The 141,761-nt window shown below is 46.3% G+C and overlaps 9 protein-coding genes, 1 long non-coding RNA gene and 6 pseudogenes across 18 annotated transcripts; 14 read left to right on the forward strand and 2 right to left on the reverse strand.

The window, feature by feature from the left end:
* The first annotated feature begins 12,567 nt into the window (after positions 1-12,567).
* Positions 12,568-14,442, forward strand: LOC117194440. The gene is made up of 4 exons (XM_033399009.1): positions 12,568-12,959; positions 13,026-13,246; positions 13,309-14,112; positions 14,183-14,442. Exons 1-3 carry the CDS (start codon positions 12,823-12,825, stop codon positions 13,524-13,526), a joined length of 576 nt encoding a protein of 191 aa, XP_033254900.1. The 5' UTR covers positions 12,568-12,822; the 3' UTR covers positions 13,527-14,112; positions 14,183-14,442.
* On the forward strand, positions 13,537-14,294 carry LOC117194848 (rho GTPase-activating protein 19-like). The gene is made up of 3 exons (XM_033399319.1): positions 13,537-13,957; positions 13,990-14,112; positions 14,197-14,294. Exons 1-3 carry the CDS (start codon positions 13,537-13,539, stop codon positions 14,292-14,294), a joined length of 642 nt encoding a protein of 213 aa, XP_033255210.1.
* Positions 14,443-25,444: 11,002 nt separating the features above from the next.
* On the forward strand, positions 25,445-27,169 carry LOC117194849 (annotated as a pseudogene).
* Positions 27,170-28,932: 1,763 nt separating this feature from the next.
* LOC117194436 lies at positions 28,933-30,569 on the forward strand (annotated as a pseudogene).
* A 1,094-nt stretch (positions 30,570-31,663) lies between these two features.
* Positions 31,664-34,971, reverse strand: LOC117194443. Its single transcript, XR_004474826.1, has 2 exons — positions 34,879-34,971; positions 31,664-34,816 (listed from the first exon to the last, which is right to left on the reverse strand). It is a non-coding gene; the product is annotated as an uncharacterized LOC117194443 (long non-coding RNA).
* Positions 34,972-35,645: 674 nt separating this feature from the next.
* On the forward strand, positions 35,646-37,456 carry LOC117194434 (annotated as a pseudogene).
* Positions 37,457-38,350: 894 nt separating this feature from the next.
* LOC117194437 lies at positions 38,351-42,382 on the forward strand (annotated as a pseudogene).
* A 382-nt stretch (positions 42,383-42,764) lies between these two features.
* Positions 42,765-45,316, forward strand: LOC117194850 (rho GTPase-activating protein 19-like). The gene is made up of 3 exons (XM_033399321.1): positions 42,765-42,826; positions 42,893-43,113; positions 44,784-45,316. Exons 1-3 carry the CDS (start codon positions 42,765-42,767, stop codon positions 45,314-45,316), a joined length of 816 nt encoding a protein of 271 aa, XP_033255212.1.
* Positions 45,317-51,186: 5,870 nt separating this feature from the next.
* On the forward strand, positions 51,187-80,552 carry LOC117194433 (rho GTPase-activating protein 19-like). 6 transcript variants are annotated; one of them, XM_033399001.1, is made up of 5 exons: positions 51,187-51,540; positions 51,607-51,827; positions 51,890-52,365; positions 79,899-80,226; positions 80,297-80,552. In XM_033399001.1, the coding sequence occupies exons 1-5, from the start codon at positions 51,404-51,406 to the stop codon at positions 80,338-80,340; spliced, it is 1,206 nt and encodes a 401-aa protein (XP_033254892.1). In that variant the 5' UTR covers positions 51,187-51,403; the 3' UTR covers positions 80,341-80,552. The 6 variants fall into 6 exon arrangements, with proteins under 6 accessions (XP_033254892.1, XP_033254894.1, XP_033254895.1 ...); XM_033399003.1 differs by lacking the exons at positions 79,899-80,226; positions 80,297-80,552 and adding exons at positions 64,853-65,218; positions 65,289-65,543 and having other exon boundaries at positions 51,196-51,540; positions 51,890-52,325; XM_033399002.1 differs by lacking the exons at positions 79,899-80,226; positions 80,297-80,552 and adding exons at positions 75,294-75,449; positions 75,520-75,668 and having other exon boundaries at positions 51,204-51,540; positions 51,890-52,535.
* On the forward strand, positions 74,254-75,119 carry LOC117194442. The gene is made up of 3 exons (XM_033399011.1): positions 74,254-74,617; positions 74,684-74,904; positions 74,967-75,119. Exons 1-3 carry the CDS (start codon positions 74,481-74,483, stop codon positions 75,014-75,016), a joined length of 408 nt encoding a protein of 135 aa, XP_033254902.1. The 5' UTR covers positions 74,254-74,480; the 3' UTR covers positions 75,017-75,119.
* Positions 77,367-79,885, forward strand: LOC117194439. Of its 2 annotated transcripts, none has more exons than XM_033399007.1 (3): positions 77,367-77,734; positions 79,177-79,397; positions 79,460-79,885. In XM_033399007.1, exons 1-3 carry the CDS (start codon positions 77,598-77,600, stop codon positions 79,801-79,803), a joined length of 702 nt encoding a protein of 233 aa, XP_033254898.1. In that variant the 5' UTR covers positions 77,367-77,597; the 3' UTR covers positions 79,804-79,885. The 2 variants fall into 2 exon arrangements, with proteins under 2 accessions (XP_033254898.1, XP_033254899.1); XM_033399008.1 differs by lacking the exon at positions 77,367-77,734 and adding an exon at positions 78,917-79,110.
* Positions 80,553-81,882: 1,330 nt separating the features above from the next.
* LOC117194851 lies at positions 81,883-83,844 on the forward strand (annotated as a pseudogene).
* Positions 83,845-85,037: 1,193 nt separating this feature from the next.
* Positions 85,038-87,052, forward strand: LOC117194435 (rho GTPase-activating protein 19-like). Of its 2 annotated transcripts, XR_004474825.1 has the most exons (5): positions 85,038-85,569; positions 85,636-85,856; positions 85,919-86,722; positions 86,793-86,893; positions 86,969-87,052. XR_004474825.1 is itself a non-coding variant. In XM_033399005.1 (4 exons), exons 1-4 carry the CDS (start codon positions 85,433-85,435, stop codon positions 86,834-86,836), a joined length of 1,206 nt encoding a protein of 401 aa, XP_033254896.1. In that variant the 5' UTR covers positions 85,038-85,432; the 3' UTR covers positions 86,837-86,899. The 2 variants fall into 2 exon arrangements, 1 of the variants encoding a protein (XP_033254896.1); XM_033399005.1 differs by lacking the exon at positions 86,969-87,052 and having other exon boundaries at positions 86,793-86,899.
* A 13,185-nt stretch (positions 87,053-100,237) lies between these two features.
* Positions 100,238-102,450, forward strand: LOC117194737. 2 transcript variants are annotated; one of them, XR_004474899.1, is made up of 3 exons: positions 100,238-100,481; positions 101,564-101,782; positions 101,850-102,191. XR_004474899.1 is itself a non-coding variant. In XM_033399232.1 (3 exons), the coding sequence occupies exons 1-3, from the start codon at positions 101,102-101,104 to the stop codon at positions 102,300-102,302; spliced, it is 1,065 nt and encodes a 354-aa protein (XP_033255123.1). In that variant the 5' UTR covers positions 101,049-101,101; the 3' UTR covers positions 102,303-102,450. The 2 variants fall into 2 exon arrangements, 1 of the variants encoding a protein (XP_033255123.1); XM_033399232.1 differs by lacking the exon at positions 100,238-100,481 and adding an exon at positions 101,049-101,494 and having other exon boundaries at positions 101,850-102,450.
* A 1,762-nt stretch (positions 102,451-104,212) lies between these two features.
* Positions 104,213-108,781, forward strand: LOC117194852 (annotated as a pseudogene).
* A 16,588-nt stretch (positions 108,782-125,369) lies between these two features.
* Positions 125,370-126,113, reverse strand: LOC117194464 (kinesin-like protein Klp61F). The gene is made up of 2 exons (XM_033399027.1): positions 125,614-126,113; positions 125,370-125,548 (listed from the first exon to the last, which is right to left on the reverse strand). The coding sequence occupies exons 1-2, from the start codon at positions 126,089-126,091 to the stop codon at positions 125,511-125,513; spliced, it is 516 nt and encodes a 171-aa protein (XP_033254918.1). The 5' UTR covers positions 126,092-126,113; the 3' UTR covers positions 125,370-125,510.
* Positions 126,114-141,761: the final 15,648 nt, after the last annotated feature.

Genomic DNA, 141,761 nt, shown 5'->3' on the forward strand with positions numbered 1-141,761 from the left:
TAATCCACCATTGAAAATTGGTAGGGATTCTATTACCTTTAATGTGGTGTCATCTTTTATTGTCTCGTCTATTGTTTCTGCCTGATAATCTGATACCTGATCGGATTTAGTTTCTATTTGTTGTTTTAAATTTACAATTTGCTCCTGTACTTGTGAAATTTGAAGTGCTATCAATTGTTTGACCAGATCTGCAGTGAGATCGGTCCTTGTTTGTGAGTTAATCATTTTTAGTTTTTCAAAATCTAAAGTTAGTTGATCCACCTTAAATTTTTCTTATATGTTTGTTTTTATAATCTTATATAACCTAATTGAACTTATATATTTATTAATACAACTTTTGCTCACGAACTATCCGGTAGGGGTCGTCCTTCTTAGTTTGGCTGACAGATCTTTGAACGGGTCTTCCTTCTTGATTTGGCTGACAGGTCTTCGAACGGGTCTTCCTTCTTAAATTTCTTTGTTTAACTGGATCTTCTGGGGTCTTCCTTCTTTGGTTTAGCTGATAGTTTCACTTTCTTTGTGTTTTGGTTTGGTTGGGTTTGTTTAAAAACTTTGGTTTTTTTGTTTTTTTTGTATTTTTGAATTGTCTTGATTAGCTTTTGTATTTATTTGTATTTTGTATTGTATTTGTATTTGTATTTGTATTGTATATTGTATTTATTTTTGCACACCCTAAACTCCGGTTTGTTTCCTTTTTATCTCACTTTTTCTTATCTTATATCTCACAGTCACTCCGCGTTTTTATATCTGAAGGATTTATTCCATTAATTAATTGTCCTTCGGGTTTCGGCACGACGCAACACTTTTATTATTCGGTGCTTTTTATACAACGTCGCCCCACGTTGGGCGCCAGTTAAATAACTGCGGTAGCGGATAGTGTTTTTAAAAAGTTTTTATTTTACTTCTAACTTCACTGATATAGATTTAAGTAGAGGGTCACAAAGGATTCCGGGCAAAGGGTTTGCGCGATCTTAATTATACCCGATACTCAAAATGAGTATTGGGGTATATAAGATTTGTGGTAAAAGTGGATGTGTGTAACGTCCAAGAGGAATCGTTTCCGACCCCATAAAGTATATATATTCTTGATCAGCATCAATAGCCGAGTCGATTGAGCCATGTCTGTCTGTCCGTCTGTCCGTCCGTCCGTCTGTCCGTCTGTCCGTCTGTCCGTCCGTCCGTCTGTCCGTCCCCTTCAGCGCCTAGTGCTCAAAGACTATAAGAGCGAGAGCAACGATGTTTTGAATCCAGACTTCTGTGATATGTCACTGCTACAAGAATATTTCAAAACTTTGCGCCGCCCATTTCCGCCCCCACAAAAGGCGAAAATCTGCGGCATCCACAATTTCGACGATACGAGAAAACTAAAAACGCAGAATCGTAGAAGATGACTATATCTTCTAGAGTGCAAAATCTGAACCAGATCGTATAATTATTATAGCCAGCATCAAGAAACCATTTCATTTTTTCTCGCCCTGTCTCTCTCTAACACACACGTAGCATGGGCGGCTTTGCTTAGAGTAAAACATTAGCGCCTAGATCTCAGAGACTACAAAAGCTAGAGCAATCAAATTTTGGTATCCACACTCCTAATATATCGGACCGAGACGAGTTTGTTTCAAAATTTCTCCACACCCCCTTCCGCCCCCGCAAAGGATGAAAATCTGGGGATATTCACAAATCTCAGAGACTATTAAGGCTAGAGTAACCAAATTTGGTATCCGCACTCCTGTTAGATTTCACTATAAAACGTATATCTCAAAATTTCGCCCCACCCCCTTCCGCCCCCACAAAGGACAAAAGTCTGTTGCATCCACAATATTGAGGATACGAGAAAACAAAAAACGCAGAATCATAGACAATGATCATATATATCAGATTGCTGAATCTGGATCAGATCAGATTATTTTTATAGCCAAAAAGAACAAATCAATTTGCACTGGCTACGCAGCACCCGACGTCACGCTCAGACTGATTTTCTGTCTCTCTCGCACGCACTTTTTGTTGTGTCGTTTAATATTAGCGGCGTCTGCCGGAGGAGAGCCATACTGACTTAGTATCGGGTATAACTGTATAATTCCCCCTCGTTTTTAGCTCGACTTTGCGGTGTCGCTTCTGGATCAAGACTGACTTGAACTTTCTGATCTTTGCATCGTTGATCCCTTTCGGGAATAGTTTTTCTATAAACATTTCAATTGATTTCGCCATCCCGAGTATTGGATTTCGTCATCCAAAGAGAGAACTGTAAAATGCCTAAAGTGCAGGATCTGCAGAAAGCCGGGAGTGAGATTGTTTATGAGAAGCCGGGTGTGGGCAAACATTGGTTTTCCATTTAGGCGAGTGTCAAAGATTGGGATTGCGGCGGGAGCCCTTGAGATTGTATATCTTAGAAATCAATTAGGGGGAGGCCCAAGATTGAAATTGTTTTCGTTTTGGAAGGCCAAAGATAGTTTACAACTCGTATAAGAGCTCAATAGAATTGGGTACGTTAACTCCCCCCATTCTTAAATGTTTCGTCCCGATACATTTTGAAGTTCTGATAGAGCTCTTATTTCTTCTGACAGTATTTGAATGTTGCTTTCCACTATTTCTTTTGACGGTATTCTTATTGATTGAGTACAAATTTGGTTAATTTATAGCCGAAGTAAAATAACATTATCAATATCAAAATGATTAAGAATAATGTTGTTAATGGTAAGGCCGTATTACCTAATGTTATAAGGGGATTTAAAATATTAACATTATCAAAAGAAAATTGCTTATCATTCGATTGAATATAATCAACTAATTCAAAATCGCTATATCTATGATGCGATATATATCTTAGAATTTTACCCTTATCATTTATGTGGATTATATTATTTATTACAATTGTGTTGTTGAATATAAGGAGATACGATCCTAACAAAGTAGTATTGTCTACGATATTTTTGCCTGAAACTAATATGGCACCATCCTGAATGATGTATATTTCTTTGTTTTTTTCCCTTTTTTTAGTGCAGTTGGCTTTAAAGCCATTAAGTAAATTGGTGAAACAGGTCTTCTTTAAATTTATTTGTGCGTAATTGTTAAAAGTTTCACTTTTAAAATTATTCATTAAATAGTATTTCTCCTTACATTCACAAACTTTTTCACTTATAACTAACATTCCATCATTTTGTGAGATGGCTCTTGCATGGTAAAACTTGCAAATATCTTTAATTTGAGGATATTTTATGTAAATGATTATTAAATCAGCATTTCGAATTATTTTAACCGTTGCAATGTCCAGCAGATCAGACAGTTCAACAGGATGTTTTTCATGCTTATAAATGTCCTCTATTTCGTTTTTATTTAAAATTTTTGTATTGAAAATGTTTACTTTTAAGAGGGTTATGGTATCAACTAAATTTAGTAGGTCAAAAGTTATTAATTTTAAACGATGCTTTCTCAGTATCGTTTCTTCATTGAAGATGACATTTTTTAATGAATTTGATAGCAATTCAATTTCTTTGAAAAATTTGGAATTTATTACAAATTGTTTATTATTATTTTCAGTTAATTCATTTACTTTATATTGTATTTTCAAAAAGTCGTCATGATCAGGACTGCCTGCTATCCATTTCCAAATGGTACCTAATTCATTTATTCCCCTTTCATTCCGTTTTGGAACTAATTCTGAAATCATTAATTTTAATAGACTTAAGTCCAGTGATATTTCCCACTCATCGTCTGAATTAATTGATTTGTTGACATATTTGGATTCTTTATCAATTATCTCTCTATAAAAACTCAAATTAGTAATATGGAAAAGTTCAGCGTATGTTTCATAAGTGTAAACGTCTCTGTCGTCTTTGAGCAATAGATAGTCACTATGCGTATAGTCAATTACTTCCGAAGTCGTCAATATAACAAAAGTCAGTATTAGTATATTCGCATACATTTTCTGGAAAAAAAATATTTAATATTTGATGTTATCTTTATGTATAATTCTGTTTCTATTGTTGATTATAATTTTATTCGGTCGATTTTCCTTAACTACCTGCTTTTTGTATCGGGATTGAAGTTTATTTCTGTCCCCGAATTTCTTGTCATAAACTACTTCTCCTATTTTATAATCTTTTTCTCTTCTATCTTTGTTAAGTAGCTTAAGCATTTTGGTCTGAGCTTCCTTAAGTAGTATTGGATTATGCTTGTGTTTTATTTTGTTATACAATATGTCATATGGCATTTGATTGGTCGTTGAATGTATCGTCAGGTTATATTTCAGTGCCGCCCTTATTATTATTTCTGAATAATCTATTAGATTTAGTTCATCCTTGATGCACCGCGCTATTTCTGTTAGTGTGGATGTACCCTTTCTACCTGACCATTTGAGGTGCTGTGTCTTTGTATGAATGATCTAAATTGTGCTGAAGTAAAGCTTGGTTCGTTGTCAGTCATTAAAGATGTTTCTAACGGAAAGTGTTGCAAAATTTCCTTTACCTTATTTTCAATGTTTAATTTACTTTGAATTTCCTTGACCACCAAGTATTTGGAATAAGAATCTATACAAGTTATGAATGTTAGGTTTTGGCATTGTATATGTCTAGGTGTAATTGATCTCCTTCTTTTGCTGGAATGGGAGCTTCCCCAATTGGAATTTTTACAGGGTGTCTGTGATATTTGTTTTTGTTGCAGATCTCACAATTTTTTATATATTCTTTTAATTTTTTGTGCAGGTTTGGCCAATAATACAGCTTAGTTATTTGTTTGTAATTTTCGTCTAGTCCTCTATGGGCTCTGCAATGTGTTTCTTCTATAATTATAGCTTTATCTTCTGAATTTGCTACATCTTGGAGGAACTTTCTCGTGAAGAGAAATTTATTTGTGAAGTTTTCCTTTAGCTTATTTTGGATAAGGTATAAATCTTCTAAAGTGCAGTGTATTCCTGTGGTTAAGTGAGGCTGAATAAATTCTTTTAAAATGATTAGCAGATTGTCTACCGTATCAAATTCAATAATATGTCGGGTATTTTCATAAACTCTTACTAACTCATGAACTGTGAATCTCCCTTGCGCTAATAGTAGCTGCTGTTTAAATTGGTTTAGAGGCTTGCTAGTCTCTTGAATGACGTTTTCAAAACTACTCTCTGCTGAATGCTGAGTATTTATGTCTGAGTCTGATTCTGTCTGGTCGACATCACTATCTGTCATATGATTTATTTTAATCCGAGATAAAGCGTCCGCTACTACGTTAGTTGAGCCTGGCTTAGAAATGATTTTTGGTGTGAAACTTTCTATGAAGTAATACCAACGTTTCATTTCAACATTTGGATTTTTTTGCGACATTGCAAAGGACAAAGGTTGGTGATCTGTATGTATTTCAATTCCACTCACTCCGTATAAATAATTTCGCAAATTTTTTAATGCCCATACAATAGCTAATAATTCCTTTTTATTAGTAGCATATAATTGCTCGGTTTTACTTAAAGTTTTAGAAATAAATGTTATGGGATTCCCATCTTGCGACAAAACTGCACCTATTGCTATGTCCGATGCATCTGTGGTTAATGTGAATTTTTTATTGTAATCTGGTTGTACTTATTCAATATGTGCTATTAAACTGTCCTTTGAATTATTAAATGCTCCCATTGCTGGTTCATCCAGCTGTATTAATGTTTTCTTGGATGCCCTTCGTGAAACTTTCCCATTTACTCCACTCAGATATTTTGTTAATGGTTTGGCAATTGTAGCATAATTTCGGACAAATTTTCTGTAATACCCTGTTAGTCCTAAGAAGCTACGTAGCTCTCTGATATTTTTAGGAATTGGATAGTTTTGTATTGTGGAGATTTTGTCTGGATCTGTTTTAATGATATTTTGGGAAACAATTTATCCCAGAAATTTGGTTTCCAATTGAAAGAATTTAGACTTTTCTAAGGAAATTTTCATGTTAGCGTTTTGCAATATCTGTATTATATGAATTAGATCTTTATAATGTTGTTCTATAGTTTTTGAAAATATTATTATATCGTCCATATAGACGTGACAAGTTTTCCCAACTTGTTCTCTAAGTATATCGTCCATTGCCCTTTGGAAAATTCTGGGAGCGTTCGTCAATCCCATAGGCATTCTTAGAAATTCATATTTGCCGTTATTTATGGAAAAAGATGTTTTTTCAATATCTGATTCCCTCATTAAAATCTGATAGAAAACTGACTCTAAATCAATGGCCGAGAAATACTTTGCCTTACCTAAATTGGCAAGGATTACTGAAGGATCTTGCATAGGGTATCTATCCGGTATGGTGTTTTCATTAAGTTTCTTAAAGTCTATTACTAATCTATGTTTAGGAGTTCCGTCCTCATTTACTCCCTTCTTTGGTACTACTATTACCGGTGAATTATATGGGCTTTTACTAGGTCTGATTATACCTTCATCTAACATTTTACTTATTTCGTTATTAACGAAATCGTTAACCGAATAAGCGTATGGATACTGCTTGCCATATACCGGTCTATCATGTTCATTGTTAAACTCTCCTTTTATATCCGTTCTGAACGGTAACTGTAAATTTATATTGGCATGGTCTTCTTCGATGATAGATACCATTTTCTCTCTGAGATTTTCTAAATTGTCCTCTTTGTAGGTTATTGTGTTATACAATTTCATTTTTTTCAATTCAGAATTTGCATAATTTTGAATGTCGGATATTTCTACGACGGCGCGTTCAGGATTTTTGCATCCCAAACTTTTAAATTGTTCATTGTCGGATAATTCAACGACGGCGTGTTCAGGATTCTTTAATCCCAAACTATTCGAACTTTTAGTGTCGGATAATTCAACGACGGCGTGCTCAGGATATTTTAATCCCAAACTATTAAAACTTTGGATGTCGGATAATTCAACGACGGCGGGTTCAGGATATTTAAATCCCAAACTATTGACGGATAATTCTTCGTCGGCGTGCTCAGGATTTTTTGATCCCAAGCTATATAAACTTCCTTCTACCTTTACTGAATCACTTTTCATTTCTTTTTCTTCTTCAAAATATTTTTTTATTATATATTTCTTCAACGGTAGGATGGTTTTTCCTTCTATAAAGGTTAATTTGTTTAAAGAAAGGACCTCGTCATATATTAGTTTCTCCTCATTGTCTTTATAACTTAAAGTCCCCTTTCCTGTATCAATAACAGCTCCGATTTTCTTTAATAGGTTAAATCCTATTAGTAAATCTGCCTCCATTCCATCTATTTCATAAAACACTTGTTTTGTGTTGAAAATAGTTATATTATGGAAATATTTAGTTATTGAAAACCCATTCACTGTAGCAACTTTCTTATAAATTGATAATTCTTTTTTATTTTCGTAAATTCCCTTTTTTATATAACAGGAAGTTGCTCCCGTATCTATCAAAACTTTGAATTCTGTTTATTTTTTTATCTACTCTTTTTAAGTAGGGCAGACCTACTTCGGGGGCTGATCTAAAAAATGGTCCTCCTCAATGTTATTTATCCGCATTGCTTTATTAGCCGGTTGTTCCGACATTTCGTTTGGCTTTCGTTTCTGCGCCTGATTTTCGTTAGACTGATTATTCGGTACTACGTTTGCCCTAAAATGCTGAGCTTGGTTATAATTGTTATTATTTCTCCTATAATAACCGTTAGTATTCTCCCGATAATTTCTATTATTATTATTTCCCCTGAATTGATTGCTGTTCTGTCGGTTCTTGATTTGTATCGATTCGTCTTCATCCCTTGGTTTTGGGGCCTGATTTTGTTTTCTATTACCCAAGAAATAGGGTTGTCCCCATGACATGTTATTCCTCTGAAGATCCCTTTTTTGGTCGAATGGTGAACTATTAGTCCTTGGTTGTCGTTGGTTGAATCTTAATGTATTGTAGTTATTATTCCCTGAATTTCTGGGGCCACTGAATTGGTAGGCAAATTGGGCCCGAATGTTATTTGATTGCAATTCCTGTACCTTTGCCAAGGCATTCGGTAAATCTGGGGGATTCAATGAAAATAGGATTTCTGCAATGCCGCCGTTTAGGCCAGTGACAAAAATGCGTAAGGCATTGTCTCTTATTTTCTTATTTGATTCTTTCGTGATTTCACTGTCTTTTCCGTGAGTCATTATTGTCTTATTTATTAACAAGGTCATTTTCTTGTTAACCTCGTTGTTCGGAGCAGAACCCAGCCGATTAGCTGCTTGCCAAATAGCACCTAATTCTTGGCCCTCAGCCGCTTATTTTGTTTGTTACTTATGTCTATGTCACTCATTTGTTTGTTAAAGCTCTGCGCTTGCTTGCCCTGCTAAACGCTCTCTGCCAGCTCGCTCTTCGCTATCTCCGCTTTGCGTCTGCCTACCGACGTCGGCCGAGCGAAGCTGCGCTTAGCGATCGGAGCGGCAATGTAAAGGGCAGGCAAGCCACACTTGCAATTTGGATGTCACGCATTAAAGAACATATCGTAATTTTATTTCTGCGCCGAGTTTTATTTAATTCGAAATAATTAGTCGGCCGATTGGGGATAAAAAACATTATCTCCACACTCGTTATAGAAATCTATTATTGAAAGGTTCCCTTGTCGGAGAACGCTTAACTCCTATTCTATTATGTAAATTGGTCTCTTGTCACTGTAAACAAAGTCAAGTCGTGAAAGTATGGCATCAAAATTTAAAACTGTCCCGTGGTTGGTCAGTGCGTCATGTGCTGGTCCTGTTATTTTGTTTCTCAAAATTGTTAAGGCAACATAATATTGCTTACTTCCTTTCTTATATAACTTCACTGCAGTTTCTGCAGCTTCCCTCCATCCTACGTATTGGTTTAATCCACCATTGAAAATTGGTAGGGATTCTATTACCTTTAATGTGGTGTCATCTTTTATTGTCTCGTCTATTGTTTCTGCCTGATAATCTGATACCTGATCGGATTTAGTTTCTATTTGTTGTTTTAAATTTACAATTTGCTCCTGTACTTGTGAAATTTGAAGTGCTATCAATTGTTTGACCAGATCTGCAGTGAGATCGGTCCTTGTTTGTGAGTTAATCATTTTTAGTTTTTCAAAATCTAAAGTTAGTTGATCCACCTTAAATTTTTCTTGTATGTTTGTTTTTATAATCTAATATAACCTAATTGAACTTATATATTTATTAATACAACTTTTGCTCACGAACTATCCGGTAGGGGTCGTCCTTCTTAGTTTGGCTGACAGATCTTTGAACGGGTCTTCCTTCTTGATTTGGCTGACAGGTCTTCGAACGGGTCTTCCTTCTTAAATTTCTTTGTTTAACTGGATCTTCTGGGGTCTTCCTTCTTTGGTTTAGCTGATAGTTTCACTTTCTTTGTGTTTTGGTTTGGTTGGGTTTGTTTAAAAACTTTGGTTTTTTTGTTTTTTTTGTATTTTTGAATTGTCTTGATTAGCTTTTGTATTTATTTGTATTTTGTATTGTATTTGTATTTGTATTTGTATTGTATATTGTATTTATTTTTGCACACCCTAAGCTCCGGTTTGTTTCCTTTTTATCTCACTTTTTCTTATCTTATATCTCACAGTCACTCCGCGTTTTTATATCTGAAGGATTTATTCCATTAATTAATTGTCCTTCGGGTTTCGGCACGACGCAACACTTTTATTATTCGGTGCTTTTTATACAACGTCGCCCCACGTTGGGCGCCAGTTAAATAACTGCGGTAGCGGATTGTGTTTTTAAAAAGTTTTTATTTTACTTCTAACTTCACTGATATAGATTTAAGTAGAGGGTCACAAAGGATTCCGGGCAAAGGGTTTGCGCGATCTTAATTATAACCGATACTCAAAATGAGTATTGGGGTATATTAGATTTGTGGTAAAAGTGGATGTGTGTAACGTCCAAGAGGAATCGTTTCCGACCCCATAAAGTATATATATTCTTGATCAGCATCAATAGCCGAGTCGATTGAGCCATGTCTGTCTGTCCGTCTGTCCGTCCGTCCGTCTGTCCGTCTGTCCGTCTGTCCGTCTGTCCGTCCGTCCGTCTTACCGTCCCCTTCAGCGCCTAGTGCTCAAAGACTATAAGAGCGAGAGCAACGATGTTTTGAATCCAGACTTCTGTGATATGTCACTGCTACAAGAATATTTCAAAACTTTGCGCCGCCCATTTCCGCCCCCACAAAAGGCGAAAATCTGCGGCATCCACAATTTCGACGATACGAGAAAACTAAAAACGCAGAATCGTAGAAGATGACTATATCTTCTAGAGTGCAAAATCTGAACCAGATCGTATAATTATTATAGCCAGCATCAAGAAAACAATTTCATTTTTTCTCGCCCTGTCTCTCTCGTAGCATGGGCGGCTTTGCTTAGAGTAAAACATTAGCGCCTAGATCTCAGAGACTACAAAAGCTAGAGCAATCAAATTTTGGTATTCACACTCCTAATATATCGGACCGAGACGAGTTTGTTTCAAAATTTCGCCACACCCCCTTCCGCCCCCGCAAAGGATGAAAATCTGGGGATATTCACAAATCTCAGAGACTATTAAGGCTAGAGTAACCAAATTTGGGATCCGCACTCCTGTTAGATTTCACTATAAAACGTATATCTCAAAATTTCGCCCCACCCCCTTCCGCCCCCACAAAGGACAAAAGTCTGTTGAATCCACAATATTGAGGATACGAGAAAACAAAAAACGCAGAATCATAGACAATGATCATATATATCAGATTGCTGAATCTGGATCAGATCAGATTATTTTTATAGCCAAAAAGAACAAATCAATTTGCACTGGCTACGCAGCACCCGACGTCACGCTCAGACTGATTTTCTGTCTCTCTCGCACGCACTCTTTGTCGTGTCGTTTAATATTAGCGGCGTTTGCCGGAGGAGAGCCATACTGACTTAGTATCGGGTATAACTGTATAATTCCCCCTCGTTTTTAGCTCGACTTTGCGGTGTCGCTTCTGGATCAAGACTGACTTGAACTTTCTGATCTTTGCATCGTTGATCCCTTTCGGGAATAGTTTTTCTATAAACATTTCAATTGATTTCGCCATCCCGAGTATTGGATTTCGTCATCCAAAGAGAGAACTGTAAAATGCCTAAAGTGCAGGATCTGCAGAAAGCCGGGAGTGAGATTGTTTATGAGAAGCCGGGTGTGGGCAAACATTGGTTTTCCATTTAGGCGAGTGTCAAAGATTGGGATTGCGGCGGGAGCCCTTGAGATTGTATATCTTAGAAATCAATTAGGCGGAGGCCCAAGATTGAAACTGTTTTCGTTTTGGAAACAACTCGTTTACAACTCGTATAAGAGCTCAATAGAATTGGGTACGTTAACTTGTATGTGCAGTGCCATACTTGAAACAAAATAGAATGTTATCTAGGGAAAACACCTCTATTGCATTAACACAAAACAAGGAACCGGGTGCAAAGCGGATTCTCCCCAGTGGAACACTTGAAATGTTCATCCCATATCAAACGATAGACGATTATCAGCAGGCCAGCCGCTCCACTTCGCTGCCACCTGGTTGAATGTGTCCACTGCCCGTTCGATGCTCCTCCACACGCTTATACAAATTCAAATCCAAACGATCAACATCAATGAGGACGCCACTTTCCTGATAACTTGACCGCCATGTGACCGTTGGAATAGGAATTTTGTCACAGTTTAGAAACCTACCTACATGTGTTTTCGGCGTGATGAGTACGATGATGTGTGTTAAGAGCCAGATTAGATGCTCTCCAGGCGATTTACGCCCATTCAAATATTTTGGTAGGTAATGCTATTATCTACTTTCACACGATGCAATAAATAGAAAAATGCCCCGGAAATGAAGCCTTAGTTCTGGCTGATGTTTCCTATAGCAGATATATAATTTTGCCATGATCCGATACTGATTCAATCTGTGTGTAATAAATACCATTTTCGTAGCGTAGCAAGATGAAATATAAAGTGCCTAAGTTCCGCTCAAAAGTATAATCAGTAGCTCCAGATAGCCGACTGGCAGCGAACGGATCGTTATAGAGGCACTTGATTGTTCTTATAACAATAGGCGGGGTGTGTGTATTGGGGGTGGGTGGAGGTAGCGGTGGCATATCAGCAGTCATTTAATTAGCTGTTTCAGATTCCGATTGCTTTTTGGGGACTTTTGCTTACGTTAAAGCGCGCTTTCCACACCTCTGCCTCCGCCGTCGTTCTAAAGGGAAACTGTAGAATCTGATCTACGACTCTCTCCAACTTCAAGTATTTCCCCCTCTGCCAGCGTGCCAGTTGTACGCCAGCGTCGACGCTTTGGTTATCTCATGCAGGGCAATTTGTCAAGCCAAATAACGGTCTGCGTGTCAGTTTCAGTTCCATTTTTTGCATCACGGAGAACAGAACAGAACACAGCATGTCCAAGGGATCGGTCCTACCACAGTATATAGCCGGTTTATCGGCCAGCTTTGGCGCCATGTGTATGGGCGCCTCAATCGGCTGGTCCGAAATTTGTAATTTCGAGTTCTTTAAGAGATTTACTAACTAATTTCAGCTGTAAATAAAGAAGCATTAGTGTACAGCTTATAATTCTTTAACATTGACATGGCGTTTTCGCACAAAAGGTTCTTTGGACGCCAGTGACAGCTCTGCCAGTTCAATATTTCAATTTTTGCAGCGCGTCTCGCCCAATTTTCCGCAAATAAATTCCACCAGCAAAGCTATCAACAAATATGCTGTCAGGCCACAAACCTTCTATATTGTACTTTTAGAAAAGTAATATTTGTTAAAGTGAGCGTGTGAGTGCTGGGATTCGAATCTACGGAAGTCCTTTTCGTTTGTGCTGTGCTGTTGTTGTTTTGTTGCTTTGGCTACTGCTGTCGCCCTGTATACGCCCTTTCGTATAACAATGGACATGGAATACGCCAACATCAATGAATTTAATGACCGCGACCTAGCGACACGCATGCGCAACAGCAATTATGAAAAATACAAGTCTCTGGTGCGCATGCACCTCTCCTTCGAGCTGGAACTAAACACCGACGAGTAAGTTGCCACGAGCGACGCTGCCATCCCATCGAAATATAGTGCTTACCGATTTATGGGTTGCAGGTTCGACATGCCGTACCATGAAATCGTCTACGAAGATAAGGGCAAGATAAAGAAGTGGAATCGCCTCTCCAAGAAGAATCGCGGACCTGCCACAGGCTGCACGGCTGGGGCAGGCAGTAAGTCGGCGGGCAACAGTCCCACTGAAACGCTGCAGCAACAAATTGATGCAGGCTTTCTGATGCACCTGGAGGAGCTCAAAGAGTTTCTTATGCTGGAGAAGAGTAAGTGACAGGGAGAGTCCGGAAAATTGAATTATTCTAAATGCGGAAATGCTATTCTGCAGATCTCACCCAGGAGGGACTATTTCGCAAGACAGGAGCCGTTTCCAGGCAGAGCGAGCTACGAATGCACATACAGCACGACCAGCCCTTGGATTTGGAACTGACAGGATTCTCGGCTCACGACTGTGCCACTGTTTTTAAGAGGCTTTCTGGCCGAGCTGCCAGAGCCTTTGCTTACAGACGCCCACTATCCAGCACATCTTCAGATAGCGCCGCTTAGCCAGGCATTAATGGGGGGTCAGGTGGCGGCTACCGCAGAGCGCCAACAACATCTTCTCAACTCGGTGCAGCTGCTCCTTCTCCTGCTCCCCGAAGAGCATCGCGAGTTACTGCAGCACATTATTAAAATGCTCCATTCGGTGGCAGCGCGTGAGGAGAGCAACAAGATGTCCGCGGAGAATTTGGCCATCTTGTTTACACCGCACCTGATTTGCCCCAGGCAAATGCCGCCTGAGGCGCTCCACTATACGGCGAAGAAGATGTCCAGCATTGTGTCCTACATGATTCAGCAGGGTCTGGAAATCTTCGAAGTTCCCGGAAAGCTAGACACCGATATACGGGCGTACTTTCTTGAGCGCAAACGCAAAAAAACCATGTCACCGGAGCAAACCCTTGAAGAATCCTTCTCGGACGACTCGACGGTCAACACGTGTACACTTTTGTAGATCGTGCCGCCACGGCAGCGGCAAACAACAGCAATTACACGGACACTGCACTGGCGCAGCTGTACGCGCACATTCAGAGCCTTCCGGAGTCCTCCAAGAAGCGTCGCCTCATCAAGCAGTTTAACAAGCAAAACGGACAAGGTAGCACATTGTCTCCACTCCATTGCGTTCCTTTGGGACACAGCTCATTGATTCCACTCACTCCTTTCAGGCACACCGCTGCAGGTCATCGCGAGGAGCTCCAGCGTGCCATAAGGGAGCATCACGAGAAGCATGATGCCAAAATGATGCGCGCCATGGAGGAGGCAGAGCGTAAGAAGTAGAAATCCATATGGATCACTGCACCCAGCCGTTTCGTTATATAACACCATTTCGATCATCCTGCAGCTATGCCATAAATGCGGCTAAACTGAAACTGTAAACACTTTTGTATGCGACGTAATAAAGACTTGAATGTACCCAAAGCACTAATCCATTCTGAGGATATGATGAGTGGAAATTATCTGTAAATTATCGTCGAACCATGGCTTGTGTGTATGTGCAGTGCCATACTTGAAACAAAATAGAATGTTATCTAGGGAAAAACACTTCTATTGCATTAACACAAAACAAGGAACCGGGTGCAAAGCGGATTCTCCCCAGTGGAACACTTGAAATGTTCAACCCATATCAAACGATAGACGATTATCAGCAGGCCAGCCGCTCCACTTCGCTGCCACCTGGTTGAATGTGTCCACTGCCCGTTCGATGCTCCTCCACACGCGTATACAAATTCAAATCCAAACGATCAACATCAATGAGGACGCCACTTTCCTGATAACTTGACCGCCATGTGACCGTTGTAATAGGAATTTTGTCACAGTTTAGAAACCTACCTACATGTGTTTTCGGCGTGATGAGTACGATGATGTGTGTTAAGAGCCAGATTAGATGCTCTCCAGGCGATTTACGCCCATTCAATTATTTTGGTAGGTAATGCTATTATCTACTTTCACACGATGCAATAAATAGAAAAATGCCCCGGAAATGAAGCCTTACGCCGAAAATGAAATACTCTTGTAAGTGGAATTCCACATAGATATATTGGATTTCTAGAATTGGAAGTATCCTGCATGCATGTGCTCCTAAAGTCAGATGACCAATAAATCTGTATCTTTCAAAATGGATGTTGGGCTCCCCACGCAACATACCCAACCATCTATATTTGGTACTTATGTATGAGCGTATAGTGATATTAAAGCACGATCCAGTACAAATTATAGTTATGGCTGATGTTTCCTATAGCAGATATATAATTTTGCGGTGATCCGATACTGATTCAATCTTGTAGTGGCCAGTGAAGCAAACCCAGATTAAATTCCCTAATAATTTCCCATATATAAAGCAGATTCAAATGACGCGCCAATTTGATTAGTTCGAACACCAAGGCTTTAAAAACCGCTACTTCGAATATGGAGCTTTAATTGCTCGAATGTTCTTTTTCGTCTCTCGAGACCGAATTCCATGGAAGGGTCCCGTTAAAGCTCGCCTATGCCGCTTAAGCCGACAGCGACGGTGAACACGCGGATCAATTCCATTTTTCTCCCAAAACACTTCGGTTGTGCCTGTGCCAATAGTGCCAAACTCTAGTGGAAGTTCACGTGTCCCTGTATTACATAATACATACCAAATTACATAACTGCAAGTCGGCGGAGAATCGACTAAAAAGCAAGATCAAGCTATATTGTGTGGTGAAAGTGCAAAGTGCTACGGAGAGAAAAAGAAGGTGATTATAGAGGAAAGCAGGTTTGGTACATTCACTGAATTCCGAATCTATTACAGAATCTCTTGGTCACTGGAGGTCTGCCGTGCTTTGGGGCTCTCACGCCTAACCCCCCACGCAACCTCCAGTGTCTTATTTTTGGCCGCTTCGAATTACCAGCGTTTCCGTTGTACGGACGATCTGTATCGACCTTTGAATGCCCTATAAGCGTATGTTGCGAGATGCAACTCAACATCCTTGATGCGGAATCGACAACGCCTAGGAATTAAAGTGGAAATTTATGTCAGCTAAAATTGTGCAGAAGATGTGAATACAAGATCAGGAATCGGAATTTAGGGTGACCTGTGTCGTGGACAACATGTGATCATCGATTCGTGAGTACGAACATACCCGAGAAATAGCAGGGTATAGCAGCGGTGCAGCGTAATGAAAGGGAGAGCGTGATAACTCACACGCCAAGAGCGAGCTTTCGTTCGAAGAGAATTCTGACATATGCGTGCGTATGCACACACATATAAACGTGCATTAATTTGATCATCGACATTCTCTTTGCTTTGTCTTGTTCTTTTCTTTTGCTTGCATTCTTGTGTTTGCACTTCAATTAAATTTGACTTTAAATGTAAAATCATATAAACATATACATTTATATTAAGGAATATCTTTCCTATAGAATTAATTTCTTTATCATATGTCTTAAGTCCTTTCCTAATCAACTCAATGTTAAGCCTTGATTCACTCTGGCAATGTCGGCCAAAATGTCATTCTTTAATTCTTTACTATTTTTATATAATTAATATTGTTCCACAGCTACCGAAGCAGTTCATTGGGCCCAACGAGCTCGTCAAGGAAAGTGTTTGAATTTGGTAATGATCATTAATTTCGTATTGAATGGAAATGTTGACCTTCGTGAGTAAAAAGGCTCAGTTTTGCTATGAATTGTATTTTATATTCTTCAGTTAATGAACCTTTTGTTATATATGAATCTTTTGAATCTTGATTAATAGAACTATTTTGAATTAACATGAATTTGGAATAAATAACAACCATTCTGTCTAAGTACATAATGCCAATGATGCATCGAGTGTAATAATGCAGCGGTAGTTACGTTAGGGGCCATGCCAACATCGTTCCACGCATTGCCGAAGGTAGGGAGGGTATAGAGGAACTAGTGATCTCCTACACCTAGGATCACTAAATTAAATACGCGACTACCGGATTCCTTCTTGCCATCTATGCCGACCGGGGATTGATTACATTTGTTTTTTTGTTTTGATCAAAGTAGATTCTGTGTCAGTGCACTTAAATTTTTATAATATGGCGAGAACAAGGAAGTATAGGGATAGGAAAGACCCCGACCCCATCCGGCGAGCTGAGCCCAGAGCGCAGTATAGTGCACTAACCCCGATTCCCTTTCCTGCTGAGGCTGCATTGCCAACAAGATTTAACCAGCCCGTATCCGTAACATTATAAAATGGCGCCCAACGTGGGGCCGAAGACGAAACGACGTGTTATAATCGGAAAAGTGTAGAAAAGATACGATTATTTCCAGATGAGGATAATTCCGAACGGTTGGAGTAACCTTCGTGCTTCACGGTTAAGCTCTGTTAATACATCCATTAGCCTGTTAATTAGAAAATTCGGTATATCGTGTAGACGTGTAGTCAGCTTTTGGAATGGAGATTTCAATTCGACTGAGTAGGGATTGGTCTACCAAGAAATGAGGCGTGAACTGTATAGATGTCTGAAGAAAATATTTTAGTAGAATAAAGATGTTAGTGCCGTGTATCTGAGCTGTGGAATTTGCGATTGCAATTCAGGATTTTGTATTGATCGACCCAACCAGACGCACGACCACTTTCAACTTTATAGGAACATGACTTGTTCGGTACTTGGAATGGCGGGGCTTAGAGAAACTTTGAGTTCCCGACGAGTATCAAACATAGTCTAATAGGAACCTTTAATATCCATTTAATTCAATAATCATAGAGGCATAAGAGAGGAGTTACACATCGATGTAGAATTGGCATTTGTGGAAAAGACAGAAAATATTTTGCTGATTGAAAAAAAAAAAAAAAAATTAAGAGGAAATATGGCCAGTAAAGATAATAGCTTTGAAACTGCATTAAATCAGCATGGCTATTGTCGCATTTGCCACGATAAACTTGAGAAAGATCAATTGTTTGCCACGACACCGTGTCAACATCAATTTCACCATTCCTGTGTGACCGATTGGCTTAAGAGTTCACCGAGTTGTCCAACCTGTCGCGGACTATGCACTACAGAAATGTTAGTTCGGGGAAATGTTGATTTGGCGACGGAATTAAATAACGCGGACCTTGCAGAGGTAGGAGATTCGAACACTGAAGGAATTCCCCTCGATGCGCCAGGGCCAAGTGGAAGTAGATTTCGAGGTAGAGGCAGAGGCGCTATTCCCAAGTCAAATATAGTAACGAGATCTAAGCAAAGGGAGGGAAATCCTACCCCTACAGACCCAACTAGCCAATCGCTGAATTCATCTAACGCCATGGATAAAAGTGAAATTGTTAATTTGGTAAGGTCAATGATGGGCACCCAACAAAAGACGTTGTTGTAGAAGCTAACCGCCCATATAGAGACAGCATTGAGCCATCATCTGAGTTCGTTTCAATTGAGATCGGGACTTGCGGAGCAGGCTTCGAATTATCAGCATGTACCAGCAGACGTTAGGAGTAGAGCAAGCCAAGAGGCAGACTTAAGGAATACTAGCAATCGCTCTTCAGTTTCAATTTCACCAGAAAAGGTAGGACATGTTATTCAAAACTGGAAAGTAAAGTTTGACGGTAGTAAAGACGGTCTATCGGCCACAGAATTTATTTACCGGGTACGTTCCTTGACGGCACAGACCCTGGGAAACAATTTCCAGCTGGTTTGCGATCATTTGCACTTATTGTTATCCGCAAAAGCAGGTGATTGGTTCTGGCAGTTCCATCGTAAACATGAAGAGTTCGCGTGGGAAACTTTTTGTCTGGCATTTAGGGATAAATATGACGATGCTGCCACTGATGTCGACATATGGCGTAGAATCGCGAAACGAAAGCAAGGGGAGCCTTTTGATTCCTATCAGAATAGTATAGAAGAGTTGGTGAATAGACTCGGGCGTAGCCTACCAGAATGCGACCTTGTTAAGCTGTTGATTGACAATTCGAAAAGTACACTTCATCACGAGTTACTACATTTGAATATCACTTCGATAAAGAAATTACTTTTAGAGGTTAAAAAGCACGAACAATTTTATTCGGAACTTCGAAACCCTTCTTACAAAACGCCTTTTGTAAACCGGCGCAACATCTCCGAGATCTCTCCGGAGAGGGAACACCTTGAGGAGCCTGATGTCCTGCTGGAATTGTGATAAGATAGGGCATAGATGGGATGATTGTGTGGAACCTAGAAGCATATTTTGTTACGGTTGTGGAACCAAGAATGTTTACAAGCCACGTTGCTCTAAGTGCCATCCTTCGGAAAACCGGCTGCGGGATGTGTCAACGAACCCCCTGTAGGCACATCCGTACCAAAACATAGCGAAAGCATCAGTCAGACTATAGATGAGGGTTTAGCTAAAACCGCTATGGACTCAGGATTTTTATCGGATAAACGACCAACTAGATATTTACCCTTACATGTAAGACTGACAAATTACAAGAAAGCTAGAAATAGGATATTTGGCGATCTTTGTACCATATCAATTACGACAAAATCTAAAAGATCTACCCTTCGATTACGCAAATTTTGGAAAACAGTTGTTAGCACTCGACAATGCTTAATTGCTTCCATATTCAGTACGGGAGATAACCGTCTGTACACACCCATCACGATTGAAGACAAGGTTTACAACGCCTTGTTAGATTCTGGAGCGTCGGTTAGTTGCGTTGGCAACAATGCCGCCCGTGCTCTCCTTAACCATCCGAAATCACGTAAGTGTTCGGGAAGGGTTAAAACAGCCAGCGGAACCAAATGCTCGGTTGAGGGCATTTTCACAGCGACTATTACATATCGTAGTCTCACGGAAAGTATAGATTTTTTCATCATACCAAACTTAACCCAAGAGGTTTACTTAGGAATTGACTTTTTTAGGAAATTTAAACTTGCTGATCGACTCATGAGCGAAAGTGTCTCTGAGTTAGATATAGGTCCCACGGAGGATGAGGAAAGCTCACCCAAGTTACACAAACTTTCTAGTAAAGAGCAGGAGAGACTGCAAGGTGTCGTCGAAATTTTTCCTTCGTACGAACGAGACGGATTGGGCAGAACCAGCATTATTTCGCACTCGATCGACGTAGGTGATGCTAAGGCGATTAAACAAAGACACTGGCCAATCTCCCCTGCGCGCGAAAAACTTATGTTTGCTGAGGTAGATAACATGTTAGCTCTCGATATCATAGAACCTTCTTGCAGTCCTTGGAGTAGTAATTGTGTTCTTGTTCAAAAAGGTGATAAGGTTCGGTTGTGTTTAGACTCTCGCGAGATCAATAAATACACGAGGAAGGATGCTTACCCCTTACCACATATTGACGGGATCTTAAGCCGCTTACCTCCAGCGCGGTATATAACTGGTCTTGATATGAAACATGCTTTCTGGCAAATACCATTGGACGAGCCATCACGACCGTATACTGCGTTTACCGTTCCGAATCGTCCACTGTACCAATATAAGGTCATGCCATTTGGTCTGACAAATGCACCTCAGACCTTATGCCGCTTAATGGACCATGTCATACCCCCACATTTACGGAATCGAGTTTTTGTATATCTCGATGACTTGCTTGTTCTATCGGATGACTTTGATTCGCACTTGATTCTTTTGCAAGAAATCGCACTATGCTTAAGAAAAGCGAATATCACTATCAACGTTCGAAAATCTAAGTTCTGCATGAGAGAGATTAAATATCTCGGTTTCATAATTTCGGATGGTCAGATCAAGACTGATTCATTTAAGATTCAGGCAATCAACGACTTCCCAATTCCAACAACGGTAAAGCAGTTACGACTAGTTTCTCGGTTTATCCGGATGGTATCGACGTTTCGTCGAGAATTATGCCTCCGTGAGCTATCCATTGACCGAGATGCTTAAGAAACAGAATACTTCCTTAATATGGAATGAAACCGCAACCAATGCTTTTGAAGAATTGAAACGAAGATTAACATCAGCTCCAATCCTCAGAACTCCTGATTTTTCTAAGAAATTCATCTTATTGTGTGATGCTAGTTCTTTTGGTCTCGGGTGCGTCCTAGCTCAAGAGAATGAAGAAGGCTTCGAAATGCCAATTGGATACATGTCGGTTAAGTTATCCAAAGCTCAACGGAATTATTCCGTTACAGAACTAGAATGTCTAGCAGTTATTAAGGGAATTAAGAAATTTCGAGCTTACATAGAAGGCCAGGAATTCTTAGTAATAACCGACCATGCAGCATTGCAGTGGTTGATGCGACAAAAGGATTTGTCTGGAAGGCTCGCGCGATGGGCTATACAGTTACAGGGTTTTGATTTTCGCATTGAACACCGGAAGGGTTCACAAAATGTTATTGCTGACACTCTGTCAAGGCAAAATGAATCGTCAGTAGATGAGTTTATAGATCTAGGGCCGATCATCGATTTAGAGTCCGAGCATTTCACTTCGTTGGAATATCTGGATTTAATTGAACGCATTCAGCAGAACCAAGAGAAACTTCCAGATTTAAAAATAACAGATGGCTATGTATACAAACGCACCGAAGCTTCGATTGGAGATTCTGAATCTGACCACCAGTCGTGGAAATTATGGGTACCCTCTGGCCTAGTCAGTAGTGTTATCAAACAAGCCCATGATTCTCCTAGCGCATCACATGGCGGGATGGGTAAAACCGTTGAAAAACTTAAGAGATACCTGTTCTGGCCCAAGGTGTTGGTTCAAATCCGAGAGTATGTGAATAATTGTGTCATTTGTAAACAGAGCAAAAGTCCCAATATAGTATTACGACCACCATTGGGAAAGCCAATGCAATCAGAGAGACCGTTTCAACGACTCTACATGGATCTGTTAGGTCCATACCCTCGTTCAAAGGCAGGGAATATCGGATTATTAATAATCGTGGATCATTGTACAAAATTCCATTTCCTCTGTCCATTGAAACGATTCACTTCCGGAAAGATTTGCGAGTACTTAGAAAATTCCATTTTCTTTACGTTTGGAGTGCCGGAATCCATCTTAACGGACAATGGTTCTCAATTTCGATCAGGATTCTTTGAGGCTTTTCTAACTCGATTTTCAATTAAACATATTTGTACCGCTTTTTATTCGCCTCAAGCGAATGCAAGCGAGCGCTTAAACCGATCGGTTTTGGCGGCGATCCGTGCGTACGTGGGGAAAGATCACACTACCTGGGATCAACGACTGAATGAGATTAACGGTGCTATTCGATCCAGTCTACATACAACCACCGGATATTCTCCTTACTTCCTTACGTTTGGGCAAAACATGATTTTGAATGGCAAGGATTACGAATTGCTCAGGAAACTTAACTTGCTATCAGATGATTCTAGAGTTAATTACCCCGATGCTCTGCAGTTGGCAAGGTATGCAGCAAAGGTCAACAATGCAAAGGCTCATGCAACCAACGCGAGGGTATACAATTTGAGGAGTAGAAACATACAATTCAACGTCGGAGATCAGGTTTACGTTCGCAATTTCTCCCAAAGCAACGCGTCTAAACAATTCAGCCATAAATTAGCGCAGGTGTTTGTGACAGCAACAGTAACGAAAAAGCTAAGTCCTGTTTATTACGAATTATCGAACGAGAAAGGAAAGAAAATGGGAGTATACCACGTAAAGGATATTCAAACCCGCTAATTCACTGTCCTTCTTTTCTTTTCGATTACGATCCCTGTCGATCACTCCGGGACATAATCTGGTGGTGGAGAGTGTAGTGGCCAGTGAAGCAAACCCAGATTAAATTCCCTAATAATTTCCCAGATATAAAGCAGATTCAAATCACGCGCCAACTTGATTAGTTCGAACACCAAGGCTTTAAAAACAGCTACTTCGAATATGGAGCTTTAATTGCTCGAATGTTCTTTTTCGTCTCTCGAGACCGAATTCCATGGAAGGGTCCCGTTAAAGCTCGTCTATGCCGCTTAAGCCGACAGCGACGGTGAACATGCGGATCAATTCCATTTTTCTCCCAAAACACTTCGGTTGTGCCTGTGCCAATAGTGCCAAACTCTAGTGGAAGTTCACGTGTCCCTGTATTACATAATACATACCAAATTACATAACTGCAAGTCGGCGGAGAATCGACTAAAAAGCAAGATCAAGCTATATTGTGTGGTGAAAGTGCAAAGTGCTACGGAGAGAAAAAGAAGGTGATTATAGAGGAAAGCAGGTTTGGTACATTCACTGAATTCCGAATCTATTACAGAATCTCTTGGTCACTGGAGGTCTGCCGTGCTTTGGGGCTCTCACGCCTAACCCCCCACGCAACCTCCAGTGTCTTATTTTTGGCCGCTTCGAATTACCAGCGTTTCCGTTGTACGGACGATCTGTATCGACCTTTGAATGCCCTATAAGCGTATGTTGCGAGATGCAACTCAACATCCTTGATGCGGAATCGACAACGCCTAGGAATTAAAGTGGAAATTTATGTCAGCTAAAATTGTGCAGAAGATGTGAATACAAGATCAGGAATCGGAATTTAGGGTGACCTGTGTCGTGGACAACATGTGATCATCGATTCGTGAGTACGAACATACCCGCGAAATAGCAGGGTATAGCAGCGGTGCAGCGTAATGAAAGGGAGAGCGTGATAACTCACACGCCAAGAGCGAGCTTTCGTTCGAAGAGAATTCGGGCATATGCGTGCGTATGCACACACATATAAACGTGCATTAATTTGATCATCGACATTCTCTTTGCTTTGTCTTGTTCTTTTCTTTTGCTTGCATTCTTGTGTTTGCACTTCAATTAAATTTGACTTTAAATGTAAAATCATATAAACATATACAGTTATATTAAGGAATATCTTTCCTATAGAATTAATTTCTTTATCATATGTCTTAAGCCCTTTCCTAATCAACTCAATGTTAAGCCTTGATTCACTCTGGCAATGTCGGCCAAAATGTCATTCTTTAATTCTTTACTATTTTTATATAATTAATATTGTTCCACAGCTACCGAAGCAGTTCATTGGGCCCAACGAGCTCGTCAAGGAAAGTGTTTGAATTTGGTAATGATCATTAATTTCGTATTGAATGGAAATGTTGACCTTCGTGAGTAAAAAGGCTCAGTTTTGCTATGAATTGTATTTTATATTCTTCAGTTAATGAACCTTTTGTTATATATGAATCTTTTGAATCTTGATTAATAGAACTATTTTGAATTAACATGAATTTGGAATAAATAACAACCATTCTGTCTAAGTACATAATGCCAATGATGCATCGAGTGTAATAATGCAGCGGTAGTTACGTTAGGGGCCATGCCAACATCGTTCCACGCATTGCCGAAGGTAGGGAGGGTATAGAGGAACTAGTGATCTCCTACACCTAGGATCACTAAATTAAATACGCGACTACCGGACTCCTTCTTGCCATCTATGCCGACCGGGGATTGATTACATTTGTTTTTTTTTGTTTTGATCAAAGTAGATTCTGTGTCAGTGCACTTAAATTTTTATAATATGGCGAGAACAAGGAAGTATAGGGATAGGAAAGACCCCGACCCCATCCGGCGAGCTGAGCCCAGATCGCAGTATAGTGCACTAACCCCGATTCCCTTTCCTGCTGAGGCTGCATTGCCAACAAGATTTAACCAGCCCGTAGCCGTAACATTATAATCTGTGTGTAATAAATACCATTTTCGTAGCGTAGCAAGATGAAATATAAAGTGCCTAAGTTCCGCGCAAAAGTATAATCAGTAGCTCCAGATAGCCGACTGGCAGCGAACGGATTGTTATAGAGGCACTTGATTGTTCTTATAACAATAGGCGGGGTGTGTGTATTGGGGGTGGGTGGAGGTGGCGGTGGCATATCAGCAGTCATTTAATTAGCTGTTTTAGATTCCGATTGCTTTTTGGGACTTTTGCTTACGTTAAAGCGCGCTTTCCACACCTCTGCCTCCGCCGCCGTTCTAAAGGGAAACTGTAGAATCTGATTTACGACTCTCTCAACTTCAAGTATTTCCCCTCTGCCAGCGTGCCAGTTTTACGCCAGCGTCGACGCTTTGGTTATCTCATGCAGGGCAATTTGTCAAGCCAAATAACGGTCTGCGTGTCAGTTTCAGTTCCATTTTTTGCATCACGGAGAACAGAACAGAACACAACAAGTCCAAGGGATCGGTCCTACCACAGTATATAGCCGGTTTATCGGCCAGCTTTGGCGCCATGTGTATGGGCGCCTCAATCGGCTGGTCCGAAATTTGTAATTTCGAGTTCTTTAAGAGATTTACTAACTAATTTCAGCTGTAAATAAAGAAGCATTAGTGTACAGCTTATAATTCTTTAACATTGACATGGCGTTTTCGCACAAAATGTTCTTAGGACGCCAGTGACAGCTCTGCCAGTTCAATATTTCAATTTTTGCAGCGCGTCTCGCCCAATTTTCCGCAATTAAATTCCACCAGCAAAGCTATCAACAAATATGCTGTCAGGCCACAAACCTTCTATACTGTACTTTTAGAAAAGTAATATTTGTTAAAGTGAGCGTGTGAGTGCTGGGATTCGAATCTACGGAAGTCCTTTTCGTTTGTGCTGTGCTGTTGTTGTTTTGTTGCTTTGGCTACTGCTGTCGCCCTGTATACGCCCTTGCGTATAACAATGGACATGGAATACGCCAACATCAATGAATTTAATGACCGCGACCTAGCGACACGCATGCGCAACAGCAATTATGAAAAATACAAGTCTGGTGCGCATGCACCTCTCCTTCGAGCTGGAACTAAACACCGACGAGTAAGTTGCCACGAGCGACGCTGCCATCCCATCGAAATATAGTGCTTACCGATTTATGGGTTGCAGGTTCGACATGCCGTGCCATGAAATCGTCTACGAAGATAAGGGCAAGATAAAGAAGTGGAATCGCCTCTCCAAGAAGAATCGCGGACCTGCCACAGGCTGCACGGCTGGGGCAGGCAGTAAGTCGGCGGGCAACAGTCCCACTGAAACGCTGCAGCAACAAATTGATGCAGGCTTTCTGATGCACCTGTAGGAGCTCAAAGAGTTTCTTATGCTGGAGAAGAGTAAGTGACAGGGAGAGTCCGGAAAATTGAATTATTCTAAATGCGGAAATGCTATTCTGCAGATCTCACCCAGGAGGGACTATTTCGCAAGACAGGAGCCGTTTCCAGGCAGAACGAGCTACGAATGCACATACAGCACGACCAGCCCTTGGATTTGGAACTGACAGGATTCTCGGCTCACGACTGTGCCACTGTTTTTAAGAGCTTTCTGGCCGAGCTGCCAGAGCCTTTGCTTACAGACGCCCACTATCCAGCACATCTTCAGATAGCGCCGCTTAGCCAGGCATTAATGGGGGGTCAGGTGGCGGCTACCGCAGAGCGCCAACAACATCTTCTCAACTCGGTGCAGCTGCTCCTTCTCCTGCTCCCCGAAGAGCATCGCGAGTTACTGCAGCACATTATTAAAATGCTCCATTCGGTGGCAGCGCGTGAGGAGAGCAACAAGATGTCCGCGGAGAATTTGGCCATCTTGTTTACACCGCACCTGATTTGCCCCAGGCAAATGCCGCCTGAGGCGCTCCACTATACGGCGAAGAAGATGTCCAGCATTGTGTCCTACATGATTCAGCAGGGTCTGGAAATCTTCGAAGTTCCCGGAAAGCTAGCCACCGATATTCGGGCGTACTTTCTTGAGCGCAAACGCAAAAAAACCATGTCACCGGAGCAAACCCTTGAAGAATCCATCTCGGACGACTCGACGGTCAACACGGTGTACACTTTTGTAGATCGTGCCGCCACGGCAGCGGCAAACAACAGCAATTACACGGACACTGCACTGGCGCAGCTGTACGCGCACATTCAGAGCCTTCCGGAGTCCTCCAAGAAGCGTCGCCTCATCAAGCAGTTTAACAAGCAAAACGGACAAGGTAGCACATTGTCTACACTCCGTTGCGTTCCTTTGGGACACAGCTCATTGATTCCACTCGCTCCTTTCAGGCACACCGCTGCAGGTCATCGCGAGGAGCTCCAGCGTGCCATAAGGGAGCATCACGAGAAGCATGATGCCAAAATGATGCGCGCCATGGAGGAGGCAGAGCGTAAGAAGTAGAAATCCATATGGATCACTGCACCCAGCCGTTTCGTTATATAACACCATTTCGATCATCCTGCAGCTATGCCATAAATGCGGCTAAACTGAAACTGTAAACACTTTTGTATGCGACGTAATAAAGACTTGAATGTACCCAAAGCACTAATCCATTCTGAGGATATGATGAGTGGAAATTATCTGTAAATTATCGTCGAACCATGGCTTGTGTGTATGTGCAGTGCCATACTTGAAACAAAATAGAATGTTATCTAGGGAAAAACACCTCTATTGCATTAACAAAAAACAAGGAACCGGGTGCAAAGCGGATTCTCCCCAGTGGAACACTTGAAATGTTCAACCCATATCAAACGATAGACGATTATCAGCAGGCCAGCCGCTTCACTTCGCTGCCACCTGGTTGAATGTGTCCACTGCCCGTTCGATGCTCCTCCACACGCGTATACAAATTCAAATCCAAACGATCAACATCAATGAGGACGCCACTTTCCTGATAACTTGACCGCCATGTGACCGTTGGAATAGGAATTTTGTCACAGTTTAGAAACCTACCTACATGTGTTTTCGGCGTGATGAGTACGATGATGTGTGTTAAGAGCCAGATTAGATGCTCTCCAGGCGATTTACGCCCATTCAATTATTTTGGTAGGTAATGCCAAATAATGCCATTCAATAAATAGAAAAATGCCCCGGAAATGAAGCCTTACGCCGAAAATGAAATACTCTTGTAAGTGGAATTCCACATAGATATATTGGATTTCTAGAATTGGAAGTATCCTGCATGCATGTGCTCCTAAAGTCAGATGACCAATAAATCTGTATCTTTCAAAATGGATGTTGGGCTCCCCACGCAACATACCCAACCATCTATATTTGGTACTTATGTATGAGCGTATAAAGATATTAAAGCACGATCCAGTACAAATTATAGTTCTGGCTGATGTTTCCTATAGCAGATATATAATTTTGCGGTGATCCGATACTGATTCAAGATGAAATATAAAGTGCCTAAGTTCCGCGCAAAAGTATAATCAGTAGCTCCAGATAGCCGACTGGCAGCGAACGGATTGTTATAGAGGCACTTGATTGTTCTTATAACAATAGGCGGGGTGTGTGTATTGGGGGTGGGTGGAGGTGGCGGTGGCATATCAGCAGTCATTTAATTAGCTGTTTCAGATTCCGATTGCTTTTTGGGGACTTTTGCTTACGTTAAAGCGCGCTTTCCACACCTCTGCCTCCGCCGTCGTTCTAAAGGGAAACTGTAGAATCTGATCTACGACTCTCTCCAACTTCAAGTATTTCCCCCTCTGCCAGCGTGCCAGTTGTACGCCAGCGTCGACGCTTTGGTTATCTCATGCAGGGCAATTTGTCAAGCCAAATAACGGTCTGCGTGTCAGTTTCAGTTCCATTTTTTGCATCACGGAGAACAGAACAGAACACAGCATGTCCAAGGGATCGGTCCTACCACAGTATATAGCCGGTTTATCGGCCAGCTTTGGCGCCATGTGTATGGGCGCCTCAATCGGCTGGTCCGAAATTTGTAATTTCGAGTTCTTTAAGAGATTTACTAACTAATTTCAGCTGTAAATAAAGAAGCATTAGTGTACAGCTTATAATTCTTTAACATTGACATGGCGTTTTCGCACAAAATGTTCTTTGGACGCCAGTGACAGCTCTGCCAGTTCAATATTTCAATTTTTGCAGCGCGTCTCGCCCAATTTTCCGCAAATAAATTCCACCAGCAAAGCTATCAACAAATATGCTGTCAGGCCACAAACCTTCTATATTGTACTTTTAGAAAAGTAATATTTGTTAAAGTGAGCGTGTGAGTGCTGGGATTCGAATCTACGGAAGTCCTTTTCGTTTGTGCTGTGCTGTGCTGTTGCTTTGGCTACTGCTGTCGCCCTGTATACGCCCTTTCGTATAACAATGGACATGGAATACGCCAACATCAATGAATTTAATGACCGCGACCTAGCGACACGCATGCGCAACAGCAATTATGAAAAATACAAGTCTCTGGTGCGCATGCACCTCTCCTTCGAGCTGGAACTAAACACCGACGAGTAAGTTGCCACGAGCGACGCTGCCATCCCATCGAAATATAGTGCTTACCGATTTATGGGTTGCAGGTTCGACATGCCGTACCATGAAATCGTCTACGAAGATAAGGGCAAGATAAAGAAGTGGAATCGCCTCTCCAAGAAGAATCGCGGACCTGCCACAGGCTGCACGGCTGGGGCAGGCAGTAAGTCGGCAGGCAACAGTCCCACTGAAACGCTGCAGCAACAAATTGATGCAGGCTTTCTGATGCACCTGGAGGAGCTCAAAGAGTTTCTTATGCTGGAGAAGAGTAAGTGACAGGGAGAGTCCGGAAAATTGAATTATTCTAAATGCGGAAATGCTATTCTGCAGATCTCACCCAGGAGGGACTATTTCGCAAGACAGGAGCCGTTTCCAGGCAGAACGAGCTACGAATGCACATACAGCACGACCAGCCCTTGGATTTGGAACTGACAGGATTCTCGGCTCACGACTGTGCCACTGTTTTTAAGAGCTTTCTGGCCGAGCTGCCAGAGCCTTTGCTTACAGACGCCCACTATCCAGCACATCTTCAGATAGCGCCGCTTAGCCAGGCATTAATGGGGGGTCAGGTGGCGGCTACCGCAGAGCGCCAACAACATCTTCTCAACTCGGTGCAGCTGCTCCTTCTCCTGCTCCCCGAAGAGCATCGCGAGTTACTGCAGCACATTATTAAAATGCTCCATTCGGTGGCAGCGCGTGAGGAGAGCAACAAGATGTCCGCGGAGAATTTGGCCATCTTGTTTACACCGCACCTGATTTGCCCCAGGCAAATGCCGCCTGAGGCGCTCCACTATACGGCGAAGAAGATGTCCAGCATTGTGTCCTACATGATTCAGCAGGGTCTGGAAATCTTCGAAGTTCCCGGAAAGCTAGCCACCGATATTCGGGCATACTTTCTTGAGTGCAAACGCAAAAAACCATGTCACCGGAGCAAACCCTTGAAGAATCCATCTCGGACGACTCGACGGTCAACACGGTGTACACTTTTGTAGATCGTGCCGCCACGGCAGCGGCAAACAACAGCAATTACACGGACACTGCACTGGCGCAGCTGTACGCGCACATTCAGAGCCTTCCGGAGTCCTCCAAGAAGCGTCGCCTCATCAAGCAGTTTAACAAGCAAAACGGACAAGGTAGCACATTGTCTCCACTCCGTTGCGTTCCTTTGGGACACAGCTCATTGATTCCACTCGCTCCTTTCAGGCACACCGCTGCAGGTCATCGCGAGGAGCTCCAGCGTGCCATAAGGGAGCATCACGAGAAGCATGATGCCAAAATGATGCGCGCCATGGAGGAGGCAGAGCGTAAGAAGTAGAAATCCATATGGATCACTGCACCCAGCCGTTTCGTTATATAACACCATTTCGATCATCCTGCAGCTATGCCATAAATGCGGCTAAACTGAAACTGTAAACACTTTTGTATGCGACGTAATAAAGACTTGAATGTACCCAAAGCACTAATCCATTCTGAGGATATGATGAGTGGAAATTATCTGTAAATTATCGTCGAACCATGGCTTGTGTGTATGTGCAGTGCCATACTTGAAACAAAATAGAATGTTATCTAGGGAAAAACACCTCTATTGCATTAACACAAAACAAGGAACCGGGTGCAAAGCGGATTCTCCCCAGTGGAACACTTGAAATGTTCAACCCATATCAAACGATAGACGATTATCAGCAGGCCAGCCGCTCCACTTCGCTGCCACCTGGTTGAATGTGTCCACTGCCCGTTCGATGCTCCTCCACACGCGTATACAAATTCAAATCCAAACGATCAACATCAATGAGGACGCCACTTTCCTGATAACTTGACCGCCATGTGACCGTTGGAATAGGAATTTTGTCACAGTTTAGAAACCTACCTACATGTGTTTTCGGCGTGATGAGTACGATGATGTGTGTTAAGAGCCAGATTAGATGCTCTCCAGCCGATTTACGCCCATTCAATTATTTTGGTAGGTAATGCTATTATCTACTTTCACACGATGCAATAAATAGAAAAATGCCCCGGAAATGAAGCCTTACGCCGAAAATGAAATACTCTTGTAAGTGGAATTCCACATAGATATATTGGATTTCTAGAATTGGAAGTATCCTGCATGCATGTGCTCCTAAAGTCAGATGACCAATAAATCTGTATCTTTCAAAATGGATGTTGGGCTCCCCACGCAACATACCCAACCATCTATATTTGGTACTTATGTATGAGCGTATAGTGATATTAAAGCACGATCCAGTACAAATTATAGTTCTGGCTGATGTTTCCTATAGCAGATATATAATTTTGCGGTGATCCGATACTGATTCAATCTGTGTGTAATAAATACCATTTTCGTAGCGTAGCAAGATGAAATATAAAGTGCCTAAGTTCCGCGCAAAAGTATAATCAGTAGCTCCAGATAGCCGACTGGCAGCGAACGGATTGTTATAGAGGCACTTGATTGTTCTTATAACAATAGGCGGGGTGTGTGTATTGGGGGTGGGTGGAGGTGGCGGTGGCATATCAGCAGTCATTTAATTAGCTGTTTCAGATTCCGATTGCTTTTTGGGGACTTTTGCTTACGTTAAAGCGCGCTTTCCACACCTCTGCCTCCGCCGCCGTTCTAAAGGGAAACTGTAGAATCTGATTTACGACTCTCTCCAACTTCAAGTATTTCCCCCTCTGCCAGCGTGCCAGTTGTACGCCAGCGTCGACGCTTTGGTTATCTCATGCAGGGCAATTTGTCAAGCCAAATAACGGTCTGCGTGTCAGTTTCAGTTCCATTTTTTGCATCACGGAGAACAGAACAGAACACAACATGTCCAAGGGATCGGTCCTACCACAGTATATAGCCGGTTTATCGGCCAGCTTTGGCGCCATGTGTATGGGCGCCTCAATCGGCTGGTCCGAAATTTGTAATTTCGAGTTCTTTAAGAGATTTACTAACTAATTTCAGCTGTAAATAAAGAAGCATTAGTGTACAGCTTATAATTCTTTAACATTGACATGGCGTTTTCGCACAAAATGTTCTTTGGACGCCAGTGACAGCTCTGCCAGTTCAATATTTCAATTTTTGCAGCGCGTCTCGCCCAATTTTCCGCAAATAAATTCCACCAGCAAAGCTATCAACAAATATGCTGTCAGGCCACAAACCTTCTATATTGTACTTTTAGAAAAGTAATATTTGTTAAAGTGAGCGTGTGAGTGCTGGGATTCGAATCTACGGAAGTCCTTTTCGTTTGTGCTGTGCTGTGCTGTTGCTTTGGCTACTGCTGTCGCCCTGTATACGCCCTTTCGTATAACAATGGACATGGAATACGCCAACATCAATGAATTTAATGACCGCGACCTAGCGACACGCATGCGCAACAGCAATTATGAAAAATACAAGTCTCTGGTGCGCATGCACCTCTCCTTCGAGCTGGAACTAAACACCGACGAGTAAGTTGCCACGAGCGACGCTGCCATCCCATCGAAATATAGTGCTTACCGATTTATGGGTTGCAGGTTCGACATGCCGTACCATGAAATCGTCTACGAAGATAAGGGCAAGATAAAGAAGTGGAATCGCCTCTCCAAGAAGAATCGCGGACCTGCCACAGGCTGCACGGCTGGGGCAGGCAGTAAGTCGGCAGGCAACAGTCCCACTGAAACGCTGCAGCAACAAATTGATGCAGGCTTTCTGATGCACCTGGAGGAGCTCAAAGAGTTTCTTATGCTGGAGAAGAGTAAGTGACAGGGAGAGTCCGGAAAATTGAATTATTCTAAATGCGGAAATGCTATTCTGCAGATCTCACCCAGGAGGGACTATTTCGCAAGACAGGAGCCGTTTCCAGGCAGAACGAGCTACGAATGCACATACAGCACGACCAGCCCTTGGATTTGGAACTGACAGGATTCTCGGCTCACGACTGTGCCACTGTTTTTAAGAGCTTTCTGGCCGAGCTGCCAGAGCCTTTGCTTACAGACGCCCACTATCCAGCACATCTTCAGATAGCGCCGCTTAGCCAGGCATTAATGGGGGGTCAGGTGGCGGCTACCGCAGAGCGCCAACAACATCTTCTCAACTCGGTGCAGCTGCTCCTTCTCCTGCTCCCCGAAGAGCATCGCGAGTTACTGCAGCACATTATTAAAATGCTCCATTCGGTGGCAGCGCGTGAGGAGAGCAACAAGATGTCCGCGGAGAATTTGGCCATCTTGTTTACACCGCACCTGATTTGCCCCAGGCAAATGCCGCCTGAGGCGCTCCACTATACGGCGAAGAAGATGTCCAGCATTGTGTCCTACATGATTCAGCAGGGTCTGGAAATCTTCGAAGTTCCCGGAAAGCTAGCCACCGATATTCGGGCATACTTTCTTGAGTGCAAACGCAAAAAACCATGTCACCGGAGCAAACCCTTGAAGAATCCATCTCGGACGACTCGACGGTCAACACGGTGTACACTTTTGTAGATCGTGCCGCCACGGCAGCGGCAAACAACAGCAATTACACGGACACTGCACTGGCGCAGCTGTACGCGCACATTCAGAGCCTTCCGGAGTCCTCCAAGAAGCGTCGCCTCATCAAGCAGTTTAACAAGCAAAACGGACAAGGTAGCACATTGTCTCCACTCCGTTGCGTTCCTTTGGGACACAGCTCATTGATTCCACTCGCTCCTTTCAGGCACACCGCTGCAGGTCATCGCGAGGAGCTCCAGCGTGCCATAAGGGAGAAGCATGATGCCAAAATGATGCGCGCCATGGAGGAGGCAGAGCGTAAGAAGTAGAAATCCATATGGATCACTGCACCCAGCCGTTTCGTTATATAACACCATTTCGATCATCCTGCAGCTATGCCATAAATGCGGCTAAACTGAAACTGTAAACACTTTTGTATGCGACGTAATAAAGACTTGAATGTACCCAAAGCACTAATCCATTCTGAGGATATGATGAGTGGAAATTATCTGTAAATTATCGTCGAACCATGGCTTGTGTGTATGTGCAGTGCCATACTTGAAACAAAATAGAATGTTATCTAGGGAAAAACACCTCTATTGCATTAACACAAAACAAGGAACCGGGTGCAAAGCGGATTCTCCCCAGTGGAACACTTGAAATGTTCAACCCATATCAAACGATAGACGATTATCAGCAGGCCAGCCGCTCCACTTCGCTGCCACCTGGTTGAATGTGTCCACTGCCCGTTCGATGCTCCTCCACACGCGTATACAAATTCAAATCCAAACGATCAACATCAATGAGGACGCCACTTTCCTGATAACTTGACCGCCATGTGACCGTTGGAATAGGAATTTTGTCACAGTTTAGAAACCTACCTACATGTGTTTTCGGCGTGATGAGTACGATGATGTGTGTTAAGAGCCAGATTAGATGCTCTCCAGCCGATTTACGCCCATTCAATTATTTTGGTAGGTAATGCTATTATCTACTTTCACACGATGCAATAAATAGAAAAATGCCCCGGAAATGAAGCCTTACGCCGAAAATGAAATACTCTTGTAAGTGGAATTCCACATAGATATATTGGATTTCTAGAATTGGAAGTATCCTGCATGCATGTGCTCCTAAAGTCAGATGACCAATAAATCTGTATCTTTCAAAATGGATGTTGGGCTCCCCACGCAACATACCCAACCATCTATATTTGGTACTTATGTATGAGCGTATAGTGATATTAAAGCACGATCCAGTACAAATTATAGTTCTGGCTGATGTTTCCTATAGCAGATATATAATTTTGCGGTGATCCGATACTGATTCAATCTGTGTGTAATAAATACCATTTTCGTAGCGTAGCAAGATGAAATATAAAGTGCCTAAGTTCCGCGCAAAAGTATAATCAGTAGCTCCAGATAGCCGACTGGCAGCGAACGGATTGTTATAGAGGCACTTGATTGTTCTTATAACAATAGGCGGGGTGTGTGTATTGGGGGTGGGTGGAGGTGGCGGTGGCATATCAGCAGTCATTTAATTAGCTGTTTCAGATTCCGATTGCTTTTTGGGGACTTTTGCTTACGTTAAAGCGCGCTTTCCACACCTCTGCCTCCGCCGCCGTTCTAAAGGGAAACTGTAGAATCTGATTTACGACTCTCTCCAACTTCAAGTATTTCCCCCTCTGCCAGCGTGCCAGTTGTACGCCAGCGTCGACGCTTTGGTTATCTCATGCAGGGCAATTTGTCAAGCCAAATAACGGTCTGCGTGTCAGTTTCAGTTCCATTTTTTGCATCACGGAGAACAGAACAGAACACAACATGTCCAAGGGATCGGTCCTACCACAGTATATAGCCGGTTTATCGGCCAGCTTTGGCGCCATGTGTATGGGCGCCTCAATCGGCTGGTCCGAAATTTGTAATTTCGAGTTCTTTAAGAGATTTACTAACTAATTTCAGCTGTAAATAAAGAAGCATTAGTGTACAGCTTATAATTCTTTAACATTGACATGGCGTTTTCGCACAAAATGTTCTTTGGACGCCAGTGACAGCTCTGCCAGTTCAATATTTCAATTTTTGCAGCGCGTCTCGCCCAATTTTCCGCAAATAAATTCCACCAGCAAAGCTATCAACAAATATGCTGTCAGGCCACAAACCTTCTATATTGTACTTTTAGAAAAGTAATATTTGTTAAAGTGAGCGTGTGAGTGCTGGGATTCGAATCTACGGAAGTCCTTTTCGTTTGTGCTGTGCTGTTGTTGTTTTGTTGCTTTGGCTACTGCTGTCGCCCTGTATACGCCCTTTCGTATAACAATGGACATGGAATACGCCAACATCAATGAATTTAATGACCGCGACCTAGCGACACGCATGCGCAACAGCAATTATGAAAAATACAAGTCTCTGGTGCGCATGCACCTCTCCTTCGAGCTGGAACTAAACACCGACGAGTAAGTTGCCACGAGCGACGCTGCCATCCCATCGAAATATAGTGCTTACCGATTTATGGGTTGCAGGTTCGACATGCCGTACCATGAAATCGTCTACGAAGATAAGGGCAAGATAAAGAAGTGGAATCGCCTCTCCAAGAAGAATCGCGGACCTGCCACAGGCTGCACGGCTGGGGCAGGCAGTAAGTCGGCAGGCAACAGTCCCACTGAAACGCTGCAGCAACAAATTGATGCAGGCTTTCTGATGCACCTGGAGGAGCTCAAAGAGTTTCTTATGCTGGAGAAGAGTAAGTGACAGGGAGAGTCCGGAAAATTGAATTATTCTAAATGCGGAAATGCTATTCTGCAGATCTCACCCAGGAGGGACTATTTCGCAAGACAGGAGCCGTTTCCAGGCAGAACGAGCTACGAATGCACATACAGCACGACCAGCCCTTGGATTTGGAACTGACAGGATTCTCGGCTCACGACTGTGCCACTGTTTTTAAGAGCTTTCTGGCCGAGCTGCCAGAGCCTTTGCTTACAGACGCCCACTATCCAGCACATCTTCAGATAGCGCCGCTTAGCCAGGCATTAATGGGGGGTCAGGTGGCGGCTACCGCAGAGCGCCAACAACATCTTCTCAACTCGGTGCAGCTGCTCCTTCTCCTGCTCCCCGAAGAGCATCGCGAGTTACTGCAGCACATTATTAAAATGCTCCATTCGGTGGCAGCGCGTGAGGAGAGCAACAAGATGTCCGCGGAGAATTTGGCCATCTTGTTTACACCGCACCTGATTTGCCCCAGGCAAATGCCGCCTGAGGCGCTCCACTATACGGCGAAGAAGATGTCCAGCATTGTGTCCTACATGATTCAGCAGGGTCTGGAAATCTTCGAAGTTCCCGGAAAGCTAGCCACCGATATTCGGGCATACTTTCTTGAGTGCAAACGCAAAAAACCATGTCACCGGAGCAAACCCTTGAAGAATCCATCTCGGACGACTCGACGGTCAACACGGTGTACACTTTTGTAGATCGTGCCGCCACGGCAGCGGCAAACAACAGCAATTACACGGACACTGCACTGGCGCAGCTGTACGCGCACATTCAGAGCCTTCCGGAGTCCTCCAAGAAGCGTCGCCTCATCAAGCAGTTTAACAAGCAAAACGGACAAGGTAGCACATTGTCTCCACTCCGTTGCGTTCCTTTGGGACACAGCTCATTGATTCCACTCGCTCCTTTCAGGCACACCGCTGCAGGTCATCGCGAGGAGCTCCAGCGTGCCATAAGGGAGCATCACGAGAAGCATGATGCCAAAATGATGCGCGCCATGGAGGAGGCAGAGCGTAAGAAGTAGAAATCCATATGGATCACTGCACCCAGCCGTTTCGTTATATAACACCATTTCGATCATCCTGCAGCTATGCCATAAATGCGGCTAAACTGAAACTGTAAACACTTTTGTATGCGACGTAATAAAGACTTGAATGTACCCAAAGCACTAATCCATTCTGAGGATATGATGAGTGGAAATTATCTGTAAATTATCGTCGAACCATGGCTTGTGTGTATGTGCAGTGCCATACTTGAAACAAAATAGAATGTTATCTAGGGAAAAACACCTCTATTGCATTAACACAAAACAAGGAACCGGGTGCAAAGCGGATTCTCCCCAGTGGAACACTTGAAATGTTCAACCCATATCAAACGATAGACGATTATCAGCAGGCCAGCCGCTCCACTTCGCTGCCACCTGGTTGAATGTGTCCACTGCCCGTTCGATGCTCCTCCACACGCGTATACAAATTCAAATCCAAACGATCAACATCAATGAGGACGCCACTTTCCTGATAACTTGACCGCCATGTGACCGTTGGAATAGGAATTTTGTCACAGTTTAGAAACCTACCTACATGTGTTTTCGGCGTGATGAGTACGATGATGTGTGTTAAGAGCCAGATTAGATGCTCTCCAGCCGATTTACGCCCATTCAATTATTTTGGTAGGTAATGCTATTATCTACTTTCACACGATGCAATAAATAGAAAAATGCCCCGGAAATGAAGCCTTACGCCGAAAATGAAATACTCTTGTAAGTGGAATTCCACATAGATATATTGGATTTCTAGAATTGGAAGTATCCTGCATGCATGTGCTCCTAAAGTCAGATGACCAATAAATCTGTATCTTTCAAAATGGATGTTGGGCTCCCCACGCAACATACCCAACCATCTATATTTGGTACTTATGTATGAGCGTATAGTGATATTAAAGCACGATCCAGTACAAATTATAGTTCTGGCTGATGTTTCCTATAGCAGATATATAATTTTGCGGTGATCCGATACTGATTCAATCTGTGTGTAATAAATACATTTTCGTAGCAAGATGAAATATAAAGTGCCTAAGTTCCGCGCAAAAGTATAATCAGTAGCTCCAGATAGCCGACTGGCAGCGAACGGATTGTTATAGAGGCACTTGATTGTTCTTATAACAATAGGCGGGGTGTGTGTATTGGGGGTGGGTGGAGGTGGCGGTGGCATATCAGCAGTCATTTAATTAGCTGTTTCAGATTCCGATTGCTTTTTGGGGACTTTTGCTTACGTTAAAGCGCGCTTTCCACACCTCTGCCTCCGCCGCCGTTCTAAAGGGAAACTGTAGAATCTGATTTACGACTCTCTCCAACTTCAAGTATTTCCCCCTCTGCCAGCGTGCCAGTTGTACGCCAGCGTCGACGCTTTGGTTATCTCATGCAGGGCAATTTGTCAAGCCAAATAACGGTCTGCGTGTCAGTTTCAGTTCCATTTTTTGCATCACGGAGAACAGAACAGAACACAACATGTCCAAGGGATCGGTCCTACCACAGTATATAGCCGGTTTATCGGCCAGCTTTGGCGCCATGTGTATGGGCGCCTCAATCGGCTGGTCCGAAATTTGTAATTTCGAGTTCTTTAAGAGATTTACTAACTAATTTCAGCTGTAAATAAAGAAGCATTAGTGTACAGCTTATAATTCTTTAACATTGACATGGCGTTTTCGCACAAAATGTTCTTTGGACGCCAGTGACAGCTCTGCCAGTTCAATATTTCAATTTTTGCAGCGCGTCTCGCCCAATTTTCCGCAAATAAATTCCACCAGCAAAGCTATCAACAAATATGCTGTCAGGCCACAAACCTTCTATATTGTACTTTTAGAAAAGTAATATTTGTTAAAGTGAGCGTGTGAGTGCTGGGATTCGAATCTACGGAAGTCCTTTTCGTTTGTGCTGTGCTGTTGTTGTTTTGTTGCTTTGGCTACTGCTGTCGCCCTGTATACGCCCTTTCGTATAACAATGGACATGGAATACGCCAACATCAATGAATTTAATGACCGCGACCTAGCGACACGCATGCGCAACAGCAATTATGAAAAATACAAGTCTCTGGTGCGCATGCACCTCTCCTTCGAGCTGGAACTAAACACCGACGAGTAAGTTGCCACGAGCGACGCTGCCATCCCATCGAAATATAGTGCTTACCGATTTATGGGTTGCAGGTTCGACATGCCGTACCATGAAATCGTCTACGAAGATAAGGGCAAGATAAAGAAGTGGAATCGCCTCTCCAAGAAGAATCGCGGACCTGCCACAGGCTGCACGGCTGGGGCAGGCAGTAAGTCGGCAGGCAACAGTCCCACTGAAACGCTGCAGCAACAAATTGATGCAGGCTTTCTGATGCACCTGGAGGAGCTCAAAGAGTTTCTTATGCTGGAGAAGAGTAAGTGACAGGGAGAGTCCGGAAAATTGAATTATTCTAAATGCGGAAATGCTATTCTGCAGATCTCACCCAGGAGGGACTATTTCGCAAGACAGGAGCCGTTTCCAGGCAGAACGAGCTACGAATGCACATACAGCACGACCAGCCCTTGGATTTGGAACTGACAGGATTCTCGGCTCACGACTGTGCCACTGTTTTTAAGAGCTTTCTGGCCGAGCTGCCAGAGCCTTTGCTTACAGACGCCCACTATCCAGCACATCTTCAGATAGCGCCGCTTAGCCAGGCATTAATGGGGGGTCAGGTGGCGGCTACCGCAGAGCGCCAACAACATCTTCTCAACTCGGTGCAGCTGCTCCTTCTCCTGCTCCCCGAAGAGCATCGCGAGTTACTGCAGCACATTATTAAAATGCTCCATTCGGTGGCAGCGCGTGAGGAGAGCAACAAGATGTCCGCGGAGAATTTGGCCATCTTGTTTACACCGCACCTGATTTGCCCCAGGCAAATGCCGCCTGAGGCGCTCCACTATACGGCGAAGAAGATGTCCAGCATTGTGTCCTACATGATTCAGCAGGGTCTGGAAATCTTCGAAGTTCCCGGAAAGCTAGCCACCGATATTCGGGCATACTTTCTTGAGTGCAAACGCAAAAAACCATGTCACCGGAGCAAACCCTTGAAGAATCCATCTCGGACGACTCGACGGTCAACACGGTGTACACTTTTGTAGATCGTGCCGCCACGGCAGCGGCAAACAACAGCAATTACACGGACACTGCACTGGCGCAGCTGTACGCGCACATTCAGAGCCTTCCGGAGTCCTCCAAGAAGCGTCGCCTCATCAAGCAGTTTAACAAGCAAAACGGACAAGGTAGCACATTGTCTCCACTCCGTTGCGTTCCTTTGGGACACAGCTCATTGATTCCACTCGCTCCTTTCAGTCACACCGCTGCAGGTCATCGCGAGGAGCTCCAGCGTGCCATAAGGGAGAAGCATGATGCCAAAATGATGCGCGCCATGGAGGAGGCAGAGCGTAAGAAGTAGAAATCCATATGGATCACTGCACCCAGCCGTTTCGTTATATAACACCATTTCGATCATCCTGCAGCTATGCCATAAATGCGGCTAAACTGAAACTGTAAACACTTTTGTATGCGACGTAATAAAGACTTGAATGTACCCAAAGCACTAATCCATTCTGAGGATATGATGAGTGGAAATTATCTGTAAATTATCGTCGAACCATGGCTTGTGTGTATGTGCAGTGCCATACTTGAAACAAAATAGAATGTTATCTAGGGAAAAACACCTCTATTGCATTAACACAAAACAAGGAACCGGGTGCAAAGCGGATTCTCCCCAGTGGAACACTTGAAATGTTCAACCCATATCAAACGATAGACGATTATCAGCAGGCCAGCCGCTCCACTTCGCTGCCACCTGGTTGAATGTGTCCACTGCCCGTTCGATGCTCCTCCACACGCGTATACAAATTCAAATCCAAACGATCAACATCAATGAGGACGCCACTTTCCTGATAACTTGACCGCCATGTGACCGTTGGAATAGGAATTTTGTCACAGTTTAGAAACCTACCTACATGTGTTTTCGGCGTGATGAGTACGATGATGTGTGTTAAGAGCCAGATTAGATGCTCTCCAGCCGATTTACGCCCATTCAATTATTTTGGTAGGTAATGCTATTATCTACTTTCACACGATGCAATAAATAGAAAAATGCCCCGGAAATGAAGCCTTACGCCGAAAATGAAATACTCTTGTAAGTGGAATTCCACATAGATATATTGGATTTCTAGAATTGGAAGTATCCTGCATGCATGTGCTCCTAAAGTCAGATGACCAATAAATCTGTATCTTTTAAAATGGATGTTGGGCTCCCCACGCAACATACCCAACCATCTATATTTGGTACTTATGTATGAGCGTATAGTGATATTAAAGCACGATCCAGTACAAATTATAGTTCTGGCTGATGTTTCCTATAGCAGATATATAATTTTGCGGTGATCCGATACTGATTCAAGATGAAATATAAAGTGCCTAAGTTCCGCGCAAAAGTATAATCAGTAGCTCCAGATAGCCGACTGGCAGCGAACGGATTGTTATAGAGGCACTTGATTGTTCTTATAACAATAGGCGGGGTGTGTGTATTGGGGGTGGGTGGAGGTGGCGGTGGCATATCAGCAGTCATTTAATTAGCTGTTTCAGATTCCGATTGCTTTTTGGGGACTTTTGCTTACGTTAAAGCGCGCTTTCCACACCTCTGCCTCCGCCGTCGTTCTAAAGGGAAACTGTAGAATCTGATCTACGACTCTCTCCAACTTCAAGTATTTCCCCCTCTGCCAGCGTGCCAGTTGTACGCCAGCGTCGACGCTTTGGTTATCTCATGCAGGGCAATTTGTCAAGCCAAATAACGGTCTGCGTGTCAGTTTCAGTTCCATTTTTTGCATCACGGAGAACAGAACAGAACACAACATGTCCAAGGGATCGGTCCTACCACAGTATATAGCCGGTTTATCGGCCAGCTTTGGCGCCATGTGTATGGGCGCCTCAATCGGCTGGTCCGAAATTTGTAATTTCGAGTTCTTTAAGAGATTTACTAACTAATTTCAGCTGTAAATAAAGAAGCATTAGTGTACAGCTTATAATTCTTTAACATTGACATGGCGTTTTCGCACAAAATGTTCTTTGGACGCCAGTGACAGCTCTGCCAGTTCAATATTTCAATTTTTGCAGCGCGTCTCGCCCAATTTTCCGCAAATAAATTCCACCAGCAAAGCTATCAACAAATATGCTGTCAGGCCACAAACCTTCTATATTGTACTTTTAGAAAAGTAATATTTGTTAAAGTGAGCGTGTGAGTGCTGGGATTCGAATCTACGGAAGTCCTTTTCGTTTGTGCTGTGCTGTTGTTGTTTTGTTGCTTTGGCTACTGCTGTCGCCCTGTATACGCCCTTTCGTATAACAATGGACATGGAATACGCCAACATCAATGAATTTAATGACCGCGACCTAGCGACACGCATGCGCAACAGCAATTATGAAAAATACAAGTCTCTGGTGCGCATGCACCTCCTTCGAGCTGGAACTAAACACCGACGAGTAAGTTGCCACGAGCGACGCTGCCATCCCATCGAAATATAGTGCTTACCGATTTATGGGTTGCAGGTTCGACATGCCGTACCATGAAATCGTCTACGAAGATAAGGGCAAGATAAAGAAGTGGAATCGCCTCTCCAAGAAGAATCGCGGACCTGCCACAGGCTGCACGGCTGGGGCAGGCAGTAAGTCGGCAGGCAACAGTCCCACTGAAACGCTGCAGCAACAAATTGATGCAGGCTTTCTGATGCACCTGGAGGAGCTCAAAGAGTTTCTTATGCTGGAGAAGAGTAAGTGACAGGGAGAGTCCGGATAAATTGAATATATTCTAAATGCGGAAATGCTATTCTGCAGATCTCACCCAGGAACTATTTCTCATAATTTGGTACTTATGTATGAGCGTATATGATATTAAAGCACGATCAGTACAAATTATAGTTCTGGCTGATGTTTCCTATAGCAGATATATAATTTTGCGGTGATCCGATACTGATTCAATCTGTGTGTAATAAATACCATTTTCGTAGCGTAGCAAGATGAAATATAAAGTGCCTAAGTTCCGCGCAAAAGTATAATCAGTAGATAGCCGACTGGCAGCGAACGGATTGCTATAGAGGCACTTGATTGTTCTTATAACAATAGGCGGGGTGTGAGTATTAAGGGTGGGTGGAGGTGGCGGTGGCATATCAGCAGTCATTTAATTAGCTGTTTCAGATTCCGATTGCTTTTTGGGGACTTTTGCTTACGTTAAAGCGCGCTTTCCACACCTCTGCCTCCGCCGCCGTTCTAAAGGGAAACTGTAGAATCTGATTTACGACTCTCTCCAACTTCAAGTATTTCCCCCTCTGCCAGCGTGCCAGTTGTACGCCAGCGTCGACGCTTTGGTTATCTCATGCAGGGCAATTTGTCAAGCCAAATAACGGTCTGCGTGTCAGTTTCAGTTCCATTTTTTGCATCACGGAGAACAGAACAGAACACAACATGTCCAAGGGATCGGTCCTACCACAGTATATAGCCGGTTTATCGGCCAGCTTTGGCGCCATGTGTATGGCCGCCTCAATCGGCTGGTCCGAAATTTGTAATTTCGAGTTCTTTAAGAGATTTACTAACTAATTTCAGCTGTAAATAAAGAAGCATTAGTGTACAGCTTATAATTCTTTAACATTGACATGGCGTTTTCGCACAAAATGTTCTTTGGACGCCAGTGACAGCTCTGCCAGTTCAATATTTCAATTTTTGCAGCGCGTCTCGCCCAATTTTCCGCAATTAAATTCCACCAGCAAAGCTATCAACAAATATGCTGTCAGGCCACAAACCTTCTATATTGTACTTTTAGAAAAGTAATATATGTTAAAGTGAGCGTGTGAGTGCTGGGATTCGAATCTACGGAAGTCCTTTTCGTTTGTGCTGTGCTGTTGTTGTTTTGTTGCTTTGGCTACTGCTGTCGCCCTGTAAACGCCCTTGCGTATAACAATGGACATGGAATACGCCAACATCAATGATTTTAATGACCGCGACCTAGCGACACGCATGCGCAACAGCAATTATGAAAAATACAAGTCTCTGGTGCGCATGCACATCTCCTTCGAGCTGGAACTAAACACCGACGAGTAAGTTTGCCACGAGCGACGCTGCCATCCCATCGAAATATAGTGCTTACCGATTTATGGGTTGCAGGTTCGACATGCCGTGCCATGAAATCGTCTACGAAGATAAGGGCAAGAAAAAGAAGTGGAATCGCCTCTCCAAGAAGAATCGCGGACCTGCCACAGGCTGCACGGCTGGGGCAGGCAGTTAGTCGGCGGGCAACAGTCCGACTGAAACGCTGCAGCAACAAATTGATGCAGGCTTTCTGATGCACCTGGAGGAGATCAAAGAGTTTCTTATGCTGGAGAAGAGTAAGTGACAGGGAGAGTCCGGAAAATTGAATTATTCTAAATGCGGAAATGCTATTCTGCAGATCTCACCCAGGAGGGACTATTTCGCAAGACAGGAGCCGTTTCCAGGCAGAACGAGCTACGAATGCACATACAGCACGACCAGCCCTTGGATTTGGAACTGACAGGATTCTCGGCTCACGACTGTGCCACTGTTTTTAAGAGCTTTCTGGCCGAGCTGCCAGAGCCTTTGCTTACAGACGACCACTATCCAGCACATCTTCAGATAGCGCCGCTTAGCCAGGCATTAATGGGGGGTCAGGTGGCGGCTACCGCAGAGCGCCAACAACATCTTCTCAACTCGGTGCAGCTGCTTCTTCTCCTGCTCCCCGAAGAGCATCGCGAGTTACTGCAGCACATTATTAAAATGCTCCATTCGGTGGCAGCGCGTGAGGAGAGCAACAAGATGTCCGCGGAGAATTTGGCCATCTTGTTTACACCGCACCTGATTTGCGAAGAAGATGTCCAGCATTGTGTCCTACATGATTCAGCAGGGTCTGGAAATCTTCGAAGTTCCCGGAAAGCTAGCCACCGATATTCGGGCGTACTTTCTTGAGCGCAAACGCAAAAAAACCATGTCACCGGAGCAAACCCTTGAAGAATCCATATCGGACGACTCGACGGTCAACACGGTGTACACTTTTGTAGATCGTGCCGCCACGGCAGCGGCAAACAACAGCAATTATACGGACACTGCACTGGCGCAGCTGTACGCGCACATTCAGAGCCTTCCGGAGTCCTCCAAGAACCGTCGCCTCATCAAGCAGTTTAACAAGCAAAACGGACAAGGTAGCACATTGTCTCCACTCCATTGCGTTCCTTTGGGACACAGCTCATTGATTCCACTCGCTCCTTTCAGGCACACCGCTGCAGGTCATCGCGAGGAGCTCCAGCGTGCCATAAGGGAGCATCACGAGAAGCATGATGCCAAAATGATGCGCGCCATGGAGGAGGCAGAGCGTAAGAAGTAGAAATCCATATGGATCACTGCACCCAGCCGTTTCGTTATATAACACCATTTCGATCATCCTGCAGCTATGCCATAAATGCGGCTAAACTGAAACTGTAAACACTTTTGTATGCGACGTAATAAAGACTTGAATGTACCCAAAGCACTAATCCATTCTGAGGATATGATGAGTGGAAATTATCTGTAAATTATCGTCGAACCATGGCTTGTGTGTATGTGCAGTGCCATACTTGAAACAAAATAGAATGTTTTCTAGGGCAAAACATCTCTATTGCATTAACACAAAACAAGGAACCGGGTGCAAAGCGGATTCTCCCCAGTGAAACACTTGAAATGTTCAACCCATATCAAACGATAGGCGATTATCAGCAGGCCAGCCGCTCCACTTCGCTGCTACCTGGTTGAATGTGTCCACTGCCCGTTCGATGCTCCTCCACACGATGAACATCAATGAGGACGCCATGACCGCCATGTGACCGTTGGAATAAAAATTTTGTCACAGTTTAGAAACCTACCTACATGTGTTTTCGGCGTGATGAGTACGATGATGTGTGTTAAGATTAGATTAGATGCTCTCCAGGCGATTTACGCCCATTCAATTATTTTGGTAGGTAATGCCAAATAATGCCATTCAATAAATAGAAAAATGCCCCGGAAATGAAGCCTTACGCCGAAAATGAAATACTCTTGTAAGTGGAATTTAACATAGATATATTGGATTTCTAGAATTGGAAGTATCCTGCATGCATGTGCTCCTAAAGTCAGATGACCAATAAATCTGTATCTGTCAAAATGGATGTTGGGCTCCCCACGCAACATACCCAACCATCTATATTTGGTACTTATGTATGAGCGTATAGTGATATTAAAGCACGATCCAGTACAAATTATAGTTCTGGCTGATGTTTCCTATAGCAGATATATAATTTTGCGGTGATCCGATACTGATTCAAGATGAAATATAAGGTGCCTAAGTTCCGCGCAAAAGTATAATCAGTAGCTCCAGATAGCCGACTGGCAGCGAACGGATTGTTATAGAGGCACTTGATTGTTCTTATAACAATAGGCGGGGTGTGTGTATTGGGGGTGGGTGGAGTTGGCGGTGGCATATCAGCAGAATGAATCTGATCTCTCAGCTTTATTTTACGTGGCGGTTCCTCAGGGAGGGATTTCAACCACGGCGTCTAATGTTTATTTGCAGCTTAGCCTCGATTAGTGCGATATATATACATATATCACGCCATCACGCACCACCGCTACATACGCAGGAACCTGGTACGATGCGCCAGTTAGCGCCCCTAAAAAGAAGCTATAGCTATGTACATAGCGACTCTTCCGGTACCAATTGAAAGTATCCTGGTCGGGCATACAATCCCCTTGGTGAGGGGCGAGGTGTATCTAACACGTCTTCCGATCTATGGGTCTCGGCACCCGGTTGAGAGCGCAACTCCACGAGGAGCCTAGCGGCTATCCCCGCGTAACGTTTGGGTATCAACCACAGCCACCACGATACTCCCACTAGGGGGCCGACCTCAATGTGCAGCCTTGGAACTGCACAACCCGTGGTACCGATCTTAAGGACTCAGCTCGATCCTCCCTTTTAGCCCCGACCGGCCTGGATAGGGAATCCACCCAGCCCGTGCGCCGCTTGCGCGTTCAGCAGCTGCTGTCGCCTGGAGAACGCCAGTCCGGCGAACCCGTCGAGAGTCCGCATTCTCTCCTGAGAAGCCGTCACATCGGAGAAGGTCCAGTCGCCATCCGTGTACTGCACTCCAAGTCCATCGAGGTCTCGCAAGTCTGCATAGAGGGGACAAGCACATAGGAAGTGCTGCCAATCCTCGCGTTCTGCGCCGCATAGACATGCTGGCGTGTCGCTAAGGCTTCTTCCATGCAGAAATGCATTGAGCGATCCGTGGCCCGTCAGCAGGAACCCAGCGCGCAGCGTGAAGCCAAACCTTTGTTCGCTGTAAACGAAGCCTGCGTTCGGGATGAAGCGGTGCGTCACCCGACCTGGGGAGTCACCATCATCCCATCTGCGTTGCCACTCGCACAACAGGCCTTCGTCTAGTCGCGCCATCTTCTGCTTCCAGCTAAGATTTGCCAAATCTTCGCCGTACAGCCAATCGCTCTCCTCCAGCGGGTAGTCACGCTTTAGTTTGAAGCTGATTGCCAGGCGTCTGGCAACCAGATCAAACGGGGGGGCTCCAGCTAGTACTTGCAGCGCCATGGTGGACACTGTTCGGCATACCGGTAGGCATCCAATCAGGATGATCCTTTGGCACGCAAGCAGATGCCTCCTGGCAACCACTTGCGTCGTCGTCACGACAGACCAAACCGAGGCACCAAATAGTGCGCAGGGCACCATGAGTCCGGCATATATTGTCCGCTTTGCGCGGGGACTGAGTCCCCAGTCAACCCGCAGTACGCGCGACAATGCCCCTACGACTCCGGTCAGCTTATCACGCAAGCCCGTGATGTGCGGGAGAAAACTCAACCGCTCGCCGACCGTGATGCCCAGGTACCGATACTTGCGCTTATATGGCAGGCTTGCTCCAGCAAACCGTACCACTGGCGGCCGTCTAAGTATGCCTTTGAGCAGCATGATTGCCGTCTTGCTAGTTGAAACGGCAACGCCGACTTCAACTCCCCAAGCGCCTACGATGGACATTAACTCACCTCCCTTTTGTTCGAGCTCTGATCGGGCATTCCCTTCGATGAGGAGGAGCAAGTCGTCAGCATACGCGCTGAGCGCACCAAGGGGCTCTAAGCGCTGGAGCAACACGTCCATTAAGATGTTCCATATAAAGGGACCACTTATGGACCCCTGCGGGCAACCTCGTGTCACCGGAACAGTGGCTACTCCATGCCTACTGACGATGCTCGCACTCCGGCCGGAGAAGAAACTTCGCCACAAGCTTGCTTCTCGGCATCCCAGCTCAAGGAGGCGGCGTAGTGCAGCATTCCACTCGACGTTGTCGAAGGCTCCCTTGAAGTCCACGAAGACTCCGAGCACGTATTTCGACCGGCTGGCCGAAACAGTACTCACGACGTGTTTCCAAGCATCCTCCACACAACGTCCTTGGCGAAAGCCAAATTGCCATCTGCAGCCATCCGGAATGGTGTCCTTCAGACGATTCACCATGATGCCCTCAAGCACTTTGCCCAGCACTGGCAACAGACAGATACCCCGATATGAGGTAGGATCGGTCCGGTCCTTATCGGGTCCCTTCAGAAGTGGAACCACCCTAGGATGCTTCCATTCCGTTGGGAAATACCCTGTCTCCAGGCAGCGGGAATACATCGCTGTCATGTGCTGAGGGATGGCACGCCACAATGCCTTGCAAAAGGCACCTGTGATGCCGTCCATGCCGGGAGAGCGTCTGCTCTTCAACCTGGCGACGCATGCATCAACCTCGAAAGCTTCGAGGGCCGGTGGAGCCTCGATCGGGATGGCAATGTGTGCATTCGACTCCGCAACAGGAAAGAAGTTGCGAACGAGCACACCCGCACAGTCGCGCCATGTTGCGACCAGCCTACCATCCGTTCGAAGGCATCCAATCTCCTCGCCTCGGCAAATCCTGTAGACGTGCCCCCATGGATCATCTCGGTGATCTATGCACGGAGCATAGGAAGATTGAGCTGAATCTTCCCGTAACTCTGACGCATACTCCAAAATCCGTGGTAAGGGTCTCCATTGGCATGCAGATGGCGTCCGGTTCGTCGACGATGATAGCAGCTTTTCCTCGGCGGTCCTGGAATACTCGCATTCCAGAAGGAAGGCCGGTAATCCGCCCTGCTCCATCGACGTACGGCTCCTGGACCAGTGCGAACTGACGGCCAGAGCTGCGCATGATGGCTCCGAGTTCCATCACAGCCGCTCGGCCACGGCCACAATTAGCTTGGATGAAGCTAAACATTAATGTCTAGCTTGCACCCTCGCCAGTACCGCTGCGTAGATCGGGCACGCCGCTGACAGCATGGAATGTGCTGCAGGGTACCCCTTGAAGCGGCAGTTGCGGCAGTCCACGGGGTTGGGAGACCGTGCAACGTTGTGGCCGTTCTGTCCACACCGGTGGCACACGTTCTCCTTTAGGCGACATTGCGACACCTTGTGGTCAAAGCCTGCACATCTGTGGCAGGCGTATGTTCGGACCAAGGAGCGGCAGCGGCATCTAAACCACTTTATGTACACGCATTCGTGCAACGCCTCCTTTGCCTTCGCGTCGACCTCTAGCGTCACGTTGATCGTGGCGCCGTCGGTGACCGACCAGGGTTTACTGCCCAGGTGAACCGACTTTTTAAACTCCGCGGCAGTCATGGTCTCCTCCAGGTTCTTCGCGAAGAGCTCCTCCATGAACTCTTCAGGTGTGATCGACGTGTCCACGTCATACACCACGACCTGAGGCTTGGTCTCCGGCCTCTTCTTGACCACCAGTCCTGCTTCGGTGAATTTGCTGCTGGCCACTACCTTCCTCAGTTCGCTCACTGAAGGGGTGCGAATAATCGCTCCTCCGCTCTTCAGCTCGCGAACCTCGTGGACGCGGACTCCAAGTGCCGGCACCACGGTCTTCGTTACTCGCTCCACAAGCTCCTTGCTGGTCTCCTCCGGGTTCTTGCTCCTTATTAGAGCAGACCAGGTATCCCTAGGCCTTGGATCGGTGCAGCGACGGCGCTCGGTGCGGGCAGGCCTGGGAAGGCTGTCGCATACGCACGGTGGTGCCCGTGTGGGCAGCAGCAGCGGGTCTCGGTGGAGGCGGCATCCTTGCCCTCTCCTCCAGGCGCACCTTTTCTCCAGCCAGGGCCATGACCAACTCGTCGTACCGGTTGGTAGCGACGAGGATTCCCATGGAAGCCTCTGGCGGCATCAGCCCCTTCAGGGTGGCATATCAGCAGTCATTTAATTAGCTGTTTCAGATTCCGATTGCTTTTTGGGGACTTTTGCTTACGTTTAAGCGCGCTTTCCACACCTCTGCCTCCGCCGCCGTTCTAAAGGGAAACTGTAGAATCTGATTTACGACTCTCTCCAACTTCAAGTATTTCCCCCTCTGCCAGCGTGCCAGTTGTACGCCAGCGTCGACGCTTTGGTTATCTCATGCAGGGCAATTTGTCAAGCCAAATAACGGTCTGCGTGTCAGTTTCAGTTCCATTTTTTGCATCACGGAGAACAGAACAGAACACAACATGTCCAAGGGATCGGTCCTACCACAGTATATAGCCGGTTTATCGGCCAGCTTTGGCGTCATGTGTATGGGCGCCTCAATCGGCTGGTCCGAAATTTGTAATTTCGAGTTCTTTAAGAGATTTACTAACTAATTTCAGCTGTAAATAAAGAAGCATTAGTGTACAGCTTATAATTCTTTAACATTGACATGGCGTTTTCGCACAAAATGTTCTTTGGACGCCAGTGACAGCTCTGCCAGTTCAATATTTCAATTTTTGCAGCGCGTCTCGCCCAATTTTCCGCAAATAAATTCCACCAGCAAAGCTATCAACAAATATGCTGTCAGGCCACAAACCTTCTATATTGTACTTTTAGAAAAGTAATATTTGTTAAAGTGAGCGTGTGAGTGCTGGGATTCGAATCTACGGAAGTCCTTTTCGTTTGTGCTGTGCTGTTGTTGTTTTGTTGCTTTGGCTACTGCTGTCGCCCTGTATACGCCCTTGCGTATAACAATGGACATGGAATACGCCAACATCAATGAATTTAATGACCGCGACCTAGCGACACGCATGCGCAACAGCAATTATGAAAAATACAAGTCTCTGGTGCGCATGCACCTCTCCTTCGAGCTGGAACTAAACACCGACGAGTAAGTTGCCACGAGCGACTCTGCCATCCCATCGAAATATAGTGCTTACCGATTTATGGGTTGCAGGTTTGACATGCCGTACCATGAAATCGTCTACGAAGATAAGGGCAAGATAAAGAAGTGGAATCGCCTCTCCAAGAAGAATCGCGGACCTGCCACAGGCTGCACGGCTGGGGCAGGCAGTAAGTCGGCAGGCAACAGTCCCACTGAAACGCTGCAGCAACAAATTGATGCAGGCTTTCTGATGCACCTGGAGGAGCTCAAAGAGTTTCTTATGCTGGAGAAGAGTAAGTGACAGGGAGAGTCCGGAAAATTGAATTATTCTAAATGCGGAAATGCTATTCTGCAGATCTCACCCAGGAGGGACTATTTCGCAAGACAGGAGCCGTTTCCAGGCAGAACGAGCTACGAATGCACATACAGCACGACCAGCCCTTGGATTTGGAACTGACAGGATTCTCGGCTCACGACTGTGCCACTGTTTTTAAGAGCTTTCTGGCCGAGCTGCCAGAGCCTTTGCTTACAGACGCCCACTATCCAGCACATCTTCAGATAGCGCCGCTTAGCCAGGCATTAATGGGGGGTCAGGTGGCGGCTACCGCAGAGCGCCAACAACATCTTCTCAACTCGGTGCAGCTGCTCCTTCTCCTGCTCCCCGAAGAGCATCGCGAGTTACTGCAGCACATTATTAAAATGCTCCATTCGGTGGCAGCGCGTGAGGAGAGCAACAAGATGTCCGCGGAGAATTTGGCCATCTTGTTTACACCGCACCTGATTTGCCCCAGGCAAATGCCGCCTGAGGCGCTCCACTATACGGCGAAGAAGATGTCCAGCATTGTGTCCTACATGATTCAGCAGGGTCTGGAAATCTTCGAAGTTCCCGGAAAGCTAGCCACCGATATTCGGGCATACTTTCTTGAGTGCAAACGCAAAAAACCATGTCACCGGAGCAAACCCTTGAAGAATCCATCTCGGACGACTCGACGGTCAACACGGTGTACACTTTTGTAGATCGTGCCGCCACGGCAGCGGCAAACAACAGCAATTACACGGACACTGCACTGGCGCAGCTGTACGCGCACATTCAGAGCCTTCCGGAGTCCTCCAAGAAGCGTCGCCTCATCAAGCATTTTAACAAGCAAAACGGACAAGGTAGCACATTGTCTCCACTCCGTTGCGTTCCTTTGGGACACATCTCATTGATTCCACTCGCTCCTTTCAGGCACACCGCTGCAGGTCATCGCGAGGAGCTCCAGCGTGCCATAAGGGAGCATCACGAGAAGCATGATGCCAAAATGATGCGCGCCATGGAGGAGGCAGAGCGTAAGAAGTAGAAATCCATATGGATCACTGCACCCAGCCGTTTCGTTATATAACACCATTTCGATCATCCTGCAGCTATGCCATAAATGCGGCTAAACTGAAACTGTAAACACTTTTGTATGCGACGTAATAAAGACTTGAATGTACCCAAAGCACTAATCCATTCTGAGGATATGATGAGTGGAAATTATCTGTAAATTATCGTCGAACCATGGCTTGTGTGTATGTGCAGTGCCATACTTGAAACAAAATAGAATGTTTTCTAGGGAAAAACATCTCTATTGCATTAACACAAAACAAGGAACCGGGTGCAAAGCGGATTCTCCCCAGTGAAACACTTGAAATGTTCAACCCATATCAAACGATAGGCGATTATCAGCAGGCCAGCCGCTCCACTTCGCTGCTACCTGGTTGAATGTGTCCACTGCCCGTTCGATGCTCCTCCACACGATGAACATCAATGAGGACGCCATGACCGCCATGTGACCGTTGGAATAGGAATTTTGTCACAGTTTAGAAACCTACCTACATGTGTTTTCGGCGTGATGAGTACGATGATGTGTGTTAAGAGCCAGATTAGATGCTCTCCAGGCGATTTACGCCCATTCAATTATTTTGGTAGGTAATGCCAAATAATGCCATTCAATAAATAGAAAAATGCCCCTGAAATGAAGCCTTACGCCGAAAATGAAATACTCTTGTAAGTGGAATTTAACATAGATATATTGGATTTCTAGAATTGGAAGTATCCTGCATGCATGTGCTCCTAAAGTCAGATGACCAATAAATCTGTATCTGTCAAAATGGATGTTGGGCTCCCCACGCAACATACCCAACCATCTATATTTGGTACTTATGTATGAGCGTATAGTGATATTAAAGCACGATCCAGTACAAATTATAGTTCTGGCTGATGTTTCCTATAGCAGATATATAATTTTGCGGTGATCCGATACTGATTCAAGATGAAATATAAGGTGCCTAAGTTCCGCGCAAAAGTATAATCAGTAGCTCCAGATAGCCGACTGGCAGCGAACGGATTGTTATAGAGGCACTTGATTGTTCTTATAACAATAGGCGGGGTGTGTGTATTGGGGGTGGGTGGAGTTGGCGGTGGCATATCAGCAGAATGAATCTGATCTCTCAGCTTTATTTTACGTGGCGGTTCCTCAGGAGGGATTTCAACCACGGCGTCTAATGTTTATTTGCAGCTTAGCCTCGATTAGTGCGATATATATACATGTAGGAAACGAAGGAAAGAGAGAGACACGAAGCGGTCGTGTTTTCGTCGTGTCGTCGGGATAGAGCAGTAATCGTCTCTGAGAGAGCCGATAGCAAGAGAGAGAGATCAGTCAGTTGTCAGTTCAGCCACGCATCAGACGTACACGCATATAATTATTCACAAACATACTTGTAAAACTTGGAGCTGTTATAATTTTAAGTCCAACATACTTATCAAATAAATGTTACTCGTTGCCATCAAGCAACTTAAACTACTACAAATTGGGGGCTCGTCCGAAAATAAGCCCAAGACAACAACATTTGCAAGTGAGATTTGTGCGTGTATTTGTAAATTTTGGCGAACACGAGGCTAGAGCTACAAGGAGACAAGCGGCACAGAGACGACAATCTGAGCGCGTTCTTTCCAAAGAGAGCAGAAGCGACAAAACTACGGCAGACGGCAGCAAACACAGCAAGAATCAAAACCTTCGTTGTTGTTGTTGTGCATTGCGTCTGAGAGGCTAGAGCTACAAGGAGACAAGCGGCACAGAGACGACAATCTGAGCGCGTTCGTTCCAAAGAGAGCAGAAGCGACAAAACGACGGCAGACGGCAGCAAACACAGCAAGAATCAAAACCTTCGTTGTTGTTGTTGTGCATTGCGTCTGAGAGGCTAGAGCTACAAGGAGACAAGCGGCACAGAGACGACAATCTGAGTGCGTTCGTTCCAAAGGAAGCAGAAGCGACAAAACGACGGCAGCAAACAGCAAGAATCAAAGAACATTGATTGTTGTTGTGTTGCACTGCGTCGGACGGAGACTACAACTACAAGAAGAGACAAGCAGCAAGGAGACGACCATTTTGTAACAGCAGAAGCAGCGACGATTCGGGAAGCGACAACGAGTTAACGGCGAACAGCGAGAGCAAGGCAAGGCAACAAAGAGAGGACGGCAACAGCGACATCGACAGGCAAGCGAGATCTGGATGTGGTGGTGTGTGTGCGTCAAATTTTGAGTCTGGAAAGTTCTGCGCAGAAGCGAGAGTTAACAAGGGTAAACCCATAGTAAGGTGCTCACAGAGAAGCGATCGTTAACAGTGACGACTTTAAAGGCGTTTTCGAAATCGATGTTAACTGGAAAATTGTTAACAGGCCAGCAGTAATAAGGTTGTTTAAGTTGATTTAATTACATTTTCTTAGATATAAGCTAATATCAATTATTTTGTATTTAAATCGTCACGATGCAAGTTGAAGAGATAATGACACTGAGAGTCGCAGATTTGCGAGAGAAGTTAAGAGAGCTTGCGTTGCAGACGACGGGACGAAAGCGCGATTTGCAAGATAGACTATTAATACATCACGGCTTTCCAGTTGAGGATGAAGAAGAGTCAGAGAATGAGTCCGTAGTAACAGCAGTGGATGATACCGTAGCAGTTCAACCAGGTACGCGACAGGCAGAGTATAAATCTTGGTTTACGCTTAAAGACGTGGAAGGTAGTGTGTCACAATTTTCTGGTTCTAATAACCCCGACATCAATCAATGGATAGAGGAATTAGAAGAATGCGCAGCTACTGTTCAATGGAGTCAATTACAATTATTCATTTATGCCAAGCAGTTGTTATTTGGTGCAGCAAAAACTTTCGTTCGTAGTTTGCGTGATATTCGTAACTGGAATTCGTTGAAGGCAGCTCTGTTGGATGAGTTTAGTGTTAAACTGTCGTCCGTAGAAGTACATAGAATGTTGCAAAAGCGCCAGCAGAAAAAAGGAGAGTCGTTGCATGAGTTTTTGTATGCGTTAATGGAGATAGCCAAGCCAATTAAACTAGATGATGAGAGTTTAATCGAATATTTTGTGGATGGTATACCAGACGCTAGGGCAAGTAAGGCAATGCTGTACCAAGCTAGAAACTTAAAGGAGCTTAAATTTCAGATCGATGTTTACCAGAAAGCTAGAGGCGGATCCAAGCCGATGAGTAAGAATTGGCCGCTGAGTAATAAAAGTGAGAGTTCGGTGAAAGGGTCGATGGCAGAGAATTTAAGGAAATGTTTTAAGTGTGGAGACAAATCGCAATTGAGGAAAAATTGTCCCAAAAATGATTTTTGTTGTTTCAAATGTGGCCAACCAGGACACCGTGCTGCAAGCTGTAATGTCAAGGTCGAAACCAGACAAGAAAAGAGATCGAATACGAACATTATTCGAGATAAGGAAGTCGTCAATAAGCCGTCAGGTATTTTCACTCCATCAGGTTTGGAATTAAAGGATATTAAGTACGCGAATTTGGTATTCCAAGGTTTGATTGATACTGGAGCAGATTTGTGTTTAATTCGCAGGAGGGTATTTTTGAAATTTGGAAATCTTGAACTGATCGGCCAGGAGAAATGTTTAACAGGTATTGGAGATAGTCAAGTTGTAACTTTTGGTAGCTTTTCGATACCAGTGAAAATCGATGAGATTGGAATGGAGGTAGAATTTCATGTCATTCCAGACGAGGATATTGGTTTTGAAGCCATTTTAGGAAGGACTATTCTGGATCATGTGGACATGCAAGTTTCTAAGACAGGAACAAGATTTGTTCGTAGAGTTTGTGGCGAGGATAAAGATGAGAAACTTGATCAGGTAGCATCGTCCTCATGCGTGGAATTGTTTAATGAATATAAAGGCATTTGCATGTCAAGTATTGACGAAGTTGAGAAGGAGTTTTCAATTGATGTTGGTCATCTCAGTGAAATACATGCTAGAGAGGTTAGGGGTATGGTAGGAAAGTACCAACCTCAGAGAAATGTAGATGCGCCGATAAAAATGAAAATTGTGTTAGTGGATGAGATACCAGTTTTCCAGCATCCGAGACGATTACCGTTGTGTGAACAGGAAATCGTGGACAAGCAAGTGGAAGAGTGGCTGGCTCAGAAGATTATAAAGCCAAGTACATCGGAGTATGCATCACCAGTAGTGTTGGTACCGAAAAAGAACGGTAGCAAGAGACTATGCTGTGATTACCGAAAGCTGAATGAGAAAATAGTTCGCGATAACTTTCCAATGTCACATATGGATACAGTGTTGGAGAAACTGCAGGGTGCAAAGTATTTCACCACGTTGGATTTAACGAATGGTTTTTTCCATGTGCCTGTAGAAGTCGAGTCTCAAAAATATACGTCTTTTGTGACTCAGAATGGTCAGTTCGAATTTTTATATGTACCATTTGGAATTTCAAATTCTCCAGCGGTGTTTACCAGATTTATAATGGCTGTGTTGAGAGATTTGGTAAAGAATAATGAAGCAGCAGTCTATATGGATGACGTTATTATTTGTAGTCAAGATATAGAAGAGAGTTTGTTAAAGTTGAGAAAAGTACTGAAGATAGCGGAAATGAATGGGCTACGTATAAATTGGAGAAAGTGTCAGCTGATACGACCAAAGGTTAATTTTCTGGGGTATATAATAGAAAAGAATACGATAAGACCAAGTGATGAGAAGACGAGGGCAGTCGAAAAGTTCCCAGTGCCAGTTGATAAAAAAACAGTGCAGCGTTTCATAGGATTGACTTCTTATTTCCGAAAGTTTATTGAGGGTTATGCTGTTATTGCAAAACCATTGACAGATCTGCTGCGGAAGGATGTTAAATTTGAATTTAAGGAGATACATCAGGTTGCGTTTGAACAACTAAAGGTAGCATTGATTAGTAGACCTGTTTTAGAAATGTACAACCCGAAGTTGGAGACAGAAATCCATACTGATGCATCAAAATGGGGGTATGGAGCCGTGTTACTGCAAAAGAGTTTGGAAGACAGCCAATTCCATCCAGTTCAATATATGAGCCGTAGGACTAAGCCATGTGAAGAGAAATATCCTGCTTATGACCTTGAGGTTCTGGCAATTATCGAAGCTTTAGCGAAATGGCGTGTATACGTTTTGGGTATAAAGTTCAAAATTGTCACAGATTGTAATGCATTTACAATGACGATCAAAAAGAAAGACGTTCCTTTGAGAGTAGCACGTTGGGCCATGTACCTACAAGATTTTAATTATGTTATAGAACATCGCTCAGGAACGAAGATGAGGCACGTTGACGCGTTGAGTCGTGTATCTTGTTTTATGGTGACCGAAAGTATAGCTCATCGTTTGAAAGAAGCTCAGCTAACCGACAATTGGGTTAAGGCTGTTAAAAGTATTGTGGAGGACAAGGAATATGAGGATTATTATATTCAGAATCAGATTTTGTTTAAGGATCCGGATAAGGAGCTCATCGTAGTACCAGCTCAGTTGGAAAATGAGATTATATCAATAGCACATAAGCAAGGACATTTTTTAGTTAAAAAGACACAAGATATCATTGAAAAGTCGTATTATATTCCGAAGTTAAAAGACAAAGTATGGCGCGTAATAAATAGTTGTGTCGAGTGTATCATTGTCAATGAAAAGACAGGAAAACGTGAGGGTTATTTGCAACCAATAGACAAGGGTGATAGGTCGTTACAAACGTATCACATTGATCACGTTGGACCAATGGAAATGAATAAAAAACAGTACAATTATATACTGGTTGTCGTTGATGGATTTTCTAAGTTTGTTTGGTTATATTCTACACGTAGTACAAGTGTTGAAGAGGTCGTTAAGTGCTTGGAAATTCAGGGGACTAGTTTTGGTAATCCGAACAGAATAGTGACGGATAGGGGTGCAGCGTTTATGTCCAATTTGTTTCGTGAATATTGTGAGAGAGAGAAAATACAGCATTTAATGATTGCCACAGGCGTTCCACGTGGGAATGGTCAAGTCGAAAGGATGCACAAGATAGTGGTGCCTATGTTGTCGAAATTGTGTCAGGGTAATTCCGGTAGTTGGTATAAGCACCTAGGAAAAGTACAGCAAATGATCAACAGTGTTGAGCCGCGAAGTACCAAGGTAACACCTTTCAAGATATTGACTGGGCTAGACATGCGTATAGGAATGGATCCAAAAATAAAAGAAATATTGGAAGAATCACTTATCGAAGAGTTGAACAAGGACCGCGAAAAAATTAGAAAGGAAGTAGTTGAAAACATTGCACGGTTACAGCAGGAAAACAAGAAGAGTTTTGACTTAAAAAGGAAACTAGATAGACAGTATGAGGTTAATGAGCTAGTAGCTATCAAGCGTACTCAGTATGGTACTGGATTAAAGCTAAAAGGAAAGTATCTAGGGCCGTATAAGGTGGTTAGGGTAAAGAATCATGGAAGGTACGAAGTCGAAAAGATTGGGGATACTGAGGGTCCCTATAAGACCTCTACAGTTTCAGAATATATGAAACCTTGGCTAGACCCATCCGAGGCGAATGGTCCGTCAGGACAGCCGAATGTAGGAAACGAAGGAAAGAGAGAGACACGAAGCGGTCGTGTTTTCGTCGTGTCGTCGGGATAGAGCAGTAATCGGCTCTGAGAGAGCCGATAGCAAGAGAGAGAGATCAGTCAGTTGTCAGTTCAGCCACGCATCAGACGTACACGCATATAATTATTCACAAACATACTTGTAAAACTTGGAGCTGTTATAATTTTAAGTCCAACATACTTATCAAATAAATGTTACTCGTTGCCATCAAGCAACTTAAACTACTACATACATATATCACGCCATCACGCACCACCGCTACATACGCAGGAACCTGGTACGATGCGCCAGTTAGCGCCCCTAAAAAGAAGCTATAGCTATGTACATAGCGACTCTTCCGGTACCAATTGAAAGTATCCTGGTCGGGCATACAATCCCCCTTGGTGAGGGGCGAGGTGTATCTAACACGTCTTCCGATCTATGGGTCTCGGAACCCGGTTGAGAGCGCAACTCCACGAGGAGCCTAGCGGCTCTCCCCGCGTAACGTTTGGGTATCAACCACAGCCACCACGATACTCCCACTAGGGGGCCGACCTCAATGTGCAGCCTTGGAACTGCACAACCCGTGGTACCGATCTTAAGGACTCAGCTCGATCCTCCCTTTTAGCCCCGACCGGCCTGGATAGGGAATCCACCCAGCCCGTGCGCCGCTTGCGCGTTCAGCAGCTGCTGTCGCCTGGAGAACGCCAGTCCGGCGAACCCGTCGAGAGTCCGCATTCTCTCCTGAGAAGCCGTCACATCGGAGAAGGCTCAGTCGCCATCCGTGTACTGCACTCCAAGTCCATCGAGGTCTCGCAAGTCTGCATAGAGGGGACAAGCACATAGGAAGTGCTGCCAATCCTCGCGTTCTGCGCCGCATAGACATGCTGGCGTGTCGCTAAGGCTTCTTCCATGCAGAAATGCATTGAGCGATCCGTGGCCCGTCAGCAGGAACCCAGCGCGCAGCGTGAAGCCAAACCTTCGTTCGCTGTAAACGAAGCCTGCGTTCGGGATGAAGCGGTGCGCCTGGGTGCCAGGCGTCTGGCAACCAGATCAAACGGGGGGGCTCCAGCTAGTACTTGCAGCGCCATGGTGGACACTGTTCGGCATACCGGTAGGCATCCAATCAGGATGATCCTTTGGCACGCAAGCAGATGCCTCCTGGCAACCACTTGCGTCGTCGTCACGACAGACCAAACCGAGGCACCAAATAGTGCGCAGGGCACCATGAGTCCGGCATATATTGTCCGCTTTGCGCGGGGACTGAGTCCCCAGTCAACCCGCAGTACGCGCGACAATGCCCCTACGACTCCGGTCAGCTTATCACGCAAGCCCGTGATGTGCGGGAGAAAACTCAACCGCAGGTACCGATACTTGCGCTTATATGGCAGGCTTGCTCCAGCAAACCGTACCACTGGCGGCCGTCTAAGTATGCCTTTGAGCAGCATGATTGCCGTCTTGCTAGTTGAAACGGCAACGCCGACTTCAACTCCCCAAGCGCCTACGATGGACATTAACTCCCCTCCCTTTTGTTCGAGCTCTGATCGGGCATTCCCTTCGATGAGGAGGAGCAAGTCGTCAGCATACGCGCTGAGCGCACCAAGGGGCTCTAAGCGCTGGAGCAACACGTCCATTAAGATGTTCCATATAAATGGACCACTTATGGACCCCTGCGGGCAACCTCGTGTCACCGGAACAGTGGCTACTCCATGCCTACTGACGATGCTCGCACTCCGGCCGGAGAAGAAACTTCGCCACAAGCTTGCTTCCCGGCATCCCAACTCAAGGAGGCGGCGTAGTGCAGCATTCCACTCGACGTTGTCGAAGGGTCCCTTGAAGTCCACGAAGACTCCGAGCACGTATTTCGACCGGCTGGCCGAAACAGTACTCACGACGTGTTTCCAAGCATCCTCCCCACAACGTCCTTGGCGAAAGCCAAATTGCCATCTGCAGCCATCCGGAATGGTGTCCTTCAGACGATTCACCATGATGCCCTCAAGCACTTTGCCCAGCACTGGCAACAGACAGATACCCCGATATGAGGTAGGATCGGTCCGGTCCTTATCGGGTCCCTTCAGAAGTGGAACCACCCTAGGATGCTTCCATTCCGTTGGGAAATACCCTGTCTCCAGGCAGCGGGAATACATCGCTGTCATGTGCTGAGGGATGGCACGCCACAATGCCTTGCAAATGGCACCTGTGATGCCGTCCATGCCGGGAGAGCGTCTGCTCTTCAACCTGGCGACGCATGCATCAACCTCGAAAGCTTCGAGGGCCGGTGGAGCCTCGATCGGGATGGCAATGTGTGCATTCGACTCCGCAACAGGAAAGAAGTTGCGAACGAGCACACCCGCACAGTCGCGCCATGTTGCGACCAGCCTACCATCCGTTCGAAGGCATCCAATCTCCTCGCCTCGGCAAATCCTGTAGACGTGCCCCCATGGATCATCTCGGTGATCTATGCACGGAGCATAGGAAGATTGAGCCGAATCTTCCCGTAACTCTGACGCATACTCCAAAATCCGTGGTAAGGGTCTCCATTGGCATGCAGATGGCGTCCGGTTCGTCGACGATGATAGCAGCTTTTCCTCGGCGGTCCTGGAATACTCGCATTCCAGAAGGAAGGCCGGTAATCCGCCCTGCTCCATCGACGTACGGCTCCTGGACCAGTGCGAACTGACGGCCAGAGCTGCGCATGATGGCTCCGAGTTCCATCACAGCCGCTCGGCCACGGCCACAATTAGCTTGGATGAAGCTAAAAATTAATGACTCGCTTGCACCCTCGCCAGTACCGCTGCGTAGATCGGGCACGCCGCTGACAGCATGGAATGTGCTGCAGGGTACCCCTTGAAGCGGCAGTTGCGGTAGTCCACGGGGTTGGGACACCGTGCAACGTTGTGGCCGTTCTGTCCACACCGGTGGCACACGTTCTCCTTTAGGCGACATTGCGACACCTTGTGGTCAAAGCCTGCACATCTGTGGCAGGCGTATGTTCGGACCAAGGAGCGGCAGCGGCATCTAAACCACTTTATGTACACGCATTCGTGCAACGCCTCCTTTGCCTTCGCGTCGACCTCTAGCGTCACGTTGATCGTGGCGCCGTCGGTGACCGACCAGGGTTTACTGCCCAGGTGAACCGACTTTTTAAACTCCGCGGCAGTCATGGTCTCCTCCAGGTTCTTCGCGAAGAGCTCCTCCATGAACTCTTCAGGTGTGATCGACGTGTCCACGTCATACACCACGACCTGAGGCTTGGTCTCCGGCCTCTTCTTGACCACCAGTCCTGCTTCGGTGAATTTGCTGCTGGCCACTACCTTCCTCAGTTCGCTCACTGAAGGGGTGCGAATAATCGCTCCTCCGCTCTTCAGCTCGCGAACCTCGTGGACGCGGACTCCAAGTGCCGGCACCACGGTCTTCGTTACTCGCTCCACAAGCTCCTTGCTGGTCTCCTCCGGGTTCTTGCTCCTTATTAGAGCAGACCAGGTATCCCTAGGCCTTGGGATCGGTGCAGCGACGGCGCTCGGTGCGGGCAGGCCTGGGAAGGCTGTCGCATACGCACGGTGGTGCCCGTGTGGGCAGCAGCAGCGGGTCTCGGTGGAGGCGGCATCCTTGCCCTCTCCTCCAGGCGCACCTTTTCTCCAGCCAGGGCCATGACCAACTCGTCGTACCGGTTGGGAGCGACGAGGATTCCCATGGAAGCCTCTGGCGGCATCAGCCCCTTCAGGGTGGCATATCAGCAGTCATTTAATTAGCTGTTTCAGATTCCGATTGCTTTTTGGGGACTTTTGCTTACGTTTAAGCGCGCTTTCCACACCTCTGCCTCCGCCGCCGTTCTAAAGGGAAACTGTAGAATCTGATTTACGACTCTCTCCAACTTCAAGTATTTCCCCCTCTGCCAGCGTGCCAGTTGTACGCCAGCGTCGACGCTTTGGTTATCTCATGCAGGGCAATTTGTCAAGCCAAATAACGGTCTGCGTGTCAGTTTCAGTTCCATTTTTTGCATCACGGAGAACAGAACAGAACACAACATGTCCAAGGGATCGGTCCACCCACAGTATATAGCCGGTTTATCGGCCAGCTTTGGCGCCATGTGTATGGGCGCCTCAATCGGCTGGTCCGAAATTTGTAATTTCGAGTTCTTTAAGAGATTTACTAACTAATTTCAGCTGTAAATAAAGAAGCATTTGTGTACAGCTTATAATTCTTTAACATTGACATGGCGTTTTCGCACAAAATGTTCTTTGGACGCCAGTGACAGCTCTGCCAGTTCAATATTTCAATTTTTGCAGCGCGTCTCGCCCAATTTTCCGCAATTAAATTCCACCAGCAAAGCTATCAACAAATATGCTGTCAGGCCACAAACCTTCTATATTGTACTTTTAGAAAAGTAATATTTGTTAAAGTGAGCGTGTGAGTGCTGGGATTCGAATCTACGGAAGTCCTTTTCGTTTGTGCTGTGCTGTTGTTGTTTTGTTGCTTTGGCTACTGCTGACGCCCTGTATACGCCCTTGCGTATAACAATGGACAAGGAATACGCCAACATCAATGAATTTAATGACCGCGACCTAGCGACACGCATGCGCAACAGCAATTATGAAAAATACAAGTCTCTGGTGCGCATGCACCTCTCCTTCGAGCTGGAACTAAACACCGACGAGTAAGTTGCCACGAGCGACTCTGCCATCCCATCGAATTATAGTGCTTACCGATTTATGGGTTGCAGGTTCGACATGCCGTACCATGAAATCGTCTACGAAGATAAGGGCAAGATAAAGAAGTGGAATCGCCTCTCCAAGAAGAATCGCGGACCTGCCACAGGCTGCACGGCTGGGGCAGGCAGTAAGTCGGCGGGCAACAGTCCCACTGAAACGCTGCAGCAACAAATTGATGCAGGCTTTCTGATGCACCTGGAGGAGCTCAAAGAGTTTCTTATGCTGGAGAAGAGTAAGTGACAGGGAGAGTCCGGAAAATTGAATTATTCTAAATGCGAAAATGCTATTCTGCAGATCTCACCCAGGAGGGACTATCTCGCAGGACAGTAGCCGGTTCCAGGCAGAACGAGCTACGAATGCCCATACAGCACGACCAGCCCTTGGATTTGGAACTGACAGGATTCTCGGCTCACGACTGTGCCACTGTTTTTAAGAGCTTTCTGGCCGAGCTGCCAGAGCCTTTGCTTACAGACGCCCACTATCCAGGACATCTTCAGATAGCGCCGCTTAGCCAGGCATTAATGGGGGGTCAGGTGGCGGCTACCGCAGAGCGCCAACAACATCTTCTCAACTCGGTGCAGCTGCTCCTTCTCCTGCTCCCCGAAGAGCATCGCGAGTTACTGCAGCACATTATTAAAATGCTCCATTCGGTGGCAGCGCGTGAGGAGAGCAACAAGATGTCCGCGGAGAATTTGGGCCGCACCTGATTTGCCCCAGGCAAATGCCGCCTGAGGCGCTCCACTATACGGCGAAGAAGATGTCCAGCATTGTGTCCTACATGATTCAGCAGGGTCTGGAAATCTTCGAAGTTCCCGGAAAGCTAGCCACCGATATTCGGGCATACTTTCTTGAGTGCAAACGCAAAAAACCATGTCACCGGAGCAAACCCTTGAAGAATCCATCTCGGACGACTCGACGGTCAACACGTGTACACTTTTGTAGATCGTGCCGCCACGGCAGCGGCAAACAACAGCAATTACACGGACCCTGCACTGGCGCAGCTGTACGCGCACATTCAGAGCCTTCCGGAGTCCTCCAAGAAGCGTCGCCTCATCAAGCAGTTTAACAAGCAAAACGGACAAGGTAGCACATTGTCTCCACTCCGTTGCGTTCCTTTGGGACACAGCTCATTGATTCCACTCGCTCCTTTCAGGCACACCGCTGCAGGTCATCGCGAGGAGCTCCAGCGTGCCATAAGGGAGCATCACGAGAAGCATGATGCCAAAATGATGCGCGCTATGGAGGAGGCAGAGCGTAAGAAGTAGAAATCCATATGGATCACTGCACCCAGCCGTTTCGTTATATAACACCATTTCGATCATCCTGCAGCTATGCCATAAATGCGGCTAAACTGAAACTGTAAACACTTTTGTATGCGACGTAATAAAGACTTGAATGTACCCAAAGCACTAATCCATTCTGAGGATATGATGAGTGGAAATTATCTGTAAATTATCGTCGAACCATGGCTTGTGTGTATGTGCAGTGCCATACTTGAAACAAAATAGAATGTTTTCTAGGGAAAAACATCTCTATTGCATTAACACAAAACAAGGAACCGGGTGCAAAGCGGATTCTCCCCAGTGAAACACTTGAAATGTTCAACCCATATCAAACGATAGGCGATTATCAGCAGGCCAGCCGCTCCACTTCGCTGCTACCTGGTTGAATGTGTCCACTGCCCGTTCGATGCTCCTCCACACGATGAACATCAATGAGGACGCCATGACCGCCATGTGACCGTTGGAATAAAAATTTTGTCACAGTTTAGAAACCTACCTACATGTGTTTTCGGCGTGATGAGTACGATGATGTGTGTTAAGATTAGATTAGATGCTCTCCAGGCGATTTACGCCCATTCAATTATTTTGGTAGGTAATGCCAAATAATGCCATTCAATAAATAGAAAAATGCCCCGGAAATGAAGCCTTACGCCGAAAATGAAATACTCTTGTAAGTGGAATTTAACATAGATATATTGGATTTCTAGAATTGGAAGTATCCTGCATGCATGTGCTCCTAAAGTCAGATGACCAATAAATCTGTATCTGTCAAAATGGATGTTGGGCTCCCCACGCAACATACCCAACCATCTATATTTGGTACTTATGTATGAGCGTATAGTGATATTAAAGCACGATCCAGTACAAATTATAGTTCTGGCTGATGTTTCCTATAGCAGATATATAATTTTGCGGTGATCCGATACTGATTCAAGATGAAATATAAGGTGCCTAAGTTCCGCGCAAAAGTATAATCAGTAGCTCCAGATAGCCGACTGGCAGCGAACGGATTGTTATAGAGGCACTTGATTGTTCTTATAACAATAGGCGGGGTGTGTGTATTGGGGGTGGGTGGAGTTGGCGGTGGCATATCAGCAGAATGAATCTGATCTCTCAGCTTTATTTTACGTGGCGGTTCCTCAGGGAGGGATTTCAACCACGGCGTCTAATGTTTATTTGCAGCTTAGCCTCGATTAGTGCGATATATATACATATATCACGCCATCACGCACCACCGCTACATACGCAGGAACCTGGTACGATGCGCCAGTTAGCGCCCCTAAAAAGAAGCTATAGCTATGTACATAGCGACTCTTCCGGTACCAATTGAAAGTATCCTGGTCGGGCATACAATCCCCCTTGGTGAGGGGCGAGGTGTATCTAACACGTCTTCCGATCTATGGGTCTCGGCACCCGGTTGAGAGCGCAACTCCACGAGGAGCCTAGCGGCTATCCCCGCGTAACGTTTGGGTATCAACCACAGCCACCACGATACTCCCACTAGGGGGCCGACCTCAATGTGCAGCCTTGGAACTGCACAACCCGTGGTACCGATCTTAAGGACTCAGCTCGATCCTCCCTTTTAGCCCCGACCGGCCTGGATAGGGAATCCACCCAGCCCGTGCGCCGCTTGCGCGTTCAGCAGCTGCTGTCGCCTGGAGAACGCCAGTCCGGCGAACCCGTCGAGAGTCCGCATTCTCTCCTGAGAAGCCGTCACATCGGAGAAGGTCCAGTCGCCATCCGTGTACTGCACTCCAAGTCCATCGAGGTCTCGCAAGTCTGCATAGAGGGGACAAGCACATAGGAAGTGCTGCCAATCCTCGCGTTCTGCGCCGCATAGACATGCTGGCGTGTCGCTAAGGCTTCTTCCATGCAGAAATGCATTGAGCGATCCGTGGCCCGTCAGCAGGAACCCAGCGCGCAGCGTGAAGCTAAACCTTTGTTCGCTGTAAACGAAGCCTGCGTTCGGGATGAAGCGGTGCGTCACCCGACCTGGGAGTCACCATCATCCCATCTGCGTTGCCACTCGCACAACAGGCCTTCGTCTAGTCGCGCCATCTTCTGCTTCCAGCTAAGATTTGCCAAATCTTCGCCGTACAGCCAATCGCTCTCCTCCAGCGGGTAGTCACGCTTTAGTTTGAAGCTGATTGCCAGGCGTCTGGCAACCAGATCAAACGGGGGGGCTCCAGCTAGTACTTGCAGCGCCATGGTGGACACTGTTCGGCATACCGGTAGGCATCCAATCAGGATGATCCTTTGGCACGCAAGCAGATGCCTCCTGGCAACCACTTGCGTCGTCGTCACGACAGACCAAACCGAGGCACCAAATAGTGCGCAGGGCACCATGAGTCCGGCATATATTGTCCGCTTTGCGCGGGGACTGAGTCCCCAGTCAACCCGCAGTACGCGCGACAATGCCCCTACGACTCCGGTCAGCTTATCACGCAAGCCCGTGATGTGCGGGAGAAAACTCAACCGCTCGCCGACCGTGATGCCCAGGTACCGATACTTGCGCTTATATGGCAGGCTTGCTCCAGCAAACCGTACCACTGGCGGCCGTCTAAGTATGCCTTTGAGCAGCATGATTGCCGTCTTGCTAGTTGAAACGGCAACGCCGACTTCAACTCCCCAAGCGCCTACGATGGACATTAACTCACCTCCCTTTTGTTCGAGCTCTGATCGGGCATTCCCTTCGATGAGGAGGAGCAAGTCGTCAGCATACGCGCTGAGCGCACCAAGGGGCTCTAAGCGCTGGAGCAACACGTCCATTAAGATGTTCCATATAAAGGGACCACTTATGGACCCCTGCGGGCAACCTCGTGTCACCGGAACAGTGGCTACTCCATGCCTACTGACGATGCTCGCACTCCGGCCGGAGAAGAAACTTCGCCACAAGCTTGCTTCTCGGCATCCCAGCTCAAGGAGGCGGCGTAGTGCAGCATTCCACTCGACGTTGTCGAAGGCTCCCTTGAAGTCCACGAAGACTCCGAGCACGTATTTCGACCGGCTGGCCGAAACAGTACTCACGACGTGTTTCCAAGCATCCTCCACACAACGTCCTTGGCGAAAGCCAAATTGCCATCTGCAGCCATCCGGAATGGTGTCCTTCAGACGATTCACCATGATGCCCTCAAGCACTTTGCCCAGCACTGGCAACAGACAGATACCCCGATATGAGGTAGGATCGGTCCGGTCCTTATCGGGTCCCTTCAGAAGTGGAACCACCCTAGGATGCTTCCATTCCGTTGGGAAATACCCTGTCTCCAGGCAGCGGGAATACATCGCTGTCATGTGCTGAGGGATGGCACGCCACAATGCCTTGCAAAAGGCACCTGTGATGCCGTCCATGCCGGGAGAGCGTCTGCTCTTCAACCTGGCGACGCATGCATCAACCTCGAAAGCTTCGAGGGCCGGTGGAGCCTCGATCGGGATGGCAATGTGTGCATTCGACTCCGCAACAGGAAAGAAGTTGCGAACGAGCACACCCGCACAGTCGCGCCATGTTGCGACCAGCCTACCATCCGTTCGAAGGCATCCAATCTCCTCGCCTCGGCAAATCCTGTAGACGTGCCCCCATGGATCATCTCGGTGATCTATGCACGGAGCATAGGAAGATTGAGCTGAATCTTCCCGTAACTCTGACGCATACTCCAAAATCCGTGGTAAGGGTCTCCATTGGCATGCAGATGGCGTCCGGTTCGTCGACGATGATAGCAGCTTTTCCTCGGCGGTCCTGGAATACTCGCATTCCAGAAGGAAGGCCGGTAATCCGCCCTGCTCCATCGACGTACGGCTCCTGGACCAGTGCGAACTGACGGCCAGAGCTGCGCATGATGGCTCCGAGTTCCATCACAGCCGCTCGGCCACGGCCACAATTAGCTTGGATGAAGCTAAACATTAATGTCTAGCTTGCACCCTCGCCAGTACCGCTGCGTAGATCGGGCACGCCGCTGACAGCATGGAATGTGCTGCAGGGTACCCCTTGAAGCGGCAGTTGCGGCAGTCCACGGGGTTGGGAGACCGTGCAACGTTGTGGCCGTTCTGTCCACACCGGTGGCACACGTTCTCCTTTAGGCGACATTGCGACACCTTGTGGTCAAAGCCTGCACATCTGTGGCAGGCGTATGTTCGGACCAAGGAGCGGCAGCGGCATCTAAACCACTTTATGTACACGCATTCGTGCAACGCCTCCTTTGCCTTCGCGTCGACCTCTAGCGTCACGTTGATCGTGGCGCCGTCGGTGACCGACCAGGGTTTACTGCCCAGGTGAACCGACTTTTTAAACTCCGCGGCAGTCATGGTCTCCTCCAGGTTCTTCGCGAAGAGCTCCTCCATGAACTCTTCAGGTGTGATCGACGTGTCCACGTCATACACCACGACCTGAGGCTTGGTCTCCGGCCTCTTCTTGACCACCAGTCCTGCTTCGGTGAATTTGCTGCTGGCCACTACCTTCCTCAGTTCGCTCACTGAAGGGGTGCGAATAATCGCTCCTCCGCTCTTCAGCTCGCGAACCTCGTGGACGCGGACTCCAAGTGCCGGCACCACGGTCTTCGTTACTCGCTCCACAAGCTCCTTGCTGGTCTCCTCCGGGTTCTTGCTCCTTATTAGAGCAGACCAGGTATCCCTAGGCCTTGGGATCGGTGCAGCGACGGCGCTCGGTGCGGGCAGGCCTGGGAAGGCTGTCGCATACGCAGCGGTGGTGCCCGTGTGGGCAGCAGCAGCGGGTCTCGGTGGAGGCGGCATCCTTGCCCTCTCCTCCAGGCGCACCTTTTCTCCAGCCAGGGCCATGACCAACTCGTCGTACCGGTTGGTAGCGACGAGGATTCCCATGGAAGCCTCTGGCGGCATCAGCCCCTTCAGGGTGGCATATCAGCAGTCATTTAATTAGCTGTTTCAGATTCCGATTGCTTTTTGGGGACTTTTGCTTACGTTAAAGCGCGCTTTCCACACCTCTGCCTCCGCCGCCGTTCTAAAGGGAAACTGTAGAATCTGATTTACGACTCTCTCCAACTTCAAGTATTTAACCCTCTGCCAGCGTGCCAGTTGTACGCCAGCGTCGACGCTTTGGTTATCTCATGCAGGGCAATTTGTCAAGCCAAATAACGGTCTGCGTGTCAGTTGCAGTTCCATTTTTTGCATCACGGAGAACAGAACAGAACACAACATGTCCAAGGGATCGGTCCTACCACAGTATATAGCCGGTTTATCGGCCAGCTTTGGCGCCATGTGTATGGGTGCCTCAATCGGCTGGTCCGAAATTTGTAATTTCGAGTTCTTTAAGAGATTTACTAACTAATTTCAGCTGTAAATAAAGAAGCATTAGTGTACAGCTTATAATTCTTTAACATTGACATGGCGTTTTCGCACAAAATGTTCTTTGGACGCCAGTGACAGCTCTGATGGAGTCACCATCATCCCATCTGCGTTGCCACTCGCACAACAGGCCTTCGTCTAGTCGCGCCATCTTCTGCTTCCAGCTAAGATTTGCCAAATCTTCGCCGTACAGCCAATCGCTCTCCTCCAGCGGGTAGTCACGCTTTAGTTTGAAGCTGATTGCCAGGCGTCTGGCAACCAGATCAAACGGGGGGGCTCCAGCTAGTACTTGCAGCGCCATGGTGGACACTGTTCGGCATACCGGTAGGCATCCAATCAGGATGATCCTTTGGCACGCAAGCAGATGCCTCCTGGCAACCACTTGCGTCGTCGTCACGACAGACCAAACCGAGGCACCAAATAGTGCGCAGGGCACCATGAGTCCGGCATATATTGTCCGCTTTGCGCGGGGACTGAGTCCCCAGTCAACCCGCAGTACGCGCGACAATGCCCCTACGACTCCGGTCAGCTTATCACGCAAGCCCGTGATGTGCGGGAGAAAACTCAACCGCTCGCCGACCGTGATGCCCAGGTACCGATACTTGCGCTTATATGGCAGGCTTGCTCCAGCAAACCGTACCACTGGCGGCCGTCTAAGTATGCCTTTGAGCAGCATGATTGCCGTCTTGCTAGTTGAAACGGCAACGCCGACTTCAACTCCCCAAGCGCCTACGATGGACATTAACTCACCTCCCTTTTGTTCGAGCTCTGATCGGGCATTCCCTTCGATGAGGAGGAGCAAGTCGTCAGCATACGCGCTGAGCGCACCAAGGGGCTCTAAGCGCTGGAGCAACACGTCCATTAAGATGTTCCATATAAAGGGACCACTGATGGACCCCTGCGGGCAACCTCGTGTCACCGGAACAGTGGCTACTCCATGCCTACTGACGATGCTCGCAATCCGGCCGGAGAAGAAACTTCGCCACAAGCTTGCTTCTCGGCATCCCAGCTCAAGGAGGCGGCGTAGTGCAGCATTCCACTCGACGTTGTCGAAGGCTCCCTTGAAGTCCACGAAGACTCCGAGCACGTATTTCGACCGGCTGGCCGAAACAGTACTCACGACGTGTTTCCAAGCATCCTCCACACAACGTCCTTGGCGAAAGCCAAATTGCCATCTGCAGCCATCCGGAATGGTGTCCTTCAGACGATTCACCATGATGCCCTCAAGCACTTTGCCCAGCACTGGCAACAGACAGATACCCCGATATGAGGTAGGATCGGTCCGGTCCTTATCGGGTCCCTTCAGAAGTGGAACCACCCTAGGATGCTTCCATTCCGTTGGGAAATACCCTGTCTCCAGGCAGCGGGAATACATCGCTGTCATGTGCTGAGGGATGGCACGCCACAATGCCTTGCAAATGGCACCTGTGATGCCGTCCATGCCGGGAGAGCGTCTGCTCTTCAACCTGGCGACGCATGCATCAACCTCGAAAGCTTCGAGGGCCGGTGGAGCCTCGATCGGGATGGCAATGTGTGCATTCGACTCCGCAACAGGAAAGAAGTTGCGAACGAGCACACCCGCACAGTCGCGCCATGTTGCGACCAGCCTACCATCCGTTCGAAGGCATCCAATCTCCTCGCCTCGGCAAATCCTGTAGACGTGCCCCCATGGATCATCTCGGTGATCTATGCACGGAGCATAGGAAGATTGAGCTGAATCTTCCCGTAACTCTGACGCATACTCCAAAATCCGTGGTAAGGGTCTCCATTGGCATGCAGATGGCGTCCGGTTCGTCGACGATGATAGCAGCTTTTCCTCGGCGGTCCTGGAATACTCGCATTCCAGAAGGAAGGCCGGTAATCCGCCCTGCTCCATCGACGTACGGCTCCTGGACCAGTGCGAACTGACGGCCAGAGCTGCGCATGATGGCTCCGAGTTCCATCACAGCCGCTCGGCCACGGCCACAATTAGCTTGGATGAAGCTAAGCATTAATGTCTAGCTTGCACCCTCGCCAGTACCGCTGCGTAGATCGGGCACGCCGCTGACAGCATGGAATGTGCTGCAGGGTACCCCTTGAAGCGGCAGTTGCGGCAGTCCACGGGGTTGGGACACCGTGCAACGTTGTGGCCGTTCTGTCCACACCGGTGGCACACGTTCTCCTTTAGGCGACATTGCGACACCTTGTGGTCAAAGCCTGCACATCTGTGGCAGGCGTATGTTCGGACCAAGGAGCGGCAGCGGCATCTAAACCACTTTATGTACACGCATTCGTGCAACGCCTCCTTTGCCTTCGCGTCGACCTCTAGCGTCACGTTGATCGTGGCGCCGTCGGTGACCGACCAGGGTTTACTGCCCAGGTGAACCGACTTTTTAAACTCCGCGGCAGTCATGGTCTCCTCCAGGTTCTTCGCGAAGAGCTCCTCCATGAACTCTTCAGGTGTGATCGACGTGTCCACGTCATACACCACGACCTGAGGCTTGGTCTCCGGCCTCTTCTTGACGACCAGTCCTGCTTCGGTGAATTTGCTGCTGGCCACTACCTTCCTCAGTTCGCTCACTGAAGGGGTGCGAATAATCGCTCCTCCGCTCTTCAGCTCGCGAACCTCGTGGACGCGGACTCCAAGTGCCGGCACCACGGTCTTCGTTACTCGCTCCACAAGCTCCTTGCTGGTCTCCTCCGGGTTCTTGCTCCTTATTAGAGCAGACCAGGTATCCCTAGGCCTTGGGATCGGTGCAGCGACGGCGCTCGGTGCGGGCAGGCCTGGGAAGGCTGTCGCATACGCAGTGGTGGTGCCCGTGTGGGCAGCAGCAGCGAGTCTCGGTGGAGGCGGCCTCCTTGCCCTCTCCTCCAGGCGCACCTTTTCTCCAGCCAGGGCCATGACCAACTCGTTGTACCGGTTGGTAGCGACGAGGATTCCCATGGAAGCCTCTGGCGGCATCAGCCCCTTCAGGGTGGCATATCAGCAGTCATTTAATTAGCTGTTTCAGATTCCGATTGCTTTATGGGGACTTTTGCTTACGTTAAAGCGCGCTTTCCACACCTCTGCCTCCGCCGCCGTTCTAAAGGGAAACTGTAGAATCTGATTTACGACTCTCTCCAACTTCAAGTATTTCCCCCTCTGCCAGCGTGCCAGTTGTACGCCAGCGTCGACGCTTTGGTTATCTCATGCAGGGCAATTTGTCAAGCCAAATAACGGTCTGCGTGTCAGTTTCAGTTCCATTTTTTGCATCACGGAGAACAGAACAGAACACAACATGTCCAAGGGATCGGTCCTACCACAGTATATAGCCGGTTTATCGGCCAGCTTTGGCGCCATGTGTATGGGTGCCTCAATCGGCTGGTCCGAAATTTGTAATTTCGAGTTCTTTAAAAGATTTACTAACTAATTTCAGCTGTAAATAAAGAAGCATTAGTGTACAGCTTATAATTCTTTAACATTGACATGGCGTTTTCGCACAAAATGTTCTTGGGACGCCAGTGACAGCTCTGCCAGTTCAATATTTCAATTTTTGCAGCGCGTCTCGCCCAATTTTCCGCAACTAAATTCCACCAGCAAAGCTATCAACAAATATGCTGTCAGGCCACAAACCTTCTATATTATACTTTTAGAAAAGTAATATTTGTTAAAGTGAGCGTGTGAGTGCTGGGATTCGAATCTACGGAAGTCCTTTTCGTTTGTGCTGTGCTGATGTTGTTTTGTTGCTTTGGCTACTGCTGTCGCCCTGTATACGCCCTTGCGTATAACAATGGACATGGAATACGCCAACATCAATAAATTTAATGACCGCGACCTAGCGACACGCATGCGCAACAGCAATTATGAAAAATACAAGTCTCTGGTGCGCATGCACCTTTCCTTCGAGCTGGAACTAAACACCGACGAGTAAGTTGCCACGAGCGACTCTGCCATCCCATCGAATTATAGTGCTTACCGATTTATGGGTTGCAGGTTCGACATGCCGTACCATGAAATCGTCTACGAAGATAAGGGCAAGATAAAGAAGTGGAATCGCCTCTCCAAGAAGAATCGCGGACCTGCCACAGGCTGCACGGCTGGGGCAGGCAGTAAGTCGGCGGGCAACAGTCCCACTGAAACGCTGCAGCAACAAATTGATGCAGGCTTTCTGATGCACCTGGAGGAGCTCAAAGAGTTTCTTATGCTGGAGAAGAGTAAGTGACAGGGAGAGTCCGGAAAATTGAATTATTCTAAATGCGGAAATGCTATTCTGCAGATCTCACCCAGGAGGGACTATTTCGCAAGACAGGAGCCGTTTCCAGGTAGAACGAGCTACGAATGCACATACAGCACGACCAGCCCTTGGATTTGGAACTGACAGGATTCTCGGCTCACGACTGTGCCACTGTTTTTAAGAGCTTTCTGGCCGAGCTGCCAGAGCCTGTGCTTACAGACGCCCACTATCCAGCACATCTTCAGATAGCGCCGCTTAGCCAGGCATTAATGGGGGGTCAGGTGGCGGCTACCGCAGAGCGCCAACATCTTCTCAACTCGGTGCAGCTGCTCCTTCTCCTGCTCCCCGAAGAGCATCGCGAGTTACTGGTGTACACTTTTGTAGATCGTGCCGCCACGGCAGCGGCAAACAACAGCAATTACACGGACACTGCACTGGCGCAGCTGTACGCGCACATTCAGAGCCTTCCGGAGTCCTCCAAGAAGCGTCGCCTCATCAAGCAGTTTAACAAGCAAAACGGACAAGGTAGCACATTGTCTCCACTCCGTTGCGTTCCTTTGGGACACAGCTCATTGATTCCACTCGCTCCTTTCAGGCACACCGCTGCAGGTCATCGCGAGGAGCTCCAGCGTGCCATAAGGGAGCATCACGAGAAGCATGATGCCAAAATGATGCGCGCTATGGAGGAGGCAGAGCGTAAGAAGTAGAAATCCATATGGATCACTGCACCCAGCCGTTTCGTTATATATCACCATTCCGATCATTCTGCAGCTATGCCATAAATGCGGCTAAAGTGAAACTGTAAACACTTTTGTATGCGACGTAATAAAGACTTGAATGTACCCAAAGCACTAATCCATTCTGAGGATATGATGAGTGGAAATTATCTGTAAATTATCGTCGAACCATGGCTTGTGTGTATGTGCAGTGCCATACTTGAAACAAAATAGAATGTTATCTAGGGAAAAACACCTCTATTGCATTAACACAAAACAAGGAACCGGGTGCAAAGCGGATTCTCCCCAGTGGAACACTTGAAATGTTCAACCCATATCAAACGATGGACGATTATCAGCAGGCCAGCCGCTCCACTTCGCTGCCACCTGGTTGAATGTGTCCACTGCCCGTTCGATGCTCCTCCACACGCGTATACAAATTCAAATCCAAACGATCAACATCAATGAGGACGCCACTTTCCTGATAACTTGACCGCCATGTGACCGTTGGAATAGGAATTTTGTCACAGTTTAGAAACCTACCTAGATGTGTTTTCGGCGTGATGAGTACGATGATGTGTGTTAAGAGCCAGATTAGATGCTCTCCAGGCGATTTACGCCCATTCAATTATTTTGGTAATAATAATAATGCCATTCAATAAATAGAAAAATGCCCCGGAAATGAAGCCTTACGCCAAAAATGAAATACTCTTGTAAGTGGAATTCCACATAGATATATTGGATTTCTAGAATTGGAAGTATCCTGCATGCATGTGCTCCTAAAGTCAGATGACCAATAAATCTGTATCTTTCAAAATGGATGTTGGGCTCCCCACGCAACATACCCAACCATCTATATTTGGTACTTATGTATGAGCGTATAGTGATATTAAAGCACGATCCAGTACAAATTATAGTTCTGGCTGATGTTTCCTATAGCAGATATATAATTTTGCGGTGATCCGATACTGATTCAATCTGTGTGTAATAAATACCATTTTCGTAGCGTAGCAAGATGAAATATAAAGTGCCTAAGTTCCGCGCAAAGTATAATCAGTAGCTCCAGATAGCCGACTGGCAGCGAACGGATTGTTATAGAGGCACTTGATTGTTCTTATAACAATAGGCGGGGTGTGTGTATTGGGGGCGGGTGGAGGTGGCGGTGGCATATCAGCAGTCATTTAATTAGCTGTTTCAGATTCCGATTGCTTTTTGGGGACTTTTGCTTACGTTAAAGCGCGCTTTCCACACCTCTGCCTCCGCCGCCGTTCTAAAGGGAAACTGTAGAATCTGATTTACGACTCTCTCCAACTTCAAGTATTTCCCCCTCTGCCAGCGTGCCAGTTGTACGCCAGCGTCGACGCTTTGGTTATCTCATGCAGGGCAATTTGTCAAGCCAAATAACGGTCTGCGTGTCAGTTTCAGTTCCATTTTTTGCATCACGGAGAACAGAACAGAACACAACATGTCCAAGGGATCGGTCCTACCACAGTATATAGCCGGTTTATCGGCCAGCTTTGGCGCCATGTGTATGGGCGCCTCAATCGGCTGGTCCGAAATTTGTAATTTCGAGTTCTTTAAGAGATTTACTAACTAATTTCAGCTGTAAATAAAGAAGCATTAGTGTACAGCTTATAATTCTTTATCATTGACATGGCTTTTTCGCACAAAATGTTCTTTGGACGCCTGTGACAGCTCTGCCAGTTCAATATTTCAATTTTTGCAGCGCGTCTCGCCCAATTTTCCGCAATTAAATTCCACCAGCAAAGCTATCAACAAATATGCTGTCAGGCCACAAACCTTCTATATTGTACTTTTAGAAAAGTAATATTTGTTAAAGTGAGCGTGTGAGTGCTGGGATTCGAATCTACGGAAGTCCTTTTCGTTTGTGCTGTGCTGTTGTTGTTTTGTTGCTTTGGCTACTGCTGTCGCCCTGTATACGCCCTTGCGTATAACAATGGACATGGAATACGCCAACATCAATGAATTTAATGACCGCGACCTAGCGACACGCATGCGCAACAGCAATTATGAAAAATACAAGTCTCTGGTGCGCATGCACCTCTCCTTCGAGCTGGAACTAAACACCGACGAGTAAGTTGCCACGAGCGACGCTGCCATCCCATCGAAATATAGTGCTTACCGATTTATGGGTTGCAGGTTTGACATGCCGTACCATGAAATCGTCTACGAAGATAAGGGCAAGATAAAGAAGTGGAATCACCTCTCCAAGAAGAATCGCGGACCTGCCACAGGCTGCACGGCTGGGGCAGGCAGTAAGTCGGCAGGCAACAGTCCCACTGAAACGCTGCAGCAACAAATTGATGCAGGCTTTCTGATGCACCTGGAGGAGCTCAAAGAGTTTCTTATGCTGGAGAAGAGTAAGTGACAGGGAGAGTCCGGAAAATTGAATTATTCTAAATGCGGAAATGCTATTCTGCAGATCTCACCCAGGAGGGACTATTTCGCAAGACAGGAGCCGTTTCCAGGCAGAACGAGCTACGAATGCACATACAGCACGACCAGCCCTTGGATTTGGAACTGACAGGATTCTCGGCTCACGACTGTGCCACTGTTTTTAAGAGCTTTCTGGCCGAGCTGCCAGAGCCTGTGCTTACAGACGCCCACTATCCAGCACATCTTCAGATAGCGCCGCTTAGCCAGGCATTAATGGGGGGTCAGGTGGCGGCTACCGCAGAGCGCCAACAACATCTTCTCAACTCGGTGCAGCTGCTCCTTCTCCTGCTCCCCGAAGAGCATCGCGAGTTACTGCAGCACATTATTAAAATGCTCCATTCGGTGGCAGCGCGTGAGGAGAGCAACAAGATGTCCGCGGAGAATTTGGCCATCTTGTTTACACCGCACCTGATTTGCCCCAGGCAAATGCCGCCTGAGGCGCTCCACTATACGGCGAAGAAGATGTCCAGCATTGTGTCCTACATGATTCAGCAGGGTCTGGAAATCTTCGAAGTTCCCGGAAAGCTAGCCACCGACATTCGGGCATACTTTCTTGAGCGCAAACGCAAAAAACCATGTCACCGGAGCAAACCCTTGAAGAATCCATCTCGGACGACTCGACGGTCAACACGGAGTACACTTTTGTAGATCGTGCCGCCACGGCAGCGGCAAACAACAGCAGACTGATTTTCTGTCTCTCTCGCACGCACTCTTTGTCGTGTCGTTTAATATTAGCGGCGTCTGCCGGAGGAGAGCCATACTGACTTAGTATCGGGTATAACCGTAGAGTTGCGGTGTCCGCAGCAACTCACAACGTTCCCACTCGTTTTGTTGCTTTGGCTACTGCTGTCGCCCTGTATACGCCCTTGCGTATAACAATGGACATGGAATACCAACATCAATGAATTTAATGACCGCGACCTAGCGACACGCATGCGCAACAGCAATTATGAAAAATACAAGTCTCTGGTGCGCATGCACCTTTCCTTCGAGCTGGAACTAAACACCGACGAGTAAGTTGCCACGAGCGACTCTGCCATCCCATCGAATTATAGTGCTTACCGATTTATGGGTTGCAGGTTCGACATGCCGTACCATGAAATCGTCTACGAAGATAAGGGCAAGATAAAGAAGTGGAATCGCCTCTCCAAGAAGAATCGCGGACCTGCCACAGGCTGCACGGCTGGGGCAGGCAGTAAGTCGGCGGGCAACAGTCCCACTGAAACGCTGCAGCAACAAATTGATGCAGGCTTTCTGATGCACCTGGAGGAGCTCAAAGAGTTTCTTATGCTGGAGAAGAGTAAGTGACAGGGAGAGTCCGGAAAATTGAATTATTCTAAATGCGGAAATGCTATTCTGCAGATCTCACCCAGGAGGGACTATTTCGCAAGACAGGAGCCGTTTCCAGGCAGAACGAGCTACGAATGCACATACAGCACGACCAGCCCTTGGATTTGGAACTGACAGGATTCTCGGCTCACGACTGTGCCACTGTTTTTAAGAGCTTTCTGGCCGAGCTGCCAGAGCCTTTGCTTACAGACGACCACTATCCAGCACATCTTCAGATAGCGCCGCTTAGCCAGGCATTAATGGGGGGGTCAGGTGGCGGCTACCGCAGAGCGCCAACAACATCTTCTCAACTCGGTGCAGCTGCTTCTTCTCCTGCTCCCCGAAGAGCATCGCGAGTTACTGCAGCACATTATTAAAATGCTCCATTCGGTGGCAGCGCGTGAGGAGAGCAACAAGATGTCCGCGGAGAATTTGGCCATCTTGTTTACACCGCACCTGATTTGCGAAGAAGATGTCCAGCATTGTGTCCTACATGATTCAGCAGGGTCTGGAAATCTTCGAAGTTCCCGGAAAGCTAGCCACCGATATTCGGGCATACTTTCTTGAGCGCAAACGCAAAAAAACCATGTCACCGGAGCAAACCCTTGAAGAATCCATCTCGGACGACTCGACGGTCAACACGGTGTACACTTTTGTAGATCGTGCCGCCAGGGCAGCGGCAAACAACAGCAATTACACGGACACTGCACTGGCGCAGCTGTACGCGCACATTCAGAGCCTTCCGGAGTCCTCCAAGAAGCGTCGCCTCATCAAGCAGTTTAACAATCAAAACGGACAAGGTAGCACATTGTCTCCACTCCGTTGCGTTCCTTTGGGACACAGCTCATTGATTCCACTCGCTCCTTTCAGGCACACCGCTGCAGGTCATCGCGAGGAGCTCCAGCGTGCCATAAGGGAGCATCACGAGAAGCATGATGCCAAAATGATGCGCGCTATGGAGGAGGCAGAGCGTAAGAAGTAGAAATCCATATGGATCACTGCACCCAGCCGTTTCGTTATATAACACCATTTCGATCATCCTGCAGCTATGCCATAAATGCGGCTAAACTGAAACTGTAAACACTTTTGTATGCGACGTAATAAAAACTTGAATGTACCCAAAGCACTAATCCATTCTGAGGATATGATGAGTGGAAATTATCTGTAAATTATCGTCGAACCATGGCTTGTGTGTATGTGCAGTGCCATACTTGAAACAAAATAGAATGTTATCTAGGGAAAAACACCTCTATTGCATTAACACAAAACAAGGAACCGGGTGCAAAGCGGATTCTCCCCAGTGGAACACTTGAAATGTTCAACCCATATCAAACGATGGACGATTATCAGCAGGCCAGCCGCTCCACTTCGCTGCCACCTGGTTGAATGTGTCCACTGCCCGTTCGATGCTCCTCCACACGCGTATACAAATTCAAATCCAAACGATCAACATCAATGAGGACGCCACTTTCCTGATAACTTGACCGCCATGTGACCGTTGGAATAGGAATTTTGTCACAGTTTAGAAACCTACCTAGATGTGTTTTCGGCGTGATGAGTACGATGATGTGTGTTAAGAGCCAGATTAGATGCTCTCCAGGCGATTTACGCCCATTCAATTATTTTGGTAATAATAATAATGCCATTCAATAAATAGAAAAATGCCCCGGAAATGAAGCCTTACGCCAAAAATGAAATACTCTTGTAAGTGGAATTCCACATAGATATATTGGATTTCTAGAATTGGAAGTATCCTGCATGCATGTGCTCCTAAAGTCAGATGACCAATAAATCTGTATCTTTCAAAATGGATGTTGGGCTCCCCACGCAACATACCCAACCATCTATATTTGGTACTTATGTATGAGCGTATAGTGATATTAAAGCACGATCCAGTACAAATTATAGTTCTGGCTGATGTTTCCTATAGCAGATATATAATTTTGCGGTGATCCGATACTGATTCAATCTGTGTGTAATAAATACCATTTTCGTAGCGTAGCAAGATGAAATATAAAGTGCCTAAGTTCCGCGCAAAAGTATAATCAGTAGCTCCAGATAGCCGACTGGCAGCGAACGGATTGTTATAGAGGCACTTGATTGTTCTTATAACAATAGGCGGGGTGTGTGTATTGGGGTGGGTGGAGGTGGCGGTGGCATATCAGCAGTCATTTAATTAGCTGTTTCAGATTCCGATTGCTTTTTGGGGACTTTTGCTTACGTTAAAGCGCGCTTTCCACACCTCTGCCTCCGCCGCCGTTCTAAAGGGAAACTGTAGAATCTGATTTACGACTCTCTCCAACTTCAAGTATTTCCCCCTCTGCCAGCGTGCCAGTTGTACGCCAGCGTCGACGCTTTGGTTATCTCATGCAGGGCAATTTGTCAAGCCAAATAACGGTCTGCGTGTCAGTTTCAGTTCCATTTTTTGCATCACGGAGAACAGAACAGAACACAACATGTCCAAGGGATCGGTCCTACCACAGTATATAGCCGGTTTATCGGCCAGCTTTGGCGCCATGTGTATGGGCGCCTCAATCGGCTGGTCCGAAATTTGTAATTTCGAGTTCTTTAAGAGATTTACTAACTAATTTCAGCTGTAAATAAAGAAGCATTAGTGTACAGCTTATAATTCTTTATCATTGACATGGCTTTTTCGCACAAAATGTTCTTTGGACGCCAGTGACAGCTCTGCCAGTTCAATATTTCAATTCTTGCAGCGCGTCTCGCCCAATTTTCCGCAATTAAATTCCACCAGCAAAGCTATAAACAAATATGCTGTCAGGCCACAAACCTTCTATATTGTACTTTTAGAAAAGTAATATTTGTTAAAGTGAGCGTGTGAGTGCTGGGATTCGAATCTACGGAAGTCCTTTTCGTTTGTGCTGTGCTGTTGTTGTTTTGTTGCTTTGGCTACTGCTGTCGCCCTGTATACGCCCTTGCGTATAACAATGGACATGGAATACGCCAACATCAATGAATTTAATGACCGCGACCTAGCGACACGCATGCGCAACAGCAATTATGAAAAATACAAGTCTCTGGTGCGCATGCACCTCTCCTTCGAGCTGTAACTAAACACCGACGAGTAAGTTGCCACGAGCGACTCTGCCATCCCATCGAAATATAGTGCTAACCCATTTATGGGTTGCAGGTTCGACATGCCGTACCATGAAATCGTCTACGAAGATAAGGGCAAGATAAAGAAGTGGAATCGCCTCTCCAAGAAGAATCGCGGACCTGCCACAGGCTGCACGGCTGGGGCAGGCAGTAAGTCGGCAGGCAACAGTCCCACTGAAACGCTGCAGCAACAAATTGATGCAGGCTTTCTGATGCACCTGGAGGAGCTCAAAGAGTTTCTTATGCTGGAGAAGAGTAAGTGACAGGGAGAGTCCGGAAAATTGAATTATTCTAAATGCGGAAATGCTATTCTGCAGATCTCACCCAGGAGGGACTATTTCGCAAGCCAGGAGCCGTTTCCAGGCAGAACGAGCTACGAATGCACATACAGCACGACCAGCCCTTGGATTTGGAACTGACAGGATTCTCGGCTCACGACTGTGCCACTGTTTTTAAGAGCTTTCTGGCCGAGCTGCCAGAGCCTGTGCTTACAGACGCCCACTATCCAGCACATCTTCAGATAGCGCCGCTTAGCCAGGCATTAATGGGGGGTCAGGTGGCGGCTACCGCAGAGCGCCAACAACATCTTCTCAACTCGATGCAGCTGCTCCTTCTCCTGCTCCCGAAGAGCATCGCGAGTTACTGCAGCACATTATTAAAATGCTCCATTCGGTGGCAGCGCGTGAGGAGAGCAACAAGATGTCCGCGGAGAATTTGGCCATCTTGTTTACACCGCACCTGATTTGCCCCAGGCAAATGCCGCCTGAGGCGCTCCACTATACGGCGAAGAAGATGTCCAGCATTGTGTCCTACATGATTCAGCAGGGTCTGGAAATCTTCGAAGTTCCCGGAAAGCTAGCCACCGATATTCGGGCATACTTTCTTGAGCGCAAACGCAAAAAACCATGTCACCGGAGCAAACCCTTGAAGAATCCATCTCGGACGACTCGACGGTCAACACGGTGTACACTTTTGTAGATCGTGCCGCCACGGCAGCGGCAAACAACAGCAATTACACGGACACTGCACTGGCGCAGCTGTACGCGCACATTCAGAGCCTTCCGGAGTCCTCCAAGAAGCGTCGCCTCATCAAGCAGTTTAACAAGCAAAACGGACAAGGTAGCACATTGTCTCCACTCCGTTGCGTTCCTTTGGGACACAGCTCATTGATTCCACTCGCTCCTTTCAGGCACACCGCTGCAGGTCATCGCGAGGAGCTCCAGCGTGCCATAAGGGAGCATCACGAGAAGCATGATGCCAAAATAATGCGCGGCATGGAGGAGGCAGAGCGTAAGAAGTACGATAGACGATTATCAGCAGGCCAGCCGCTCCACTTCACTGCCACCTGGTTGAATGTGTCCACTGCCCGTTCGATGCTCCTCCACACGCGTATACAAATTCAAATCCAAACGATCAACATCAATGAGGACGCCACTTTCCTGATAACTTGACCGCCATGTGACCGTTGGAATAGGAATTTTGTCACAGTTTAGAAACCTACCTAGCCAGATTAGATGCTCTCCAGGCGATTTACGCCCATTCAATTATTTTGGTAGGTAATGCTATTATCTACTTTCACACGATGCAATAAATAGAAAAATTCCCCGGAAATGAAGCCTTACGCCGAAAATGAAATACTCTTGTAAGTGGAATTCCACATAGATATATTGGATTTCTAGAATTGAAAGTATCCTGCATGCATGTGCTCCTAAAGTCAGATGACCAATAAATCTGTATCTTTCAAAATGGATGTTGGGCTCCCCACGCAACATACCCAACCATCTATATTTGGTACTTATGTATGAGCGTATAGTGATATTAAAGCACGATCCAGTCAAATTATAGTTCTTGCTGATATTTCCTATAGCAGATATATAATTTTGCGGTGATCCGATACTGATTCAATCTGTGTGTAATAAATACCATTTTCGTAGCGTAGCAAGATGAAATATAAAGTGCCTAAGTTCCGCGCAAAAGTATAATCAGTAGCTCCAGATAGCCGACTGGCAGCGAACGGATTGTTATAGAGGCACTTGATTGTTCTTATAACAATAGGCGGGGTGTGTGTATTGGGGGTGGGTGGAGGTGGCGGTGGCATATCAGCAGTCATTTAATTAGCTGTTTCAGATTCCGATTGCTTTTTGGGGCCTTTTGCTTACGTTAAAGCGCGCTTTCCACACCTCTGCCTCCGCCGCCGTTCTAAAGGGAAACTGTAGAATCTGATTTACGACTCTCTCCAACTTCAAGTATTTCCCCTCTGCCAGCGTGCCAGTTGTACGCAGCACAGCGTCGACGCTTTGGTTATCTCATGCAGGGCAATTTGTCAAGCCAAATAACGGTCTGCGTGTCAGTTTCAGTTCCATTTTTTGCATCACGGAGAACAGAACAGAACACAACATGTCCAAGGGATCGGTCCTACCACAGTATATAGCCGGTTTATCGGCCAGCTTTGGCGCCATGTGTATGGCAGCCTCAATCGGCTGGTCCGAAATTTGTAATTTCGAGATCTTTAAGAGATTTACTAACTAATTTCAGCTGTAAATAAAGAAGCATTAGTGTACAGCTTATAATTCTTTAACATTGACATGGCGTTTTCGCACAAAATGTTCTTTGGACGCCAGTGACAGCTCTGCCAGTTCAATATTTCAATTTTTGCAGCGCGTCTCGCCCAATTTTCCGCAATTAAATTCCACCAGCAAAGCTATCAACAAATATGCTGTCAGGCCACAAACCTTCTATATTGTACTTTTAGAAAAGTAATATTTGTTAAAGTGAGCGTGTGAGTGCTGGGATTCGAATCTACGGAAGTCCTTTTCGTTTGTGCTGTGCTGTTGTTGTTTTGTTGCTTTGGCTACTGCTGTCGCCCTGTATACGCCCTTGCGTATAACAATGGACATGGAATACGCCAACATCAATGAATTTAATGACCGCGACCTAGCGACACGCATGCGCAACAGCAATTATGAAAAATACAAGTCTCTGGTGCGCATGCACCTCTCCTTCGAGCTGGAACTAAACACCGACGAGTAAGTTGCCACGAGCGACACTGCCATCCCATCGAAATATAGTGCTTACCGATTTATGGGTTGCAGGTTCGACATGCCGTGCCATGAAATCGTCTACGAAGATAAGGGCAAGATAAAGAAGTGGAATCGCCTCTCCAAGAATAATCGCGGACCTGCCACAGGCTGCACGGCTGGGGCAGGCAGTAAGTCGGCGGGCAACAGTCCCACTGAAACGCTGCAGCAACAAATTGATGCAGGCTTTCTGATGCACCTGGAGGAGCTCAAAGAGTTTCTTATGCTGGAGAAGAGTAAGTGACAGGGAGAGTCCGGAAAATTAAATTATTCTAAATGCGGAAATGCTATTCTGCAGATCTCACCCAGGAGGGACTATTTCGCAAGACAGGAGCCGTTTCCAGGCAGAACGAGCTACGAATGCACATACAGCACGACCAGCCCTTGGATTTGGAACTGACAGGATTCTCGGCTCACGACTGTGCCACTGTTTTTAAGAGCTTTCTGGCCGATCTGCCAGAGCCTTTGCTTACAGACGCCCACTATCCAGCACATCTTCAGATAGCGCCGCTTAGCCAGGCATTAATGGGGGGTCAGGTGGCGGCTACCGCAGAGCGCCAACAACATCTTCTCAACTCGGTGCAGCTGCTCCTTCTCCTGCTCCCCGAAGAGCATCGCGAGTTACTGCAGCACATTATTAAAATGCTCCATTCGGTGGCAGCGCGTGAGGAGAGCAACATGATGTCCGCGGAGAATTTGGCCATCTTGTTTACACCGCACCTGATTTGCCCCAGGCAAATGCCGCCTGAGGCGCTCCACTATACGGCGAAGAAGATGTCCAGCATTGTGTCCTACATGATTCAGCAGGGTCTGGAAATCTTCGAAGTTCCCGGAAAGCTAGCCACCGATATTCGGGCGTACTTTCTTGAGCGCAAACGCAAAAAAACCATGTCACCGGAGCAAACCCTTGAAGAATCCATCTCGGACGACTCGACGGTCAACACGGTGTACACTTTTGTAGATCGTGCCGCCACGGCAGCGGCAAACAACAGCAATTACACGGATACTGCACTGGCGCAGCTGTACGCGCACATTCAGAGCCTTCCGGAGTCCTCCAAGAAGCGTCGCCTCATCAAGCAGTTTAACAAGCAAAACGGACAAGGTAGCACATTGTCTCCACTCCGTTGCGTTCCTTTGGGACACAGCTCATTGATTCCACTCGCTCCTTTCAGGCACACCGCTGCAGGTCATCGCGAGGAGCTCCAGCGTGCCATAAGGGAGCATCACGAGAAGCATGATGCCAAAATGATGCGCGCCATGGAGGAGGCAGAGCGTAAGATGTAGAAATCCATATGGATCACTGCACCCAGCCGTTTCGTTATATAACACCATTTCGATCATCCTGCAGCTATGCCATAAATGCGGCTAAACTGAAACTGTAAACACTTTTGTATGCGACGTAATAAAGACTTGAATGTACCCAAAGCACTAATCCATTCTGAGGATATGATGAGTGGAAATTATCTGTAAATTATCGTCGAACCATGGCTTGTGTGTATGTGCAGTGCCATACTTGAAACAAAATAGAATGTTATCTAAGGAAAAACACCTCTATTGCATTAACACAAAACAAGGAACCGGGTGCAAAGCGGATTCTCCCCAGTGGAACACTTGAAATGTTCAACCCATATCAAACGATAGACGATTATCAGCAGGCCAGCCGCTCCACTTCGCTGCCACCTGGTTGAATGTGTCCACTGCCCGTTCGATGCTCCTCCACACGCGTATACAAATTCAAATCCAAACGATCAACATCAATGAGGACGCCACTTTCCTGATAACTTGACCGCCATGTGAACGTTGGAATAGGAATTTTGTCACAGTTTAGAAACCTACCTACATGTGTTTTCGGCGTGATGAGTACGATGTGTGTTAAGAGCCAGATTAGATGCTCTCCAGGCGATTTACGCCCATTCAATTATTTTGGTAGGTAATGCTATTATAATGCAATAAATAGAAAAATTCCCTGGAAATGAAGCCTTACGCCGAAAATGAAATACTCTTGTAAGTGGAATTCCACATAGATATATTGGATTTCTAGAATTGGAAGTATCCTGCATGCATGTGCTCCTAAAGTCAGATGACCAATAAATCTGTATCTTTTAAAATGGATGTTGGGCTCCCCACGCAACATACCCAACCATCTACATTTGGTACTTATGTATGAGCGTATAGTGATATTAAAGCACGATCCAGTACAAATTATAGTTCTGGCTGATGTTTCCTACAGCAGATATACAATTTTCGTAGCGTAGCAAGATGAAATATAAAGTGCCTAAGTTCCGCGCAAATGTATAATCAGTAGCTCCAGATAGCCGACTGGCAGCGAACGGATTGTTATAGAGGCACTTGATTGTTCTTATAACAATAGGCGGGGTGTGTGTATTGGGGGTGGGTGGAGGTGGCGGTGGCATATCAGCAGAATGAATCTGATCTCTCAGCTTTATTTTACGTGGCGGTTCCTCAGGGAGGGATTTCAACCACGGCGTCTAATGTTTATTTGCAGCTTAGCCTCGATTAGTGCGATATATATACATATATCACGCCATCACGCACCACCGCTACATACGCAGGAACCTGGTACGATGCGCCAGTTAGCGCCCGTAAAGAGAAGCTATAGCTATGTACATAGCGACTCTTCCGGTACCAATTGAAAGTATCCTGGTCGGGCATACAATCCCCTTGGTGAGGGGCGAGGTGTATCTAACACGTCTTCCGATCTATGGGTCTCGGCACCCGGTTGAGAGCGCAACTCCACGAGGAGCCTAGCGGCTCTCCCCGCGTAACGTTTGGGTATCAACCACAGCCACCACGATACTCCCACTAGGGGGCCGACCTCAATGTGCAGCCTTGGAACTGCACAACCCGTGGTACCGATCTTAAGGACTCAGCTCGATCCTCCCTTTTAGCCCCGACCGGCCTGGATAGGGAATCCACCCAGCCCGTGCGCCGCTTGCGCGTTCAGCAGCTGCTGTCGCCTGGAGAACGCCAGTCCGGCGAACCCGTCGAGAGTCCGCATTCTCTCCTGAGAAGCCGTCACATCGGAGAAGGTCCAGTCGCCATCCGTGTACTTCACTCCAAGTCCATCGAGGTCTCGCAAGTCTGCATAAAGGGGACAAGCACATAGGAAGTGCTGCCAATCCTCGCGTTCTGCGCCGCATAGACATGCTGGCGTGTCGCTAAGGCTTCTTCCATGCAAAAATGCATTGAGCGATCCGTGGCCCGTCAGCAGGAACCCAGCGCGCAGCGTGAAGCCAAACCTTCGTTCGCTGTAAACGAAGCCTGCGTTCGGGATGAAGCGGTGCGTCACCCGACCTGGGGAGTCACCATCATCCCATCTGCGTTGCCACTCGCACAACAGGCCTTCGTCTAGTCGCGCCATCTTCTGCTTCCAGCTAAGATTTGCCAAATCTTCGCCGTACAGCCAATCGCTCTCCTCCAGCGGGTAGTCACGCTTTAGTTTGAAGCTGATTGCCAGGCGTCTGGCAACCAGATCAAACGGGGGGGCTCCAGCTAGTACTTGCAGCGCCATGGTGGACACTGTTCGGCATACCGGTAGGCATCCAATCAGGATGATCCTTTGGCACGCAAGCAGATGCCTCCTGGCAACCACTTGCGTCGTCGTCACGACAGACCAAACCGAGGCACCAAATAGTGCGCAGGGCACCATGAGTCCGGCATATATTGTCCGCTTTGCGCGGGGACTGAGTCCCCAGTCAACCCGCAGTACGCGCGACAATGCCCCTACGACTCCGGTCAGCTTATCACGCAAGCCCGCTCGCCGACCGTGATGCCCAGGTACCGATACTTGCGCTTATATGGCAGGCTTGCTCCAGCAAACCGTACCACTGGCGGCCGTCTAAGTATGCCTTTGAGCAGCATGATTGCCGTCTTGCTAGTTGAAACGGCAACGCCGACTTCAACTCCCCAAGCGCCTACGATGGACATTAACTCACCTCCCTTTTGTTCGAGCTCTGATCGGGCATTCCCTTCGATGAGGAGGAGCAAGTCGTCAGCATACGCGCTGAGCGCACCAAGGGGCTCTAAGCGCTGGAGCAACACGTCCATTAAGATGTTCCATATAAATGGACCACTTATGGACCCCTGCGGGCAACCTCGTGTCACCGGAACAGTGGCTACTCCATGCCTACTGACGATGCTCGCACTCCGGCCGGAGAAGAAACTTTGCCACAAGCTTGCTTCTCGGCATCCCAGCTCAAGGAGGCGGCGTAGTGCAGCATTCCACTCGACGTTGTCGAAGGCTCCCTTGAAGTCCACGAAGACTCCGAGCACGTATTTCGGCCGGCTGGCCGAAACAGTACTCACGACGTGTTTCCAAGCATCCTCCACACAACGTCCTTGGCGAAAGCCAAATTGCCATCTGCAGCCATCCGGAATGGTGTCCTTCAGACGATTCACCATGATGCCCTCAAGCACTTTGCCCAGCACTGGCAACAGACAGATACCCCGATATGAGGTTGGATCGGTCCGGTCCTTATCGGGTCCCTTCAGAAGTGGAACCACCCTAGGATGCTTCCATTCCGTTGGGAAATACCCTGTCTCCAGGCAGCGGGAATACATCGCTGTCATGTGCTGAGGGATGGCACGCCACAATGCCTTGCAAATGGCACCTGTGATGCCGTCCATGCCGGGAGAGCGTCTGCTCTTCAACCTGGCGACGCATGCATCAACCTCGAAAGCTTCGAGGGCCGGTGGAGCCTCGATCGGGATGGCAATGTGTGCATTCGACTCCGCAACAGGAAAGAAGTTGCGAAGGAGCACACCCGCACAGTCGTGCCATGTTGCGACCAGCCAACCATCCGTTCGAAGGCATCCAATCTCCGTGCTCTTTTTGCGGCCTCGGCAAATCCTGTAGACGTGCCCCCATGGATCATCTCTGTTCTCTCCCACGAAGCGTCGCCAGTTGTCTTCCTTCGATCTCAGGATGAGCTTCTTGTACTGCGCTGAGGAGATCCTCAACGCGAGCACAAGTTCCTCTGCTGCGTCGGTCTCGTGCCGACGAGCGTCCTGGAGCCTTCGTCTCAGTCTCCTGACCTCTCGGCGTTTGGAGTGTAGTTCGGCAGTCCACCAAACTACTTTTCTCGCGGCTCTCGGTGTGCTGCGTCCCAGCACTCTGTCGCACACACTGTGCACTACAGAGCGCAGTGCAGACACTTGGTTGTCCAACGGCGATTCGGCGGTGTCTTCCGGTAATTCGGCTGTCTCCCTTACCACTTCCTCCTCGAACAATCGCCAGCGCGCATTGGAAAGCTTCCAGGACGGCACAGGAGCAATGGGCTCAACTGCGTCGTTCGGGTCAGTCGTCACCACAACATGGATCATGTTGTGATCGCTGGTGTCCCATTCCTTCACTTCCCAATCGTATGTGGCCCACATAGTCGCAGCTTGGTTGACGATTGTCACATCGATGTCGCTTTGGCCTCTACGGTTATCGAATGTAAACACCCGACTGGCTTCATTGAGCACGCCGGCTCTCATCTCGGTTATCCACTCAGACAGCAGCTCACCCCGTGCATAGTTAGCTTGCCCCCGATTGTGTCCGGAGAGCTTGCTAAACCACGCTGGGGATACTGCGTTCGCGTCGAGCCCAAAGATGACAGGAGTGCGGCTGCCCAGCAGCAGCACCGCATCTAAGTACCTGAGGTACGGCGCCAAGTCGGTGTCGAATTGGCAGTACACGGAGCATAGGAAGATTGAGCCGAATCTTCCCGTAACTCTGACGCATACTCCAAAATCCGTGGTAAGGGTCTCCATTGGCATGCAGATGGCGTCCGGTTCGTCGACGATGATAGCAGCTTTTCCTCGGCGGTCCTGGAATACTCGCATTCCAGAAGGAAGGCCGGTAATCCGCCCTGCTCCATCGACGTACGGCTCCTGGACCAGTGCGAACTGACGGCCAGAGCTGCGCATGATGGCTCCGAGTTCCATCACAGCCGCTCGGCCACGGCCACAATTAGCTTGGATGAAGCTAAACATTAATGTCTAGCTTGCACCCTCGCCAGTACCGCTGCGTAGATCGGGCACGCCGCTGACAGCATGGAATGTGCTGCAGGGTACCCCTTGAAGCGGCAGTTGCGGCAGTCCACGGGGTTGGGACACCGTGCAACGTTGTGGCCGTTCTGTCCACACCGGTGGCACACGTTCTCCTTAAGGCGACATTGCGACACCTTGTGGTCAAAGCCTGCACATCTGTGGCAGGCGTATGTTCGGACCAAGGAGCGGCAGCGGCATCTGAACCACTTTATGTACACGCATTCGTGCAACGCCTCCTGTGCCTTCGTGTCGACCTCTAGCGTCACGTTGATCGTGGCGCCGTCGGTGACCGACCAGGGTTTACTGCCCAGGTGAACCGACTTTTTAAATTCCGCGGCGGTCATGGTCTCCTCCAGGTTCTTCGCGAAGAGCTCCTCCATGAACTCTTCAGGTGTGATCGACGTGTCCACGTCATACACCACGACCTGAGGCTTGGTCTCCGGCCTCTTCTTGACCACCAGTCCTGCTTCGGCGAATTTGCTGCTGGCCACTACCTTCCTCAGTTCGCTCACTGAAGGGGTGCGAATAATCGCTCCTCCGCTCTTCAGCTCGCGAACCTCGTGAACGCGGACTCCAAGTGCCGGCACCACGGTCTTCTTTACACGCTCCACAAGCTCCTTGCTGGTCTCCTCCGGGTTCTTGCTCCTTATTAGAGCAGACCAGGTATCCCTAGGCCTTGGGATCGGTGCAGCGACGGCGCTCGGTGCGGGCAGGCCTGGGAAGGCTGTCGCATACGCAGCGGTTGTGACGGCGGTGGTGCCCGTGTGGGCAGCAGCAGCGGGTCTCGGTGGAGGCGGCATCCTTGCCCTCTCCTCCAGGCACACCTTTTCTCCAGCCAGGGCCATGACCAACTCGTCGTACCGGTTGGTAGCGACGAGGATTCCTATGGAAGCCTCTGGCGGCATCAGCCCCTTCAGCACAGCCTCGTTCACCGCCATCCTGATCGCAGACATTTCCGCGATGATGGCCGAGTAGCCTGCCGCGACAATGCCAGTTGCCGGGCATGTGGCAGCGGCAGCGGTGGTGGCAGCGGTGGCAGCAGCGGTGGTGGCAGCGATGGTAGCAGCGGCGGCAGAGATACTGGCAGCGGTGGTGGCAGCGGCAGCGGCGGCGCCAGAGGTGCCTGGAGCCTCCTCAAAGGGGAGCGATGGTGGCGGCGATCTCTCGGCAGGGATCGGCAGCTCTCCGGCTATCCCAATCCCAAGCCCGATCTTTTTGGCTCCCTTTTTGGCGGCTGAGGACTTCGGCCGACCCCGCCTGCGGGCGGGAACGCTCGACGACGAGCTCGCCCCTACACTAGCCAGGCTAGTGTCGCTGGCGTCGGCCTCCGTATCCACTTCCATACCCGGCTAGTTATGGCTCCCTCTATTGGCGTGACTCGACACTAAACGGCACTAGTGGAGACGCGAACCAAAAGTCTCGGCGGAGACACGAACCGCAAGTTCTAGCGGAGACTAAAACCGAAAGTTTTAGCGGGGACACCAACCGAAAAGCTCCGAACTCAAGCCAAAGCTTCGAACCAAAGCTTCGAACTCGAACGTGCTGACGAACTATTCCGACTTGCTGTCGAACTATTCGCACTTGTTGACGAACTAAGGTTCCGCACGTGGCTGTTTTTAGCGTTTATTTTACAAATATTAATTCGCAAATAGCTGCTCTGTTTTTTCACCAAATTAACACGCGATTTCACTGGCGAACAGCGCGTGATCTCGCGGCAATTTTAATATATTTTCCACTTGGAAAAATCACTTTTTACTTTACTCGAACGACGGTATAGCGGACCGCTTGAAAAACACGTCTGCTTCGAGTGGCAGTCAAAAAGCAACTGGTGGCATATCAGCAGTCATTTAATTAGCTGTTTCAGATTCCGATTGCTTTTTGGGGACTTTTGCTTACGTTAAAGCGCGCTTTCCACACCTCTGCCTCCGCCGCCGTTCTAAAGGGAAACTGTAGAATCTGATTTACGACTCTCTCCAACTTCAAGTATTTCCCCCTCTGCCAGCGTGCCAGTTGTCCTCCAGCGTCGACGCTTTGGTTATCTCATGCAGGGCAATTTGTCAAGCCAAATAACGGTCTGCGTGTCAGTTTCAGTTCCATTTTGTGCATCACGAAGAACAGAACAGAACACAACATGTCCAAGGGATCGGTCCTACCACAGTATATAGCCGGTTTATCGGCCAGCTTTGGCGCCATCTGTATGGGCGCCTCAATCGGCTGGTCCGAAATTTGTAATTTCGAGTTCTTTAAGAGATTTACTAACTAATTTCAGCTGTAAATAAAGAAGCATTAGTGTACAGCTTATAATTCTTTAACATTGACATGGCGTTTTCGCACAAAATGTTCTTTGGACGCCAGTGACAGCTCTGCCAGTTCAATATTTCAATTTTTGCAGCGCGTCTCGCCCAATTTTCCGCAATTAAATTCCACCAGCAAAGCTATCAACAAATATGCTGTCAGGCCACAAACCTTCTATATTGTACTTTTAGAAAAGTAATATTTGTTAAAGTGAGTGTGTGAGTGCTGGGATTCGAATCTACGGAAGTCCTTTTCGTTTGTGCTGTGCTGTTGTTGTTTTGTTGCTTTGGCTACTGCTGTCGCCCTGTATACGCCCTTGCGTATAACAATGGACATGGAATACGCCAACATCAATGAATTTAATGACCGCGACCTAGCGACACGCATGCGCAACAGCAATTATGAACATTCACTATTTGGAGTCTCGAATCAACTTTCATAGAGATCGGTTTTGTCGCGCTTGTGCAAAGTTGTTTTCTTTATTCTGCTTTAGCGGAGCATTCTCTTGTGTGCTAAAAATAGCATACATCGTAAATTCGGGTGCTGCTTTGTGCGGTGTCGGCAATTGGACAACAACAAAAGACACATTTGTGAACGTTTTTACAACTGTATTCACTGCACTTCGGGCAAGACATTCCCCTCAGTCTGCGCACAGCCGCACAAGAGGGGCGATAAAAACTTCGCTTATCAGCTACGGTATAATGAATGCGAATAGTTCATCTGACTCTCGGCTTAGAAATAAGCGGACTGATCATGAGAGAATGCTTCTAATATCAGGCAAATTACCTTCTGAGATTCGTTCTGAGTACCGTTCAGAGGCTGAACGCTCTACATGCACAGAAACCACAACAACAGTAACATTCACTAGTGCCACCAACAACACCACCTACACCATGGCAACTGCTACAATAAGCAGTATCTGCCCTGCACTAAGCTTTGATAGCCAAGAAAACTCCATATCCACATGCCCCGACGACACTGAGGCAAAAACACTTCGCACTGCTGCCGAACGACTTCTGGATGCTCAAAAACGGAGAACGGGCAAAAGAAAAAACGATCAGCCTTTGTCATCTAAATCTAAACGAGGTAGCGGCGGCCGGGACCTGGGCTTGCCCCCCACTACAAGCCAACAGGCAAACACCAACAACAGATTTTCCATTCTTGACACGAACATCCCAAGTGATAGTAATAATGAGGAAGTTCGGATGAATGTAGATGCAGACGCTGAAAATGACAAACTGGATGAACACCTTTATGAAACAGTTAATACAGACCAGTGTCTTCAAGGAGAATCAACGAGCTCTGGTAATCAGCTTAAAGGCCCTCCAAAACCACCGCAAATAGTTGTCAATATTAGCAACTTAAATGACTTATTTGATGTCATAAAGGACGTTGCAAATTTGAATAACGTTGTCGTCAAAGCTAACCAGGGGGAAACGGTCAGAATCCTCCCCAAAGACAGTGATACCTATAGAGCAATTGTGGATTGTTTCGATGCCATTGGAATAGAATTCCACACATACCAATTGCAGACTGAAAAGCCTCAGATTTGTTGTAAGAGACCTACATCATAGCACCCTAAACAATGATATTACCGCCGATTTTAAAATGTTGGGCTTCGAGGTCCTTCACATCCATAATCCAAGCTCAAGGACTAACAAGGACGAAAAACTTAATATTTTTTTCATTAATATTAAGCCTTGTGCAAAAATTAACGAAATTTACCAAGTCAAGACCCTTTGCCGCCAAAAAATAAGGATTGAAAGGATGCGAAAATCCACAGAGATTGCTCAATGTCGTCGATGCCAGGATTTCGGCCACACAGCCAAATACTGCCGCCGACATCACAACTGTGCCAGATGCGGTGAAAATCACCAAACCTCACAATGCACACGCCTCCTAGATGCACAGCCAACCTGCATTCACTGCTCTGGAAGCCATATGGCCAGTTACAAAGGATGCCAATGGTATCAGGAGTTTCTACGCCGATCAATGGGCTCCGCAAAGAAGGCAATTAATACGAACAGGACGGGTCATGTCCCCTTAAATAATCAAGTGGCATATGCTTACTCTACCACACTTCCTGGAGACCAGCAACAGTTTCCTACCTTGCAGTCTAGTCACAAAAAGGGGGCTAATAGACCAACAATACAGCAGCACCAGCGAAATATTGTTCAGCACCAACCTTTGGTAGGCAAAGGTAATTTGCCGTAGCAAATGGTAATTCAAATGCAATACCTGCTACACCTGCTCAGCGTCGTTTTCATAGTCTACAAGCGCATCAGCCACAAGGATTGAATAACCAGCAACAGAATTCATATGAAGTTCATGCACTGCTACAACAACAGCAGACAAAATTTCAACAATGGCAACAACAGCTCCAACAGCAGCAGCAGCAGCAGCAGTTTCTTATGTGGCTACAGCAACAGCAGCAAGAACAGCAGCAGCATAATAGTCAAGCCAATCAACGCCTTGAAAAACTTAAAAAAATGGTTTTTGAATTGGCCAACACGATTAAACAATGGGCTGGATCTAATCTTCAGCTCCAGAACAACGTTTCAGCATCTCAATGAACCCACTAAAGGTTCTCATCTGGAATGCTAACGGCATTTCAGGGAAAGCAAAAGAAGTTGAGCTCTTCGCGCACAAGAATAGCGTTGACATTCTTCTTTTGACGGAGATCAGAATTAAAAAAGGGGCAGCTGTAAAAATACATGGATATGCCTTCTATCCAGCCTTCAAGCCATCGCGGAATAATAATAGCGTTGGTGGAGTTGCGGTTTTAGTTAAGACTTCGCTTCGTCATTTTCCACAAAGGGTCATTGAGACACGCAGCATGCAAATGTCAGCAGTAAAAGTAGCCACAGGACTGGGCGATGTGGAGTTCAGCGCCATTTACTGCCCTCCCAGAGTCAGGATTGAGGAAAGACATTACATCGATGCACTCCGTGCTTGCGGGCAAAGGTATTTGGTTGGTGGTGACTGGAATGCCCGACACTGGCTGTGGGGAGACACTTACAATTCTCCTAGGGGGCGAGAGCTAGCGGAAGCTGGCGCTAAGATCTTTGCAACTGGATCACCAACCAGGTACCCATATGTACTCAATCACACGCCGTCCTGCATAGACTTCGCAGTACATCATGGTATTCCGGATTCTCGAGCAACAATAAGTCAGAGTCAGAGTAAGGCCATCTGGCCTTAGTCATCAGCATTAAAACAGATGGCATTATAGAAAATCCAAGCCCTCATCTAGTCACCAAGCACACTGATCTGCTCGCATTTAGGCAACATTTGGAGAGGTCGATTCAACTGAACGTCACGCAAAACTCTGAGGAAGATATCGAGATGGCAGTAGATAACATCACAGAGAGTATACACATGGCTGCTGCTGCCTCAACGCCCTCGCATCCTCCGACAAGCGCCGCCTATGGAATAATTCTTACAAGAGAGGCCAGAGAGCTTTTGTCACAAAAAAGGAGACTTCGCAGACGCGCAATCCGATCTCAAGACCCATGGGACCGAATTCTATGGAACCGGGCTGCCAAGCAACTTCGAAACACCCTGAGAGAACTTCGAAGCAACTTCTTTGAACAAAAGCTTGCTTCCATGGATTACACCGTGGATGCTGGATATTCGCTTTGGAAGACCACTAAGTCTCTTAAGAGACAACCGTTCAGACAGATTCCCATCCGGTGTCCCAACGGTGAACTTGCTATAAACGAAGAAGAGCAGGCCAATTCGTTTGCACATCATTTAGGGGACAGGCTCACCCATTACCAATTCGCCACGGAGGCGCAGTACAAAGAGACAAAAGATAGTCTGCAAACACCTCTACAAATGGCCTTACCCATTAAACCAGCCAGGGCTGAGGAGATTGTTGAAGTCATCAAGTCCCTACCGAGGAAGAAGGCTCCTGGCATTGACAGAGTGTGCAATTCCACACTGAAAGCATTGCCTACTCGGGCGATACTCGGCATAGCGTCATATCTCCGACGACATATCTCCGCCCAGTACATTTTGCCGGCGGAATTATGTCGCTTTTTTTCTGGCGGACTTATGTCGTTTGAAAGCGTCATATCTCCGCTCGGAGATATGACGTTTTGAAACGACATATCTCCGCCGTGTCACAAACGACATATCTCCGCGCGGAGATATGACGTTTTGAAACGACATATCTCCGCCGTTCCACAAACGACATATGACGCTTAGAAGCGACATATATCCGCGCAGCGATTTTGAGCAAATTATGCCGATACACCATCAAAAAATACAAAAAAAAACAAAAAAACAAAACAAAAGGAACAAATAAATTTGCAGTGGCTACGCAGCGCCCGACGACATGTTCTGACTGATTTTCTGTCCCTCTCGTACATACTCTTTATCTTCAGCTGGTTACCTAACTGTAAATGCACCGTGAAAAATATTGTCTTAATTGAGCAAATATAGCTACTGCATAATTTATGAACAGCGTTTTTATTAGGAAGTTAATTTCATTAAACAAAAATTGTTAAAGAATGCCGTGTTGTATTTAATGTAATATAAACGTATTATTTAATATGTAATATGTAGATAATTTATTGTTTTTAAACATGTGCATAGAATAGAATGTTATAGAATATTTATTTTCTGTGCAATAGGCAAAGCGTGCGAGGCGCGCGCCAAAAATATGCCGCATTATTCTGCTGCATTCATTCCGATTCGGTTGCTCAGACAGTAAGAACATGGACTACGAAAATATTAAATTTGAATTCAGAGAAGGAAGCCGAGCGGGCTGCTCGTTACTGTTGTTTTCATTATGCGAGCAACAAATTTATGTAAAAAACAAACAATTAAAACTAGGCGAAACCACATACATATGCCGGGTTAAACTCTGTAAAGCTAGAGTTTATTTAAGTGCAGACAAATCTAGAGTTTACTCAAATCCTGAATATGTTGTGCATAGCCATGGCCCTCAGAGTGATGAAATGGAAAAAATCAGTGCTCTTAGTGAAATAAAACTGAAGTGCGAAAATAATAGCAATTTCGACACCAAAAAAGTATTCAATGATGTTTTTGCTGAGTAAGTTAATATATTAATTAAAATTTTAATAATACATACTGCCTTGCTACATATGTATGTATGTATGTTTGTACAGTGGCTCACAGCTTAAATGAACCAAAGCACGTTAAAAATTTAAAATTTTCATAACTTCTAAACCATTAAACTTACCAATGAAAATCAAATGACAAGCAAAACGAACTTCTTATATTTTTTAACATTTTTCTAAGACGTTTTAAATAATAAATAACAAAAATACTGCCTTTTTCCACCCCACAGCTTATTTTGTTCAAAGAGAATTTGAACCAAATAGGCTGTGGGGGTGTTTTCTAGTGCGCATTTTATTTTTTTCCTTTTTGCGGGGTAACGGAGAAGAATATCGAACTTTTTTTTTTTGGTTGGTAAGATAAGTAAAATTAAAGACTATACAATACCAAGATGTTGCATGAGGAACAAATTCTTTTTCAATTTTTGTTTGACGCTTCAAGGTACGGGCGCGCGGGGCTATTACTTCAATTCTCTTTTACGCTACTCGGCTTCGTCAATGCCTCGGTCAGCGTCGAGTCGGTGTGTCTCGAGAGAAAGAATACAAAAACAAAATATGAATCGTCTGCGTGCCGAAACCGTAGGGCAGCGTGATCGCTGATGTCTTTGGCGCGGCACAGTGGGGACTCAGCCGAAATAGTAAAAAAAATTGTATGAGTGCTTTAGATAAATTTAATGTACGCATCTAATAGAGAATTTTCCAATCGCATTTTCAAGATTGTTTTAGTTTAAAGTTTAACATTTTTTCAGTGTGCAAATATTTATTGAACTCATATTCACTAACTAATTTAGCAAGCTGAGACGGCCATAGGTCCCACTGTGCCGCTCCAAAGACATCGGCGATCCGCGACCACCGCTTCGACGGTGCTGTGGCTCGAGAGTCTAGAATTGCCGAACAGACGAAACCGATGGGCAGCGGGGTCGCGGTAGAGACGAAGTACAGTCGAAAAGGGAATTGAAACCCCGCGCGCTCCCTCGTGTCTTTTGGGTTCTAATGTTAGGACCCGCCATAGAACATCTTTTTGGTCGCTCATGCAACATCTTGGTATTGTATAGTCTTTGGTAAAATCTTAACAGAATTGTATTACAATTTTTTTTATAGGACTGCTCAATTGATTTTTACAGGGGTTTGAAGTTTGAAAAGTGCTCTGGTTCATTTAAGCTGTGAGGCACATACATACATATGTACATATGTATATACTTCAGCGGTCGGCACGCACACATTACATTGCGTTTGTGTGCGTTGACAGAAGTCAAACTAAAACAAAAAGTATTATTGTGTTGCTGCCGACCACTGTTACAAACGCGTTGTGCCGGGTCGCAGTTTGACATGATCGTTCATGTTCTATTACGTGATCCGGTGTTTCTTGCGAATCATGCCCCTTTAAGTCCGTTTGCGAGACTTTGGTCGTCGCTCGGTTTTTGACCGGTAAATGCTCGTTTCGAAGTCCGTCTGCGCGCATTAGCCGTGCCGTCCCCTGATGTACATACATACATACATACATATGTATGTACATGTATGTACATATGTGCATGCGAGCAGACAAGAAATGCACACAGACTGATGTATTATTTTTCTATTCAATTAATTAGGAAAACAAAAGGTGAAGCGGAGATTGAAATAAATTATGACTCTGTCAAACGCACTTTGCAAAGAAAAAGACAGCCTCTCTTGCCAAAGCCTCCATCTTCTGCAGAGAATGTTCTGGAAGCTTTTCAAGGCGAAAATATTATGAACCGTTTTGGAATAACCAAGGGAAATACTGCAAATCAGTTCTATTAAAAAGTGTACGCATCGAGCTCGTTTGCTTATTGCATATTTTCATCAGACAAGGTAATCACCTTGATGCTAGCCAACATTCCGGAGCATAATAGGCATTATTTAATTGATGCTACATTTAAAGTGTGCCCTTTTGGAGATTTTAAGCAACTTTTAATAATTTATATTAAATATTTTCAGAAGGTAAATTTCTTCTTATGCTACACTTTATTTACTAACTCTAATCAAAAATTTTTTGTAATTAGATAACCCCTTTTGTTTTTGTTTTGATGACTCGCAAAACGGAGCTGTGTTATCAGCACTTATTCACATATATAGACTCGAACATTTGCTGCCTTAAAGGAGCATCCTTTATATCAGATTACGAAAAGGCAATGCGTAACGCGTTAAAAGGTCTGCATCCCAACATGAATTTGTACGCCTGTTGGTTTCATTTTACTCAAGCATGCAAGAAAAATGCCAAGCAATCGAGTGGTTTTGAAAATACGCTGAAATGCAATAAGAAAGCTTACATGCTATTTATGAAATTTTTGCACTTGCCGCTTTTACCAGAAAGCAAAATTGTCGAAGCATTTAACCTTCTAAAAGGCGAAGCAATAAACTTAAATAAGAAGCTGTTTTCTCCATTTTTAAAATATTTTAATAGACAGTGGCTTAAAAAGGTATATTTTATTTATTGTTTAATAATTGAGTTGTATTTTACTTATTAATTTTTAACCCTAATTTTATAGGAGGGACCAAAAAGCATATCCGTGTTTAAGAGGTCAACTAGAACCACGAGCTCAGTAGAAGCTTATAATTTGAATTTGGGAAATAAAATTCGAGCAAATGGGCACTTTTTTAAATTTGTTCAATGTCTTATTGATGCAGAATATGAAAAAAGTCGCGAGTTTGCTTTACCCTTTCAAAATGGTGGTAATGGAAATCAGACACAGAAGAAGAAATTACGTGTAAGTTGAATACATTTTAAGTTAATCGTTAAAAATAATATGTTAGCTTAATTATTTTTGTTCACAGGATCGCTCAAAAAAAATAATGGACGCAATGGATCTTTTTGAAAGAGGTGAAATAGATATACAGGGATTTCTGACATGCACTGTTTCCTTAGCTGACCGCTTTTCAAAGCAGGACTTCTTTGAAGGGGTGGACAATGAAAGCAATTTAACTGGAATGTCTTCTGATATGAAATCTTCCACATCGTCACTTTCATCGAATGCTTCTCATTCAAGTCAGTCATCTGATAAATCATTGGTTCAAATGAATCCATGCAATGTGTGCCTATGTAACCCAAAGTCTGTGTTGTTGCGCCCGTGCAATCACGTAAACATTTGTGGTACATGTTGGGATCAAATTGTGGCCCACAACCAAGCAAAAAAAGAGTTGGAAGAAAATGAAAATATAAAGCCAAAATGTCCAAGTTGCAACCGAGAAGTCAAAGAGGCCATACGCAATGTTTTTATTTACAATTAACTTGTGTAAGATAAGAACGATAAAATTTAAGAAAACTTCTATTATGATTTCTGTGTATTTGGACTATTGCACATTTTTTAATTTCAATAAAATCATGTTATAAAATGAAATGCTGTCAAAAAAATATAAGTGTATTTTACATGCGAAATTAGTTAATTATTTTCTGGCGGACTTAAGTCGTTTCGAAACGACATATCTCCGCCGTGTCACAAACGACATATCTCCGCGCGGAGATATGACGTTTTGAAACGACATATCTCCGCCGTTCCACAAACGACATATCTCCGCGCGGAGTTATGACGTTTTGAGACGACATATCTCCGCGCGGAGGTATTTCGCTTTAAAACGACATAATTTCGCGCGGAGGTATGTCGTTTGTGGATCGGCGGAGATATGTCGTCGGAGATATGTCGCTACCCCCGATACTCTACATAGTGCTCATTTTTAACGCCATGTTAAGGATGCAGTTTTTCCCTAAGCAGTGGAAGATAGCAACAATCCTGATGATCCATAAGCCTGGAAAACCGGAGGACGACCCTGAGTCGTATCGGCCAATAAGTCTTTTGTCTTCCTTATCTAAGGTATGGGAGAGGCTTCTTGCCAATCGTCTTGGTAGTATAATCAAGGAATGCCGTATCTTGCCGGATCACCAGTTTGGCTTTCGGGAGGGACACGGCACAGTGGAGCAAGTCCACAGATTGGCAGGACACATCCTACAGGCCTATGATGATCTAGAATACTGCAATGCAGTCTTCATTGATATGCAGCAAGCCTTCGATAGAGTTTGGCATATCGGCCTACTGAGCAAAATTAAAAAACTGTTCCCAGCACCATACTACGGTGTCCTACGATCATACTTGGAAGGACGTCAGTTTATGGTCAGGTTCAGGAACACACATTCAACACCTTGCCAAATGAGAGCTGGAGTTCCACAGGGCAGCGTCCTTGGCCCGCTGCTTTACTCTATCTATACTGCAGATCTACCCTCCCCAAGCGAGCAACATATGGAGGCCCCCCGTAAGGCTCTGCTTGCTACCTACGCGGACGATATAGCACTGCTCTACAGCTCCAAGTGCCGCCTTGAGGCAGCAGATGGTCTCCAAGAGTACCTCTACTCTTTGGCAGCTTGGTGCAAAAGATGGAATTTAAAAGTCAACCCACTGAAGACCACCAATCCATGCTTCACCCTGAAAGCGCTCATAGACCACACCCCACCCATAAAGTTTGAAGGCGTAACTTTGGACCAACCAGAGCAAGCAAAGTATCTCGGTATCACCCTTGATAAGCGTCTTACTTTTGGTCCACACTTGTAAGCTACGGCTCGTAAATGTGGGCAAAGAATGCAGCAATTGCGGGGGCTGATTAACAGAAGAAGCACCATGTCACTGAGAGCCAAAAGAGCAGTTTATGTACACTGTGTAGCCCCGATCTGGCTCTACGGTGTGCAGATTTGGGGTATAGCTGCCAAATGGTAAAATAAACGGATACAGGTCTTGCAGAATCGCGCCATGAGGCAAATAACGAACTGCCCTTGGTACGTGCGCGGCTCCACCCTACATCGGGATTTGAATCTGCATACAGTAGAGGAGCAGATTGGAAGGCACACCAGCAGATACAGTGACAGGCTAATTAGACACCATAGTGTGCTCGCCAGACGATTACTACCTGCCAGGCCTTTGAGGCGGTTGAAGAGATTGGGTTTTGCCATAACTATTGGCCAACTCTAAGTTTCCCACCCAATATTATAATATTCTATTTTTTGTAAGTCCTCTCGCATTTATCATTAGGTTTGGCTACCCCAATATTATTTACCAGTGATGTTAAGATACGTTATATGCAATGTACGGATTCAACGCTTAATAAAAAAAAAAAAAAAAAATTCCCGATTACAAGACCCATTCCTATTGGCTATGGTTTACCCAACCTCCATCAAGGGAGAGATCCTTGAGATGACTGGCGAGCATGTGGAGCAGCTCCATTCAATGTGGTCCCTCATGTTCGAGCCGAAGACATGCGAGGACTTTCTGCACAAACTCAAGGCGCACGCGGATAATTTCTATACGGATCTGCTGACCGAGTCGCGGGAGAAGCAGGCGGCCATCCTGGATGACATAGCCGCACTCCGAGCCGAGGCCAGCGACCTCACCCGACTCCTCCATGAGACGGTGGACATTGGTCAGAGGCCCGACGATGTGCCACTGATCATATGGCAGCTGAAGCTGGACAAAAGCATTAAGCATCTGCGCGAGGAGCTCTCGAAACGTCGGGCGGAGATCGGGGAGCTGCTGCTCCAGCAGGAGCAGCTCTGCGAAGAGCTGGGCGCACTGCCGCTCCCTCTACTGGCGGACCCGCTGCCCCTGCCCGATGAGATGGACGGCTTTCGCGACCATCTCGACAACCTGCGCTCTCAGCGCGCAGTGCGCCTGACGGAGCTGGACCAGCTGCGCAAGGCCATTAAGCATGACATGAAGATGCTCGAGCTGATGCCCCAGACCGATGCAGAGGATCGCCTACTGAACGATCTGAGCCACAATCTGACACCAGAGACACTAGAGCGGCTGCGGCAGATGCGCAACAGTTATGCCGAGCAGATCCAGGAGCTGTGCTCCAAAATCCATGACATGCGCGAGAAGATCTACGTGCTGTGGGATCGCCTCCAGGAGACGGACGAGAGCGCCATGCGACGAGTGCGCGAGTGCACCGAGAATACGCAGCGCACCTATGACATCCTTCATTCGGAGCTGCAGCGCTGCCAGGCACTGCGCAGCCAGAACCTCAAGACGTTCATCGAGCAGCTGCGCGTCGAGATAAGCAAGTGGTGGGATCTAACGCTCAAGAGCCAGCAGGAGCGCAAGCGTTTCTCCAACTACTACAATAAGTATTACAACGAAGACCTGTTGGAGCTGCACGAGCTGGAGCTGGATGATCTGAAGAGCTTCTACACGTGCAACAAGGAGATTTTCGATCTGTACGAGAGCCGTGCAGAACTTTGGTCCCGCATGCAGGCTCTAGAGGCAAAGGCCAACGAGCCGAATCGTTTCAACAATCGTGGCGGCCAGTTCCTTAAAGAGGAAAAGGAACGCAAGGCCATCACCTCGAAGCTGCCCAAGATTGAGCAGCAGATCAATGAATGGTGCACGCCTATGAGGTGCAATCGCATGGCCCGTTTCTGGTTTATGGCGAGAACATACTGGAGCTGGTGGCTGGCGAATGGGAGAACTATCGGCAGGCCAAGCAGAGCTCGGCCCGCAAGAAGGCCCCGCCCACCACGAGGACAGCAGCAGCAGCAAATTGATGATGCCACCGCCGACTGCCGGTTCAACGGCGCCTCGCACGCCCCGAACTTTGAAGAACATGTCCTCAATGTCGACCTCGACAATGTCGTTGCGCAAGACCCCAACAATCCAGCTGATCACTCCCAATATGACCAATAGCACTGGGAATCTGCACAAGCGACTGAATCCATCAGCAGCCGCCAGCTCTTCGGGGTATCGGACTCCCAACGCCAAGCGCAGCCTCATGAGCTCTCTGAATTCGATACGCCCGTCGCCGTCTACCGCACAGCGGCTGGCCAACAGCCAGCTGAAGGCGTCCAAGTCGCCACTAAAGCGGGTCCGCGTCCTGGACAACATATTGCGTCGCAGCGGGGGATTGGGCAGACGCAGCATTGGCACACGCTCGAACAAGAAGCCACGCACAAAATCAGCGGTGCCGGATACAAGATCGCCCAGCGATCTTCAGTGAGACCACTGAAAATGACCGCGAAGCCGGGATCTCCTATGAAGAATTGGTGCCCACGAGTCGCTCCTCAGTGCTGCCCATCGGCGGGGCTCAGCATCAGCGCAATCGCGTGGCTGTGCCACGAATTCGCCATGTCCTCGTAAACCACAATTCGGTGGCGTCGGCCGCCAACACACCGTCAAAGCAGGCGGTCAATCAGGAGGAGAGGCCTCGATTTGGCAATCAATTGAAGCTCCCATCGCCACGTGAAAGTCGCATGTGGCCGAATCCACGATGAGATTATTGGAATTTTTATTTGCGTTTTATGTTTGATTTCATTTTTTGTACCTTTATCTGTTTATCTCTGTTTCATTTATTTTCGATGTTGGCCCAATAAAAATTAAATTACCTTCAAGAAGGACAACCGAACCAAAAAAAAAAACGAGGGGGAACGTTGTGAGTTGCTGCGGACACCGCAACTCTACAGTTATACCCGATACTAAGTCAGTATGGCTCTTCTCCGGCAGACGCAGCTAATATTAAACGACACGACAAAGAGTACGTGCGAGAGAGACAGAAAATCAGTCTGAGCGTGACGTCGGGCGCTGCGTAGCCAGTGCAAATTGATTTGTTCCTTTTGGCTATAAAAATTATCTGATCTGGTCCAGATTCAGCAATCTGATAGATATGATCGTTATCTATGATTCTGCGTTTTTAGTTTTCTCAAATGTGCAATATTGTGGATGCAACAGATTTTCGTCCTTTGTGGGGGCGAAAGGGGGTGGGGCGAAATTCTGAGATAAACGTTTTATAGTGAGATCTAACAGAAGTGTGGATACCAAATTTGGTTACTCTAGCCTTAATAGTCGCTGAGATTTGTGGATGCCACAGATTTTCGTCCTTTGCGGGGGCGAAAGGGGGTGTGGCGAAATTTGGACACGAAACGGTCAAGGTCCGATATCACAGGAGTGTGGATACCAAATTTGGTTGCTCTGGCTCTTATAGGTTCTGAGATCCTTGAACTCATATTTTGCAATTGGCAAAGCCGACCATGAAACCTGTGTGTTAGAGAGAGACAGAGCGAGAAAGAATGAAATTGTTTTCTTGATTCTGGCTATAATAATTATACGATCTGGTTGAGATTTTACACTCTAAAACATATCGTCATCCTCTACGATTCTGCGTTTTTGGTTTTATCGTATCTTTAAAAATGTGGATGCCACAGATTTCCGTCCTTTGTGGGGGCGGAAATATGCGGGGCGAAGTTTAGAAATATTTTTAAAGCAGTGACATATCACAGAAGTCTGGATCCAAAACATCGTTGCTCTAGCTCTTATAGTCTTTGAGACTATAAAACATAGATTCAATGGGAGGCCACTAAACATATTTGAGGTGGAAATACAGCCCAAGGCGGATGGCGGCCATGAGGCAATACTTGCCATAAAACAACTGGCCAACCAATGCGTTTCGTTCGAGAGACAAGCCAAGCCACGCGACCCAGCTCAGTGTCATCGGTGTCAGGAATTTGGCCATACAAAAAATTATTGTAGACGGCCATTTAAATGCATGAAATGCGCAGATCACCCCTCAACAGCCAACAGGAAACCCAGGCAGAAAGACCCTAAATGCGCCAATTGTAGCGGAAAGCATGTGAGCTGCTATAAAGGATGTGCCGCCTTCAAAAAGGCTCGCAGTCTGCTAAGGGCAAACAGGCTCATCGCTGAGCAGCAGCAGTATCAACAGCAACGCCAGCAGCCACAGCAGCCAACTGACCAACAACAACTTCCACAAACTCAGCAGCCGAATCGCCAATCCCAGCAACAACAACAGCAGACAGCAAACACAGGCACCAGAGGCAATGGCAGGCCTTCCTACAGCAGGGTGTTGCGGTCTGCGAATGCTGAGCAGCAGCAGCAGCCACGCGCGGCTGAACGGCAACAGCCGAAGAGCAGTCGTCGTCCTTCCCAGCAACAGCAGCCCCATATCCACGCCCCAAGCAGCAGCAGCCATCTCAAAAGAAGCGGCCACAACACCAACCCCAACAGCAACAGCAGCATTCAAGCGGCCGACAGGGGGCCAAACCAGCAGCACCAACACCAGCTGCAGCAGCAACGCCCAACACCCGCAGGCCCTTGTATAGCCGAGGTGCGCAAGCCAATCCGGCCGAAAACCATTTGGCCAAGATCCAGCAGAAGCTAAGGGATGAGCAGCAGCAGCAACAAAATCAAAAACAGCAGCAGCGCGGACACAATTTGGGTCGGCAGCACCAGCAGCAGCACCAGCATCGCGGCCATCATTCCCAGCCACAGGCCAAGGGGCGCCAATGCCAGCGCGATCAACGGGTGCAGCCAACTCCTAAACGTGTTCAGACACCGAGAAATCCCCATCATCAGCAGCAGCCAGCCATCCAATGCGATGGCAAGTGTGTGGAAATCTTAAAAGAGTACGCCGTTAAAATTGAAAACTTGGAGAAAAGACTGCAAGAACTAACCAGATTAATTACAAACCTGACGGAAGCAAAGGGCAGTGGCTCAGCAGTGGCCAATCCTCCAACACAGACACCAGCAGCAGCACCAATACCTACAAGACCCGCCGCCAATACACAACCTGACGCCGCAGCCGTATCGGAGGATTCTGATATGGACTGCGAAGCACTCAGCGACGATGGCGACGACCAGTGGACGGACCACGATTCATTTGACGACGAGATAGCTGAGGAGATCATGGACGCCTACGGTAGCTTCTACTCTGACTACTGAGCCCAAAAGTCGGTCCTGAGGCAGCCACTAAAAACAGATGGAAAACATTAACTCACATAACCACGAAAAATGACCAATACGTACTCACCTGACACGCCATCGACAGAGCTGCCCCACCAGCAGATGCCACGACAAATAGACCAAACTTTTGCTGCTAATTTGACGACATTCTTAGAATATATTGACGACTCTCCTGACAATACACCGCACAGGTCCAGAGCAGCCACTGAAATAAAACAAAATGACGTCAATTCGCATACCAACAAAATATGGACAAAACTCACAATAATCACCCGTACCTGCCACGCCTCCGACGGATCTGCCCCTTCAGCAGCTGCCCCGTCATCAACACCACACATTTGATGCCAATTGGACGACATTTTAGGATTTATTGACGACGCTCCTGACAATCCACCGCACAGGTCCAGAGCAGCCACTGTAAACAAACCAAAAATGACGTCAATACACACATCAACACAAAATGGTCCAAACACACACAAAACATACGTACCTGCCACGCCTCCGATAGAGCTGCCTCTCCAGCAGGTGCCACACCAAATTCACCATCCACTCTCTGCCAAATGGGCGAAATTTGAAGGCCCTATCGCCGTCGCCAACAACATCCAGTCCACAGGCTGCCGCTAAAAGGAGAAAAACATCAATACACACTTCAACACAAAATGGTCCAAACACACACAAAACATACGTACCTGCCACGCCTCCGATAGAGCTGCCTATCCAACAGCTGCCACGTCAATTTCGCCATCCAATTCCTGCCAAATGGGCGAAATTTGAAGGCCCTTTCGCCGTCGCCAACAACATCCAGTCCACAGGCTGCTGCTAAAAGAAGAAAAACATCAATTCACGCATCAACACAAAATAGCCAATACTTCTACTAATCACACTTACCTGACAATACACTCACAGATCAGCCTCTCCAGTACCTGCCTCGCCACCAACCGCAACATTGTGTTGCAAGTTGGGCCCAATTTGGACGCCCCTCCGATTACGCTGCCGTCAACCGATGGCCGTGACGTCACGCCATCATCATCACAAAACAGCAGCAGCAATCCAACGACGAGGCCAGCCAATACAGATGACTCTGGCCTGCGCTCCATCTCCATCTACATCGACAGTGTATCCTGGGTGGCCGGACCAGCAGCCACTCGGATGCAGCCAATCCGCACTCATTTGCGGCCATTTCCACTGGTCAACGCACCCTGATTGGCCGGACCAGTGCCAATCCCCAGATCTCCAGGTAGAAGCAACGTGGGCGGCCGGACCAGAGTCGCTCGCCAAACACCATCACCATTCACGCCAACTCCTGGATCCAGCCTCTGCCAATTCTGATGCCGCAGATGCGTGATCTGCTGCATCACACACACGTGCACATATAGCGCTGAGGTGGATGCGCCCTGTGCCATCCACAGTGCTCCAGACGACGACGATGATCCTCCAGTACCTGAAATAGAAAATAAATAGAATTAAATTTGTCTATAAATGTCATTAATGTTGCAATTTTGTTCAATACTCATCTCTTTGTGACCACCTGTTTGTATAAATGTACGTCAATTGTTGCGAATGTCAAAATAGGGCTGCCAGACTGATAGAATGTAAACATGTCTCTAGATGTTAATGTTAATGTCAATTGCCCGCAAAAATTCAAAAGAACATTATTGTTGTAAGAAGCTTAAATGTAAATTGCCAATGTAAGGGTAATAAGAAAAAGCTGAAACAAATTCCGCCAGTAGCAAATCTGGCGGGCGAGTGTGCGCAACTTGGTCGTGCACTCGCATAAAATTACATTACAAAAAAAAAAAAGTGACTAGTGTTTTGTTGTTATTTGTGGAATTTTAAATGCTTTAAAATACATGTATAGACCGGGAAATGAACTATATGTGCCAAATAATTGCAATTAATGCAATCTAATCATCTGTGATCGGCCGCGTAATACAGTGAAGCCAATAAACTCAATAAACTCTGGACCACGCAGCAAAAATCTAGCTGCAATAAAAGAGGAAAGAAAAGCAAGGCTACTGACGCAACTGGACCAGGCCACCATACTGACGCACTTGCTCCAAGATTGACGACCTACAATATGGATTTATTGGACAACTCGGCAAGAAAATCATCAGCCGAAGCGGGTGAGTTGGAGATGGACTCGCCAGAGAGTTCCCAGAGTTCCTTGGGAGCGACGGTTCTGAAGTTTGAGCGTCGCTTCTTGGACAGGAGTCTATATGTAAAAAAAATGCCGCCAATCCCAAAAAAAAAAACTGACGCCTGCATACATGAACAATCATCAAAGACACCGACAAAGACGCCGACAATAATTGCTTCCAGAAGCGAAAGCGCAACGGCTGCCAAAGATAGCGGCGCTTTCGCTCTCACCAAAGAGCATTTAAATGCACACAATAAAAACAAGAACTACGCCCATATGTTTTCGCGCCCAATAGAAACAACTCACTCAAGCATCATAGAGAGCGACGCTTGCGCTCTCTCAGCATCTGAACCCTCGGCGCAAAAACAAAACGAAAGCGCGTCTCTGCATGCCCTAGAACGTTTGCCGCCAAACATGCACACAAGCACACATGACAAAAAGAGAGATGCTTGCTCTCTCCCGCCGACAAAGCCGACAACGCCGAAACAAAACGCAAAACGAAACACAAACACAAACAGCAAACCAAACGAAGCTACCCCGACCTACGCCAACACCAAAACAAAAACAAACACATTGACTTATGCCGAACCTTTAGCCGGCATACAACAAAACAATGACCAGCAACAGCAAAAACAATTGACGACAGCAAAAGGTACCACCACTAGCAGGAGCAGAAAATGCTTGTTACCTGCATTGACACAGGCGGACGCACACAATGTAAAAGAATGGCTAAATAATGTGCCTCCGCTGTTGGATAATGAGCCGCCCCTGCCCCTGCCCCTTACCCCTATAGCAAAGGCCAACTTGACCGAAAATTCGTTTCGCTCGCCGCTCAAACGAAGATGCACAGCAGCACATCTACATCGACAGTGCATCCTCGGTGGCCGGACCAGCAGCCACTCGGATGCAGCCAATCCGCACTCATTTGCGGCCATTTCCACTGGTCAACGCACCCTGATTGGCCGGACCAGTGCCAATCCCCAGATCTCCAGGTAGAGCAACGTGGGCGGCCGGACCAGAGTCGCTCGCCAAACACCATCACCATCACCATTCACGCCAACTCCTGGATCCAGCCTCTGCCAATTCTGATGCCGCAGATGCGTGATCTGCTGCATCACACACACGTGCACATATAGCGCTGAGGTGGATGCGCCCTGTGCCATCCACAGTGCTCCAGACGACGACGATGATCCTCCAGTACCTGAAATAGAAAATAAATAGAATTAAATTTGTCTATAAATGTCATTAATGTTGCAATTTTGTTCAATACTCATCTCTTTGTGACCACCTGTTTGTATAAATGTACGTCAATTGTTGCGAATGTCAAAATAGGGCTGCCAGACTGATAGAATGTAAACATGTCTCTAGATGTTAAAGTTAATGTCAATTGCCCGCAAAAATTCAAAAGAACATTATTGTTGTAAGAAGCTTAAATGTAAATTGCCAATGTAAGGGTAATAAGAAAAAGCTGAAATAAATTCCGCCAGTAGCAAATCTGGCGGGCGAGTGTGCGCAACTTGGTCGTGCACTCGCATTAAATTACATTACAAAAAAAAAAGTGACTTGTGTTTTGTTGTTATTTGTGGAATTTTAAATGCTTTAAAATACATGTATAAACCGGGAAATGAACTATATGTGCCATATAATTGCAATTAATGCAATCTAATCATCTGTGATCGGCGCCGTAATACAGTGAAGCCAATAAACTCAATAAACTCTGGACCACTCAGCTAAAATCTAGCTGCAATAAAAGAGGAAAGAAAATCAAGGCTACTGACGCTACTGGACCAGGCCACCAAACTGACGCACTTGCTCCAAGATTGCCGACCTAGAATATGGATTTATTGGACAACTCGGCAAGAAAAACATCAGCCGAAGCGGGTGAGTTGGAGATGGAGTCGCCAGAGAGTTCTCCGAGTTCCTTGGGAGCGACCGTTCTGGAGTTTGAGACATATGTAAAAAAAATGCAGCCAATCACAAAAAAAAAAACTGACGCCTGCATAGTAAGACGCCTGTAAGTTGAATAAATTTTAAGTTAATCGTTAAAAATAATATGTTTGCTTAATTATTTTTGTTCTCAGGATCGCTCAAAAAAAATAATGGACGCAATGGATCTTTTTGAAAGAGGTGAAATAGATATACAGGGATTTCTGACATGCACTGTTTCCTTAGCTGCATGCTTTTCAAAGCAGGACTTCTTTGAAGGGGTGGACAATGAAAGCAATTTAACTGGAATGTCTTCTGATATGAATTCTTGCACATCGTCACTTTCATCGAATGCTTCTCATTCAAGTCAGTCATCTGATAAATCATTGGTTCAAGTGAATCCATGCAATGTGTGCCTATGTAACCCAAAGTCTGTGTTGTTGCGCCCGTGCAATCACGTAAACATTTGTGGTACATGTTGGGATCAAATTGTGGCCCACAACCAAGCAAAAAAATAGTTGGAAGAAAATGAAAATATAAAGCCAAAATGTCCAAGTTGCAACCGAGAAGTCGAAGAGGCCATACGCAATGTTTTTATTTACAATTAACTTGTGTAAGTTAAGAACGACAAAATTTAAGAAAACTTCCTATATGATTTCTGTGTATTTGGACTATTGCACATTTTTTAATTTCAATAAAATCATGTTATAAAATGAAATGCTGTCAAAAAAATATAAGTGTATTTTACATGCGAAATTAGTTAATTATTTTCTGGCGGACTTAAGTCGTTTCGAAACGACATATCTCCGCCGTGTCACAAACGACATATCTCCGCGCGGAGATATGACGTTTTGAAACGACATATCTCCGCCGTTCCACAAACGACATATCTCCGCGCGGAGTTATGACGTTTTGAGACGACATATCTCCGCGCGGAGTTATGACGTTTTGAGACGACATATCTCCGCGCGGAGGTATGTCGCTTTAAAACGACATAATTCCGCGGGGAGATATGTCGTTTGTGGATCGGCGGAGATATGTCGTCGGAGATATGTCGCTACCCCAAATTTCTTCTTATGCTACACTTTATTTACTAACTCTAATCAAAAAATGTTTGTAATTAGATAACCCCTTTTGTTTTTGTTTTGATGACTCGCAAAACGGAGCTGTGTTATCAGCACTTATTCACATATATAGACTCGAACATTTGCTGCCTTAAAGGAGCATCCTTTATATCAGATCACGAAAAGGCAATGCGTAACGCGTTAAAAGGTCTGCATCCCAACATGAATTTTTACGCCTGTTGGTTTCATTTTACTCAAGCATGCAAGAAAAATGCCAAGCAATCGAGTGGTTTTGAAAATACGCTGAAATGCAAAATTGTCGAAGCATTTAACCTTCTAAAAGGCGAAGCAATAAACTTATATAAGAAGCTGTTTTCTTCATTTTTAAAATATTTTAATAGACAGTGGCTTAAAAAGGTATATTTTATTTATTGTTTAATAATTGAGTTGTATTTTACTTATTAATTTTTAACCCTAATTCTATAGGAGGGACCAAAAAGCATATCCGTGCTTAAGAGGTCAACTAGAACCACGAGCTCAGTAGAAGCTTATAATTTGAATTTGGGAAATAAAATTCGAGCAAATGGGCGCTTTTTTAAATTTGTTCAATGTCTTATTGATGCAGAATATGAAAAAAGTCGCGAGTTTGCTTTACTCTTTCAAAATGGTGGTAATGGAAATCAGACACAGAAGAAGAAATTACGTGTAAGTTGAATACATTTTAAGTTAATCGTTAAAAATAATATGTTAGCTTAATTATTTTTGTTCTCAGGATCGCTCAAAAAAAATAATGGACGCAATGGATCTTTTTGAAAGAGGTGAAATAGATATACAGGGATTTCTGACATGCACTGTTTCCTTAGCTGACCGCTTTTCAAAGCAGGACTTCTTTGAAGGGGTGGACAATGAAAGCAATTTAACTGGAATGTCTTCTGATATGAAATCTTCCACATCGTCACTTTCATCGAATGCTTCTCATTCAAGTCAGTCTGATAAATCATTGGTTCAAGTGAATCCATGCAATGTGTGCCTATGTAACCCAAAGTCTGTGTTGTTGCGCCCGTGCAATCACGTAAACATTTGTGGTACATGTTGGGATCAAATTGTGGCCCACAACCAAGCAAAAAAAGAGTTGGAAGAAAATGAAAATATAAAGCCAAAATGTCCAAGTTGCAACCGAGAAGTCGAAGAGGCCATACGCAATGTTTTTATTTACAATTAACTTGTGTAAGTTAAGAACGACAAAATTTAAGAAAACTTCTATTATGATTTCTGTGTATTTGGACTATTGCACATTTTTTAATTTCAATAAAATCATGTTATAAAATGAAATGCTGTCAAAAAAATATAAGTGTATTTTACATGCGAAATTAGTTAATTATTTTCTGGCGGACTTAAGTCGTTTCGAAACGACATATCTCCGCCGAGTCACAAACGACATATCTCCGCGCGGAGATATGACGTTTTGAAACGACATATCTCCGCCGTTCCACAAACGACATATCTCCGCGCGGAGTTATGACGTTTTGAGACGACATATCTCCGCGCGGAGGTATGTCGCTTTAAAACGACATAATTTCGCGCGGAGATATGTCGTTTGTGGATCGGCGGATATATGTCGTCGGAGATATGTCGCTACCCCGCCTGCATACATGAACAATCATCAAAGACACCGACAAAGACGCCGACAAAAATTGCTCCCAGAAGCGAAAGCGCAACGGCTACCAAAGATAGCGGCGCTTTCGCTCTCACCAAAGAGCATTTAAATGCACACAATAAAAACAAGAACTACGCCCATATGTTTTCGCGCCAAACAATCGAAACAACTCACTCAAGCATCATAGAGAGCGACGCTTGCGCTCTCTCAGCATCTGAACCCTCGGCGCAAAAACAAAACGAAAGCGCGTCTCTGCAAGCCCTAGAACGTTTGCCGCCAAACATGCACACAAGCACACATGACAAAAAGAGAGATGCTTGCTCTCTCCCGCCGACAAAGCCGACAACGCCGAAACAAAACGCAAAACGAAACACAAACACAAACAGCAAACCAAACGAAGCTACCCTGACCGACGCCAACACCAAAACAAAAACGAGGGGAACGTTGTGAGTTGCTGCGGACACCGCAACTCTACGGTTATACCCGATACTAAGTCAGTATGGCTCTCCTCCGGCAGACGCCGCTAATATTAAACGACACGACAAAGAGTGCGTGCGAGAGAGACAGGAAATCAGTCTGAGCGTGACGTCGGGCGCTGCGTAGCCACTGCAAATTGATTTGTTCCTATTGGCTATGAAAATGATCTGATCTGATCCAGATTCAGCAATCTGATAGATATGGTCATTATCTATGATTCTGCGTTTTTAGTTTTCTCGAATGTGCAATACTGTGGATGCAACAGATTTTCGTCCTTTGTGTGGACGAAAGGGGGTGGGGCGAAACTCTGAGATACACGTTTTATAGTAAGATCTAAAAGGAGTGCGGATACCAAATTTGGTTACTCTAGCCTTAATAGTCTCTGAGATTTTTGAATATCCCCAGATTTTCGTCCTTTGCGGGGGCGGAAGGGGTGTGGCGAAATTTTGAAACAAACTCGTCTCGATCCGATATATTAGGAGTGTGGATACCAAATTTGGTTGCTCTAGCTTTTGTAGTCTCTGAGATCTAGGCGCTAATGTTTTACTCTAAGCAAAGCCGCCTATGCTACGTGTGTGTTAGAGAGAGACAGGGCGAGAAAAAATGAAATTGTTTTCTTGATGCTGGCTATAATAATAATACGATCCAATTCAGATTCCGCAGTCTTAAAGATATGGTCATTCTCTACAATTCTACGTTTTTGGTTTTCTCATATCTTTAAAATTGTGGATGCCACAGATTTTCGTCCTTTGTGGGGGCGGAAGTGGGAGGGGCGAAGTTTTGAAATATTTTTGTAGCAGTAACATATCACAGAAGTCTGGATCCAAAACATCGTTGCTCTAGCTCTTATAGTCTTTGAGCACTAGGCGCTGAAGGGGACGGACAGACGGACAGACGGACGGACAGACAGGGCTCAATCGACTCGGCTATTGATGCTGATCAAGAATATATATACTTTATGGGGTCGGAAACGATTCCATCTGGATGTTACACACATCCACTTTTACCACAAATCTAATATACCCCAATACTCATTTTGAGTATCGGGTATAACGAGGGGGAACGTTGTGAGTTGCTGCGGAGACCGCAACTCTACAGTTATACCCGATACTAAGTCAGTATGGCTCTCCTCCGGCAGACGCCGCTAATATTAAACGACACGACAAAGAGTGCGTGCGAGAGAGACAGAAAATCAGTCTGAGCGTGACGTCGGGTGCTGCGTAGCCAGTGCAAATTGATTTGTTCCTTTTGGCTATAAAAATGATCTGATCTGATCCAGATTCAGCAATCTGATTGTGGAGATAATGTTTTTTATCCCCAATCGGCTGACTAATTATTTCGAATTAAATAAAGTTCGGCGCAGAAATAAAGATACGATATGTTCTTTAATGCGTGACATCCTAATTGCAAGTGTGGCTTGCCTGCCCTTTACATTGCCGCTCCGATCGCTAAGCGCAGCTTCGCTCGGCCGACGTCGGTAGGCAGACGCAAAGCGGAGATAGCGAAGAGCGAGCTGGCAGAGAGCGTTAAGCAGGGCAAGCAAGCGCAAAGCTTTAACAAACAAATGAGTGACATAGACATAAGTAACAAACAAAATAAGCGGCTGAGGGCCAAGAATTAGGTGCTATTTGGCAAGCAGCTAATCGGCTGGGCTCTGCTCCGAACATTCACCCCCCGTTGGAAGGCAAAGGCTTTCAACAGATCCATCCTGAAGGGGCAGAACCGCTATTTTTCCAACGGCCCTCTTGAAGATGCTTGCTTGGGCGCAGCTGGCGGCTACGCTGGGATGATCGTCGAACGCAGCAATCGGCGCTTCTTTACGAAGGCGGCTTGTCGTGATTACGTCTTGATCATCGGGAACCTCTGTAATTGCATAGAATGGCAGGAAATTTGGCAATGTAGAAATTGTTGAAAGTTGAATTTCATTTAGCGTGGATCTGATTCTCCGATCGCAGTTTTTCCACTTGCACCTGGCACTCGAGCAGCTGCTTCCTGCATTGCTGCTCTAAGTTTTGGTACTCCAGCGTTGTGGGTCGAAAATCGTCAATAGAGATGCACGAGGAATTTTCAAAAGCGGCTAAAGCTGCACGCTTATTCTCCGAGCTATCAATGCTTCCTGATACTATCCAACCAAGTTTAGTCTCCTGCAATGTTGGCAATTGGGCTGATAGTCGAATCTGTCCGACGCACATTAAATCGAAGAACAAACCAGAACCTATCAATAGATCGATACGTTGGGGCTTGGAGAAATTAGGATCAGCTAGTTTTAGATTATTCGGCATTGGCCAATCCTTTGCGTCTACGCCGAAGTTAGGCTGCATTTCCGTAATTGAGTTGGTGACAATTGCAGCGAAGGAAGCTCGATAGCTTGCGTCCTGGGATTGTACAACTATATGTACAGACTTGCTCGAAGGTAGAATGGAATCTCCGATTCCAGAGATGTGAACATAAGACGAGCGATGATCCAACTGCAACTGATCAGCAAGTCTAGATGTTACAAAGTTTGCCTGTGATGCAGAATCCAAAATGGCACGACATGGGACAAGTGCTCCATAACGATCTGTTACATGGACGAGGGCAGTAGGTAGCAACACGTTCTGGCTAGGCTGAGATTTCTGGATCGAGGGGGAGGGCTAGAACACCCGCTTGCTAGAAGCACAGTCGCGGCCTCTTGCTGGATCGATTCCTCGGCCGGTGAAGAGGAAGATGAAGCACCAGTTCCCGATGGAATGTGGAGTAGCGTGTGATGTTTGGCCTGGCAATGCCTGCAAAGTCCTGACCTGCACCTCTGCAATTCATGGCCTTTGTTGAGGCAGTTCAAACACAAGCGGCTCTTCTTTGCTTCTTTGTATCGTTCAAACGCAGAGAGATTTAGGAATGCCTGACATCTAGATATGTAATGCTCGGAGGAATTGCAATGGTTACATATGGGGTTAGGATGGTCGTTACTGGTGACAGGTTTGTCTTCTCCCACCTGTTGACTAGGTCTTGTTGCCATGGCTGATCCCAGATTCTCCAGCATCCGACATCTCGCTTCCAAAAATGAGGCCATGCTTGACCACCGAGGCAATCCTGACGTCGGCAAGTTCTCTTCCCATTTCTCCTTTGTTTTGTGGTCCAGTTTCGTGCCTATGATGAAGATCAGCAACCCATCCGAAATCTCCTGCGGGGTCGCCAAGGTCTGAAGTGCACGCAAGTGCGAATTGATTTTGTCGCTGAGCGCGCGCAAGCCGATAGCTGAGCCCTTCTCCACCCCTTGCAGCCCGAAAATAGCCTTGACGTGTGTCTGAAAATGTAACAGTTTATTATCGAATCGCAACATTAGCAAATTCAACGCCTTGTCGTAATTCTCCTCAGAAAGTTCCAAGGAACGAATCGTATCCAGCGCAGCACCATCTAGACATCCACGAAGATATTGGAATTTTTCGATGATTGGTATACGATGGTCTTTGTGCACCATTGTCGAGAACATCGAGTGGAATTCTGGCCAATCCATGTAGTTCCCACCGAATCGCGGAAGCTGCAACTCGGGCATTCGAGAACGGCCTATACTATTATAGGCGAACAACGCCGAATTCCCCTCGAGAGTATGCCGAGCCGTTGAATTGGCTACATTTACCGTGCGAGCAGCCATCAACTCCCGCGACAGCCTGGACCTAACCTTGACATAAACATTCGAAAAGTCCAGCCGGGCATCATGGGCTAACTGCAGGAAAACCAGCCTTTCAAGGCTCGTTTGAGCGGCATCGAAATCCGCATTCATTCGCTCGATCTGCTCTAAGCGAGCTTGAAGTTCTGCCTCATCTAACTCGGCAAGCTCTTCCTTGGTGAGAAAGCGATCCATGGCCTTTAGTTGGCGCGCGATGGACTCGGCCTTGTGCTTGTAGAAATCTACATCACTCGGCATTGCTGCGTTCGCGACATTGGTAGGCTCAGGTGCTGCCATGTTGAGGTTTTAAAAGAGTCACTCAGCACGACCGAAAAAGACACCCTGTATACGTATAAACGTGGGAACCGAAAGCAAAGGGATTACAGCTAATGCCTTTAGCTGTGCGGCTGTGCGAGCTGTCCGATTCCGCTTTGTACTCCGCTTGTGTGTATTAGTGAGTTCGCTGCACTGCCTACCGCACTGCACTGACCGAATTGTTTTTTTTTTTTTTTTTTTCATGTGGAAAATTTGTATTTTATTGTAAACAAGTTTACTGCTACCTTTCGTGGCAACTTAATCTAGTTTTACATTTAAGGGGAAAAACAATTGATCACAGGAGATACATACTTAAACTTAATGTTACATATATGGAGTAGGTACATACATTATTTAGAATATTTACAAAAAGTTAATGAGATGTTATAGGAGGGATCTAGTAGGGAGATCCAGTGGATGACTCCTTTTGAGTCTTCTTTTCCTTGGCGGGTTAATTAGACGTCTGGCTAGCGCATTAGGGTGACCACCAAGTCGTTGCAAGTACCTTGCTGCATGTAATTGTATAACATCGCTTACTTTGGGAACCTTTAGGTCCCTCTCGATGTCGCTGTTTCGTATGTACCATGGAGCATTGCATATTCGTCGTAGAATTTTTGACTGAGCAACTCTAATTTTATTTAAGTTGGTTTTTGACGCGATGCCGTAAACTTGAAGTGCGTATTTCCATATGGGGCTGAGGATGGACTTGTATATCGTGACTTTGCTGTACAGCGATAGCTTATTTCTTGGTGCAAGTAGCCACGCCATCTTTCCCGCTTTCGCCATCACAGACTGTCGAACCATGGTAGTATGGGTTTTGAAATTTAGTGACCTGTCGAGTACAACACCCAGGTATTTGTACGAGCTCTTGTGCGTAAGTGTGGAGCCCAGCATATTAATGCCTCCGCAAGAAAGTGTTCTCGTAGCAAAAGTAACATTAGCACATTTGCTGCTGTTGATGCCTATGTTCCATTTCTGAGCCCAGACCTCAAAGCTGCTCACATATTGTTGCAGAGCTTCCGTAGCTAGATTTATGCTTGGACTTCTGGTCAGCACTGCAGTGTCATCCGCGTAGGTTGCTATCAACACATCGTCCTCGTCCAACCCAGTTATTACCCTTGAGGAAGGCATATCGGCTGTATATAGGGTATATAACGTTGGTCCAAGAACGCTGCCTTGTGGGACGCCTGCACAGATTGGGCGCTTCGATGATTTTGCTCCATTTACAACAACTCTAAAACTTCTGTCCATTAGAAAGCTACTCACCAGCTGGAATAGCTGCGGCGGCAATATGTTTCTCAGCTTAAAGAGGAGGCCATCATGCCACACCCTGTCAAACGCTTGTTGAATGTCCATAAACACAGCTACCGAATACATTTTTTGCTCCATTGCATCAAGCGCGAAGTTGACCACTCGATGAAGTTGTTCTGGCGTGCCGTGACCTTGTCTAAATCCAAACTGCCACTTTGGAATTCTTTTCTTTACAGGTTCAAGCTGCATGATGCGGTTCAGTATCATTCTTTCCGCCATCTTCCCTAGCGCTGAGAGCAGGCTAATTGGTCTGTAGCCATCGACTTCTGTGTGTTGTTTTTCTGGCTTAGGTACCATGGAGATTAGCGCCATCTTCCAGCAGGTAGGAAAGTGTCCTATCCTAAGAATGCTGTTGAGGAGCAGCACTATAAATAGCAGCGCTTTTTTAGGCAGAAGTTTTAAAGTCCTGTTGTCCAGCAGGTCCTCACCAGGGGATTTTTTGGCCTTCAGCTTCTTAATTTGCTGCACCACCTCTTGAAATGTGACTGGGCTTGCTGGCAAGGACATTTGAAATGGCATTTCCAATTGTAGCTCGACGGCCCTTCGTGTAACAGCAGACGTAAGATTAAATGGCTTAAATCTTTGCTCTAAACTGTCTGCGAAGATATCAGCCTTTTGCTGACTGGAGTAGCACCAACCGCCTGCTGGATTTTTAATTGGCGATTTAGGCATGACTACTCTTTTAAATCGGCTTGTAAGCTTCCAGAGAGTATAGTTGAAAGATGCATCGGGGCCAGCTTTTTCTAAAATGTTATCAATGCTCGTCTGCTTGACTTTTGCAAGAACCTTTTGCAAACGGTTTGATAGTCTCAAGTAGATTTGATGAACTCGAGTATTACCCGTTCTCGCATACTCTCTTCTTACTCTTCTTTTCAGGCGCAGGAGAGCTACGGCACTTGGGGGAAGAGTATCTTGTCGTCGTTGGCTTGGTGAACATTGGTTTACAGGCGCAGCAGAAGATGCAGCCAATATTACGTTTCTCATAAATATCGAGATTGCATCTTCTATATCATCGGGACTTTTTATTTCCGTGTTGAGGTTGATTCTACTATCTAGTTCGGCTTGAAATACTTCAACGCAAGAGCCTCGAGGGAGAATTTGTTGAGGAGAATGATGCACTGATGCTACAATTGGCAGGTGATCCGAGGAGAGTTCATATTTAGTTTCGACTGACAGCTTGTTTTGCGCAATCCCGTTGACAATGAAAAAGTCGAGAGCAGAAGGTGTAAGGCGAGTGTTGTATGAGAAGAAAGTTGCCTCGCCAGTGGCAAGGATTTCGCATGTGCTACTGACGATGGCCTCTTGCAATCGCTTCCCTCGACAGCATGATCTGACGTTACCCCACCATGGGTGCTTTGCGTTAAAGTCACCGCCTGCGATGAATCTGTTCCCCAGGCTAAGAAAAAGTTGCTCAAAATCAGTTGTACTCCAAGGTTGGTTGGGTGGCAGGTATATTGAGGAGATCTTGATGCATCCAACATTAGTCGGCACACTCACGCTGGCAACTTGTATGTTTATCCTGGACATAGGTTCGTTCTGAGTATGGGCAATGGACGATCGTATGAACAGAGCAGAGCCACTTTTCGATGTTCCGCTGGGATGATCAGCGTAATATTGATCGTATCCTGGTACGAATGCTCTCCGACCAGGGCGCATATGTGTCTCTGTTATCAACATTACATCGATTTTATTAGCATTAAGGAAAAGTCTAAGTTCTTCAATGTTCTTGACTAGCCCTCGTGCATTCCATAATCCGATTTTTAATTGAAGCTTGTTCATTTTGAAATAAGCTTCTGTACCAGGTCGCGGAAGGCTTTGTTTGCCTCCATCGTATCCTGTATTAGTTTGAACATTTGATCAATTCTACTATTAAGGTCGTTTATAGCTTTTTCTAATATTTTGAATTTGCTACTAAAATGTTGATCTTCAGCACCATTAAACAACCGGGAGCTGTCATGTAATGTGTTCACGTTAATATTTTTCTCTGCACGCGGTCTTGTTATGTCTGCATAGGAGAACCCACTCCTCACATTGGCATTTGAGATGACTTGCGATCCGACTGGGTGATTTTTATTTTTGCTATTGGCAGGCATTCCATCTTCTGGTAGTCTGGCTGTCGGCTTAAGCTTCTTGCTGAGTTCAATTCGGACTGAACAACTTTTATAGCTAGATAGGTGATCTTCGCCGCAGTTTGCACAAATGGATTTGTTACTAAGACTTAGTTCGCACGATTTTGATCCAGTATAGTGGTCGCCAGAGCATTTTCCACAGACTGGCTTTTTAAGGCAGTAGTTTCGCGTATGTCCAAAATCTTGGCATCTAAAGCACTGCACCAATTCTTTACTGTGCTTTGCCTTAATTACTGTTACTCTGTGCCTTCCAATTTGAGTAATCTTAAGTGCCTCTGCAATATTTGGTGTTTTCTTTAGGTTCACGTAGAACATACTCTGTCTTGTTTTTAAGTTATTTATTTCATGATCATCCTCTTCATTTATTTCAATATTACGCCAGTTTGGCTTCCTGGGGCAGTAGATGTTCATGACTGTGAAACCCTTGTCGGTGAACGTGTGCTCAATTAAGTGTTTTGGTACATTTGGATGGATATCTCGAATAATCAATCTGTACGGCGTATCCTCTCTCAACTGATGGTGCCAGAATTCACAGTTTTGCTTCGTCAGCATTTCAATAACTGTTCGAAAAGCTTGGGAATTTTTTGCAAATATACGCGAAACTCCAAATCTGGATGTGCGAATGTCATACTCATCAGCTGGAATTACAGAATTGAGGGCGTCTTCGAGTTTGTCCATTTTATTCACTTGCGGCACGCAAATAGCTGGAGGCTTAGGCACTATGCTTGGCTGCTGCTCATTGCTAGCTTCGTTTGCTACTAGCCCATGTTGCTCTTCTTCGTCCAGTTCCATTACAGATTCAGCTTCTTCAGATAGCGCTGCATAGCGATTATTTAGAAGTGCTACTGAAGGGGTAGTAACAGGTGTAAAATTTTGGCGGCCCTTGAATGAGTGATTTTTTGGAATAGCTGGGTGTGTATTTTTTTGAATTGTTTTTGAGACTTTATCAGCTCTTTTTTGCTTTTTACTAATAGAGACCATCGGCATCTGAAAGGTACAATCTTTTCCTTGGGATACTTTTTTGGCTAAGCTTGAAGTAGACGCCTCAGCTCTCGAGGTGCTCGGTACTGAACATATGCTGCCAGTTACGGTATTTGCCATTGAGTAATTCGCTGGACATTTCCCTGTTGAAAAAGATAGTGTGCTCGTGGTAATAGTGCTTGTAGTCGTTGCGATCAAGCTACTATTGTAGTTAGGCGTTCCAATTGCCTTATATAGGTCTTTAGCCAAGCTGGCACGCAATTCTGCAGGTGCACCAGCTATTTTCCTCATCTTATCAGTCGCTGAAAGCTTATCACTAAGCTGGGAATGATCAGGTGAGTCTACGTCCATTTTTTGGCACTTCACGAAATTTGCTTGTTACAAATTTGTGATTGCCTAGCATCAAGAATTCTTGCTGCTAAGAAAAGTTGAGCTTTTGTTGCCCTTCGTTTGCGGCTGCGCGCAGGGCGAGGGCAAAAGCTTGCCCGCGGTACGACAGCTTACTTCGCTTACTGTTTTTTGTTGTTTTCGTGTTACCGACACCGCTACGCAGTGTCTAAAAATAGATTCTCGTGCGAGATAAGCACACAGAATGCACTTTGCGATTATTTAGAAACTTCAATGCGCGACACGTCCGTCTTCGACGAATGTATGGAAAGAACTGGCGCATCATTTTTACGCGCTAAAAAGTGAATTTTGAGTTTTGTGCTGTAAAATGGACACATCGAACAACGTACGCCTGCAACTTCAGCAGCAGCAGGCACGCAAATCGAATCAAAACATTCAGGTCTATGTGCGCGTTAGGTGAGTGCCCCATCTACGGGTAGTAGATCGCCCAATAAGTACGATTTCCATCCCTGCAGGCCGCTGAATGCACGCGATCGATGCATACGCTCCGCAGAAGTTGTGGATGTGCTCAATCCACGCGAGATCCTCACGCCACACCCTCGACTCGAAGTTGACGAAGAAGTTTACGTTTGATCGGAGCTTCGGCCCCGAGTCCAAGCAATGCGATGTCTATGCGGTGGTGGTGTCGCCCCTGATCGAAGAGGTGCTAAGCGGCTACAATTGCACGGTGTTCGCGTACGGACAGACGGGTACTGAACAGAATAGAACAGAAATAAGGTGAAAACTGGCACAGGGAGATCTTTTGGTCGTGGCTCACCCAATTCCTGGCTCAGATGCTGCTTGGAGGCCGCCTGCTGCTCCAAATAGAGACTCAGGCTGCCGCCAATCACCTCCAGATTGTCCTGCATGCGATCCTTGAACTGATGCAGGCACCTTCGCCGTTCGATGGTGCCATGAAGCTGCTTCGTTTCATTGGTGGCCAGATCTGCCACGGTCAGGATTTTGTGCGCCTGCGTCGTGAGCGTCTCCTCCGTTTTCATGTGCGAGGCCACCAGCTGTTTCTTCTCCTTGTAGCGGCGCTTGGTCTTCGTGAGGACCTTCTTTGTCAGCAGTAGACTCCCCTTGGTGTCGGTTAGGTGCTGCTCCGTTTTCTTCAGCTCCTGGGTCTTCTCCACGAGACTCAGGCTCACCTCGTTGAAGGTCTTCTCCTTCGACTGCAGCTCATCTTTGAGGGCCTTCAGCAGCAACATCTTCTCGTTGAGCTCTCGATTCTGCGAGTCCATTTTCATGGTCATCTCCCCGTAGGTCTCCTCCGCCAGATAGCCAGCAATTCGTGTATGTAGGTGTATGTAAGTGTGTTTTAGCACCGAATTGTGCTTAACCGCCGAAAATTTGCTAGGGCTAACAAATGTCGATCGCGAATGATTATTAATTGACACTGCAACTCAGAGATCACGTCGGGGTCACCAAATTTTATGTGGAGATAATGTTTTTTATCCCCAATCGGCCGACTAATTATTTCGAATTAAATAAAACTCGCCGCAGAAATAAAATTACGATATGTTCTTTAATGCGTGACATCCTAATTGCAAGTGTGGCTTGCCTGCCCTTTACATTGCCGCTCCGATCGCTAAGCGCAGCTTCGCTCGGCCGACGTCGGTAGGCAGACGCAAAGCGGAGATAGCGAAGAGCGAGCTGGCAGAGAGCGTTAAGCAGGGCAAGCAAGCGCAAAGCTTTAACAAACAAATGAGTGACATAGACATAAGTAACAAACAAAATAAGCGGCTGAGGGCCAAGAATTAGGTGCTATTTGGCAAGCAGCTAATCGGCTGGGCTCTGCTCCGAACACTGATATATATGATAATTATACCCGATACTCAAAATGAGTATTGGGGTATATTAGATTTGTGGTAAAAGTGGATGTGTGTAACGTCCAGAAGGAATCGTTTCCGACCCCATAAAGTATATATATTCTTGATCAGCATCAATAGCCGAGTCGATTGAGCCCTGTTTGTCTGTCCGTCCGTCCGTCTGTCCGTCTGTCCGTCCCCTTCAGCGCCTAGTGCTCAAAGACTATAAGAGCTAGAGCAACGATGTTTCGGATCCAGACTTCTGTGATATGTCACTGCTACAAAAATATTTGAAAACTTCGCCCCGCCCACTTCCGCCCCCACAAAGGACGAAAATCTGTGGCATCCACAATTTTAAAGATATGAGAAAACCAAAAAACCAGAGTTGTAGAGAATGACCATATCTTTAAGACTGCGGAATCTGAATTGGATCGTATTATTATTATAGCCAGCATCAAGAAAACAATTTCATTTTTTCTCGCCCTGTCTCTCTCTAACACACACGTAGCATAGGCGGCTTTGCTTAGAGTAAAACATTAGCGCCTATATGACGTTTTGAAACGACATATCTCCGCGCGGAGTTATGTCGCTTTAAAACGACATAATTTCGCGCGGAGATATGTCGTTTGTGGATCGGCGGATATATGTCGTCGGAGATATGTCGCTACCCCGCCTGCATACATGAACAATCATCAAAGACACCGACAAAGACGCCGACAAAAATTGCTCCCAGAAGCGAAAGCGCAACGGCTACCAAAGATAGCGGCGCTTTCGCTCTCACCAAAGAGCATTTAAATGCACACAATAAAAACAAGAACTACGCCCATATGTTTTCGCGCCAAACAATCGAAACAACTCACTCAAGCATCATAGAGAGCGACGCTTGCGCTCTCTCAGCATCTGAACCCTCGGCGCAAAAACAAAACGAAAGCGCGTCTCTGCATGCCCTAGAACGTTTGCCGCCAAACATGCACACAAGCACACATGACAAAAAGAGAGATGCTTGCTCTCTCCCGCCGACAAAGCCGACAACGCCGAAACAAAACGCAAAACGAAACACAAACACAAACAGCAAACCAAACGAAGCTACCCTGACCGACGCCAACACCAAAACAAAAACGAGGGGAACGTTGTGAGTTGCTGCGGACACCGCAACTCTACGGTTATACCCGATACTAAGTCAGTATGGCTCTCCTCCGGCAGACGCCGCTAATAATAACCGACACGACAAAGAGTGCGTGCGAGAGAGACAGAAAATCAGTCTGAGCGTGACGTCGGGCGCTGCGTAGCCACTGCAAATTGATTTGTTCCTATTGGCTATAAAAATTATCTGATCTGATCCAGATTCAGCAATCTGATAGATATGGTCATTATCTATGATTCTGCGTTTTTAGTTTTCTCGAATGTGCAATATTGTGGATGCAATAGATTTTCGTCCTTTGTGTGGGCGGAAGGGGGTGGGGCGAAATTTGCAGATACACGTTTTATAGTAAGATCTAACAGGAGTGCGGATACCAAATTTGGTTACTCTAGCCTTAATAGTCTCTGAGATTTTTGAATATCCCCAGATTTTCGTCCTTTGCGGGGGCGGAAGGGGACTTGCGTGCACTTCAGAACTTTGCGACCCCGCAGGAGATTTCGGATGGGTTGCTGATCTTCATCATAGGCACGAAACTGGACCACAAAACAAAGGAGAAATGGGAAGAGAACTTGCCGACGTCAGGATTGCCTCGGTGGTCAAGCATGGCCTCATTTTTGGAAGCGAGATGTCGGATGCTGGAGAATCTGGGATCAGCCATGGCAACAAGTCCTAGTCAACAGGTGGGAGAAGACAAACCTGTCACCCTTATCACCTCCAGTAACGACCATCCTAACCCCATATGTAACCATTGCAATTCCTCCGAGCATTACATATCTAGATGTCAGGCATTCCTGAATCTCTCTGCGTTTGAACGATACAAAGAAGCAAAGAAGAGCCGCTTGTGTTTGAACTGCCTCAACAAAGGCCATGAATTGCAGAGGTGCAGGTCAGGACTTTGCAGGCATTGCCAGGCCAAACATCACACGCTACTCCGCATTCCATCGGGAACTGGTGCTTCATCTTCCTCTTCACCGGCCGAGGAATCGATCCAGCAAGAGGCCGCGACTGTGCTTCTAGCAAGCGGGTGTTCTAGCCCTCCCCCTCGATCCAGAAATCTCAGCATAGCCAGAACGTGTTGCTACCTACTGCCCTCGTCCATGTAACAGATCGTTATGGAGCACTTGTCCCATGTCGTGCCATTTTGGATTCTGCATCACAGGCAAACTTTGTAACATCTAGACTTGCTGATCAGTTGCAGTTGGATCATCGCTCGTCTTATGTTCACATCTCTGGAATCGGAGATGCCATTCTACCTTCGAGCAAGTCTGTACATATAGTTGTACAATCCCAGGACGCAAGCTATCGAGCTTCCTTCGCTGCAATTGTCACCAACTCAATTACGGAAATGCAGCCTAACTTCGGCGTAGACGCAAAGGATTGGCCAATGCCGAATAATCTAAAACTAGCTGATCCTAATTTCTCCAAGCCCCAACGTATCGATCTGTTGATAGGTTCTGGTTTGTTCTTCGATTTAATGTGCGTCGGACAGATTCGACTATCAGCCCAATTGCCAACATTGCAGGAGACTAAACTTGGTTGGATAGTATCAGGAAGCATTGATAGCTCGGAGAATAAGCGTGCAGCTTTAGCCGCTTTTGAAAATTCCTCGTGCATCTCTATTGACGATTTTCGACCCACAACGCTGGAGTACCAAAACTTAGAGCAGCAATGCAGGAAGCAGCTGCTCGAGTGCCAGGTGCAAGTGGAAAAACTGCGATCGGAGAATCAGATCCACGCTAAATGAAATTCAACTTTCAACAATTTCTACATTGCCAAATTTCCTGCCATTCTATGCAATTACAGAGGTTCCCGATGATCAAGACGTAATCACGACAAGCCGCCTTCGTAAAGAAGCGCCGATTGCTGCGTTCGACGATCATCCCAGCGTAGCCGCCTGCTGCGCCCAAGCAAGCATCTTCAAGAGGGACGTTGGAAAAATAGCGGTTCTGCCCCTTCAAGATGGATCTGTTGAAAGCCTTTGCCTTCCAACGGGGGGTGAATGTTCGGAGCAGAACCCAGCCGATTAGCTGCTTGCCAAATAGCACCTAATTCTTGGCCCTCAGCCGCTTATTTTGTTTGTTACTTATGTCTATGTCACTCATTTGTTTGTTAAAGCTTTGCGCTTGCTTGCCCTGCTTAACGCTCTCTGCCAGCTCGCTCTTCGCTATCTCCGCCTTGCGTCTGCCTACCGACGTCGGCCGAGCGAAGCTGCGCTTAGCGATCGGAGCGGCAATGTAAAGGGCAGGCAAGCCACACTTGCAATTAGGATGTCACGCATTAAAGAACATATCGTATCTTTATTTCTGCGCCGAGTTTTATTTAATTCGAAATAATTAGTCAGCCGATTGGGGATAAAAAACATTATCTCCACAATCAGATTGCTGAATCTGGATCAGATCAGATCATTTTTAGAGCCAAAAGAACAAAATCAATTTGCACTGCCTACGCAGCACCCGACGTCACGCTCAGACTGATTTTCTGTCTCTCTCGCACGCACTCTTTGTCGTGTCGTTTAATATTAGCGGCGTCTGCCGGAGGAGAGCCATACTGACTTAGTATCGGGTATAACTGTAGAGTTGCGGTCTCCGCAGCAACTCACAACGTTCCCCCTCGTTATACCCGATACTCAAAATGAGTATTGGGGTATATTAGATTTGTGGTAAAAGTGGATGTGTGTAACATCCAGATGGAATCGTTTCCGACCCCATAAAGTATATATATTCTTGATCAGCATCAATAGCCGAGTCGATTGAGCCCTGTCTGTCCGTCCGTCTGTCCGTCTGTCCGTCCCCTTCAGCGCCTAGTGCTCAAAGACTATAAGAGCTAGAGCAACGATGTTTTTGGATCCAGACTTCTGTGATATGTTACTGCTACAAAAATATTTCAAAACTTCGCCCCTCCCACTTCCGCCCCCACAAAGGACGAAAATCTGTGGCATCCACAATTTTAAAGATATGAGAAAACCAAAAACGTAGAATTGTAGAGAATGACCATATCTTTAAGACTGCGGAATCTGAATTGGATCGTATTATTATTATAGCCAGCATCAAGAAAACAATTTCATTTTTTCTCGCCCTGTCTCTCTCTAACACACACGTAGCATAGGCGGCTTTGCTTAGAGTAAAACATTAGCGCCTAGATCTCAGAGACTACCACAGCTAGAGCAACCAAATTTGGTATCCACACTCCTAATATATCGGACCGAGACGAGTTTGTTTCAAAATTTCGCCACACCCCCTTCCGCCCCCGCAAAGGACGAAAATCTGGGGATATTCAAAAATCTCAGAGACTATTAAGGCTAGAGTAACCAAATTTGGTATCCGCACTCCTTTTAGATCTTACTATAAAACGTGTATCTCAGAGTTTCGCCCCACCCCCTTTCGTCCACACAAAGGACGAAAATCTGTTGCATCCACAATATTGCACATTCGAGAAAACTAAAAACGCAGAATCATAGATAATGACCATATCTATCAGATTGCTGAATCTGGATCAGATCAGATCATTTTTATAGCCAATAGGAACAAATCAATTTGCAGTGGCTACGCAGCGCCCGACGTCACGCTCAGACTGATTTTCTGTCTCTCTCGCACGCACTCTTTGTCGTGTCGTTTAATATTAGCGGCGTCTGCCGGAGGAGAGCCATACTGACTTAGTATCGGGTATAACCGTAGAGTTGCGGTGTCCGCAGCAACTCACAACGTTCCCCCTCAATATCTATGATTCTGAGTTTTTAGTTTTCTCGTATCCTCAATATTGTGGATGCAACCGATTTTCGTCCTTTGTGGGGGCGGAAGGGGGTGGGGCTAAATTTTGAGATATACGTTTTATAGTGAGATCTAACAGGAGTGCGGATACCAAATTTGGTTACTCTAGCCTTAATAGTCTCTGAGATTTGTGAATATCCCCAGATTTTCATCCTTTGCGGGGGCGGAAGGGGGTGTGGCGAAATTTTGAAACAAACTCGTCTCGGTCCGATATATTAGGAGTGTGGATACCAAATTTGGTTGCTCTAGCTGTTATAGTCTCTGAGATCTAGGCGCTAATGTTTTACTCTAAGCAAAGCCGCCTATGCTACGTGTGTGTTAGAGAGAGACAGGGCGAGAAAAAATTAAATTGTTTTCTTGATTCTGGCTATAATAATTATACGATCTGGTTCAGATTTTGCACTCTAGAAGATATAGTCATACGTCATATAGTCATATAGTCTTCTACGATTCTGCGTTTTTAGTTTTCTCGTATCGTCGAAATTGTGGATGCCACAGATTTTTTCCCTTTGTGGGGGCGGAAGTGGGCGGGGCAAAATTTTGAAATATCCAAAACATCGTTGCTCTCGCTCTTATAGTCTTTGAGCACTAGGCTCTGAAGGGGACGGACAGACGGACAGACGGACGGACGGACAGACGGACAGACGGACAGGCAGACATGGCTCAATCGACTCGGCTATTGATGCTGATCAAGAATATATATACTTTATGGGGTCGGAAACGATTCCTTTTGGACGTTACACACATCCACTTTTACCACAAATCTAATATACCCCAATACTCATTTTGAGTATCGGGTATAACAAACACATTGACTTATGCCGAACCTTTAACCGGCATACAACAAATTAATGACCAGCAACAGCAAAAACAATTGACGACAGCAAAAGGTACCACCACTAGCAGGAGCAGAAAATGCTTGTTACCTACATTGACACAGGCGGACGCACACAATGTAAAAGAATGGCTAAATAATGTGCCTCCGCTGTTGGATAATGAGCCGCCCCTGCCCCTGCCCCTTACCCCTATAGCAAAGGCCAACTTGACCGAAAATTCGTTTCGCTCAAACGAAGATGCGCGGCGATCGAAACGGATTCGGATGATGACGTTTATGCCTGCCTGACATTAAATACGCCTATGTTCAAGAGCCGATTTGCCAAAAGACTACATCAGGAGACCCGACAGATGGAGTCAGAGCAAGAGTCGCCGACGGTTGGTCAACAGTGTGAGGTCCAACAACATAGGGAGCCACAAATGACGGAGTCAGAAAGACAACAGATGGAGACGGAGATTCATCAGCCGCAACATCAGCCAGCCATTAATACAAATTTAACGCCCGTTCAACCGCCAATACGTAGCACCAAGGTCCCTACACTCTTCCTGCCCCTGGTGCCAGCAATTGTACCCCTCATAAATAAATTGAACAGCAATCAGAACGTAGGGAAATTTACGACCAAATCATGGCAAACAGTGGACTCAGAGTCCAGTGTGACGACATGGCTACGTATAACGCCATCCAGAATGCCCTTGCCGAAGATGACACCCAACTCCATACACACCAGCCGCGCAGTGACAGGGTCTACCGTGTCATAGTTCGGCATCTGCACCACACTACGCCAAGCAGCTGGATAACTGATGAGCTGGAACGGCTCGGATATACTGCCCGGTTTATCCGATGCCTAAAACATAGATTTAATGGGAGGCCACTAAACATATTTGAGGTGGAAATACAGCCCAAGGCGGATGGCGGCCATGAGGCAATACTTGCCATAAAACAACTGGCCAACCAATGCGTTTCGTTCGAGAGACAAGCCAAGCCACGCGACCCAGCTCAGTGTCATCGGTGTCAGGAATTTGGCCATACAAAAAATTATTGTAGACGGCCATTTAAATGCATGAAATGCGCAGATCACCCCTCAACAGCCAACAGGAAACCCAGGCAGAAAGACCCTAAATGCGCCAATTGTAGCGGAAAGCATGTGAGCTGCTATAAAGGATGTGCCGCCTTCAAAAAGGCTCGCAGTCTGCTAAGGGCAAACAGGCTCATCGCTGAGCAGCAGCAGTATCAACAGCAACGCCAGCAGCCACAGCAGCCAACTGACCAACAACAACGTCCACAAACTCAGCAGCCGAATCGCCAATCCCAGCAACAACAACAGCAGACAGCAAACACAGGTACGAGAGGCAATGGCAGGCCTTCCTACAGCAGGGTGTTGCGGTCTGCGAATGCTGAGCAGCAGCAGCAGCCACGCGCGGCTGAACGGCAACAGCCGAAGAGCAGTCGTCGTCCTTCCCAGCAACAGCAGCCCCATATCCACGCCCCCAAGCAGCAGCAGCCATCTCAAAAGAAGCGGCCACAACACCAACCCCAACAGCAACAGCAGCATTCAAGCGGCCGACAGGGGGCCAAACCAGCAGCACCAACACCAGCTGCAGCAGCAACGCCCAACACCCGCAGGCCCTTGTATAGCCGAGGTGCGCAAGCCAATCCGGCCGAAAACCATTTGGCCAAGATCCAGCAGAAGCTAAGGGATGAGCAGCAGCAGCAACAAAATCAAAAACAGCAGCAGCGCGGACACAATTTGGGTCGGCAGCACCAGCAGCAGCACCAGCATCGCGGCCATCATTCCCAGCCACAGGCCAAGGGGCGCCAATGCCAGCGCGATCAACGGGTGCAGCCAACTCCTAAACGTGTTCAGACACCGAGAAATCCCCATCATCAGCAGCAGCCAGCCATCCAATGCGATGGCAAGTGTGTGGAAATCTTAAAAGAGTACGCCGTTAAAATTGAAAACTTGGAGAAAAGACTGCAAGAACTAACCAGATTAATTACAAACCTGACGGAAGCAAAGGGCAGTGGCTCAGCAGTGGCCAATCCTCCAACACAGACACCAGCAGCAGCACCAATACCTACAAGACCCGCCGCCAATACACAACCTGACGCCGCAGCCGTATCGGAGGATTCTGATATGGACTGCGAAGCACTCAGCGACGATGGCGACGACCTGTGGACGGACGACAATTCATTTGACGACGAGATAGCGGAGATCATAGACGCCTACGATAGCTTCTACTCTGACTACTGAGCCCAAAAGTCGGTCCTAAAGCAGCCACTAAAAACTGATGGAAACCATTAACTCTTAACCACGAAAAATGAAAAATGACCAATACGTACTCACCTGACACGCCATCGACAGAGCTGCCCCACCAGCAGATACCACGACAAATAGTCCAAACTTTTGCTGCTAATTTGACGACTCTTGGAATATATTGACGACTCTCCTGACAATTCACCGCACAGGTCCAGAGCAGCCACTGAAATAAAACAAAATGACGTCAATACACACTTCAACACAAAATGGTCCAAACTCACACAAAACATACGTACCTGCCACGCCTCCGATAGAGATGCCTCTCCAGCAGGTGCCTCGTCAATTTCGCCATCCAATTCCTGCCAAATGGGCGAAATTTGAAGGCCCTATCGTCGTCGCCATCAACATCCGGGCTGCCGCTAAAAGAAGGAAAACATCAATTCACGCATCAACACAAAATAGCCAATTCTTTTACTAATCACACTTACCTGACAATACACTCACAGATCAGCCTCGCCACCAACCGCAACATTGTGTTGCAAGTTGGGCCCAATTCGGACGCCCCTCCGATTACGCTGCCGTCAACCGATGGCCATGACGACACGCCATCATCATCACAAAACGGCAGCGGCAATCCAACGACGAGGCCAGCCAATACGGATGACTCTGGCCAGCGCTCCATCTCCATCTACATCGACAGTGCATCCTGGGTGGCCGGACCAGCAGCCACTCGGATGCAGCCAATCCGCACTCATTTGCGGCCATGTCCACTGGTCAACGCACCCCGATTGGCCGGACCAGTGCCAATCCCCAGATCTCCAGGTAGAAGCAACGTGGGCGGCCGGACCAGAGTCGCTCGCCAAACACCATCACAATTCACGCCAACTTCTCTCCTGGATCCAGCCTCTGTCAATTCTGATGCCGCAGATGCGTGATCTGCTGCATCACTCACACGTGCACTTCCAGCGCTGAGGCGGATGCGCCCTGTGCCATCCACAGTGCTCCAGACGATGATCCTCCAGTACCTGAAATAGAAAATAAATAGAATTAAATTAGTCTATAAATGTCATTAATGTTGCAATTTTGTCCAAATACTCATCTCTTTGTGACCACCTGCTTGTATAAATGCACGTCAATTGTTGCGAATGTCAAAATAGGGCTGCCAGACTGATAGAATGTAAACATGTCTCTAGATGTTAATGTTAATGTCAATTGCCCGCAAAAATTCAAAAGAACATTATTGTTGTAAGTCAAGCTTAAATGTAAATTGCCAATGTAAGGGTAATAAGAAAAAGCTGAAATAAATTCCGCCAGTAGCAAATCTGGCGGGCGAGTGTGCGCAACTTGGTCGTGCACTCGCATTAAATTACATTACAACAAAAAAAGTGACTTGTGTTTTGTTGTTATTTGTGGAATTTTAAATGCTTTAAAATACATGTATAAACCGGGAAATGAACTATATGTGCCATATAATTGCAATTAATCAAATCTAATCATCTGTGATCGGCGCCGTAATACAGTGAAGCCAATAAACTCAATAAACTCTGGACCACTCAGCTAAAATCTAGCTGCAATAAAAGAGGAAAGAAAATAAAGGCTACTGACGCTACTGGACCAGGCCACCAAACTGACGCACTTGCTCCAAGATTGCCGACCTACAATATGGATTTATTGGACAACTCGGCAAGAAAAACATCAGCCGAAGCGGGTGAGTTGGAGATGGAGTCGCCAGAGAGTTCTCCGAGTTCCTTGGGAGCGACGGTTCTGGAGTTTGAGACATATGTAAAAAAAATGCAGCCAATCACAAAAAAAAAAAACTGACGCCTGCATAGTAAGACGCCTGTAAGTTGAATAAATTTTAAGTTAATCGTTAAAAATAATATGTTTGCTTAATTATTTTTGTTCTCATACGCAATGTTTTTATTTACAATTAACTTGTGTAAGTTAAGAACGACAAAATTTAAGAAAACTTCTATTATGATTTCTGTGTATTTGGACTATTGCACATTTTTTAATTTCAATAAAATCATGTTATAAAATGAAATGCTGTCAAAAAAATATAAGTGTATTTTACATGCGAAATTAGTTAATTATTTTCTGGCGGACTTAAGTCGTTTCGAAACGACATATCTCCGCCGTGTCACAAACGACATATCTCCGCGCGGAGATATGTCGTTTGTGGATCGGCGGATATATTTCGTCGGAGATATGTCGCTACCCCGCCTGCATACATGAACAATCATCAAAGACACCGACAAAGACGCCGACAAAAATTGCTCCCAGAAGCGAAAGCGCAACGGCTACCAAAGATAGCGGCGCTTTCGCTCTCACCAAAGAGCATTTAAATGCACACAATAAAAACAAGAACTACGCCCATATGTTTTCGCGCCAAACAATCGAAACAACTCACTCAAGCATCATAGAGAGCGACGCTTGCGCTCTCTCAGCATCTGAACCCTCGGCGCAAAAACAAAACAAAAGCGCGTCTCTGCAAGCCCTAGAACGTTTGCCGCCAAACATGCACACAAGCACACATGACAAAAAGAGAGATGCTTGCTCTCTCCCGCCGACAAAGCCGACAACGCCGAAACAAAACGCAAAACGAAACACAAACACAAACAGCAAACCAAACGAAGCTACCCTGACCGACGCCAACACCAAAACAAAAACGAGGGGGAACGTTGTGAGTTGCTGCGGACACCGCAACTCTACGGTTATACCCGATACTAAGTCAGTATGGCTCTCCTCCGGCAGACGCCGCTAATAATAAACGACACGACAAAGAGTGCGTGCGAGAGAGACAGAAAATCAGTCTGAGCGTGACGTCGGGCGCTGCGTAGCCACTGCAAATTGATTTGTTCCTATTGGCTATAAAAATTATCTGATCTGATCCAGATTCAGCAATCTGATAGATATGGTCATTATCTATGATTCTGCGTTTTTAGTTTTCTCGAATGTGCAATATTGTGGATGCAACAGATTTTCGTCCTTTGTGTGGGCGGAAGGGGGTGGGGCGAAATTTTGAGATACACGTTTTATAGTAAGATCTAACAGGAGTGCGGATACCAAATTTGGTTACTCTAGCCTTAATAGTCTCTGAGATTTTTGAATATCCCCAGATTTTCGTCCTTTGCGGTGGCGGAAGGGGGTGTGACGAAATTTTGAAACAAACTCGTCTCGGTCCGATATATTAGGAGTGTGGATACCAAATTTGGTTGCTCTAGCTTTTGTAGTCTCTGAGATCCAGGCGCTAATGTTTTACTCTAAGCAAAGCCGCCTATGCTACGTGTGCGTTAGAGAGAGACAGGGCGAGACAAAATGAAATTGTTTTCTTGATGCTGGCTATAATAATAACACGATCCAATTCAGATTCCGCAGATTCCGTCTTAAGGATATGGTCATTCTCTACAATTCTACGTTTTTGGTTTTCTCATATTATTAATATTGTGGATGCCACAGATTTTCGTCCTTTGTGGGGGCGGAAGTGGGCGGGGCGAAGTTTTGAAATATTTTTGTAGCAGTGACATATCACAGAAATCTGGATCCAAAAACATCGTTGCTCTAGCTCTTATAGTCTTTGAGCACTAGGCGCTGAAGGGGACGGACAGACGGACAGACGGACGGACAGACAGGGCTCAATCGACTCGGCTATTGATGCTGATCAAGAATATATATACTTTATGGGGTCGGAAACGATTCCTTCTGGACGTTACACACATCCACTTTTACCACAAATCTAATATACCCCAATACTCATTTTGAGTATCGGGTATAACGAGGGGGAACGTTGTGAGTTGCTGCGGACACCGCAACTCTACGGTTATACCCGATACTAAGTCAGTATGGCTCTCCTCCGGCAGACGCCGCTAATATTAAACGACACGACAAAGAGTGCGTGCGAGAGAGACAGAAAATCAGTCTGAGCGTGACGTCGGGCGCTGCGTAGCCACTGCAAATTGATTTGTTCCTATTGGCTATAAAAATGATCTGATCTGATCCAGATTCAGCAATCTGATAGATATGGTCATTATCTATGATTCTGCGTTTTTAGTTTTCTCGAATGTGCAATATTGTGGATGCAACAGATTTTCGTCCTTTGTGTGGGCGGAAGGGGGTGGGGCGAAATTTTCAGATACACGTTTTATAGTAAGATCTAAAAGGAGTGCGGATACCAAATTTGGTTACTCTAGCCTTAATAGTCTCTGAGATTTTTGAATATCCCAGATTTTCGTCCTTTGCGGGGGCGGAAGGGGGTGTGGCGAAATTTTGAAACAAACTCGTCTCGGTCCGATATATTAGGAGTGTGGATACCAAATTTGGTTGCTCTAGCTTTTGTAGTCTCTGAGATCCAGGCGCTAATGCTTTACTCTAAGCAAAGCCGCCTATGCTACGTGTGCGTTAGAGAGAGACAGGGCGAGACAAAATGAAATTGTTTTCTTGATGCTGGCTATAATAATAACACGATCCAATTCAGATTCCGCAGTTTTAAAGATATGGTCATTCTCTACAATTCTACGTTTTTGGTGTTCTCATATCTTTAAAATTGTGGATGCCACAGATTTTCGTCCTTTGTGGGGGCGGAAGTGGGCGGGGCGAAGTGTTGAAATATTTTTGTAGCAGTGACATATCACAGAAATCTGGATCCAAAAACATCGTTGCTCTAGCTCTTATAGTCTTTGAGCACTAGGCGCTGAAGGGGACGGACAGACGGACAGACGGACGGACAGACAGGGCTCAATCGACTCGGCTATTGATGCTGATCAAGAATATATATACTTTATGGGGTCGGAAACGATTCCTTCTGGACGTTACACACATCCACTTTTACCACAAATCTAATATACCCCAATACTCATTTTGAGTATCGGGTATAACGAGGGGGAACGTTGTGAGTTTGTGAGGAGACCGCAACTCTACAGTTATACCCGATACTAAGTCAGTATGGCTCTCCTCCGGCAGACGCCGCTAATATTAAACGACACGACAAAGAGTGCGTGCGAGAGAGACAGAAAATCAGTCTGAGCGTGACGTCGGGTGCTGCGTAGCCAGTGCAAATTGATTTGTTCCTTTTGGCTATAAAAATGATCTGATCTGATCCAGATTCAGCAATCTGATTGTGGAGATAATGTTTTTTATCCCCAATCGGCTGACTAATTATTTCGAATTAAATAAAACTCGGCGCAGAAATAAAGATACGATATGTTCTTTAATGCGTGACATCCTAATTGCAAGTGTGGCTTGCCTGCCCTTTACATTGCCGCTCCGATCGCTAAGCGCAGCTTCGCTCGGCCGACGTCGGTAGGCAGACGCAAGGCGGAGATAGCGAAGAGCGAGCTGGCAGAGAGCGTTAAGCAGGGCAAGCAAGCGCAAAGCTTTAACAAACAAATGAGTGACATAGACATAAGTAACAAACAAAATAAGCGGCTGAGGGCCAAGAATTAGGTGCTATTTGGCAAGCAGCTAATCGGCTGGGTTCTGCTCCGAACATTCACCCCCCGTTGGAAGTCAAAGGCTTTCAACAGATCCATCTTGAAGGGCAGAACCGCTATTTTTCCAACGGCCCTCTTGAAGATGCTTGCTTGGGCGCAGCTGGCGGCTACGCTGGGATGATCGTCGAACGCAGCAATCGGCGCTTCTTTACGAAGGCGGCTTGTCGTGATTACGTCTTGATCATCGGGAACCTCTGTAATTGCATAGAATGGCAGGAAATTTGGCAATGTAGAAATTGTTGAAAGTTGAATTTCATTTAGCGTGGATCTGATTCTCCGATCGCAGTTTTTCCACTTGCACCTGGCACTCGAGCAGCTGCTTCCTGCATTGCTGCTCTAAGTTTTGGTACTCCAGCGTTGTGGGTCGAAAATCGTCAATAGAGATGCACGAGGAATTTTCAAAAGCGGCTAAAGCTGCACGCTTATTCTCCGAGCTATCAATGCTTCCTGATACTATCCAACCAAGTTTAGTCTCCTGCAATGTTGGCAATTGGGCTGATAGTCGAATCTGTCCGACGCACATTAAATCGAAGAACAAACCAGAACCTATCAACAGATCGATACGTTGGGGCTTGGAGAAATTAGGATCAGCTAGTTTTAGATTATTCGGCATTGGCCAATCCTTTGCGTCTACGCCGAAGTTAGGCTGCATTTCCGTAATTGAGTTGGTGACAATTGCAGCGAAGGAAGCTCGATAGCTTGCGTCCTGGGATTGTACAACTATATGTACAGACTTGCTCGAAGGTAGAATGGAATCTCCGATTCCAGAGATGTGAACATAAGACGAGCGATGATCCAACTGCAACTGATCAGCAAGTCTAGATGTTACAAAGTTTGCCTGTGATGCAGAATCCAAAATGGCACGACATGGGACAAGTGCTCCATAACGATCTGTTACATGGACGAGGGCAGTAGGTAGCAACACGTTCTGGCTAGGCTGAGATTTCTGGATCGAGGGGGGAGGGCTAGAACACCCGCTTGCTAGAAGCACAGTCGCGGCCTCTTGCTGGATCGATTCCTCGGCCGGTGAAGAGGAAGATGAAGCACCAGTTCCCGATGGAATGTGGAGTAGCGTGTGATGTTTGGCCTGGCAATGCCTGCAAAGTCCTGACCTGCACCTCTGCAATTCATGGCCTTTGTTGAGGCAGTTCAAACACAAGCGGCTCTTCTTTGCTTCTTTGTATCGTTCAAACGCAGAGAGATTCAGGAATGCCTGACATCTAGATATGTAATGCTCGGAGGAATTGCAATGGTTACATATGGGGTTAGGATGGTCGTTACTGGAGGTGATAAGGGTGACAGGTTTGTCTTCTCCCACCTGTTGACTAGGTCTTGTTGCCATGGCTGATCCCAGATTCTCCAGCATCCGACATCTCGCTTCCAAAAATGAGGCCATGCTTGACCACCGAGGCAATCCTGACGTCGGCAAGTTCTCTTCCCATTTCTCCTTTGTTTTGTGGTCCAGTTTCGTGCCTATGATGAAGATCAGCAACCCATCCGAAATCTCCTGCGGGGTCGCCAAGGTCTGAAGTGCACGCAAGTGCGAATTGATTTTGTCGCTGAGCGCGCGCAAGCCGATAGCTGAGCCCTTCTCCACCCCTTGCAGCCCGAAAATAGCCTTGACGT

Source organism: Drosophila miranda (assembly GCF_003369915.1).
Source record: "Drosophila miranda strain MSH22 chromosome Y unlocalized genomic scaffold, D.miranda_PacBio2.1 Contig_Y3_pilon, whole genome shotgun sequence".
Classification (NCBI taxonomy): Eukaryota; Metazoa; Arthropoda; class Insecta; order Diptera; family Drosophilidae; genus Drosophila; species Drosophila miranda.

Bases quoted from the DNA above. Each gene is read 5' to 3' on its own strand.
- LOC117194440 (XM_033399009.1), top strand. From the start codon at position 12,823: ATGGACATGGAATACGCCAACATCAATGAATTTAATGACCGCGACCTA. The intron at 12,960-13,025 runs GTAAGTTGCCAC...TATGGGTTGCAG, and splicing joins CTGGAACTAAACACCGACGA to GTTCGACATGCCGTACCATG. The intron at 13,247-13,308 runs GTAAGTGACAGG...GCTATTCTGCAG, and splicing joins GTTTCTTATGCTGGAGAAGA to ATCTCACCCAGGAGGGACTA.
- LOC117194848 (XM_033399319.1), top strand. From the start codon at position 13,537: ATGGGGGGTCAGGTGGCGGCTACCGCAGAGCGCCAACAACATCTTCTC. The intron at 13,958-13,989 runs GTACACTTTTGT...CCGCCACGGCAG, and splicing joins CGACTCGACGGTCAACACGT to CGGCAAACAACAGCAATTAC. The intron at 14,113-14,196 runs GTAGCACATTGT...ACACCGCTGCAG, and splicing joins TAACAAGCAAAACGGACAAG to GTCATCGCGAGGAGCTCCAG.
- LOC117194850 (XM_033399321.1), top strand. From the start codon at position 42,765: ATGAAAAATACAAGTCTCTGGTGCGCATGCACCTCCTTCGAGCTGGAA. The intron at 42,827-42,892 runs GTAAGTTGCCAC...TATGGGTTGCAG, and splicing joins CTGGAACTAAACACCGACGA to GTTCGACATGCCGTACCATG. The intron at 43,114-44,783 runs GTAAGTGACAGG...GCTATTCTGCAG, and splicing joins GTTTCTTATGCTGGAGAAGA to ATCTCACCCAGGAGGGACTA.
- LOC117194433 (XM_033398999.1), top strand. From the start codon at position 51,404: ATGGACATGGAATACGCCAACATCAATGAATTTAATGACCGCGACCTA. The intron at 51,541-51,606 runs GTAAGTTGCCAC...TATGGGTTGCAG, and splicing joins CTGGAACTAAACACCGACGA to GTTTGACATGCCGTACCATG. The intron at 52,366-79,898 runs ATGTCCAGCATT...TTTGCGAAGAAG, and splicing joins TCCACTATACGGCGAAGAAG to ATGTCCAGCATTGTGTCCTA.
- LOC117194442 (XM_033399011.1), top strand. From the start codon at position 74,481: ATGGACATGGAATACGCCAACATCAATAAATTTAATGACCGCGACCTA. The intron at 74,618-74,683 runs GTAAGTTGCCAC...TATGGGTTGCAG, and splicing joins CTGGAACTAAACACCGACGA to GTTCGACATGCCGTACCATG. The intron at 74,905-74,966 runs GTAAGTGACAGG...GCTATTCTGCAG, and splicing joins GTTTCTTATGCTGGAGAAGA to ATCTCACCCAGGAGGGACTA.
- LOC117194439 (XM_033399007.1), top strand. From the start codon at position 77,598: ATGGACATGGAATACGCCAACATCAATGAATTTAATGACCGCGACCTA. The intron at 77,735-79,176 runs GTAAGTTGCCAC...TATGGGTTGCAG, and splicing joins CTGGAACTAAACACCGACGA to GTTCGACATGCCGTACCATG. The intron at 79,398-79,459 runs GTAAGTGACAGG...GCTATTCTGCAG, and splicing joins GTTTCTTATGCTGGAGAAGA to ATCTCACCCAGGAGGGACTA.
- LOC117194435 (XM_033399005.1), top strand. From the start codon at position 85,433: ATGGACATGGAATACGCCAACATCAATGAATTTAATGACCGCGACCTA. The intron at 85,570-85,635 runs GTAAGTTGCCAC...TATGGGTTGCAG, and splicing joins CTGGAACTAAACACCGACGA to GTTCGACATGCCGTGCCATG. The intron at 86,723-86,792 runs GTAGCACATTGT...CGCTCCTTTCAG, and splicing joins TAACAAGCAAAACGGACAAG to GCACACCGCTGCAGGTCATC.
- LOC117194737 (XM_033399232.1), top strand. From the start codon at position 101,102: ATGACTCGCAAAACGGAGCTGTGTTATCAGCACTTATTCACATATATA. The intron at 101,495-101,563 runs GTATATTTTATT...CTAATTTTATAG, and splicing joins ATAGACAGTGGCTTAAAAAG to GAGGGACCAAAAAGCATATC. The intron at 101,783-101,849 runs GTAAGTTGAATA...TTTTGTTCACAG, and splicing joins CACAGAAGAAGAAATTACGT to GATCGCTCAAAAAAAATAAT.
- LOC117194464 (XM_033399027.1), bottom strand. From the start codon at position 126,091: ATGACCATGAAAATGGACTCGCAGAATCGAGAGCTCAACGAGAAGATG. The intron at 125,549-125,613 runs GTGAGCCACGAC...TATTCTGTTCAG, and splicing joins GCATCTGAGCCAGGAATTGG to TACCCGTCTGTCCGTACGCG.